Below are 137,199 nucleotides of genomic sequence, written 5' to 3'. Positions count from 1 at the left end.
TGGTTCCGGGGGCTGGGGAGGGATGGAGAGAATGTTGATGGGGACAGGTTTCTTTTTGGGGTGGTGGAAACATTCTGAAATTAGGTAGAGGTGATGTTTGCACAGCCTTGTAAATGTACTAGATGCCACCGAACCGTGCACTTTAAAGGGGGATGTTACAGTGTGGACTATATCTCAATCTTAAAAAAATATTATCTATCGATGACACCCAGTTTCTGACTCCAGCGCAGGCCTCTCCCTGGAGCTCTAGTCTCGGCCCCTGCATACAGCGGCCCATGCAGCATGCTCTGTGGATGTCTGACTGGCATCTCAGACTGATCATATCCAAGTCCAAGCGCCTGCACGCTTCTCCAAAACCCCTTCATCCTGCTGGCTTCCCCGCGGCAGGCAGGGCCGCCGGCAGTCCTTCGTGCCGATCCCAAAATGGGGAGCCAGGCTGGCCTCCTTTCCTTCTTCTGACCTTGAGCGCATGCCCCTGCACGCGCACCGCCTCCACCGCGCACCAGCCTGCCTCTCTGTATTTTGGACCTTCACGCTTCCTTCTGCTCTCGCCCCCATTTCCATCCGCGCACAGCGCCAAAGAGGCCCCATCACAACGTAGCCCATGTCCCTCCTCCGCTGGAAACCCCCGTGGGGTCTCAGGGGACAAGCTGGAGCCCCTACGATGGCCTGTGACATCCATCATGGTGTCCTCTGCCCCCTGTTCCACACCCTTTATTATCTGACCCCATCTCCCCTCATTCCTTCCGCTCTAGTCACGCTGCCTTCTGGACCAATCCAGGTTCCGGGCACTTCACCCTCAGGCCCTTCCCATGCAGTTCCCTCTGCTCAAATGCGCTTCCCTGTTTCCCCAACTTTCTGTCTTCACCCTCCTCCTCACCCACCAGGCCTGCCATGACCAGCCCGTGAGAAAGTGCAATCCCCTGCTCACACCCCCTGCCGCGTCCTTCCCGGCGGCATGAGAACCATCAGATCGCGTTGAATTATTTTGCTGACCCCGTGTCTCCCTGGACTATCGCGCAGCACCCTCCTGGAGGACGGGACTTTGGTGTGGTTATTCCCCGCTGCTGTGACAGCGCCCATGACAGCAGCTGGTCCCCACCAGCACCCAGGAAGTATTTATCCAATGACTCAATGAATCTGCCGCCGGATCGCCCAGGGCTTCTTTCACTTTCTGTCAGGTATTTTGTACACACAGAATTTCTCATAGTGCAACCCGCAAAAGCAATATCATCTTTAAAATGGTGCCTCAGAAGGCCTCTAATGACTTTTTTTTTTTCAGCTTAGCCAGAAGATGGCCTCCTTTGTTCTGAAAATGCAAATGATTTTCCATGCTAAGTTGGGATTTAAAGTAGAAGTAAAAAATTCACATTAAAAAAAAGAAAAACTTGGCTGGGCACGTTGGCTTATGCCAGTAATCCCAGCACTTTGGGAGGCCAAGGATGGAGGATTGCTTGAGCCCAGGAGTTCGAGACCAGCCTGGGCGACATAGTGAGACCCCATCTCTACCGAAAATTTAAAAAATTAGCTGGGCACAGTGGCTCACACCTGTAATCCCAGCACTTTGGGAGGCTGAGGCAGGAAGATTGCTTGAGGCCAGCAGTTCAAGACCAGCCTGGGCAACAAAGCAAGGCCCTGACTTTACAAAAAATTAAAAAATTATCTGGGTGTGGTGGTGCACACCTGTAGTCCCAGCTACTTGGGATGCTGAGGTGGATCACTTGAGCCCAGGAGTTAGAGGCTGCAGTGAGCTATGATTGCATCACTGTACTCTAGCCAGGGTGACAGAGCGAGACCCTGTCTCTTAAAACAAAACAAAAAACCTCTTAATGATGTAGTTTAGAACAACTCTTGTTTTCTGCCCAACTCTTTTTCTCTGCAAGAATGTAAAAGGGCTGCTTCCTGTCCTGTGAGTTTATTGCGGAGTTTACGGGCACATGGTCTACATCAAGACCCCTGCCCTAACTGTCTAGTGTCATCTATGTCAGCCTCTGAGTGGTTTCTCTCTGGGATGTAGGAATCTGAGCTCTGACCATTTTTGGAATAATCGACTTTTGGTTTTGGTCCGGAGATGGTGTGTTCACATGATCGCTGGTCTCAGCTACCACAGGTGTCTCTGAATCAGACTCTGCAGATGGCTGTGAAGTGCCTGTTATGTGGTAGTTGCTAGAAAAGCCTAGAAAGAACAAGACTTTTTTTTTAGACAGTCTCACTCTGTCACCCAGCCTGGAGTGCAGTGGTGCGATCTCAACTCACTGCAGCTTCCGCCTCCTAGGTTCAAGCAATTCTCCTACCTCAGCCTCCGGAGTAGTTGGGGATTATACAAGCCTGCTACCACGCCTGGCTCATTTTTTTGTATTTTTATAGAGATGGGGTTTCACCATGTTGGCCAGGCTGGTCTTGAACCCTGACCTCAAGTGATCTGCCCACCTCGGCCTCCCAAAGTGCTGGGATTACAGGTGTAGGCCACTGTGCCCTGCCTGTGTCAGGGCACAGTGGTTTTTTTGAGACAGGGTCTCACTCTGTTGCCCAGGCTGGAGTGCAGTGGTGTGATCAAAGCTCACTGCAGCCTCAAACTCCAGGGCTTAAGCAATCCTCCCACCTCTGCCTCCCAAGTAGCTGGGACTGCAGGCACACACCACTGTGCCCGGCCAATTTTTGTAGTTTGTAGAGACTTTGTAGAGGCGGGGTCTCACTGTGTTGCCCAGGCTGGTCTTGAACTGTGCTCCTGGGCTCAAGCTATCCTCCTGCCTTGGCCTCCCAAAGTTCTGGGATTAACAGGTGTGAGCCACCACACCCAGCCTGGTTTTTAGTATATTAACAGAATTGTGTGACCGTTACCTCAAATTCCAGAACATTCTCATCGGCCCAAAAGGAAACTCCATCTCCATTAGCCATTACTTTTAACCCCTCCTTCAGGGCCTGGCACCCACAAATCCCCTTCCTGCCTCTGTGGATTGGCCTCTCCTGGACATTCTGTAGAAATGGAATCACATATTGTATGGCCTTTTGTGTCTGGCTTCTCTCACGGGGTGTGATGTCCTCAAGGTTCATCCATGCAGCATGTGCTAGAGTGTAATTTTTTTTTGGTGGCAAAATATATATAATACAAAATTTTCCATTTAACCTCAACAAATGCTTTTTGATCCACCTGTGACAGCAGGGATTCTCAACCCGGGGTCTGGGAAACCTAAGGTAACTACAGGCATACCTGTCTTTGTCATTTTCAGGGGATCAGGGCAGGGCAGGAGGCCACAGCTTTCATCTGACTCTAAACTGTGAGAAGGCAAGGGGGAATCAGCGTGACCGCCCACGCTGGGAACCCGGGGAGGGCTGTGGGCCTCTCCCTGTCACATCTGAGACCTGGCAGAAGCAGTAATATCGGCTGCCAACCATCTGCAGAGCTAGGCTCTAATCCCTAGTCCCCAGCCCCAGGGACCCCAGCCTGTCCTTCCCAGATCTGAGTTTCTCAACAGCAGCAGTTTTTAAGAGATGGGGTCTCACTGTGTTGCCCAGGCTGGTCTCCAACTCCTGGGCTCAAGTGATCCTCCCGAAGTGCTGGGATTACAGGTGTGAGCCACTGCACCTGGCCAACAGCAGCGCTTTTGACATTTGAGGCTGGATTATTCTCTGCAGTGAAGTCATTCTGGGCACTGCAGGGTGCTGAGCAGCATCCCTGGCCTCCACCCACTCCATGCCAGGATCTCCCCCAAGTGGTGACAACCACAGATGTCCTCAGACATCACCCAGTGTCTCCTGGGGGCAAAACCTGCCCTCTTTGAGAACCACTGCCCTGGGCTGCCTTGGTTTTGGTGTCTGTATGAGTCATGCTGTGGGGCGTTCTTCTCAGGAGCTGTGTTTTTGCTGGCTCAGCTCCTGAAACCACAATGTGGCAGATTGTTGCCAAAATGCCTTTATCCTTCATCCACCCTTATATCCATGCCCTTCCCACCATGTCCTTGCTACTCTTCCAGTCCAGAAGTGGAGACCACTCCCCCAGCCCTTGCATCTGGGCTTCCTTGTGCCCTGCCTTGGACAGTTGGCTGCAGTGGAAGTGACGCTGTGACTGCCCTGAGCCCAAGCTTAAGAGGCCTTGCCTGCATCTGCTCCATCTTATGGGACCCTGCCTGGTGAAGGACCCAAGGCTGGCCTGCCGGAGGAGGAGATATAAGGAGAAGATCCACAGTGCCCCATCCAACAGGTAGCTGCCCTCCAGGGGCAGAGAAGCCCAGCCATGGTCAGGAGAGCCACCCAGCTGAGCCCCGCCTCAGCCAGGAGAGCCACCCAGCTGAGCCCCGCCTCAGCCAGGAGAGCCACCCAGCTGAGCCCCGCCTCAGCCAGGAGAGCCACCCAGCTGGGCCCCGCCTCAGCCAGGAGAGCCACCCAGCTGGGCCCCGCCTCAGCCAGGAGAGCCACCCAGCTGAGCCCCATCTGGCCAGTAGAGCCATCCAGCTGAGCCCCACCTCAGCCAGGATTGCCACCCAGCTGAACCCTGCCTCAGCCAGGAGAGCCACCCAGCTGAGCCCCACCTTGGCCAGAAGAGCCACCCAGCTGAGCCCCGCCTGGCCAGGAGAGCTGCCCAGCTGATCCCCGCCTGCAGAATCACAAGTGAAATAAATGATTGTTGCTTTGAGTCAGAGGTCAGCAGACCTTTTCTGTAAAGAGCCACATAGTAAATATCTTTGGCTTTGTGAGCCACACCATGTCTGTCACATTAGTGAACCCTGCCATTGTATTGCAAGATGAGCCATGGACAATGCGTCATCCAGTGGGCTTGGCTGTGTGCCAATAAAACTTTATTTTTTGGGGCACTGAAATGTGAATTTCATGTAATTTTGCACATGCCATGAAGTATTATTACCCTTTTAACTTTTTCCAGTCACTTAAAATTATAAAAACCATTCTTAGCTTGGGACTGTACAAAAACAGGCAGGCCGGATTTGGCCATACATAGCTGACTCCATCTTAAAAACCCTTCTGTCCCTCCCTTCCTCCCTTAAATTCTGGCCTCTGTCAGGCCATGGTCTCCCCTGAGAGTGGGTGTGAGACCCATGAAGATGTGGGCTGCCCTATTGGAGACAAAGCCCATGCTCTACTTCCTCGTGTAAGCATTCTTAGTGGAATGGAACAGCAGTGTGTGCATGCACGTGTGTGTGCATGCATTTGCATGTTTTGGTGGCTTCTGGGGTCACAAGCAATGACTTGAGATGAGGCAGGCCAAGTGTTCCCTTCCTGAGTCACGGTCACTGTGTGGTCACAGTCACCAAACACGTATTACTCTTGGCTGTTCCCAGGCCCTGTTTTAGGTGTTTGTAAAGCCCTACACTGCTGAGAGCTGGCTTTGACTGTGCTTTCCTGCCGGTGACATGATGGCGCATGTGTTCTGTCCCCCTGTCCATCACCCCCTCTAGTTCTGGCCCCTGTGTGTCTCGTGTCCTTAATGGGCCTTCCCTCTAACTGCTCCCCTCTCTAACCATCTCCACCTGTCTTGGTCGGCTGGGGCTTCCCTAACAATACCACAGACTGGGGCTTAAACAAAATGTATTTTTTCCCCGTTCTGGAGGCCAGAAGTGTGAGATCTAGGTGCCAGCAGGGGGTGGTTTCTGGTGAGGGCTCTCTCCTTGGCTTGCAGATGGCCACCTCCTCACAGTGTCCTCCTGTGGCTTTTTCTCTGTCCATGTGCACCGCTGGTGTCTCTCTCTCTCTTTTTTTTTTTTTTTTAAAGAGACTGCCCTGTCATCCAGGTTGCAGTGCAGTGGTGAGATCACAGCTCACTGCAGCCTCAATCTCCTGAGCTTAATCGAGCCTCCCACCTCAGCCTCCCAAGGATCCACAGGCGCAAAGTGTGGTTTTTTGGTGTGTGTTTGTTTTGTTGTTGTTGTTGTTGTTTTTCTGTAGAGATGGGATCCCAGTATCTTGCCCAGGCTGATGTCAAACTCCTGGGCTCAAGTGATCCTCCTGTCTCAGCCTCCCAAAGTGCTGGGATTAGAGGTGTGAGCTACTGTGCCCGGCCTCTTCCTTTTCTTATAAGGACCCCAGTTCTGTTCAGATCAGTCCCCACCTGATGACGTCATATAACCTTCATTCCCTCCCTGAAGGCCTCATCTCCAAATACGGTCACATGGGGGTTAGGGCTTCAACATAAGAATTGGGGGCAGGGGGACGTAATTCAGGCCAAAGCTTATCATGAGATGCCCACGTGGCTCCTCATGGCTGAGGATAAAACCCAGGTTCTACCTGGCACTGGAGAGCCCTGAGCTGCCTCCCACCACCCCTCACCCTGATAACCTCTGTCCCTCAGCACCCAGGACAGTCGCCCCACCAGCACTCCTCATTTCTCCCACGCTCCTCTCAGCGAGCCCCTCCTTTTTGAAATCCCAGGCACCCTTCCCCGGGCCTTTTCCAGCCTCTTGGGGGAGCCTCCTGGGTCTTCAGAGCAGTTGGCATGCCCCTCCTTCTCCCAGAGGGTGCCAGGGTTTCGCTGCCTCTGCCCCCGCGTCTCTGCTATCTGTGTAGGAGAGGCACTCCATTCCTGCCATCAGACAACAGAGTGGCGGGACAGGGCGGGGACCTGCGGCGAGGTCAAGGGTATCTTGGCTGATGTCACCCTCACCCTGTATCCCTCACAGGTCCTCAGTCTGCTCACAGCTGTGACGTTCACAGGGTGTAACACTGAAACCACTGGGAGTTGCCCTGCAGGCCAGCAGGGATGCTGAGACCCGCCCTCAGCCAGCGGATGTCCAGCCATCTGCATGTTGGTCGCGCATCCGTTTTCCCTGCGCCCTGGCTCAGTGGATTCCAAACTGTAGCGTGCCTGAGCGTTGCTGTTCAGGGTTGTCTACAAGAAGAGCGTGTTCTTTTTCATTCACTGTCTTCATGGTGCTGACTCAAGCCTGACTCCAAGTCAGAGGCCAGCCTACAACATCCTGGGGATCCTTCCAGAGTATGGGCTGAACCAGGCAGGAAGCAGCCTTTGGCTCTGTCCACCTGCACAAGGCTACGCCCTGGCATTGAGCTTGTCCTAGACCATCAGTTCTTAACTGGGCAAGGTCTGGGAACATTTGTCATTGTCACGACTTGGGGGAGCTCCTGGCATGGAGTGGGTGGAGGCTGGGGACGCTGCTCAGCACGCTGCAGGGCCCAGAACGGCCCCACCCCAGAGAACAATGTTGTCCCAAATGTCAGAAGGGCCTGAGTTGGAAAGCTCTGCCCTCTGCTGCATGGGCTCTCTGATCTCCGCCATGGAGCCAGTTCACCAACCAGCCGCCTCCACTGTCCTCTTAGGTGGGGTGTCCACCAGGTGGAGACAAAGCTGTGTGCGGAGGCACAGCAGGAGCAGATAGAGAAAGCCCCACAGGTTCCTGCTCCTTCCTTGTGGTCCTGGGCTGAAGGACTCCGCTCAGCCTTCCACCTGAGGTTCACTTGCCCCCACAGCCCTCTGCTGGTGCTGCTCAGCACGCCTGGGCCTCCAGGTTGGAGGGGCAAGGTCTCAGGACCCAGGGAAGCCAGAGAAGAATGGAGCTTCCTCCCCAGAAAGCTACTCACGATTTACTATCTAGTACTGAACGCTTTGTGTTTTTGTTTGTTTGGTTTTTGTTTTGTTTGGTTTTGTTTTGAGACGGAGTCTCGCTTTGTAGCCCAGGCTGGAGCGCAGTGGTGCGATCTCAGCTCACTACAAGCTCCGCCTCCCGGGTTCACGCCATTCTCCTGCCTCAGCCTCCTGAGTAGCTGGGACTACAGGTGCCCGCCACCACACCTGGCTAATTTTTTTTGTATTTTTAGTGGAGACGGGGTTTCACCATGTTAGCCAGGATGGTCTCGATCTCCTGACCTCGTGATCCGTCCACCTCAGCCTCCCAAAGTGCTGGGATTACAGGCGTGAGCCACCGCGCCCAGCCTAACACTTTGTGTTTTTAAGAGATGGGGTCTTGCTCTGTTGCCCAGGCTGGAGTGCAGTGGCGTGATCTCAATCTACTAGGTTCAAGAAATCCTCCTGCCTCAGCCTCCTGAGGAGCTGGGACTGCAGGCATGCACCACCATGCCTGGCTAATTTTTCTATTTTGTAGAGATGGGGTCTTGCTATGTTGCCCAGGCTGGTCTTAAACTCTTGGGCTCAAGCAATCCTCCCATCTTGGCCTCCCAGAGTGCTGGGATTACAGGTGTGAGACACCACACCTGGCCATGAAAGCTTTTTTCCGAGATGGAGTTTCGCTCTTATTGCCCAGGCTGGAGTGCAATGGCACAGTCTTGGGTCACTGAAACCTCCACCTCCCCCATTCAAGCAATCCTCCTGCCTCAGCCTCCCAGGTAGCTGGGATTATGGGTGCCCGCCACCATGACTGGCTAATTTTTGCATTTTTAGCAGAGACGGGGTTTCACCATGTTGGCCAGGCTGGTCTCAAACTCCTGACATCAGGTGATCCACCTACCTCGGCCTCCCAAAGTACTGGGATTACAGGCGTGAGCCACTGTGCCCAGCCATGAAAGCTTTTTATACAAAAGAGGCAGCAGGTCTCAGTCCAAAGGGCTCTAGAGCTGCGACCGTACTTGGATTTCCCTGCCCCTGCACTGTAGCTTGGGCCGATCATACCCTCTTGTTGAGCTCTGTAGATTGTACAAAACCAAAGAGAGGGCCTGTGGGTGTCCTCCCAGTCTCCATCCCATCCTGTCTCCTGGCCAGCTTGGTTTGGACTCCGCCCCTCTCCTGTATGTCTCAGGAGAGGGTGGTCCCGGCTCCAGGAGTGGAGCCTGATGATTCTAAATCAGCTCTCCCAGCCTCTTTGCCGTTGACTCTTAGTGCCTTGTGGGTGGTGTAGGGCTCAGGCAGGACAAGAAGCCATTCTAGAATAAGCCTTGGAGCATTGCTTTAATGGCGAAAGATTGGAAACAATGTGAGGCAGTCTAGAAATACGTCTGCAAATTGTTCCCTACGCCTTCCTTCAAAAGGTGAGGCCTGAGCCTCTCCCCGTGCGTGCAGGTTGGATTCAGTGATTCGCTTCTAATTAATGGAATGTGGCAGAAGTTATGCTATATGATTCTTTTTTACAAATATTCTTATTTTCAAAAAATACTTTTTTTTTTCTTTTGAGAAGAAGTCTCACTCTGTTGCCCAGGCTGGAGTGCAGTAGTGCAATCTCAGCTCACTGCAACCTCTGCCTCCTGGGTTCAAGTGATTCTACTGCTTCAGCCTCCTGAGTAGCTGGGATTATAGGCATGCGCCACCACACCTGGCTAATTTTTGTGTTTTTAGTAGAGATGGGCTTTCACCATGTTGGCCAGGCTGGTCTAGAACCCCTGGGCTTAAGCGATCCTCCCGCCTCTGCCTCCCGAGTAGTTGGGATTACAGGTGTGAGCCACCCCCCTGCCCCCAGGTCTATGAAATGATTCCTGAAGCTGCATCATAACAAGGGCAACTTTCACCTGATGTGTGTGCCACCCTCTCCCCTGCTCTCCCTCATATCCCTTGCTCTGGAGGAAGCTGGCCGCCATGTTGTGAGGACACTCAAGCCGTGTGAGGAAAGGCCCGCCTGGGAGGAACAAGGACTGCCACCAACAGTCAGCACCAACTTGCCAACCCTGGCAGGAAGGCATCTTGGAAGCAGATCCTGCTGCCCGCCGCTGACCTCTTATTGGCAACCTCATAAAAGACCCCAAGCCAGAACCCACCAAAGCCCGTCCCAAATTCCTGATCCACAGACACAGTGTTTAAAGCCTCGTTGTTCTGCGAGGTTAATCTATTACTCAGCAGGAGATAACTAACACATAGTATAAATGTCCACCAATCAGATAATAGGTGAATGAATCGTGATATTTTCAAAGTAAACAGTCTTTTCTGTAGAAGTATATTCTGCTTATGTAATTAAGGAAAACAGGTGAATGAACTGTGATATTTTCAGACAAGTAAACAATTATTCTTCTTTTAGAAGCACATTCCGCTTATGTAGTAAGGAAAATGGGAAAAAGGTGAATGAATCGGGACAGTTTCAAACAAGTAAACAGTCTTTTTTTTAAGATGCGTGTTCTGCTTATGTAACTAATCAGTCTTTACATTTGGGAGGCCCAGGGCAGAAGTACAGATGGAAGCCTGCCTACCATATGTCTACATATTTTAACATTACCAACCAAGCTCGCTAAAGTTAAATACAGTATGTTCTGTCCCGCTCACCATGACAAACATACTTTTCTAACAACATACACAAAAACTGTGTGGTGCTGTGGCTTTTCGAGTCGGCAAAACGTCAAAGATGGCTGGATTTAATGAGCCCACCCTCCCTATCCATGGGTTCCGCCTCTGTGGATTCAACCAACTGCCGATCAAAAATATTTGGAAAAATGGGCCAGGCGCAGTGGCTCACGCCTGTAATCCCAGCACTGTGGGAGGCTGAGGCGGGTGGATCACCTAAGGTCAGGCGTTCAAGAACAGCCTGGCCAACATGGTGAAACCCCGTCTCTACTAAAAATACAAAAATTAGCCTGGGCATGGTGGCAGGCACCTGTAATTGCAGCTACTTGGGAGGCTGAGGAAGGAAAATCGCTTGAACCTGGGAGGCGGAGGTTGCAGTGAGCCGAGATCATGCCATTGCACTCCAGCCTGGGCGACAGAGGGAGCCTCTGTCTCATATATATATTATATATCTAGATATATATTTATATATATATCTAGATATATAATATATATATATCTAGATATATAATATATATATCTAGATATATAATATATATATCTATAATATGTATATAATATAATATATATAATATAAAAATATATATCTATAATATGTATATAATATAATATATAATATAAAAATATATAATATATATAATATAAAAATATATATATAATACATATATATATTTGGAAAAATGGTGAGGTGTGGGTGCACACCTGTAGTCGCAGCTACTGGAGAGGCTGAGGCGGGAGGATCACCTGAGCCCAACAGTTTGAGACCAACCTAGGCAAAAGAGCAAGACCTTGTCTCTACTAAAAATTAGAAAAAAAATTAGCTGGACATGGTCGCATGTGCCTATAGTCTCAACTACTCAGGAGGCTCAGATGGGAGGATTGCTTGAGCCCAGAAATTTGAGGCTGCAGTGAGCTATGATCATGCTGCTGCCCTCCAGCTGGGAGTCTGGGGTGAGAACCTGTTTCTAGAAATATAAAATAAAATAAAATACTTGGAAAAATTCGACAAAGTTTCAAAAAGCAAAGCTTGAATTTGCCACACGCCAAGTGCCGTGTTGAATCCACACAAATGAGGTAATGTGCAGGCATTGCGTTAGGTGTCAAGTAATCTAGGGATGATTTAATGTATACAGGAAACTATGTGCACATTCTACACTTTTTTGTATGTTGTATTTATCTATTTTAGTAGAGGTGGGATTTTACCATGTTGGTCAGGCTGGTCTCGAACTCCTGACCTCAGGTGATCCACCAGCTTCGGCCTCCCAAAGTGCTGGGATTACAGGTGTGAACCACCACGCCCAGCCACTACACCTTTCTATATCAGGGTCTTGAGCATCTGAAGATTTTGGCATCCACTGGGGGGTCCTGGAACTCATCTCCCACGGACATCCAGGGGCGACAGTATTTTTGTGCATGTCTGGGCATTCTGTCGATGGGCTGGTGATGTTTGGATGTCTTAAATAAAATGAAAACATACTCATCCATAAATGATTATATGTTCCGAAACATTTATTTTCTGTGCCTTAATTTCAGCATTAATAATGTTTGTGTAATTAAGATTTCCATATAGGCAGGGTGCGGTGGCTCTCACCTGTCATCCCAGCACTTTGGGAGGTTGAGGTGGGTGGATCACCTGAGGTCAGGAGTTCGAGACCAGCCTGGCCAACATGGCGAAACCGTCTTTATTAAAAATACAAAAATTAGCCAGGCGTGGTGGCACACGCCTTTAGTCCCAGCTACTTGGGAGACTGAAGCTGGAGAATCACTTGAACCTGGAGGGCAGAGGTTGCAGTGAGCCAAGATTGTGCCATTGCAGTCCAGCCTCGGCGACAGAGCAAGACTCCGTTTCAGAAAACAAAAAAGAAAAAGATTTCCGTATCATTTCAGTGTATTATGGACATGATCTGAAGCAGCCATCGGGGCTGAATCCGCGCCCTTTTCCCACACCTTCCTGTGTTGAAGTCCTAACCCTCAGTACCTCTGAATATGCCTGGATTTGGAGACAGGGTCTTGACTTATTTTTAGTTTTTTTCTTTTCTCTTCTTTTTTTGAGACAGGATCTCACTGTTTCCCAGTCTGGAGTGCAGTGGTGTGATCATGGCTCACTGCAGCCTTGACCTCCTGGGCTCAAGTGATCCTCCTTCCTCAGCCTCCTGAGTAGCTGGAACTACAGGTGCACACCACCACGCCTGGCTAATTTTTTTTTTTTTTTGGTAAAGATGGGGTTTTGTCATGTTGCCCAGGCTGGTCTCAAACTCCTGGGCTCAAGCAGTCCTCCTGCCTCAGCCTCCCAAAGTGCTGGGATTACAAAAGTGTGACCTTGTAGGGACCATGTTGCAGTTTTACCTTTTTTTTTTTTTCTTTTTTTGAAATTTTCTTCTTTAATAGAGATAGGGTAGCACTATGTTGCCCAGGCTGGCCTCAAACTGCTGGGGTCAAGCCATCTTCCTGCCTCAGCCTCCCAAAGTGCTGGGATTACAGGTGTGAGGCACCATGACTGGCCCCCCTTTATACTTCTGTAATAAAAAAAATTTTGTAGAGACAGGGTCTCACTACGCTGACCAGTCTAGGGTGCAGTTGGAGAGCCAGGGTCTTTGAAGAGAGAATTAAGTTGAAATGAATTCAACTTAATCAATTTAGCCCAATGCAGAATGGGCCCTAATCCAATCCGACTGGGATCCCTGTAAGAAGAGATTAGAACACAGACACGCACAGAGGGACAACCACATGAGGACACAGGGCAAAGACTGCCGTCTGCAAGCCACAGAGGGACCGGCCCTGCTGACACCTTGATCTAGGACATCCAGGCTCCAGAACTGTGAGAGAATAAATAAGTATGTGTTGCTGAAGCCACCCAGCCGTGGTACTTGGCCATGGCCACCTGGGGCAACCCTGCAGCCCCCTTTCCCAATCAGGGTTCTGCCTGGAAACTGCAGAGCACAGACGCTGGCTGCAGAGACTGAGTCTCCCGGGGATGGGCCACAGGGAGCTCCATTCCAGACTCCAGGGAGGGAGAGGAATTCCTTCCCCACGTGGAGGCCTCTGGGTACCAGGCCTCGTTCTCTGCTGGAACCCCAATTGAGAAAGACTCATCTAAAGGATTCAACCACAAGACGCCATTAAACCACAAATGTGCAAAAATTAAATATGTCTTCATCATAAATGCAATTTAAATATAAAACATTGGGCCGGGCGCAGTGGCTCACACATGTAATCCCAGCACTTTTGGAGGCCGAGGCAGGCGGATCACTTGAGGTCAGGAGTTCGAGATCAGCCTGGCCAACATGGTGGAAACCCCGTCTCTACCAAAAATACAAAAATTAGCCAGGTGTAGTGGCAGATGCCTGTAATCCCAGATACTCCGGAGGCCGAGACAGGAGAATCACTTGAACCCGGGAGGTGGAGGTTGCAGTGAGCCAAGATCGCACCACTGCACTCCAGTGTGGGTGACAGAGCGAGACTCTGTCTCAAAAAAAAAAAAGTAAAACATTGAAAAGTTAACTTCATTTGTATGTTTTTTAAAAGTTACTTTCCTATAATATTCAGAAATTTCTATTAACATTAAAAAGCAAGATAGATGGGTGGAGAGGGGAAGTGATTGGTAGTGGATATGAGGTTTCTTTGCTTTTTATTATGATAAAGTCTAGATAACATAAAATTGACCAGTTTTACCGTTTTATTAATAAGTGCATAGTTCAGTGGCGTTAAGCACATTCACGTGGTTGGGGAGACGTCACCACCATCCATCTCCAGAACTTTCTCATCTTCCCAAACTGAAGCTCTGTCCCTGTGAAACACTCACTCCCCTTCCCCTCCCCAGTCCCTGGCACCCCCCCATCCTACTTTCTGTCTCTGTGAATCTGACACCTCTAGGGACCTCCTAGGACTGGAACCACACAGGATTTGTCCTTCTGTGCCTGGCTTCTCTCACTGAGCCTGATGTTCTCACGGTTCATCCACCTTGTAGCCTATGTCAGGACTTGTTTTTTTTTTTTCTTTCTTTTTTTTTTTTGAGACAGAGTCTCGCTCTGACACCCAGGCTGGAGTGCAGTGGCGTGATCTCTGCTCACTGCAAGCTCCGCCACCCGGGTTCACGCCATTCTCCTGCCTCAGCCTCCCTAGTAGCTGGGACTACAGGCGCCCGCCACCACGCCCAGCTAATTTCTTTTCGTATTTTTAGTAGAGACGGGGTTTCACCGTGTTAGCCAGGATGGTCTTGATCTCCTGACCTCGTGATCCACCCGCCCCGGCCTCCCAAAGTGCTGGGATTACAGGCGTGAGCCACCGCGCCCGGCCAGGACTTGTTTTCTTTTTAAGGCCGAATCATATTTCATTGTGTGGATGGACCACGTTATGCTCATTCATCCAATTTTTTTGAGAGTCTTGTTCTGTCTCCCAGGCTGGAGTGCAGTGGCGCGATCTCAACTCACTGCAACCTCCGCCTCCTGGGTTCAAGCAATCCTCCCAACTCAGCCTCCTGAGTAGCTGGGATTACAGGCACGCCCCACCAGGCCCAGTTATTTTTTGTATTTTTAGTAGAGACGGGGTTTCACCATGTTGGCCAGGCTGGTCCCGACCTCCTGACCTCAAGTGATCCGCCCGCCTCGGCCTCCCGAAGTGCTGGGATCACAGGCGTGAGCCACCGCGCCCAGCCCATTTATCCACTGATGGAAGGTTGGGTTGTTCCTACCTTTTAGCCACTGTGAACATTGGTGTAAAATACCTTCTTGAGCCTCTGCTTTCTTTTCCTTTGAGTAGGAACCTAGGAGTGGAATTGCTGAGTCATGAGATAATTCTAGATTTAACTTTCGAGCAACTGCCAGACTGTTTCCACAATGGCTGCACCATTACATTTTCCCTTCTGCTGGGGTTTCATTGTGGGGTCATGAAATGTTCTGAAATGGGCCAGGCACGGTGGCTCACACCTGTAATCCCAGCACTTTGGGAGGCCAAGGCAGGTGGAGCACCTGCGGTCAGGAGTTCGAGACCAGCGTGACCAACATGGTGAAACCCCATCTCTACTAAAAATACAAAAAATTAGCTGGGCTTGGTGGCGTGCACCTGCAATCCCAGCTACTCGACAGGCTGAGGCAGGAGAATCACTTGGACCCTGGGGGCGGAGGTTGCAGTGAGCTGAGATCATGCCCCTGCACTCCAGCCAGGACCACAAGAGCAAAACTCCGTCTCAAAAAAAAAAAAAAGAAAAAAGAAAAAAAAAGTTCTGAAATGCATTGAAGTGACAATTGTACAACTCTGTGAATATCCTAAAAACCACTACATTTTATACTTTAAATGGTTGAATTCTACAGGAAATGAATTATATCTCAATAAAGCTGTCATTTTTTCAGACAAAATGGAAAAGATAATGTAATGACTCAAGTTTTTAGATCAAAATTATATACAGCTACAGGGTTTCTTTGCTTTAAAAATTGAATTGCATGCTGTCTAACATTTTCCAAACATCAATGTGCAATTCTAATGCTCAGGGTCTCTCGTTGCTGTGGTAGAGTTACTCTGGCCGGGCACAGTGACTCACGCCTGTAATTCCTGTGCTTTGGGAAGCCGAGGCGGGCAGATCACTTCAACTCATGAGTTCAAGACCAGCCTGGCCAACACAGCAAGACCCCCATGTCTACAAAAAATAAAAAAATTAGCTAGGCATGGTGGTGCACGCCTGTAGTCCCAGCTACTCAGGAGGTTGAGGTGGAAGGATCTCTTGAGCCCAGGAGTTGGAGGCTGCAGTGACATATGATCATGCCACTGCACTCCAGCCTGGGTGACAGAGCCAGACCCTATCTCAAAAAAAGAAAAAAAAAAAAAGTCACTCTGCTTTACCTGTGACACATCAGACCTACAAGTTTAAGAGTATTATGGATTTTGGCCAGGTACAGTGGCTCGCGCTTGTAATCCTAGCTACTTGGGAGGCTGAGGCACGAGAATTGCTTGAAACTGGGAGGTGGAGGTTGCAGTGAGCCAAGATTGTGACACTGCACTCCAGCCTGGGCAACAGAGTGAGACTCTTGTCTCAATACAGTGTCCAGCTCTGTGGCCCAGGCTGGAGTACGCTGGTGCAATCATGGCTCACTGCAGCCTCAAACTCCTGGGCTCAAGCGATCCTCCCGCCTCAACTCCTGAGTAGCTGGGACTACAGGTGCCCCACCACACCCAGCTAATTTTTTAAATTTTTTGTGGTGACAGGGTCTGGCTATGTCTCAAATTCCTGGGCTCAAGTGACCCTCCCACCTCAGCCTCCCGAGTAGCTGGGACTACAGGCGCTCCACCACACCCGGCTAATATTTTTTTTTATTTTTTGTAGGGACAGCGTCTGGCTATGTTGCCCAGGCTGGTCTCGAACTCCTGGGCTCCAGCAGTCCTCTCGCCTTAGCCTCCCAAGGCGCTGGGATTACAGGGGTGAGCCACCGCACCCGCATATTACAAAATGCTCCTCAGTTGCCAGAACCATGCTTTGAACACACAGATCCATGGGTGCATCTGAGACCACAAATCAGACCCACAGAAGAGGAAGGCCACGGCCCCATGGCCCTGCCAAGGAGTGAGGCCTCCTCTCCAAGACCCGTTGCCGGCCGTGTTCCCAACAGGAGGGTTTGCGAAGGGGGTGGTCTTTCCTCCACCCTCCTTGCACTCTGAAACCACGTTGGAGCTCTCTCTGCAGCTGGGAGGCAGAATCCTCAAACTTTGCAAGCATTCTGACGTGGTCGCCTTTTGCCTTCATGGTGTAGAGCCAGAAATGGGGCCTGGGTCTCCCGGGCCCTGAACCGTGGCCAACCTAGAGCGAACAAGGCACCGAGTCACCATGTGCTTCTTCACTCATGCACACGTGTGTGTGTGTGTGTGATCTGTGCAGTGACCGGTGTGACCTAGATCCATGCTGGCCCCCGGTCACCACTAGCCATGCATGGCCATCAAAATCTAAATTAACTAAAATGAAACAAATTTTAAAATTTAACATTCTGTTCCTCAGCTGCACGAGCCGTATTTTAAGTGCTCAGCCTAGCTTAGGCCTGTAATCCCAGCGCTTTGGGAGGCTGAGACGGGTGGATCACCTGAGGTTGGGAGTTCAAGACCAGCCTGGCCAACATGGTGAAACCTCGTCTCTACAAAAATACAAAAATTAGCCCGGCATGATGGTAGGTGCCTATAATCCCACCTACTTGGGAGGCTGAGGTGGGAGAATTGCTTGAACCCGAGGGGTAGAGGTTGCTGTGAGCTGAGATCGCACCATTTCACTCCAGCCTGGGCGACAGAGCAAGACTGTCTAAAAAAAAAAAAAAAAAAGTAAAACAAAACAAGCAAACAAAAAAGAGCTCAGCCACATGTGGCTGCTGCTTCTGTACTGGGCGATGAAACTCTAAGATGCAGGGCCTGGGCAGAGGATCCTTTGTCCAGGTAGGAGGACAGCGTAGGGCAGAAGGAGTTGAAATCAGTGAACCGTGTGGACTCGTATCAGTACATTTCAGACAAGGTTTGCCAGGCATTGGAGAAGCGAGTTGCAGGGTGACATACACAATAAGAACATCATTTTGCACACATGTAACTGAAAAACACAACACCGTGTTGTATACAGATTCATACGGAGCCCAGGAGTTAGAGGCTGCAGTGAACTGTGATCGCGCCATTGCACTCCATCCAGCCTGGGCAACAAAGCGAGCCCCGTCTCTGAAACAAACAAACAAAACCTTCATACATATGTAGTTAAAAGTCTAAGAATCATGATTAGACAAGACAGCCGCCAACCCTAGGGAGGAAGAAAAAGGAATAGGATCCAGGTGGTGCTTCAATTCTCTGTATTTAAACAATAAGCTCTGACACAAATACAGCCAAACATTAGCACTTACCCATCTCAGTGATATGTGTTTGTTAAGTGGTTGTATGTTTGAAATATTTTGTCATAAAAAAGAAATGTCATCCCCAAGGAGATTAAGAGAGCTACTGATCGCTGCTTTTTTTTTTTTTTTTTTTTTTTTTTTTTTTTTTTTTTTGACAGAATCCCGCTCTGTCACCCAGGCTGGAGTGGAATGGAGCGATCTCGGCTCACTGCAGCCTCCGCCTCCGCCTCCGCCTCCTGGGTTCCAGCGATTCTCGTGCCTCAGCCTCCTGAGTAGCTTGGACTACAGGCACCCACCACCACACTGGGCTAGTTTTTGTATTTTTAGTAGAGATGGGGTTTCACCATGTTGGCCAGCCTGGTCTCGAACTCCTGACCTCGGGTAATCTGCCTGCCTTGGCCTCCCAAAGTACTGGGATGACAGGCGTGAGCCACGTGCCTGGCCTGGACCACTTTCCTAATCGACTTTTTGGCCAATAAAGTCTCTGAGACTTCCAGAAGAGAAACACAAATCTCACAATGGCCGATCTGTGGAATCTGAATGTTTCTTCTTTATGGATAGGGCCCTTCTGCTTTTCCTGGGAGAGATGAAAACACCCCATGATGGTGCAGATCAGAGCATGTGCGGTCCCAGGGGACATGTCCATCCTTCTGTAGAGCTGCCGATTTCTGGTCCTTCAGGAGAATCTGGAGAAACAGGCTGAGGTGGTTGACAGAGCCCTCCCCAACACAAGCGCCGTTCAGCACATGTGCCTGACCTCCCTAGATGTGCATGGAGCCCCTGCTGCGTGCCATGTGCTGCGGTCCCGGGAGACAGCTGGGCAACTGCAGCTGGTCCTGCATCTCAGGGCATCGGGACCAGGGAGGAGACGGCCTGTGAACAGACGTGCAGTGTATACTGGGTGGTGCCAGGAAGAAGAAAAATCAGGACCAGGGGACAGAGGCTGATCAGCATCAGGCCACAGGGGCTCCAGGAGGGCTCATCCCAGGGTGTCACTGAGCAGCCACTTGCAGGCAGCGGGGACGGGAGCCATAGACACGGGGGGATAGGATCGGTGGGATGTGGCTGTGGCAGGGCCTTGGGAGGGCTTTGAGCTGGAGATGGCATGGTTAGGGCTGTACTTTGAAAAGACCCCTCTCTGGCTGCCAGGAGGACAAAGAGATGCTGGCGAGGAGGGAGGAGAGTGAGGGGCTGGGGTGGTCTCCAGCAAGGGCTGTACAGCTGAGGCCAGCTCTGCTCTGCCCCAGCTCCCGCATGGAACCTTCCACCTTCCTCTCTTTGGCTCATCGGTCGGTGCTCAGTGCAGCCTGGATAGCACTCACTCTGTAGTTCTGTTTTCTTCATAGCCACCTGGGGGAGGGAGTGTGGGAACAGGAGTACTGCCACTGTCATAGTGTTCATCAGGTGTCTGTAGTCATGCTGTTCATTCAGTGTCCATAGTCACGGTGTTCATCAAATGTCAGTAGTCACAATGTTCATCGAATGTATTGTCAGGATGTTCATCGCGTGTCACGGTCACGGTGTTCATCAAGTGTCACGGTCACGGTGTTCATCGCGTGTCACGGTCACGGTGTTCATCGCGTGTCACGGTCACGGTGTTCATCAAGTGTCACAGTCACATTCATCGTGTGTTACAGTCATGGTGTCCATTGATTGTCACAGTCATAGTGTTCATCAAGTGTCATAGTCATGTTCATCGTGTGTCACAGTCATGGTGTTCACCAGGTGTCTGTAGTCATGGTGTTCAAATGTCACAATCATGGTGTTCATTGAGTGTCACAGTCATGGTGTCCATCAAGTGTCCCATAGTCATGGTGTTTGAGTGTCACAGTCAAGGTGTCCATGGAGTGTCCCATAGTCATGGTGTTCATCAAGTTCCACAGTCACAGCATTCATCAAGTGTCATGGTCACGGTGTTCATTGAGTGTCACGGTCACGGTGTTCATCGAGTGTCATGGTCATGGTGTTCAAGTGTCCCATAGTCATGGTGTTCATCAAGTTCCACAGTCATGGTGTTCATCAAGTTCCACAGTCACGGTGTTCATCGAGTGTCACAGTCACGGTGTTCATCGAGTGTCACGGTCACGGTGTTCATCAAGTGTCACAGTCATGGTGTTCACCGAGTGTCATGGTCATGGTGTTCATCGGGTGTCTGTGTCATGGTGTCCATCGGGTGTCTGTGTCATGGTGTCCATCAAGTGTCCACAGTCATGGTGTTCATGAATGTCCAGCATGTGGACACTCAGGACAAGTGTGTGAAAATGCTAGAGGAATGAATGCTTGAACCTGGGAGGCAAAGGTTGCAGTGAGCCGAGATTGCACCACTGCACTCCAACCTGGGTGACAGAGTGAGACTCTGTCTCAAAAAATTTAAAAAAGCTGTAACTTTCATGCGGTTTTCCTGTGCCGCAGAGAATGTCTCCTTGTCCCCGGCCCTGACACTGCGGATGACTCACCTGGCTGGCAGGAGTCTACAGCAGGGCCCGGTTGGGGGCCAGGTGGTGTAGAGCCTCTTTGCCTTCTAATCCATTTTCCCCAAAATGACCCTCATACCTTGCTCCTTCCCCTATGGGGTTGGAGGTTCACTTTTTAATATATATCCATAGCGGTATTGGGCTAAAATCTTTACTGATACTTTTCCCTGGCAAATGGGCTTTTAGACTCCAGAACTGTCTACTGGGTAACTGATATTTAGCTGAGCAAGGGGCACTGGGGTCAGAAAGATCTGGGTCTGAACCCGCCCCTGCACTTGACGTGAGCCCCTGGTCCTCCTTGGAGGTTTTCTCATCTAGACCGTGGGGAGCGATGGTGCCGCACGTCCTCTGAAGGGTGAATGAGGCCATGTGGACAAAGGCCTCGGCACTGTGCAAACCCTACAAAGACTCATTCTTTTTAGTGAAGAGTTATTAGTTTAGTGCTAACTAAAGTCATTATTTTAATACTCAGGTGGACTGACTTGTTCTGTTAAAAAAATACAGTCAGAGCCTGGGCAACATAGTGAGACCCCACCTCTACCAAAAATTTTTAAAGAATTAGCTGGGCATAGTTGCACACTTGTGTTCTCAGCTACTCAGAGGCTGAGGCAGGGTTGTTTGAGCTTGGGAAGTTGAGGCTGCAGTGGGCTGTGATCGTAGCACTGAACTTCAACCTGGGTGACAGAGCGAGACCCTTTCTCAAAAACAAATTTTTTTTTAAAGAGAAAATACGGTTGGCCTTCCGCATTCATAGGCACTGCATCCATGGATTCAACCAGCCAAGGGTGGAAAATATTTGGAAAAAAAATGCATCTGTACTGAACATGTATGGGGTTTTTCCTTCTCATTGTTCCCTAAACAATAGAATGTAACAGCCATCGGCATAGTGCTTACATTGTATTAGGTATTATAAGTAATCCAGAGATGATTTACAGTATATGGGATGATATGTTTAGGTTATATGCAAACACTATATCGTTCTATGTCAGGGACTCAAGCATCCATGGATTTTGGCATCTGAGGGGGTCCTGGAACTCAACCCTTGCAGATACTGAGGGACAGCTGTACTGTTTTTTGTTGTGTTTGTTTTGAGACAGAGTCTTACTCTGTTGCTCAGGCTGGAGTGCAGTGGTGAGATCATAGCTCACTGCAGCCTCTACTTCCTGGGCTCAAGCCATCCTCCCACCTCAGCCTCCTGAGTAGCTGGCACTGCAGGCGTGTACTATCACACTCGCTAATTGTTTGTTTTTTTTTAATTTTGGTGGAGACAAGGTCTCATTATGTTGTCCAGGTTGGTCTCAAACACCTGAGCTCAAGCAATCCTTCCGCCTTGGCCTCCCAAGGTGCTGGGATTACAGGCATGAGCTACCACACCCGGCCAGACACTGTGCTGTTAAAGTTCAATTTTCTGGCCGGACGTGGTGGCTCACACCTGTAATCTCAGCACTTTGGGAGGCCGAGGTGGCCAGATCATGAGGTCAGGAGGTTGAGACCATCCTAGTTAACACGGTGAAACCCTGTCTCTACTAAAAATACAAAAAAAAAAAAAAATTGCTGGGCATGGTGGTGGGCACCTGTAGTCCCAGCTACTCAGGAGGCTGAGGCAGGAGAATTGCTTGAACCTGGGAGGCGGAGGTTGCAGTGAGCTAAGATCGTGTCACTGCACTCCATCCTGGGCAACAGAGCGAGACCCTGTCTCAAAAAATAAAAAAAGTTCAATTTTCTTTGAAGAATCTTGACATGGAGAAAAAGCCCTGCCACACAAGTAGATCATCTGCAAAGCGGAAGTCAGATGGGTTCGAGTCCCAGCTCTGCCACTGACAGTGCCTCAGTTTCTTCATCTGTAAATTGGGTGCAGTGATAGTCCCAGCATTACAGCGTTGTTGTGAGACAATGTTAATTTGTGTAAAGTGCTTCTGGCCGTGCCTGGGCTCCTAGGAGGGTCTCCACCAAGCAGGGCAGCTCAGGTGCAGTGGTGGCTGGAATTGACACCGTCAACTCAGTGCACCTGAGAACTCGCTCTAACCTGGTGGGGCTTTGGTGTGTGTTTGTGGTTCTAGCGCCCAGCCTCCGACCCTTCCCCTGCCCACTGTGGGGGCCAGCTATACTGCACAACCCACTCCTGGGATGGACCCTGCCGTGAACCCGGCCTTTCCCGCAGCTGCCCTGGCAGGGTACGGTGGATACCAGCCCCACTCCGGCCAGGACTTCGCCTACGGCAGCCGACCCCAGGAGACCGTCCCCATGGCCACCACCATGGCTACCTACCAGGTATCCAGTCCTTTCTTTGACCAGCGTTGCCGGGAAACGTGGGTCGCCTTGCGTGGGTGAGAGCAGTGGGCTTCCCACAGCTACTCCTTCTCCCAGGCCTCTTAACCGTGATCCTTCCTTCGGGACCCTTCTGCTGGCATTGCATACCCGCGGTGGGGAGAAATCAGGGCAGAGTCGCTTCCGAAAGAATCCACTGCTCTCGGGGACAGGCCGCATGCGTACCTCCACGTCGGGGCAGTGGGGACAGTGACGGCGCACAGAGCTTTGTCCCAGCCTCAGCAGTGACTATGAAGGAGGAGGAGGGTCGCCTGGGTTACAGGACCCCTCCCTGGCCAGGGCAGATGGCCTCGGCCACCTGGGCCCAGAGAGACCAGGACTCACCCCACCTTCCCCACACTCCGGATTACTACCTTCTAAGAGGGAGTCTGTGGTGTGTGGGGCGCACCTGGGTGCTGACGACCTCACCTTCCCAACCGAGGCACTCAGGCTGCAGATCCAGCCGCCGTGTTCCCACTTGATGTCGCAAAGATGTCCCCCGTGACCAGCTCCAATTCCCCAGCCCTGCCACCCGCACCTCGTCCCCAGATTGTGTCGGTCAACGGCATCAGAGGCCACCCTGTCACCCAAGCTCAGCACCCACCTGACCCCACCCTCTTCCTCCCCTCTCCATTTCCTTGCCAAGGCCTCGGGGGCTTCTCCCTGCAAACCCACCCTCTCCTGCCGCACCGAGCATCGTCTTGTAAATTGCAGTGGAACTCTTGGAAATTAGTGTCGGCTCCATGACAGCTGCTGTGTCAACCACGCCCCCTGCCCCCTGCCCCCTGCCCCCGGGCCAGGACCTGGTCCTGGGCAGACGCTTAGGAGCCAGCGCTGCAGGAAGGACTAAGTGCAGAGTGCAGTGTGGCAGGGCGCGTCGCACCCACCGCCTGAGCTGCTCTCCTCCGTTCTCTGTCTCTCTCCGCCGAAACCCCCACATAGGACAGTTACAGCTACGGACAGTCAGCAGCTGCCAGGAGCTATGAGGACAGGCCGTACTTCCAGTCTGCTGCCCTCCAGTCTGGGCGCATGACAGCCGCAGACTCCAGCCAGCCAGGTGAGCCATCTGCAGGGTCGGGGCTGGGAACGAGGAGACGCTCCCCGCAGCACAGGGAAACCTCGGGAAACTTACTTTTTTTTTTTTTAGACAGAGTCTCACTCTGTTGCCCAGGCTGGAGTGCAGTGGTGCGATCTCGGCTCACTGCAAGCTTCGCCTCCCAGGTTCAAGCCATTCTCCTGCCTCAGCCTCCCGAGTAGCTGGGACTACAAGTGCCTGCAACCACGCCCGGCTAATTTTTTGTATTTTTAGTAGAGACGGGGTTTCACAGTATTAGCCAGGATGGTCTCGATCTCCTGACCTCGTGATCCGCCCGCCTTGGCCTCCCAAAGTGCTGTGATTACAGGCGTGAGCCACCATGCCCAGCCTGAAAGTTGCATCTTTTCTTTTTTTTGAGACGGAGTCTCACTCTGTGGCCCAGGCTGGAGTGCAGTGGCGCGATCTCGGCTCACTGCAAGCTCCGCCTATTGGGTTCACGCCATTCTCCTGCCTCAGCCTCCCGAGTAGCTGGGACTACAGGCGCCCGCCACCACACCCGGCTAATTTTTTGTATTTCTAGCAGAGACAGGGTTTCACTATGTTGGCCAGGATGGTCTCAATCTCCTGACCTTGTGATCCGCCCACCTTGGACTCGCAAAGTGCTGGGATTACAGGTGTGAGCCACCACGCCTGGCTAATTTTTTGTATCTTTAGTAGAGATGGGGTTTCACAGTATTAGCCAGGATGGTCTCGATCTCCTGACCTCGTGATTCGCCCGCCTTGGCCTCCCAAAGTGCTGCGATTACAGGCGTGAGCCACCATGCCCGGCCTGAAAGTTACATCTTTTCTTTTCTTTTTTTTTTTTTTTTTGAGACGGAGTCTCACTCTGTTGCCCAGGCTAGAGTGCAGTGGTGCGATCTCAGCTCACTGCACCCTCTGCCTCCCGGGTTCAAACAATCCTCCTGCCTCAGCCTCCCAAGTAGCTGGGACTGCAGGCACGCGCCACCATGCCTGGCCAATTTTTTCTATTTTTAGTAGAAACGGGGTTTCACCATGTTAGCCAGGCTGGTCTTGAACTCCTGACATCAGGTGATCCACCTGCCTCGGCCTCCCAAAGTGCTGGGATTACAGGCGTGAGCCACTGCACCCCGTGAAAGTTACATGTTAACCATCCTAGAGGCCGGGCACGGTGGCTCACGCCTGTAATCCAAACACTTTGGGAGGCCTGAGGTGGGAGAATTGCTTGAACCTAGGAGTTCGAGACCAGCCTGGGCAACATAGTAAGACCCCCGTCTCTACAAAAAATGCAAAAAAATTAGCCAGGCATGGTGGTGTGCACCTGTAGTCCCAGCTACCCAGGAGGCTGAGGTAGGAGGTTTGCCTGAGCCCAGGAACTGAGCTGCAGTGAGCTGTGATCGCACCACTGCACTCCAGCCTGGGCAGCAGAGCAAGACCCTGTCTCTAAAAAATAAAAAATAAAAAAAAACAAAATAAAGGCCGGGTACAGCGGCTCACGCCTGTAATCCCAGCACTTTGCGAGGCAGAGGCGGGTGGATCACAAGGTCAAGCGATCGAGACCATCCTGGCCAACATGGTGAAACCCCATCTCTACTAAAAATAGAAAAATTAGCCGGGCAGGGTGGCGCATGCTTGTAATCCCAGCTATTCGGGAGGCTGAGGCAGGAGAATCACTTGAACCTGGAAGGTGGAGGTTGCAGTGAGCCGAGATCATGCCACTGCACTCCAACCTGGTGACAAAGCAAGACTCCGACTCAAAAAAAAAAAAATAATAATAATAATGATAATAAAAACATCCTAGATTTGCAGGTGAGCCTCAGGGCTGGCTGCTCAGATGGGCCCTGGGATCTCTGCCAGGTGTGGGCCTATGAATGAAGGAAAGTGAGGACTGAAAATGCAGCTAACATTTTTTCCAAGGAAGCTTTCCCGGGGTGGCAGGAGGTGAGCTCTGTGGGTGATGGAGCTGGAGATGCAGAGGAGCTTGTCTAGGGCACCCACAGCCCTCCTCCCCCATGGCAGGAGAGAGAAGCCGGGCTCTGGAAAGGAGAGGTGGGCACAAGGTCACCTGCGAGTCGCTGCCAGCACCTGGCCCAAGGCTCTGGCCTCTGGTCCTGGCTTAAGCATCTAGCGTGTTCCAGCCAGTTGAGTCCAGGGCCCATCTGCAGGTGAGGGACAGTGGGGTGGGGGTTGGCTCTGCAGAGGGCCTGTGCCTGTCCCCTAGGGACCCAAGAGGCCTGCGGGCAGCCCAGCCCCCATGGCAGTCACAGCCACGCTCAGCCCCCACAGCAGGCGCCCATAGTGGAGTCCGGACAGCCAGCGAGCACCTTGTCCTCGGGATACACCTACCCCACGGCGACAGGCGTCCAGCCCGAGTCCTCAGCTTCCATCGTGACCTCCTACCCCCCGCCCTCCTACAATCCCACCTGCACCGCCTACACGGGTAAGACCAGCGTTCCTTGCCCAGGTGGTCTGCCCGTCGGTCCCCACTTCAACTTAGTGGAATCAGCATCTCCCCCCGACTCATTGTTTTCTCTGCTGCTTAGCACCAAGCTACCCGAACTATGACGCGTCGGTGTACTCCGCCGCCAGCCCTTTCTATCCTCCAGCGCAGCCCCCGCCTCCCCCGGGACCCCCGCAGCAGCTGCCCCCGCCGCCCGCGCCTGCAGGCTCAGGAAGCAGCCCCAGGGCCGACTCGAAGCCACCGCTTCCCAGCAAGCTGCCGAGACCCAAGGCCGGGCCCAGGCAGCTCCAGCTTCACTACTGCGACATCTGCAAGATCAGCTGCGCCGGCCCCCAGGTCAGTCGCCCTCCTGCCATGGGCAGGCCCCAGGGACCTCTCTGTCCCCAACGTCTGAACCCGAATGTGGGCGCCGGTGGGGTGGTCAGGGTCGCTGCCTGCTGAAAGAAGGTCTGGTGTTAAACTTGCATGTTGTATGCATGGCCTGTGTGTGCAAGCGCGCGTGTGTGCAAGTGTGAGTGTGTATGTGTGCGTGTGTTTATGCATGTGTATATGTGTGCATATGCGTGTGCAAACGTGAGTGTGCATGTATGTGCGCTTGCACGTATGTGTGCGCATGTGTGCCTGTGTGCAAGCGCTTGTGTGTGTGCAAGTGTGTGTACGTGTGTGCATGTGTGTGCAAACGTGTGTGCGTGTGTGTATGTGTGCGCATGTATGCCTGCATGTGTGTGTGCATGCGCCCGTGTGTGTGTGTGCATGTGTGCTTGTGCTTGGCAGTGCTTGTTTGGGACATACGTGAAAGAATCTTTACCAAACACACGAGCTTGAGATTTTAAAGCTTGCAAATCACCCAGCTGAGATCGTGGGCTCAATTCCTGGAAAGATAATTAGACCCTAGAGCTCTGTCTTTGCAAAACACACACCCTGATCTTCTTTTGTTTTTAATACTCTGAAAGGAAGCTCTGGACCGCGGAGAGACACGGAGTCTGCAATCGCAGACTCTGGAGAGGTGTGAGAAGGCTCAGGACACCGTTATCAGGACCCCTGACCCAGCTGGGGATGGGGGGCCGGTCCCTGCTCAGGACCCCTCCCGCCCCAGATCACCCTTTCCCTGTCTCAGACTCTTTCCCCCAGCAGCTCTCCACTGCGTCTCATGCTGGGAGAGACCCTGGCCTTCTTTGCAGAGTGCTCGCATAGAAGTTTGAGTTTCTTTTGGAGACAAAGTCTCGCTCTGTTGCTCAGGCTAGGGTGCAGTGGTACAATCACAGCTCGCTATAGCCTCCACCTCCTGGGTTCAAGTGATCCTCCCCTCAGCCTTCCAAGTAGCTGAGACAGGTACGAACCACCATGCCCAGCTAATTTTTTAAATTTTCAATAGAGATGGGGTCTCACTATGTCGCCCAGGTCCAGTCTCGAACTCCTGGGCCCAAGCGATCCTCCTACCTCAGCCTCCTGAGTAGCTGGGATTACAGGTGCACACCACCATGCCTGGCTATTTAAAAAAAATTTTTTTTTGTAGATACAGGGTCTCACTATGTTGCCCAGGCTGGTCTCGAACTCCTAAGCTCAAGGAATTCTTCTGCCTCAGCCTCCCATAGTGCCAGGATGACAAGCTGAGTCCCTGCGCCAGGCCCGTGTGGGTTATTTAATCCTTATATCTGCCTTGTGGCTACCATCGCTGTGTGGCAGATAAAATCCCAGAGGCTCAGAAAGGGTCAGTACTTTGAGGAACTCAGAGTCAGTTTTAGTGACCCAGGCAGAAATCAAACCAAGATGTGTTGAAGCCCACGTGGCTAATTACTACAGTATACGCCAAAAGTGCACAAAGACAGCCTATTGGCCGGGCGCGGTGGCTCATGCCTGTAATCCCAGCGCCTTGGGAGGCTGAAGCCGGTAGATCGCTTGAGCCCAGGAGTTCGAGACCAGCCTGGGCAACATGGGTGAAACCCTGTCTCTAAAAAAAATTTAAAAATTAGCTGGGCATGGTGGTACACACTTACAGTCCTGGCCACTTTGAAGGCTGAGGTGGGAGGATCGTTTGAGCCCAGGAGTCCAAGGCTGCAGTGAGCTATGATCACACTACTGCACCCCAGCCTGGGCGACAGGGCGAGACCCTTTGTCCACAAAAAAACAAACAAAACCCCCCAAAAAACAACAACAACAAAACACACACACACACACACAAAAACCTACCTATAGTCCCCCATAATCCCTCCACCCTGAAATGATTTAGTGGTAGCATCTTGGTGTGTATCCTTCCAGAGTCTTCTCTATTCCACAGGCAGTCTCTCTTTCTAAGTTAGTATGTGTGCACAGGGATGCGTATTTATTCTATTGCTTAGGTAATATATTTATGAGGTTCAAGACTGCTAAATTCCAGGCCGGGCGTGGTAGCTCACGCCTCTAATCCCAGCACTTTGGGAGGCTGAGGTGGGAGGATCGCCTGAGGTCAGGAGTTCAACACCAGCCTGGCCAACATGGTGAAACCCCCGTCTCTACTAAAAATACAAAAATTAGCCAGGCGTGGTGGCAGACGCCTGTAGTCCCAGCTACTTGGGAGGCTGAGGCAGGAGAATGGCGTGAACCTGGGAGGCGGAGGCTGCAGTGAGCTGAGATCGTGCCACTGCACTCCAGCCTGGGCAACAGAGCGAGACTCCGTCTTAAAAAATAAAAATAAAAAAGATTCCTAAGTTCCAGAGAGCATGCATACAGTAAAATGTATGCCTCTCCCACGTCCTATTTTTCTTCCCTAAAACCAGACAATGTCTCTGAGTTCCTGTGTGCCAAGCCGGTGGCCTGCAGGTGACGGGGCAGTGCCCACTGTGCCCCAGTATTATCAGGGGCATTTTTCTGTCTGCAGAATGTTTATTCTTGGCATTGTCAGGGCGTGTTGGTTTCGTGGCCCACCTGCCACGTCTTGTCTGTGGCCGACTTCATTTCAGGATTTCAAGCAGCACACCCAGGATTCTGCCTAAGGGCTTGGCTGTCGCTTCCCCAGACGCAATCAGATATTTTGGGCCCAGTAGTACCGGATGCGTAGGCCTGTGACTCACGGTGGCTTCCCCCGGGTGGAGCCCCTGTGTCTATTAGCAGTTTCCTAAGACGGAAGTGTACGTGACTATCCTTCGGGCAGCAGGTGCCCTTGCTTGGTTTCTGACGTTGAATTCTGAAGTCAGAATTTTCTGTATACAGCAGTCCCCAAAAGGAACGTGTGATGCATGGAGCATGCTTTCCAAAGAAACTCCTTGAATTCCAGAAGAAGGAAGAAACCTTATGTCTAGCAGTCTGAGCTTGTGGGTTTGTTACGTGGGCTTCATAAAGGGACACTTGAATTAGCTACGCGTGGTGGTGTGCACCTGTAGTCCCAGTTACTTGGGAGGCTGAGGCGGGAGAATCGCTTGAACCCAGGAGGTGGAGGTTGCAGTGAGCTGAGATCACGCCACTGCACTCCAGCCTGGGTGACAGAGTGAGACCCTGTCTCGAAAAAAAAAAGAAAAATTGAGACGTCTATAGTAAGAAGATAGGCTGGGCGCGGTGGTGCGCTCCTGTCATCCCAGCACTTTGGGAGGCCAAAGCAGGTAGATACTTGAGGTCAGGAGTTCGAGACCAGCTTGGCCAACAGAGTGAAACCCCGTCTCTACTAAAAATACAAAAATTAGCCAGGTGTGGTGGCACCCGCCTGTAGTCCCAGGTACTTAGGAGGCTGAGGCCGGAGAATCACTTGAACCCAGGAGGCAGAGGTTGCAGTGAGCTGAGATCGTGCCACTGCACTCCAGCCTGGGCAACAGAGTGAGACTCCATCTCAAAAAATAAAAATAAGAAAAATAAAGGGACACTGGAACCTCCATGGCACCAGGGAATGGAGGGTTGGGGACAGCGGGCCTCTGTTACCACCGAGTTCCCTCGCACTAAGCCGGGGGCCTGCAGGGGAGGGGACAGTGGCCAGTGTGCAAACCCCCGCCCAGGCTGCCTCTCACCCCTTGCCACAGACCTACCGGGAACATCTGGGAGGGCAGAAGCACAGAAAGAAGGAGGCGGCCCAGAAGACAGGCGTGCAGCCCAACGGGAGCCCGCGCGGGGTGCAGGCGCAGCTGCATTGCGACCTGTGCGCCGTGTCCTGCACCGGGGCGGACGCCTATGCGGCCCACATCCGGGGATCCAAGCACCAGAAGGTACGGCCCCACCCGGCCCAGGCTCTGCCACCCCTGGGGAGGAGGCCCCCAGGTCAGCACTTGGGACCCACAGAGGTACCTGGGGAGATCAGAGGGAGCCGGGAGAAGCCTCCCCAAGTGGAACGTGCCCAAGGGCCGGCCGCCCAGGCCCATGCGTCCTCATCTTCAAGGATCCAAACTCCTTTCCAGTTATTTTATTTTAGTTTTCATTTTATTATTTTTTTTAATGGAGACAAAGTCTCGTCCTGTTCCCCAGGCTGGGATGCAGGGGCACAATCTCGGCTCACTGCAACCTCTGCCTCCTGGGTTCAAGCAATTCTCATGCCTCAGCCTCCCAAGTAGCTGGGATCACAGGCATCTGCCACCGCACCTGGCTAATTTTTGTGTTTTCAGTAGAGACGGGGTTTCACCATGTTGGCCAGGCTGGTCTCGAACTCCTGACCTCAAGTGATCTGCCCGCCTCAGCCTCCCAAAGTGCCGGGATTACAGGCGTGAGCCACCGTGCCGGGACTCCTTTCCACTTTTAAAAAGGGTTCCTGCTCATTGCACATGAAGTGGCCGAGACATTCACACCCGGACTTCGAAGAAAGCTTGGCATTCAGGCGTGGTGACAGACAGGGCTTGCCCTGTGATGAGACCCAACGCTGTGTTCCCTTTGAGGTCTTGCTCTTCGCACTCCCTGCTGTAGTATCACTGTTCTCCTGAGGCCTTAGAAAGGCCTGGGTCAGGCCGGGCGCGGTGCCTCACGTCTGTAATCCTGGCACTTTGGGAGGCCGAGGCGAGTGGATCGCGTGAGGTTGGGAGCCTGAGACCAGCCTGGCCAACATGGTGAAACCCCGTCTCTACTAAAAAATACAAAAATTAGCCGGGCGTGGCGGGTGCGTGCCTGTAATCTCAGCTACTCAGGAGGCTGAGGCAGGAGAAATTGCTTGAACCCGGTAGGTGGAGGTTGCAGTGAGCTGAGATCTCGCCACCGCACTCCAGCCTGGGCGACACAGCAAGGCTCTGTCGCCAAAAGAAAAAAAAAAAGAGGCCTGGGTTTCGTCATGTTCGGCGGGGAGGGGATGGAGTCCCCACCCGAGAGCAGGGAGGGGACAGCTGGCTTGTGCTGTAGCCCGGGCTGTCAGGCTGAGCCACCCTGGGAGGCCTGGCTGAGGACCTGGCTTCTCTCCCCCAGCTGCCTGGAGGCTCATCCAGGGCCTCATTCCCTGGCTCCGCTCAGGACAGCTTGCTGAGGGCCCGTGTGAACCCACAGGGGAAAGAGGAATGAGCAGGGAGGCACGGAGGAGGGAAGGAGCGGGGCAGAGAAATGGGGGAAGGAGACTCACCGGCCTGGGGACCGGAGAGCTAGGGGCCGGTGGGGCAGAGCTGCAGGTATCACCCCCACAGGCTGGGGCTCGGTCTGGGGGTCAGGCAGGCCCTGCTGCCCGTTGTGGGGTTGGGGGGTACAGGGCAGGTCTTGTGCAGCGTGTGTCAGACAGACCTGGCAAGTGTGTCTGAGATGGTCCCCAGCACACACACAGCGGCCCTGTGCACACGGAACCTTTGCCAGAAGCACCTTGTACCTAGAGGTGCTGAGAATGGAGCACGGCCAGACTACGGACGTGACCATGTGCACACGTGCGTGCAGAACGTGGGTGTCCGTCCAGGGACACGTGCACACCCACCATCCATCCACACGCGCTGAGTCCCGGGCAGTCAGGGGGCACTAGGCTGGGGCTTGGGAGGCTGAGAAACGGCCCCACCTGGCAGCCCACGTGGTGGAGGAGGAGGAAGAGCGTCCATGTGAGCCGGTGAGCCACGTGCTCACACACTAGAGGAGTGTCACCGTGCTAGAGAAGTCACAAGCACGTGTGCAAGGCAGGAGGCCACCTGGGAAGGGCCTTCTGGAGCGGGTGTTATCCAGAGAGCAGGAGGAGAGAAGAGAGGGGGGTCCCTGGGACCGGCCAGCCCACACTCATGCTGCACGCCCGTGGAGGCCCTTCCTGCCTCTTGAAAAAGGCCATCAGGCTGGGAGCGGCCCTCACACGGGAGCCCGGCTCTGTCTGTTGCAGGTCTTCAAGCTGCACGCCAAACTGGGGAAGCCCATTCCCACCCTCGAGCCTGCACGGCCCACGGAGAGCCCCCCTGGGGCGGAGGCCAAGCCCACGTCCCCCACTGGCCCCAGCGTGTGTGCCTCGAGCAGGTCAGCGCTGGCCAAGAGACCCGTGGCCTCGAAGGCCTTATGCGAGGGTACGTGTGTCTGCATGCGTGTTCATGTACCCACCAGAGCCCTGGCCGCCTAGTGAAAGTTTCGTGAGAAAATCTACCATCCAGTCGATTTTCGTCATGTCTTCCCCGGGGGGTGGTGAGGGGCTGGCTGGTGCCGTCTCTCCCTTATTCCTGCAGAGCAAGATGGCCTCCCACTGGCCCACACCGCCCTGAACCTTGGAGACCCTTTGAGACCATTTCCAGAGAGTGCTGGCAGAACCAATAAAATGGTAATGCCATTTCTTCCTGTAGAGTTTTTTTGTTTTGTTTTGGTTTGAGATGGAGCCTCGCTCTGTCCTCCAGGCTGGAGTGCAGTGGTGCGATCTCAGCTCACTGCAACCTCTGCCTCCTGGGTTCAAGCGATTCTCCTGCCTCAGCCTCCTGAGTAGCTGGGACTATAGGCATGCACCACCACGGCCGGCTAATTTTTGTATTTTTCGTAGAGACAGGGTTTCACCATGTTGGCCAGGCTGGTCTCGAACTCCTAACCTCAAGTGATCCACCAGCCTCGGCATTCCAAAGTGCTGGGATCACAGGCGTGAGCCACTGCGCCCGGCCTCTTCCGGTAGAATCTGGCCTGGTGCCGGGTGCTGGGGTTCTCTGGAAGCCCTCACCCTGCACCTACAGGGTTCCCTGGGCTGCCACCTCCACTGTGCTCCCCTGCACGCCCTGGTGCTCACGGTGAACAAATTGGGCTCAGAATCAGAGTTATGTGGGTACCAGGAAATGAAGGTGGAATCCTCACGCCCCTCTGCCTGTGACCCTACCTTCCCTGCGTGCAAAGCCCCAGCTGTCAGAGCTGACCCGCGTTAACTAGGATTACATGCCAGGCGTCTGCTCACTGCTTTGTGTGCATTGCTTCACTTTACCTCCACGACAATTCTTTTTTCGTGGTTTGTTTTGTTTTGTTTTGTTTTTGAGACAGAGTCTCACTGTGTCACCCGGGCTGGAGTGCAGAGGTGCAATCATAGCTCACTGCAGCCTCCACCTCCTGGGCTCAAGCGATCCTCCCAGCTCAGCCTCCTGAGTGACTGGGACTACAGGTGTGCACCACCACGTCCCACTACTTTTTGTATTTTTTTTTTTTTTGTAGAGGTGGGGTTCTGCTATGTTGCTCGGGCTGGTCGGAAACTCCTAGGCTTAAGCGATCCTCCCACCTCGGCCTCCCACAGCACTGGGTTTACAGGCATGAGCCACTGTGCCCAGCCCACAACTACTCATTTAAGTCAATGTTGTCACCAGTCCCAATGTGTAGATGGAAAAGCCGTAAACGGTGGAGGTGGAATTGGAACCCGGGTCTGTCTAAGAGTCTCTGCCGTGGACCACCGTGCTGTGCGTGGGCAGGGGTCGAGGGAGCCACATTCTATTTTTAGCCTCAGCAGCGTTGATTCTTGAATAGCAACATGATTTTGAAGATCAAACCATCAAGTCATTCTTATAACAAAGATATTTGTCTCCCCCGAGGCTCCATCATTTCGCCTAACGGGGGTAGGTTAAGTGGGAGCCTTGGTCCGCCTGATACTTCATGGTCTATTAACTGTGGATTTTGTGCTGTCAGTGGGTTCCTCAAGCGAGGGCCTAAAACCAGGGCTTCTCCCCGGATGGATTGAAATTGGCCTCGGTTTCTTGGCTGGGTCACACGCAGGCATGAAAGGGAGAGCGAGGTTGCTGCCCGGGGCCATTCCCCCTGACATCACAGGAGGGAGGGGGATGGCACAGCCTGCGGTCTGGGTGGCTCTCCACCCCATGCCGCCTGGCGGGTCTGCAGCCGCAGTGCTTTCTCCTGGAACAGGGTATAAGTGACATGGTTTTTCCCCTCAGGGCCTCCTGAGCCACAGGCAGCAGGCTGCAGACCCCAGTGGGGGAAACCAGCCCGACCTAAATTAGAGGGTCCCAGAGCACCTACCCAAGGAGGCTCAGAGGAAGCTCCTGCGGGCTGCTCTGATGTGCAGCCGGTGGGCCCGGAATATGTGGAGGAGGTAAGTCGAGGCTGTCAAGTCCTGGTGCCCTGGTCAGGGAAGGACCTTCCCATGGATCAGGCTTCGAGACCTCACCCGGCTTCTCCCAGCGAGATTTACAGACCCATCCCCGTTCCTGAGCTGCACAGGCCAGACCTCCATGGACCAAAACCCCGTGCAGACCCGCTTGACACTTTGGGTGCCAGATTTTGGTATCAGCAGGAAATGAATATGGCCCCATGAGGGCCAGAGACAGGCCTAGGCATTCCCAACAGGGGGCCCTGCGGAGGCGTCTGTCTGGAAGGTGGAAGGGATCTGGGCAGTAGAAAGCTCCCCGGGAGGTTGGCGGCCCTTCCATCCAGCCCCTTTCCTGGGCCTGGGGGACCCTGGGACCTGCCAAGGTCAGGCTGGTGAGCAGTGGAGCCGAGCTCCTGGGCCAGGTCTGCCAGCTCCCAGGCCAGCGGCAGTTCAGACCCCGGTTGGCCTTGCGCGTGCCAAAGAGGCAGGGCTGGGTTTCCTCTGCCTTGCCTGTAGGCCTGGGATTCTTTTAAGAGACAGGGTCTTGCTGTGTCACCGAGGCTGGAGTGTAGTGGTGCCATCATGGCTCACTGCAACCTCAAACTTCTGGGCTCAATCAATCCTCCCACCTCAGTCTCCCAAGTAGCTGGGACTACAGGCATGAGCCACCACTCCCAGCTAATTTTTGTATTTTTTATTTTTTTTGTAGAGATGGGGGTCTCGCTATGTTGACCAGGCTGGTCTTGAACTCTTGGGCTCAAGCAATCCTCCAGCCTCCCATGGTGGCACGTGCCTGTGGTCCCAGCTACTCGGGAGGCTGAGGTGGGAGGATCGCTTGAGCCCAGGAGTGTGAGGCTGCAGTGAGCCAAGACCGAGCCACTGTACTCCACTCCAGCCTGGGTGACACAGCAAGACCCTGTCTCTAAAAAGACATACATAAATAAAATGACCAGCAAGGAGGAAGGCTCCGCCACGACCTGGCAGCGGTAGCATCTCACATCCCACCCCGCCTCGTGCCTGGTGCGCGTGCGGCTGTTCTGTGTCTCAGGTGTTCAGCGACGAAGGGCGAGTGCTTCGCTTCCACTGCAAGCTGTGCGAGTGCAGTTTCAACGACCTTAACGCGAAGGACCTGCACGTGAGGGGGCGGCGGCACCGGCTGCAGTACCGGGTGCGTCCAGCAGGGGGAGCCCCGACACCCGTCCGGGCTGTGCTCGGGCCCGGCGGGCGCTGGGAGGCCTCTGGTCGGGCCTCTTCCGCGCGTGTGATCCGACGAACTTAAGAGGGAGGGGTGATTTTCTGTGTTTTCAACGTCTTGGTCCACGTCTCAAAAGTGTATCTTCGGCCGGGCGCGGTGGCTCACGTCTATCATCCCAGCACTTTGGGAGGCCAAGGTGGGTGGATCATTTGAGGTCAGGAGTTCGAGACCAGCCTGGCCAACATAGTGAAATCTTTACTAAAAATACAAAAATTAGCCAGGTGTGGTGGTGCGCACCTGTAATCCCAGCTACTCGGGAGGCTGAGGCAGGAGAATCGCTTGAACCCGGGAGGTGGAGGTTGCAGTGAGCCGAGGTCACACCATTGCACTCCAGCCTGGGAGACAAGAGCAAGACTCTGTCTTGAAAAAAAAAAAAAAAAAAAAAAAAAAAAGGCTTTGGGAGATTTTTCAGCCCAACAGTTCTAGTCTCTGGGCCTCTCCCTGCACCCCAAGATCCTCCTGGCATCCCTGTCTAAAGCAAGGTCCCTACTCTCAGAGCCTTGCCTCTCCTTTCCAGAAGAAAGTGAACCCGGACCTTCCCATTGCCACGGAGCCCAGCAGCCGGGCTCGGAAGGTCCTGGAGGAGCGCATGAGGAAGCAGCGGCACCTGGCGGAGGAGCGGCTGGAGCAGCTGCGGCGCTGGCACGCGGAGAGGAGGTGCCCGGCTGCGGGTCTTGGCAAGGGGGCCTGGTGAGGGAGGGCAGGTCCAGCGTGGAACCTAGACGCCCACTGCTGCAGATTACGGAGCTCCTCCGTGTGAGCTCTCAAGCAGTGGGGGGAGACGGGTGCCCGGGCAGTGGGCACGTCCTGGTGTGGGAGTGTGAGAGAGTTCCAGAGCAGACGGGCAAGGGCACAGTGGCATGCAGACCTGACACGTGGGCTCCAGGGCCTCCGTAGATGCAGGGACACTGCCTGCCAACTCGCTGGACCACATGGCTGCAGAGGCGCCTTGTGACCTGTGTCCCTCCTGACCCCTGGTGTCACCTGTGTCCCCTGACCTCTAGTGTCCCTGTGTACCCTGATCCCTCGTGTCCTCTGTGACCCCTTACCCCTGGTGTCCCCTGTGTCCCCCTGACCCCCAGTGTCCCCTGGGTCCCCCTGACCCCTGGTGTCCCTGTGTATCCTGACCCCTGGTGTCCTCTGTGACCCCTTACCCCCGGTGTCCCCTTGACCCCTGGCATCCTCTGTGTCCCCTGACCTTTGTGTCCCCTGTGTCCCTGACCCCTGGTGTCCTCTGTGTCCCCTGACCTTTGTGTCCCCTGTGTCCCCGACCTCTGGTGTGCCTTGTGACCCCTGACCCCTGGAGTCCCCTGTGTTCTCCTGACCCCTGGTGTCCCCCTGATCCCTGGTGTGCCCTGTGACCCCCTGACCCCAATGCCTCTGCGCTTCCTGACCCCTGGTGTCCCCTGTGTCCCCTGACCCCTGGTGTCCCTCTGTCCCCTGGTGTTCCTGTGTCTCCTGACCCCTGATGACCCTGTGTCCCCTTACCCTTGGTATCCCCTGAGTCCCCTTGACCCCTGGAGTCCCCTGTGTCCCCCTGATCCCCTAGTGTCCCCTCATTCCCAGTGTCCCCTGTGTCCCCCTGACCCCCGGTGTCCCTGTGTCCCTGACCCCTGGAGTCCCCTGTGTCCCCCTGATCCCCTAGCGTCCCCTCATTCCCAGTGTCCCCTGTGTCCCCCTGACCCCAGTGTCCCCTGTGTCCATCCTAGAGCATTTTCTGATGTAACATCTGACTCTGGTGTGTCCAGCAGCAGCAGGTTTGCATTGGGAAGGGAACCAGGACCTCCTGAAGGCCGTGGCTGCCCGGGCTGGGCCTCATTTGCCTAAGGGGTGTCTTTGGCTGCCCCCCACACCAGCCTTCCCAGCCTCAGTCTTCTGTGCATACAGCAGGCACCCATGCAGTGCAGTGGAGCCCCAGCAAGAGCTTTGGCCCTGCCTTCCTTGCTGGGAGCACGAGGCCCCAGTGTTTCTGACTTGACCCCAGCTTAGGGCCACTGCTGGCCTGACCATGCTCTGTCCCATCTCGGTCCCGCAGGCGGCTGGAGGAGGAGCCACCCCAGGATGTGCCGCCCCACGCGCCGCCCGACTGGGCCCAGCCTCTGCTCATGGGCAGGCCGGAGTCACCCGCCAGCGCCCCACTCCAGGTAGGTACAGTTTCCTCTGTGTGCAAACGCGGGCGACCTCACATTCCCCGGAGCAGCGGACACCTCCTCAGGAGGACCCGGCCTCCCCCCAACTCCCACATAGTACTCAGGGGATGGGGCTCCACGGCCCAGGCCTCCACTCCACAGATGGGAGCCCCAGCACCCCAGCCCCTACCACTGGCCACAGAGATCCCTTCTGCTTCCTGGAGCCCCGGGTGGTCGCCTCCCTTGGGGAGCCTCATGCCTCTGCGGCTACTACTGTCTCTTCTCAGAAGCACCTGTCCCCGCAGCCCGAGCCCCCAGGTTCGACAGGAACTTTTTTTTTTTTTTTTTTTTTTTTTTGAGACAGAGTCTCACTCTGTCGCCCAAGGCTGGAGTGTAGCGGTGCAATCGTGGCCTCACTGCAACCTCTGCCTCCCGGGTTTAAGCGATTCTCATGCCTCAGCCTCCTGAGTAGCCAGGACTATGGGCGCCCGCCACCACGCCGGGCTCTCTTGTGTTTTTAGTAGAGGCAGGGTTTCACCATGTTGGCCAGGCTGGCCTGGAACTCCTGACCTCAGGTGAGCCACCCGCCTCGGCCTCCCTAAGTGCTGGGATTACAGGCGTGAGCCACCGTGCCCGGCCTCAATGGGAACCTCGGATTTGCACCTTGCTGTGAGAAAGGGGTTCCCAGGCTGACTCAAAAGCCTCTGGTCTGGAAATTTAAGAATATGGCCAGAGGTGGCGGAGTTTCCCCCCATTCCTTCACTCAGACCCGAGCTTCCTGCAGCCATCAGGGGCAGCCCGAGGTACCTCCCTGTTCCCCACCCCGGGGCTCTCTGTGTGCGCTGGGTTCTCACCTGGCCACGCTGCCGCCTCATAACCCGGCTGGCCACAGCCACCTGCCCCCACCTGCCCGCCTGCCCAGCACTCCCCAAGGGACCCCATAGACCACCCTTGACACATGCGGCCTCTCCCCACAGCCCGGGCGGCGGCCGGCGTCCAGCGACGACCGGCACGTCATGTGCAAGCATGCCACCATCTACCCCACGGAGCAGGAGCTCCTGACCGTGCAGAGGGCCGTGTCCCACGCAGAGCGGGCCCTCAAGCTGGTGTCCGACGCGCTGGCCGAGGAGGACCGGGGCCACCGAGAGGAAGAGGGTGACAAGCGCAGGTCATTGGAGATCCCCTTCCCCAGGGCCCGGCTCTCAGCCAGGACAGAGGTCAGCTCCTCGGGACGAGACCCTGCAGGAACCCCCAGCTCTGATGGGCCTGGAGCCGTCGGTGGCCCGCCGCAGCTTTCCAGCCCCAGGAGTAGGAAGTTCCCCAGGTCTCAGAGCTGGAGCTTCTCGGCACTGAACGAGGCTGGTTTGCAGCGGGTGATCCGTGCTGTTCTAATGCCTTAGCATTCCCTTTTGCTATTGAAGTCGCATCTAAAAATAGTTCACAAGGGACTGACAGTCTCTGTAAACCTCAGTTTCCTCATTGGCAAAAGGAAAAGCTGAGCGTGATTCTGACGGACTTCTCTGCCTTGGGGAGTAATTGAGTAATCAGAGTAGTTCATGTCACTGAGTGCCCGTGTGAATCAGCTCCCAACCCCTGTGATTCTTAGGAAGTGAGAAAGTCCCCACGTTGTCTAAGTAATTGCCATGGAGATACCTCATCTGAGCGGGAGTTACCTTTTTTCAAAGTCCTTTCCTGCTCTGGCAGCTGTTGTTTGTTGTTGTTTTTTTGTTTGTTTTGTTTTTTAAGAAACAGATCTCACTCTGTTACCCAGGCTGGAGGGCAATGGCGCGATCAGAGCTCACTGACCCTCAGACCCCGGGCTCAAGCTGTCCTCCCGCCTCAGCCTCCCGAGTAGCTGGGACTGCAGGCGCCCACCACCACACCCAGCTAATTGTTAACTTTTTGTAGCAATGCGGGGTCTCGCTATGTTAGCCAGGCTGGTCTTGAACTCCCGGGCTCAAGCGATCCTCCCACCTCGGCCTCCCAAAGTGCCAGGATTACGGGTTCACTTTCCTTTTTGAATGCTTCTCTATTGTGGTAAAATCCACATCACACAACACTGAGCATTTTAACCTGTCTAAGTGCACAGTTCAGGATCATGAAGCACGTTCACACGTGCAAACTACACCCCTGTCCATCTCCAGAGCTGTCTCATCTTCCCAAACAGAAGCTCTGTCCCAATTAAGCAAACTCCTCTTTTTGTTTTGTGCACCCACGCGTGCCCGCCCTGTCTCTGTGGATTGGCCTGTGCTGGACAGTTCATAGAAATGGGGTCGCACACCGTGTGGCCTTTTGTGTCTGGCTGATCCACTCGGCCTGAGGGCTTCCTTTTGCTGGAGCACAGAGTATTGGCTCCATATAGGAAATGTGAGCCTTGCACCTGTGGGTTGCAAAGTGTCCCAATACAAGGAGTGCCCAGGAAGCTGCCCTCTCCTTTTTTTTTTTTTTTTTTTTTTTGAGACTGAGTCTTGCTCTGTTGCCCAGGCTGGAGTGCAGTGGTGCGATCTCGGCTCACAGCAACCTCTGCCTTCCAGGTTCAAGTGATTCTCCTGCCTCAGCCTTCCAAGTACTGGAACTACAGGAATGTACCACCACACCCAGCTAATTATTATTATTATTATTATTATTATTATTATTATTATTTTGAGATGGAGTCTTGCTCTGTCTCCCAGGCTGGAGTTCAGTGACACATTCTCGGCTCACTGCAACCTCCATCTCCTGGGTTCAAGCGATTCTCCTGCCTCAGCCTCCCAAGTTGCTGAGATTACAGGCACCCGCCACCATGCCTGGCTAATTCTTATATTTTTATTAGAGATGGGTTTTCGCCGTGTTGGTCAGGCTGGTCTCAAACTCCTGACCTCAAGTGATCTGCCCACCTCAGCCTCCCAAAGTGCTGGGATTACAGGCGTGAGCCACCACGCCCGGCCTAGGTTTGTGAATTTTCTTAACCCCCGTGAAGCAAGGGCAGAAAGCAGCCTTGCTTTCTGTCCTCTCTGGAAGCCATGTGGAGCTGAAACAACAGGGTGACAGAGTCCGTGAATGCTGGAGCCACCAGACCTCGCGGGGCGGGCCTGGGGCTTAGCGTTTGCTCACAAGGAAGGAAAATGTGGGTTTGGCCACGCGTCCCGGCTACTCCGAGGCATGCCCGGTGGCAGCACCTCCGAGATCGATCTCACGGTGTCTCATTTCATCCCGCAAGCGCCTCCGACAGAGCGGCCTGGTCCCATTTCATGGATGAGGATGCCGAGGCACAGAGAGGCTCTGTAACTTGCAGGGTCCCCGTAGCTCAGGAGGGAGGCAGCTGGGGTACCCCGCGTCTCTCCGCTGATGGCGCACGTCTGTGGCTTTGTCCCCACAGCAGCGTTGTCCCCCAGACTCGGGTCCTGAAAGGCGTCATGCGAGTAGGCATCCTGGCGAAAGGCCTTCTCCTGCGTGGGGACAGGAACGTGCGCCTCGCTCTGCTCTGCTCCGAGAAGCCCACGCACAGCCTGCTGCGGAGGATCGCCCAGCAGCTGCCCCGGCAGCTCCAGGTAAGGTCAGGGCCCTGCTCATCGCTGCTTCTGGCGTCTGGCTGCCAGCCCTCTCCCCGCAGCCCCTTGAGCTCCTAGATGGCAGGGGACCTTTGTTACTACACAACTTTAAGGTACAAGAAGCATTAAGCCAGGTGCAGTGGCTCACATCCGTAATCCCAGCACTTAGGGAGGCTGAGGCAGGTGGATCGCTTGAGGTCAGGAGTTTGAAACCAGCCTGGCCAACATGGTGAAACACCATCTCTACTAAAAATACAGAAATTAGCCAGGCCTGGTGACATGTGCCTGTAATTCCAGCTATGTGGGAGGCTGAAGCGCGAGAATCACTTGAATCCCGGAGGCAGAGGTTGCACTGAGCTGAGATTGGGCTGCTGCCCTCCAGCCTGGGCGACAGAGCGAGACTGGGTCTCAAAAAAAAAAAAAAAAAAAAAAAAAGATACAAGAAGAAGCATCGCTGTTAAAAACCAACCAGTTTGTTAGCCAGGCATGGTGGCTCACGCCTGAAATCCCAGCACTTTGAGAGGCTGAGGCAGGAGGATCACTCGAGTCCAGGAGTTTGAGACCAGCCTGGGCAACATAGTGAGAACCTGTATCTGCAAAAAACTTAAAAATTAGCTGAGCATGGGCCAGGCGGGGTGGCTCACGCCTGTAATCCCAGCACTTTGGGAGGCTGAGACGGGCAGATCATGAGGTCAGCAGATAGAGACCATCCTGGCTAACACGGTGAAACCCCGTCTCTACTAAAAATACAAAAAAAAAAAAAATTAGCCAGGCGTGGTGGCAGGCGCCTGTAGTCTCAGCTACTCGGGAGGCTGAGGCAGGAGAATGGCATGAACCCGGGAGGCGGAGGTTGCAGCGAGCCGAGATTGCGCCACTGCACTCCAGCCTGGGCGAGAGAGCGAGACTCTGTCTAAAAAAAAAAAAGATGAGCTGAGCATGGCGGCATGTACCTGTAGTCCCAGCTACTCAGGGAGCTGCAGCGCGAGAATCCCTTGAGCCCAAGAGTTCGAGGCTTCAGTGAGCTGTGATTCACTACTGCACTCCAGCCCGGGCAACAGAGCAAAACTCAGTCTCAAAAGAAATTCAAAAAGAGTAAATGATGATGAAAGCTGCACAGAAAACATTCGCAGCAATCACGACTAGGAAGCCGTAAGAAAAGCAAAAACCCAATTTCAATTTTAGGGCTGTGAAATGTCAACTGAATTTTTTTCCTCTAGAGAATTTTCATATACTCTTCTCATACTGAAGAATTTACATTGATCATCTTAGGTTTAAAAAGAAAAATCGGGCCTGGTGTGGTGGCTCATGCCTGTAATCCCAACACTTTGGGAGGCCAAGGCAGGTGGATCACCTGAGGTCCAGAGTTCGAGACCAGCCTGGCCATCATAGTAAAACCCCATCTGTACTAAAAATACAAAAATTAGCCGGGCATGGTGGTGGGCGCCTGTAATCCCAGCTACTCAGGAGGCTGAGGGAGGGGAACCATTTGAGCCCTGGAGGCAGAGGTTGCAGTGAGCAGAGATAGTGCCCCTGCACTCTAGCCTGGGCCACAGAGTAAGACTCTGTCTTAAAAAAAAAAAAAAAAGAAAGAAAGAAAAATGAAAAATCAGTCCCCAGAGTCATTCCTTCTTCCTGAGCGTCTGTCACCATCCCTGGGAAAACTCAGCCTTACTCCTTTGACTTTTCCAGGGGGCACTGGATGCCCAGTGGATGGGCAGTGCCTGGTCGGGGAGACAGTGTTCCCCATAGAAGGACCAGCACCTGCAGAGGCCAAAAAGCAGGAGGCCCAGAGCAAGGAGGGGTGGGCACGAGGGAATGAGGGGGCACCTAGATCAAGCCAGGCCTGAAGGCCGTACCAGGAGGTAGGATTGCATTCTCAGGGAAGTGGGGAGGCTGGAGGGTTTTGAGCAGGGGAGTGACATGCTCTGACTTCAATGATTGCATCTCACATTTCCTGCACACCTACAACATGACAGTGGCCACAACATGACAGATACAGCCCCTGCTTTCTGGAAAACTTGCAGCCCGGTGGCAAAGACAATAACTGAGCCCCATGAGAATGGCTAAGGCTGTGGGGAAGCTGACAACATCCACCCCAGTAATGTCGACGGAGCCCCCTGGGGGCTGCCTTGCAGCAGGGAGGCCCTGAGAAGGGAAGGGATGGAGGATGGGGAGAGAGGTGCGTTTCAGGTGGGAGGCCAGGCTCAGGTGTGAGCACAGGCCGCATGGAGGGTGATGACCATGGACAGGAAGACCAGACTGTGACACAGACCTCTTGAGCTATGTCCTTCTCATAGGAGACGGTGGCATCTCATTATGGTTTTAATTTACTCCTCCCTGACTATGGGGTAATGTGTGTCATGTGTAAAAAGGGCCATTTGTGTTTCTTTTTCTGCCAGGTATCTGTTATTTCACTCACCAATTTTTTTTTATTGGATTGCTGGTCTTCTTGTTATTGAATTACAGGTATTCTTTACATATGGAGGCTCCTTGCATCACAGGATCTGTTGTCTGTACATATCTCTACATGTGTGCGCTCCTGGAGGGCTGCGGCTGTGTCTTGGTCACTTGGAGGTTCCAGACACAGGGCACAGGGCCTGGCACCCAGGCAGCAAGTGTGGGAGGCCCGACAGGATTAACTTACACACACCAACCACATCCTGGCTGATTTACACATGAATCTGGGCTGCAGTAAGGTGGCCTTGTGTTGTATTTACCCCTCCCAGATGGTGACCGAGGATGAGTATGAGGTCTCCTCCGACCCTGAAGCCAACATTGTCATCTCCTCCTGTGAGGAGCCCAGGATGCAGGTCACCATATCTGTCACCTCACCTCTGATGCGGGAGGACCCCTCCACAGACCCAGGTGCGGCCCAGCCCTTCCTTCCAACCACTGTCCCCCGCACGCTTCCCCAGGGCGCTCCCCACACCCAGGCCTGGGGCAGCGTCTGCCTCTGCCCTGAGCAGGAAATGCCACAGCAGCCACGCTCCAGCACTGCTGTCCCCCTGAGGATTCCATGGGTCACACAAGAGCTGAGTCTCCAGGCAGCAGAGGAGGTGAGTCGGTGACAGCATCAGATGGGCTCAGAGCCTGGTTGCAGGGGCCCTGCTCAGGCAAGCGACACCGTGTCACCTCCCTTGCCCTTACCCAGGGCTGGCACCTGCTTCTCAGGCCCTGGTGACACCAGCCCTGGCGGCAAAGGACAGGTCTGAGCCATTTCCCCTGGGTCATGGCAGAAGCTCAGTTTGACTCTGTCCATCAGTCACCACGGTCCCAGTGCCACTGATTAGGAATGTAGGGGATCGGGGGTCTTAAAGCCAGACCTGCCAGGCCTGGGAGGGTGGGTGAGGGGCTGGGCCAGGCTAGGTGCAGCGAGGGTCTTGGCCAGTGGCCACAGCGGAGACAGGCATCAGTAACACACTGCACGTCTGTGCTCCCGAAGTCTCAGCCAGCTGTGGAATCTTCCAGAACAGTCTCTAGGGCAGTTTTCCAAACTCCTATCATCTTTCACCCCCTTCATAATCTTTTTTGGTCATAACTGAGGGCCATGACCTACTGATGTTTCTCTTTCAATCGATTTGGTATTTTTTGTTTGTTTGTTTTTTGAGACAGAGTCTCGCTCTGTTGCCCAGGCTGGAGTGCAATGGCGCGATCTCAGCTCACTGCAACTTCCGCCGCCTGGGTTCAAGCGATTCTCCTGCCTCAGCCTCCGAGTAGCTGGGACTACAGGTGTGCGCCACTATACCCAGTTAATTTTTTTGTATTTTTAGTAGAGACAGGGTTTCACCAGGTTGGCCAGGTTGGTCTCGAACTCCTGACCTCAGGTGATCCACCCACCTCGGCCTCCCAAGGTGCTGGGATTACAGGCATGAGCCACCGTGCCTGGCCCAATTTGTTTTTTAAAGCTTAAGTGTTTTTTTGTTTTTTTTTAATAAGAGCCTTGAATCATTAAATGGAAAGTCACGATCGGTCCTCACAAATAGTCATCTAAAAACTAAGTACAGTGTGGGGAAGAGAGTGGCTTTTGGCGCTAGCTGAAGGCTGTGACACAAATGCGGAGGAGGCTGGGGAGTGGCGCGGTTGTGGGGGCGGGTTAAGGGTTGGCGGCCACTAGGCAGTGGCTCTTTCCTGGCGCGGGTGGGTGATGAAGTGAGCGGAAATCCTTCTGTGAGGACAGATCAGTGACAGAAGAGCCCCGTGAGCCGCCCCCCAGGAAACTGCACTTCCTGTCGGCCTTTTCCTGCCCCCGCTTCCTCTCCCCAGGCCCAGCGTGGTGGGGAGGTGAGCTTCTAAAACTCCCTTTTTAGGTCGGGCACAGCGGCCACCTCTCTAATCCCAGCACTTTTGGAGGTCCAAGTGGGAGGATTGCTTGAGCCCAGAAATTCGAGACCAGCCTGGGCAAGGTAGTGAGACCCCATTTATTAAAAAAACAAAAAAATTTGGCCAGGCGCGGTGGCTCACGCCTGTAATCCTAGCACTTTGGGAGGCCAAGGCCAGCGGATCACCTGACGTGAGGGGTTCGAGATCAGCCTGGCCAACACGGTGAAACGCTGTCTCTACTAAAAATATAAAAATTAGCTGGGCGTGGTGGCGCGCGCCGGTAATCCCAGCTACTCAAGAGGTTGAGGCAGGAAAATCACTTGAACCCGAGAGGCGGAGGTTGCAGTGAGCCAAGATTGCGCCACTGCATTCCAGCCTGGGCGACAGAGTGAGACTCCATCTCAACACAAACAAATAAATAAATAAATATTAGCTGGGTGTGGTGGTGCACGCCTGCAGTCCCAGCTACTCAGGAGGCTGAGGCAGGAGGATCACGTGAGCCCAGGAGTTCGAGGTTGCAGTGAGCTCCAGTCACACCACTGCACTCCAGCCTGGGCCACAGAGCGAGACCCTGTCTCTAAATACGTAAAAAATAAAATCCCCACCGGGCACGGTGGTTCACGCCTGTAATCCCAGCACTTTGGGAGGCTGAGGTGGGAGGATCACCTGAGGTCAAGAGTTCAAGACCAGCCTGGCCAACATGGTGAAACCCCATCTCTACTAAAAATACAAAAATTAGCCAGATGTGGTGGCGGGCACCTGTAATCCCAGCTACTTGGAAGGCTGAGGCAGGAGAATCACTTGAACCCCGGAGACAGAGGTTGCAGTGAGCCAAGATCATGCCACTGCACTCCAGCCTGGGTGACACAGTGAAACTGTGTCTCAAAAAAAAAAAAAGGGTTGAGGGGCCCAAACTGAGCCCCTCACCCCGTTGGCAGCAGAGCGGGACGAGGCGCCTTCCCCGCACACCTCGAGGTTTTTCTTCTAGAAGGTGTGGAGGAGCCTCAGGCTGATGCAGGTGATGTCCTGAGCCCCAAGAAGTGCCTCGAGTCCCTGGCCGCCCTCCGTCATGCCAGGTGGTTTCAGGTCAGGGGGGCAGGGGTGGAGCAGGGGGAGAGGGGTGACTTTGAGGAACGTAGCTCAGAGGCACCAGGTCAACCCGGCGCGGCCGCCTCAGCCCCGTGGGCTCCCAGCGCAGACCGAGACGCCTGCCATCAGCTTCCTGGCCGAGCGCTGACTTGACAACCAACGCTGGCTCCTGGCTGATAGGGTCGGGAAATGTGGAAGGAGTGGGTGCTGCCCTGGGGGTGGGGACGCTGCCGTCTCGTGGCCACTCAACAGCCTGGTGGCACCGGGCTCATGTGGGAGTGGACTCTGTTTCCACCCGCCACCTTCAAGGCCCGCCAGGCTCCCTATTATCCTCCCTGGGGTTCACGCTCACGACAGAGCCCGGCGTCATGCCGTGTGGCCACGTGAGCCCCTGAAAGCTAACCGTGTGCTTCTCCCCCAAAGGCTCGAGCCAGCGGCCTGCAGCCATGCGTGATCGTCATCAGGGTCCTGAGGGACCTCTGCCGGCGTGTGCCCACCTGGGGGGCCCTGCCAGCCTGGGTAAGGCAGTGCCTGGCGGCCCAGCCCTCCACTGGGACCCCCAAGGGCCTCCATGGCCCTGACAGGCCCAGGCTGAGAGACAGACCCTTTCCCTCGAAGGAGCCGGCGGGAGACCTAGTACTCAGGAGAGGCCGTGGGAGTCCCTGAGGTCCCCTTGCGGGGGAGACGGCCCTCTCCACAGCCTCATTTGACTGCCATTATTCAAAACCCAGAACCTCACATGCAAATGTGGGACCGGCCAGGGAAATGTGAGGTGTCTGCTCGACTTCGTGGCACCGGGGCAGAGGGGCCCAGGCAGAGGGGCGGAAGCCAGACTCCCCATCCTGGCTGCACACCGGCCTCTGGGTGACCCAGCCCAGACGCACCTGCTCTGGAGGGGAGACCCCCTGCGGCTCGAACACCATCCCCCAGCCCATCCTGGTAGAAAGGGGAGGGAAGAGAAGAACCAGAATCCCCTCACCACAAGGTTCACAGAGCAGGCCCCATGCCCATGCTCCCCACGGAGACCCCGGGAACCCACCCAGTCCCCACACCTTCTCCACCAGCCACAAGCCAGCCATCCACACCCGGCCTCCCCCCGGCCCTGCGGGCGTCCCCCATCTCATGCTGGAGTGGCGTCCCCCATCCCGCGCTGGAGTGGTGTCTTGCCCGTGGTCCCTCCCACTGGGCCTGTGTGCCTCATCCACACCCACCCACTGCCCAGTGTCCAGAATGCAGCATGGTACAGAGGCGTTTGTTTGTTTTGTTTTGTTTTGTTTGGTAGAGATTAAGTCTCTTTTTTACTTTTTTTTTTAATCATTTTTTTGAGACGGAGTCTCGCTCTTGTTGCCCAGGCTGGAGTGCAGTGGCGAAATCTTAGCTCACTGCAACTTCTGCCTCCTGGGCTCAAGCGATTCTCCTGCCTCAGCCTCCCGAGTAGCTGGGATTACAGGCACGCACCACCACGCCCGGCTAATTTTTGTATTTTTAGTAGAGATGGGGTTTCGCCATGTTGGCCAGGATGGTCTCGAACTCCTGACCTCAAGTGATCTGCCCGCCTCAGCCTCCCAAAGTGCTGGGATTACAGGCGTGAGCCACCGCGCCGGACCTTTCACACCCATTGTTTAGGGGAAACGTCGTCTCCTCTCCTGGGAGGAGGTCACAGTAGCCTCCGTGCTGGGTGACCAGCGTGCGGCTGTCCTGACGTGGAGAAAGCCTGTGTTCCCTGAGACCTGTTTTCCTGCTGTGACTGTAGAGGCACCCACACGGTGCTGTGGGAGGCCAGCATTGCCCCTGTCCCCTCGTGCCCTCGGGAACTGGCCACAGGGGGGACGTGGTGGGATAGGGTGGCCCTTCCCCTCAGCTGAGGTGGGCCCCGCGTGGTGGACAGTGCACCTGACACTGGCATGTGATGTCACTGTGGACCGGCCGAGGAAACTGAGGCTCAGAGGGGTGAAGAAACCAGCCAGTATGGGAGGCTGAGGCAGGAGAGTCGCCTGAACTGGGGAAGCAGAGCTTGCAGTGAGCTGAGATCGTGCCACTGCACTCCAGCCTGGGCAATAGAGCGAGACTCCGCTCTCAGAAAAGAAAGAAACCAGCCCGTGGCCGTGCCAGGAGGTGGCAGAGCCCTGCCACGGGCCGCCCTCCTCGGCGGAAGTTCAGTGGGTGGTGGGAGTTAGAGAAAGAGCTGAGGGGGGCCTCCCGTCCCAGGGACCCCAGGACCCTCCCGGGCAGGCAGGGGCTGCCGCGCGCCCAAAACACAGCAACTGCTCTTCTGTCCCCACCAGGCCATGGAGCTGCTGGTGGAGAAGGCTGTGAGCAGCGCGGCTGGGCCCCTGGGCCCCGGGGATGCAGTCAGGCGAGTCCTGGAGTGCGTGGCCACAGGGACGCTCCTGACAGGTCAGTCGCTGGGCCGGAGGGCCCAGGAGGTGGGCGGCAAATCGCAGAGACCAGGGCCCGTGGCCATGGCACAGAGAGCTGGGGTCACAGACACAGAGGAAGTGTCCAGCCCAGGCAGGAGAGCAGCCCACAACACACACATGCTCCCAGCAGGAAGGCAGACAGGGCCGCGGTCATGGAGGACACCACCCTGCACGCAGGGCGCAGACACGCAGGTCCCGGAAGGGAGGGCTCAGCCCCCACCCAGGAGACAACAGTTATGTTCTCTGGTGGCCACGCCCACCGGCGGCGGCACAGAGCCACCCCAGCACAGAGCCACTCTGGCACAAATCCACCCCAGTGCCTGTCCTCCAAAGATTATCCAGAGGGAACAGCCAGGAGCTCAGAGGACAGAGGGCGCAGAGCTGCCCAGCACAATGCATTCTACACCAGCAGAGGGAAGAGAACGTGCCAGGACACACATGTGAGAGGGTGGCGACCAGATATGGAAAAGGGTGTTTTCGAGTCATTTTTAGTGACACAGGATGATAGCAAGTGAAAAGGGAGCATGAAGCTTTCAGCCCATTGCCTGGGCCATCATGTAAAGCACACGTGTAGGCATGCACACGCACACACGGACATACTTGCACACGGGCACACATGCACGCACATGCACGGGCACACATGGATATGAGCGCACATACAGGCACACATGGATGTACTTGCACACACGGGCACACATGCACACGCACGGGCACACAAGGACATGAGTGCACATACAGGTGCACACATGGATGTACCTGCACACACGGGCACACAAGGACGCACACGCACGGGCACACACAGACATGAGTGCATGCACACAGACATGCATGCACACATGGGCATGTACACATACATGAGTGCACACGGGCACACATGCACACACAGGCACATGCATGCACACGCATGGGCACACACATGGACATGAGTGCACACAGGCACACATGCACACACAGGCACATGCATGCACACGCACGGGCACACACATGGACATGAGTGCACATACAGGCACACATGGACATGCTTGCACACACAGGCACACATGCACGCACACACACGGGCATACCGTGCATGCATGGACACAGACATGGGTGCATGCACAAGCACACACAGACATGGGTGCACACACGGGCACACATGCACACATGCACATACGCCAATGTGCACACATGGACACATGTGCACATGGGCACGCATGGACACACACATGTCAGCATATGTGTATATGCATGGGTGCACACAGGCACGAAAACACACACAACGCCCAGGAGATGCTGGCAGCCCAACAGGCTTTGAGGGGCCAGGAGGACTCCCCCATGAGCCCGGGTGAGACCCTGAACCTGCTGAGAGAGGCTTGAGGGTCAGAGGTGCCACGGCTGCAAGTATAGCCCCATGCACGGGCCCCTGAGGCCCCACGGTGTCGAGGGACGGCCCTGTCACCGTCTTTCACGAGGGCATTCTCGCCTTCTTTGCTGTTCCCACTCCCCCTCACAAAGACGGGCCCGGGCTCCAGGATCCCTGCGAGAGAGACCAGACAGATGCCCTCGAGCCCATGACCCTCCAAGAGCGGGAAGACGTGACCGCCAGCGCCCAGGTAGGAGGGTCAAGTCACGGCAGGGGTGACACCCAGGCCCCAGCTCCGGCTTGCAGCTGTGCAGTGTTCCCCGAAATGGCCTGGGTTCCCCCTTCTCTCCCTCCCACTGAGATGTACAGGAACAGGAGGGCGGCCCGTGGGTAGCAGGACCGCGCACAGGGACAGGGCCAGCCTGGCATGGTGGCATGGGGCCAGCAGCTCAGAGCCAAAGCCACCACCGTAACGACGCCCAGACCTCAGGTCTCATTGGCAGGGACCGTCCTCCCCCACACCACTGACCATGGTCCTAGAAGCCCAGCCGTGGCCGACAGCTCCGCCTGCCCAGCCCTCACCTGTGGTTACTTTGTTTGCAAATTTGTTTATAAGAAAAATCTCCTAGCAGCACCAAAACCAAACTGCATCGGGTCTGACGTTTCTGAATTTTGCCTTGAATGGGATCAGTGGAATGGCTTGCAGTGCAGGATGTGGGGTCCCTCCAGTGAGGCGGAAAGAGCTGGTGGTCAGTGGAGCGGGGGGGCCTCCTGGGACAGTCCTTGTGGTCAGCCGGCACCACGCGAAAATTCCTCAGGCCCTGCAGTGACCCAAGCTCCGCAGTCGTAAGAAGCGGTATCGGCCGGGCCGGGTGGCTCATACCTGTAATCCCAGCACTTTGGGAGGCCGAGGCAGGCAGATCACAAGGTCAGGAGTTCGAGACCAGCCTGGCCAACATGGTGAAACCCCGTCTCTACTAAAAATACAAAATTAGTTGGGTGTGGTGGCACACGCCTGTAATCCCAGCTACTTGGGAGGCTGAGGCAGGAGAATCACTTGAACCTGGGAGGCAGAGGTTGCAATGAGCTGAGATCGCGCCACTGCACTCCAGCCTGGGTGACAGAGCGAGACTCTGTCTCAAAAAAGAAAGCAGCGGGGGGCCGGGGGCTATCTCGAGGGATACAGGATAGGCCTGGCCCATCTGCTGGTGGCCACAGACACCAGCCCCTCTGTGTCCCCAGCACTCAGGGAGCAGGGTGGGCGGGGGTCCTGACAGGCTGTGTGTGCCCCGCAGCACGCCCTGCGAATGCTGGCCTTCCGGCAGACCCACAAGGTCCTGGGCATGGATCTCCTGCCGCCCAGACACCGGCTGGGGGCCCGCTTCCGGAAGAGGCAGCGGGGACCTGGCGAGGCAGAGGAGGGCGCAGGGGAGAAGAAGCGGGGCCAGCGGGGCGGAGAGGGGCTCGTGTGAGGCACCTGCCTCCCCCACCTGCAGGCCTTCGCGTCCCTGCACTCCTGGACGTGTGCGCACCGACCAATGGCTGCTTCATCCCCAACGTTGGACAATGGTCATTTCCTTTTGAGTAATGCTCTGTAGGTTTCCTTTAAAACACCTGCGCTTCAGGCCGGGCACTGTGGCTCATGCCTTTAATCCCAGCACTTTGGGAGGCTGAGTTGCTTGAGCCTGAGAGTTCAAGGCCAGCCCAGACAACAGAGTGAGACCCCCATCTCTCCAAAATATTTTTAAAAATCAGCTTGGCGTGGTTGGTGGCCAGGCGCGGTGATTCACGCCTGTAATCCCAGCACTTTGAGAGGCCGAGGTGGGCAGATCGCCTGAGGTCAGGAGTTCGAGACCGGCCTGGTCAACATGGTGAAACCCTGTCTCTAGTAAAAAACACAACAATTAGCCTGGCGTGGTGGTGTGCACCTGTAGTCCCAGCTACTTGGGAGGCTGAGTCCGGAGCCTTGAGGCCAGGAGGGCAGTGAGCTGTGATTGCACCATGACACTCCAGCCTGGGCAACAGAAGAAGACTGTCACTTAAAAGAAATGTTTTTTAACATTTGTGCTTAAATTGTTAGAGAAATGACACCATCCAGCCCTGGGAGTGGCACCCCTTCCTCGAGGGCCCCATCCCCCACAGCCGGGGGGCCAGCAGTACAGCAAGCAGATTCTAAACTCGGGGGCATCTTGCTGGCTCTAAACTCACCTCGTGGTACAGGAAGGGGTTTTAACATACTTCCCCTGGGCTGGGCATGGTGGCTCACACCTATAATCCCAGCACTTTGGGAGGCCAAGCTTGGTGGATCGCTTGAGCCCAGGGGTTTGAGATCAGTCTGGGCAATATGGTGACACCCCATCTCTACAAAAAATTAGCCAGTTGTGGTGGCCCAAGCCTGTAGTCCCAGCTACTCGGGAGGCTGAGGCCGTAGGATCCCTTGAGCCCAGGAGTTCGAGGCTGCAGCGAGCCGAGATTGCGCTACTGAACTCCAGCCTGGGTTACAGAGCTGTCTCAAAGAAACAAACAAACAAACAAAACTTTTTTGGATGCGGCTGCGGCATGGATTTGAAATCACGTGGGCAGGCCCTGTTCTGGGGCCCCACCACGTGTGCAGGACAAACCCAGGGGAGCTCCCAGCCGGCAACCCCACGCCCCCAGCCCAGCCTGCTCCAAACAGTCCCCCCCACCCACCTCCGCAGCCAGGATGTCAGCAGGGCCTGAGCCAGGCTCGTCCCCTGTGGGGAGGGCCACAGGGCCAGGTGGACACGCCGACGGGCGATGAGGATCCTGGCTGGGCCTCCCCCGGGAACAGCTGTGCTGGACAGTCAGACCCGGAGCCCAGAGGCACCCCCACCCACCCCCCGCCCCGAGCCCTGTACCACTGAGTGCCTTTCACAGAGAAAACCCACTCTGCCATGTGTCACTGAGGCCTGGATTTTAGCTTTCATCCTTCCTTCCTCCCTCTCTCCCTGATGTAGGCCTTGGCTGGCCCTGAGGCAGGGGGTCCCCAAATCCCCCCTTGTGGTAGCAGGGCCCAGGACCCGTGCCTGGGGGACCCGGGGAGGGGCCGCCGTCTTGTGGATGCTGGCCATGGTGGGCAGGCGCCTCCTGGCACTGATGGATGTGGGGGCACCCCCTTCTGAGCCCCCACCCCAACCTGTTCAAACCTTCCGCTTGGTCAGTTTTTTTTTTCTTTGGCCAGCTGCCCAATGGCATTGAATGAGAAAAGTCCACCTTTGGGCAGATGTGATCTCCAGCCAGTGGCTCAGTTTTGTTTCTCTGTGTTTGAAGGACAGCCTGCATGTGGCTCTGTCTGAATGTCTTTGTAGAGCTACCTGGAAATTGGGAGGCAGGGGGAATAAAGGAAATCATTTGTCTTTTGTGTGAGCCGTGCCGTCCTTCCTGCGGGGTGCAGGTGACCCCAAATGCTGGGCTCTTCACCTCCTTCTCAGGGTCCCGGGTGGGGGTCTCCCAGAAACCCTGCAGCCCAAATGTGGACTGGGAGGGGCCCAAGGGGCTGGCACTGCTCAGTGGCTGCTCCCCAAGGGGTGGGCATCCTCAGGCTGTCCCCTCACAAGGGTCCCCTGGGAACACAGACACACCGGCTGAGAATCATTCGTCTCAACGCCTCCCATAACCCAGCTCTCTGCCTCGGTCCTTGAGGGTTCCCCTGGCCCCATCCTAGAGACACACAGTGAGATGCTCTGGAGGCTCCCCGAGGGCTTCCTGGAGGAGGAGGCAACTACGCTGAGTTTGGGAGAGATGCCTCTGCCCACAGAGTGCTTCCCCCGCCACATTCCCAAACCCTCAGAAGGCGGGCGGAGGGTGTTCAGATGCTGAGACCTGGTCACAGTGAAAGAGTTTCATGACAGTTTCCAGCCCACAGGGCTTCCCTGGCAGTGTTTGGGGGGGGGGCAGGCGGGGAGCAGAGTGGGGAGGAGGCAGATGCAGGGTGGGGGCGGCGGGACGGGAGTGGCAGGGGCTGGGTGTGGAGGGACCGCTGTTTCAGGCCCAGGCCAAAGGAGGGGGGTGGGGAGCCACCGAGGGGTCCCCTTCTAGCAGGGATTATCTGTCAGCAACAGGAATTGCTGGTTACGCCTCCCCGGAGGGCAGGCGGCCTCTAGGCCACGGTCCTCCTCCGCCTCACACCCTCTCTCCTGCTTTCCACTCTATCCCAAATTTCTTGGGAACCTCACCTCCCTTGCTACACACTCCGTCCACACACAGCCCCTCTCTCCGTCAGCATCGCGGCGGCAGCACCGCCATTTGCCCAGGGCTCAAGGTGACAGCCAGCACAACCAGGGAGGCCTCCTGGATTCCTCTGTTCTCCCGGCCAATCCATGAGGATGTCTTGTCAATTCCAGTTCCACCTTTTTTTTTTTTTTTTTTTTTTTTGAGACAGGGTCTCACTCTGTCTCCCAGGCTGGAGTGCAGCAGCTCGATCTCGGCTCACTGCAACCTCGCCTCCTGAGTTCCAGCGATTCTTCCACCTCAGCCACCCGAGTAGCTGGGACTACAGGCCTACATCACCACGCCCAGCTAATTTTTTGTATTTTTAGTAGAGACAGGGTTTCACCATGTTGGCCAGGCTGGTCTCAAACTCCTGACCTCAGGTGATCCGCCCACCTCAGCCTCCCAAAGTGCTGGGATTATAGGCGTGAGCCACTGCGCCTGGCCTATTCCTTGACTTTAAACCATGCATCTTTGAAACGATTTGGTATCTGTCTTCCCCTTGAGAATGTGAACTCTCTGCCTGTCAGGAAGCCTCTCACCATCAATTGGATCACCACTGTATTCCCAGATCTCGGGCAGGCCAGGGGGACGCTAGCAACTGAGTCGACCTCAGTGCTTAGAGCCACGCTCTGACACCAGAGGACATGTCTCTTTCTGGTGGTTATGAGAACACCATTTGTCGGCCGGGTGCAGTGGCATGTGCCTGTAATCCCAGCACTTTGGGAGGCCAAGGCGAGCGGATCACTTGAGGTCAGGAGTTCGAGACCAGCCTGGCCCACGTGGTGAAACCCTGTCTCTACTAAAAATACCAAAAATTAGTTGGGTGTGGTGGCGGGCACCTGTAATCCCAGCTACTTGGAAGGCTGAGGCAGGAGAATCGCTTGAACCCGGGAGGCAGAAGTTGTGGTGAGCCGAGATCACGCCATTGCACTCCAGCCTGGGCAACAAGAGCAAAACTCTGTCTCAGAAAGACAGAGAACACCATTTGTCTCTGTCTCGTTACCGGTGAGGGACTCCAGCCAAGGCTGTGGGGACAGAGGGAAGGGACAGGGGAAGGGGCACACCCTGGCAGGCCTGGCGATCACAGCAGCCCCTGGTGGGAGGCACCTCGTCCCCTGCTGTGAACCCCAGGCGGTACCTGCAGCCCCGCTTCCTTCCTTATGCCCCGGGAGAGGCGGCTCTCGGAAGCCTCCCACCCACAGTTCCCGTTCCCATCCCTGGCTCCCGGGGAAGGCAAACAGGATTCCTACCACCAGGTGGGTGAAAACCAGCCCGGCTGACAAAGAGTTAAGTCGGCCCTCCTAGCAACTCCAAAAAACCAAGTTTAGGCGGCGCGACAGCAAAATCAAGCAGTTGGTTAGCGAAGGGATTCGGTGCAGATGGATGGACCGTCTGGGCTACGGAGTCCACGGGCCTGAAACGCAGTCGCTCCTGACCCGTCCTCCGCAACCCTCGTCCCACCAGGCCGCGGTTCCCGGAGCAGGCCGGCGGGTGGCAGGAAGACACCAGGCTGCAGGGGGCTGGAGAAGCAACACCCCTCTCCCTCCCCGCCAGAGAACTGGAGCGCGGGGACCTCGGTTGCGGATGCTGGCGGCGAGCCGGGTTGCTAGGCGACATCGGTGAGTGTAGGCGGGATGTACCGGGCGTGTGGGCAGGGCTGGAACCCAATCCGGCAGGCGGGACTGGAAAGACAAAAACGGAAGGGCAGGCTGTCACCTGCATCTGCAAGGTCACGGACAGGAGCGAGAGGCGGCCGCTAAGATGCCCTGAGTCCCCCGGCCCAGTCACAGTCAGCCTTGCAGGCAGCATCTCCCTGGCCAGGCTCGGGGGTCGTTTGGGAAAAGATTGTTGCCTGTCTTGTCCCGGGATGCCTCCCTAGTTTAGCTTCTGGGACTGAGAAGGTGTCTCAGGTGATCGGATTAAGACCCGCTTTCCTGGTTAAGGTGGAGAAGCCACCTCTGGGTAGAAAACGGTCACTCCCAAATTTTGCAAACGAAATGCACTGGGAAGCATCGGCCGGGCGCGGTGGCTCACGCCTGTCATCCCAACACTTTGAGAGGCCGAGGCGGGCGGATTACTTGAGGTCAGGAGTTCGAAACCCCGTCTGTACTAAAAATACAAAAATCAGCCGGGCGTGGTGGTGGGCACCTATAATCCCAGCTACTCAGGAGGCTGAGGCAGGAGAATCGCTTGAACCTGGAGACCAAGGTTGTAGTGAGCCGAGATTGCGCCACTGCACTCCAGCGTGGATGACAGAGCGACACTCTGTCTCAAAAATAAATAAATAAAAATAAAAAATGATTAAGATGGCAAATTTTGTTACATGTGTTTTTCCACATAAATGTTTTTACTCATGAATTGGGTTTTTCCCATTATGAAAAACTTGGACAATCCAGAAAAATGGAAGAAGGAAAACAAAACAATCACAAAACAACCACAAAATTATCAGCTACTGTGAACACTCCATTTCCCTTCTGCTTTCTTTTCCTTTTTTTTTTCAGAAGACGGAGTTTTGCTCCTGTTGCCCAGGCTGGAGTGCAGTGGCGCAATCTCAGCTCACCACAACCTCCACCTCCCGGGTTCAGGCGATTCTCCTGCCTCAGCCTCCTGAGTAGCTGGGATTACAGGCACCTGCCACCACGCCCGGCTAATTTTTGCATTTTTAGTAGAGATGGGGTTTCACCACGTTGGTCAGGCTGGTCTCAAACTCCTGACCTCAGATGATTCGCCCGCCTCGGCCTCCCAAAGTGCTGGGACTACAGGGCTGAGCCACCACGCCCAGCCATCCCGCTCTCTATTCTTTAATGCCCTGTTGTTTATGGGTGGGTCATTTTTACCATCTTGCTTCCTGCTTTTCTTCACTTGGTATTATAACGACATTGATTCATCACCTATTTACTGTGTGCTTATTATCTAATTTAATTCTTCTCATGACCCTACAAGACACATTTTATTTTTCTTTTTTCCTTTTTTTCTTTTTTTTTTTTTTTTTGAGACGGAGTCTCGCTCTGTCGCCCAGGCTGGAGTGCAGTGGCACAATCTCGGCTCACTGCAGGCTCTGCCTCCCGGGTTCACACCATTCTCCTGCCTCAGCCTCCCGAGTAGCTGGGACTACAGGCGCCTGCAACCACATCCAGCTAATTTTTTGTATTTTTAGTAGAGACGGGGTTTCACCATGTTAGCCAGGATGGTCTCGATCTCTTGACCTCGTGATCCTCCCGCCTCAGCCTCCCAAAGTGCTGGGATTACAGGCATGAGCCACCGCGCCCGGCTGACACATGTTATATTTCTTTGAGACAAGGTCTCGCTCTGTCACCCAGGCTCAAGTGCAATGGTGTGATCTCAGCTCACTGCAACCTCTGCCTCCTGGGTTCAAGTGATTCTCCTGCCTCAGCCTCCCAAGTAGCTGGGACCACAGGCGCCCGCCACCACACCCAGCTAATTTTTTTGTATTTTAGCAGAGATGGGGTTTTACTGGGTTGCCCAGACTGGTCTCGAACTCCTGACCCCAGGTGATCCGCCTGCCTCAGCCTCCCAAAGTGCTGGGATTACAGGCATGAGTCACCATGCCCGGCCTCAACTCCTGTTCTTTCAGCTGCTCATTAATTCCGTCTGTGTGTTGAACACCTGTGATGTGTGCTGGGCCTTCATTCATGTGGTTTCCCTATTCCTCCTATTGAGGATGTTGACATTTATTCCATAGACAATCAGCAAACACTCACCACCTTCCTTGGGACACCCAAGGATGAGCCAGAAGCCGCCACTTCACGCAGTGAGGGTGACTCTGGGCTCTAGTCACAGCGTGGCCCTTTAACTTATCAGCTATGGAGGGTGGGGCAGCTCATGTTACCGCCTTAAGCTTCCATAAAATTGGGGTCAAACTGGTACTCCCCAACTGTGCAGAGAGCTGTGAGGAGAATTCAGTAAGAAAATGCATTTTTAAATGCTTGCTGCACAGAAAGGTTCAGGCACAGGGACCCAGGCGCCGTGAAGGGCAGGGATGAGGGGCTGTGCAAATGGGCTATTAAGGCCAAGTGCAGTGGCTCATGCCTGTAATCCCAGCACTTTGGGAGACTGAGGCGGGAGGATCACTTGAGCCCAGGAGTTTGAGACCAGCCTGGGCAACATAGCAAGACCCCATCTCTAAAAAAAAAAAAAAAAAATTAGCCAGGTGTGATGATGCATGCCTATAGTCCCAGCTACTTGAGAGGCTGAGGCAGGAGGATCACTTGAGCCCTGGAGGTCGAGGCTGCAGTGAGCTATGATAACACCACTGCACTCCATCCTGCACGACAGAGTGAGACCCTGCCTTAAAAAAAAACAGGCCGGGCACGGTGGCTCACGCCTGTAATCCCAGCACTTTGGGAGGCTGAGGCAGGTGCATCACCTGAGGTCAGGAGTTCAGGACCAGCCTGACCAACATGGTGAAATCCCGTCTCTACCAAAAAAAAAAAATTAGCCAGGCTTGGTGGCACATGCCTGTAATCCCAGCCTTGGGAGGCTGAGGCAGGAGAATCACTTGAACCTCGGAAGCAGAGATTGCAGTGAACTGACACTGTGCCATTGCACTCCAGCCTGGGCAATAAGAGCAAAACTCTGTCTCAAAAAAATAAAAAAAATAAAAAATCCAGGCCATTAAAGTCACACCCCAGATGTCTAACCTCTTGTGGCTTCTAGAACGCTGGATGCCAGGCTATGAGAAAAGCCTTCCAGATGCTGCCAATGTTTCGGGATTCCTGCCCAGTGACCCCCACCCCCACCCGCCAACCACCCCACAGTGAGGCCGCCCCGTGATGAGGAGGCTTCCGTCAGCTCTGTAGCACTCCATCATAATTGTTAGTCAACAGAGAGACCAAAACCCACAAAGAGAAAAGAAAAGTAACCTGAAGGAGAGACAAAGAGGGCAGAAGAAAACAGTTCTAGAAAAATCCTTATGTTCCTGATTCAAACACAGAACAGAAAAAAACAAAACCTGTATGCATCTTATCCTCGGAGAGATCATAGAGGATATAACAGCCAGGAAACAAGTATAAGTTTGCCTTTATTTATTTACTTATTTATTTATTATTTATTTTTATTTTTTATTTTTTGAGATGGAGTCTCCCTCTGTCACCCAGGCTGGAGTACAGTGATGTGTTCTTGGCTCACTGCAAACTTCACCTCCCAGGTTCAAGCGATTCTCCTGCTTTAGCCTCCCAAGTGGCTGGGATTATAGGTGTGCGCCACCACGCCCGGCTAATTTTTGTATATTTAGTAGAGATGGGGTTTCACCATGTTGGCCAGCCTGGTCTCGAACTCCTGACCTCTGGTGACCCATCAGCCTCGGACTCCTAAAGTGCTGGGATTACAGGTGTGAGCCACTGCACTGGGCCAAGAAATTCTTTTATTTATTTACATATTATTTGGAGATTGGGGTCTCACTATGTTGCCCAGGCTGGTCTCAAACTCCTGAGCTCCGTGAGCCACCACACACAGCCAAGTTTGTCCTTTAAAGAGGAACGGTAAAAGAACCAGAAAGAGCTCTTGGAAATTAAAACTCTGACAGTCACTGGGTGTGGTGGTGCATGCCTGTAATCCCAACACTCCAGGAGGCTGAGGCAGGCAGATCGCTTGAGCTCAGGAGTTTGAAACCAGCCTGGGAAACATAGTGAGACTAAAAATCAAAAAATTAGCCAGCATGGTGGCAGGCACCTGTAGTCCCAGCTACTTGGGAGGCTGAGGCAGGAGGATCACTTGAGCCCAGGAGGTCGAGGCTACAGTGGGCTGTGATTGCACCACTGCACTCCAGCCTGAGCAACAGAGTGAGACCCTGTCTCAAAAAAAAAAATTAATAGTCAAAATTAAAATGTCAATAGAAGGGTTGGAAGAAAAAGTAGAAAGTGGGGGGATGGGGAGGGAAGGTAGGCAAGAAAATGAAAACATCAATCCAAGAAGTCCACCCTATGACAATAACGTGTTCCACAAACACACCAGAGAAACCAAAGTGGAAGAAATCACCAATGATATCATTCAAGAAAGTTTGCCAGGAAGAGAACACAGGAAAGAGCCCACCAAGTACTCAGCACAATGGTTGAAAATAGACCCACATCAAACCCACCACTGTGAAAGTGCAGGATGTAGGGAACAAGAAGATTCTACAAGCTTCCAGAGAGAGAGAGAGAGAGAGAGAGAGAGACAGAAATTAACCATGGGACAGGCAAAGTATGAGGAAACAGGACAACTTCTGATCATTCAGCTGCCCAAGACTAGAAGCTGGAAAACACTGGGCAAAAGAAAAGTATCCACCCACAATACTGTCAGCCAAACCTCTAATTACCCAGGAGAGTAGGAGGAAAACACTTTCTCTGGAAACCCTAGGGGGTGCACATTCCTAAAACAAGGGACCAAACCAAGAAACAGGGAGACCCACACCCAAGAAACAGGAGCTATATCCAAGAATCCCCTTGTGCCGAAGAAGAGAGGGGCCAGGATCACAGCTGGGCAGTAGGAGAAAGTCCTGAGTGGAGATGTCAGTTCTGGTGGAGAGGCTGGGGGAAAGAGTCACAGACACATAAAACCAAGGCGATGACTAACTCCAGGGAAATAAAAAAGCAGGTCCCAGAAAATAATGTTCTTAGTATACATTGCTCCACTGTCAATAATATTTATATTAATATATATACTATAAGCACTGAATTTTCATTTAAGCAAAAATTGTGATTTAACTGTTGGGGGAGCAGAATGCCTAAGAGAGCTAAATCTTGACCTTCGGGAATAGGAAGTCAATGGACAACATCCAACTGATAAATCAAGGGATGTGTAAAGCACATTACTTGGAACTATGGAGGTAAATACCTGAAAACAGCAACAGCAACCCCTGAGGAGTGGGACGTTATATTGCTTTGTCTTCAGCACACAGTAAAACACCCTATAAATATCAGCTGCTATTCATACCAACAAGAATATACTTACCCTTGAGGGGCTCATTGCTGAGTTGAGGAGCTTTATTTATATATTTTGGGTTTTATTTTTTTAAACACTTCTTGAGAGCTTATTACATGCCATGAGTATCAGCACATTTAATTTAACAGATTGAAAAATACAGCTGGTGGCTCACACGTGTAATCCCAGCACTTTGGGAAGCCGAGGCAAGCAGATCACTTGAGGTCAGGAGTTCGAGACCAGCCTGGCCAACATGGTGAAACCTCATCTCTACTAAAAATACAAAAATTAGCCAGGCGTGATGGTGCGTGCCTGTAATCCTAGCTATTCAAGAGGCTGAGGCAGGAGAATAGCTTGAACCCGGGAGGCGGAGGATGCAGTGAGCCAAGATCACGCCTCTGCACTCCAGCCTGGGCGAAACAGCGAGATTCCATCTCAAAAAAAAAAAAAAAAAAAAAGCACCTACTTATAAGAAAATAAAGACTGTGAGAAGGCAGCGGAGAGCAAACTACAGTCTGAGGGCCAAGTCCAACCTGCCATCTGTATCCGCACAACTCCTCCAGCTAAAATCGTTTTTTTACATTTGTAAATAGTTGGAGGAAAATGGAATCAATATTATATGACATATGAAAAGTCATATGAGGCCGGGCATGGTGGCTCATATCTGTAATCCCAGCACTTTGGGAGGCCAAAGTGGGCAGATCATCTAAGGTCAGGAGTTCAAGACCAGCCTGGCCAACATGAAATCCATCTCTACTAAAATACAAAAATTAGCCGGGTGTGGTGGCACATGCCTGTAATCCCAGCTACTTGGGAGGTTGAGACATGAGAATTGCTTGAACCCAGGAGGCAGAAGTTACAGTGAGCTGAGATCACGTTAATGCATTCCAGCCTGGGTAACAGAGTGAGACTCTGTCTCAAAAAAAAAAAAAAAAAAAAAGGCCAGGCTTGGTGGCTCACACCCATAATCCTAGCACTTTGGGAGGCCGAGGTGGGCGGATCACGAGGTCAGGAGATCGAGACCATCCTGGCTAACACGATGAAATCCCTTCTCTACTAAAAATGCAAAAAATTAGGCGGGTGTGGTGGCAGGCACCTGTAGTCCCAGCTACACGGGAGACTGAGGCAGGACAATGGTGTGAACCTGGGAGGTGGAGCGTGCAGTGAGCCAAGATCACGCCACTGCACTCCAGCCTGGGCAACAGAGCGAGACTCCAGCTCAAAAAAAAAAAAAAAAAAAAAAAAAAAGCAAAAGAAAAGAAAAGTAATATAAAAGTCAAATGTCCATGTCCATAAATAAAGTTTTATTGGAATGCAGCCACGGTCTTTGGCTTCTGTGTTATCTATGGTGTCCCTGAAATGGCAGAGCTGAGTAGTTGGGACAGAGACCAGCATGCCCTTTAGAGAGACAGTTTGCTGGGCCCTGAGTTAGAGCATGAGGTCATGAGAGGATGAAGAGGGATCCTGGAGGAGAGAGTTAGGGGCTGCTCTTGAGTAGACATGACTGGTTTATTCCGGAATAATGTGTATCTCCTGTTCTCCTTACTTGATCTTTTCTTTTCTTTTTTTGAGACAGGGTCTTGCTCTGTTGCCCAGGCTGGAGTGCAGTAGCATAATCATAGCTGACTGCAGCCTCAACCTCCCGGGCTCAAGTGATCCTCCTGCCTCAGCTTCCTGAGTGGCTGGGACTACAGGCATACACCACCACACCCAGCTAGTTTATTTTATTTTTTGTAGAAACAGGGTCTCACTATGTTGGTCAGACTGGTCTCCAATGCCAGGGCTCAAGCAATTCTCCCACCTCAGCCTCCCAAAGTGCTGGGATTGCAAGCGTGAGCCTTCATGCCTGGCCTCCTTCCTCAGACTTTACCCTCTCATCTGCTTCTGTAAGGGCCTTTTATGTGCCAGGCTCCAGACCTAAATGGTTGCCGGGCACAGGGCTTGTCATTACCCTCATTAGGAAGATATATTCTGTCGTGGGAAGCAAGGATGGAGGGAGATTGACAATGACGAGTGAGACAGGATAACAGGTGGGGATTCTGGCTTTGACAATAGAGAGTAACTAAGGGTGACCACTGTGGGGTGGCCAGGGAGGGTCTCTTGGAGAAGCTGAAAGTGCAGAGAAGTAGTTGGCCTTGAGAAGAGCTGGGGGAAGGATGTAGTACTAGGAGATAGGAAGAGCATGTGCAAAGGTCCTGTGGCTGCCCCATGCCTGAGCTTTTGGGAGACAAGGGAGAAGCTGGGAGCAGAGAGGTGACAGCCACTGGACCGCAGAGGTGACAAAGCACCGGGAGGCACACTGAGCTTAGTGGGAACCATGAGAAGCTTTTATTTATTTATTTATTTATTTTGAGAGTCTCACTCTATCACCCAGGCTGGAATGCAGTGGCCTGATCTCAGCTCATTGCAACCTCCACCTCCCAGGTTCAAGTGATTCTCCTGCCTCAGCTTCCCGAGTAGCTGGGATTATAGGCACATGCCACCACGCCCAGCTAATTTTTTTTTTTTCTTGAGATGGAGTCTCCACTCTGTCGCCCAGGCTGGAGTGCAGTGGTGTGATCTCCGCTCAGTGCAAGCTCTGCCTCCTGGGTGCATGCCATTCTCCTGCCTCAGCCTCCCGAGTAGCTGGGACTACAGGCACCCGCCACCACACCTGGCTAATTTTTATATTTTTAGTAGAGACGGGGTTTCACCATGTTAGCCAGAATGATCTCGATCTCCTGACCTCGTGATCCACCCTCCTCAGCCTCCCAAAGTGCTGGGATTATAGGCATGAGCCACCGCACCCGGCCTAATTTTTGTATTTTTTTAGTAGAGACGGGATTTCACCATGTTGGTCAGACTGGTCTCGAACTCCTGACCTCAGATGATCCACCAGCCTCGGCCTCCCAAAGTGCTGGGATTACAGGCGTGAGCCACCACGCCCAGCCGGGAAGCTTTTAAGGCCGGATGTGACACAGACCCAGTTTCCACGGATGAAACCTGCAAGTGTGGCTGGAAAACAACCTGTCCGGCTGCGTCTTAAGGACGAGGAAGACGGGGCAAGGGTTTTTCAGCAAAGACGCCCAAAGCAGCTCGCCCCAAGAGGCCCTTCGCTCAAGGAATCGAGAATGGCCGGGCAGACAGCGACTGGTCGCAGAATGAGTGATGCAGTGTTTTTCCTCGAAAGAGCCAGCGTTCCTCCGCTCAATCCCGGAGTCCCCTGGCTGGGGGGAGGAAGCTAAATTTAAAGGCTTGCTAACTGGGGCAGTGTGATCTAACTGCAGATTCCAGCCAAGGACGGCTAGGCAGGGGACGGCTTCCATGGAGGCCACGGCGGCTCAGGTGTCCCCATGTCTGGCTGCAGTGGCCTCCCCACCCCGGCCTGTCCTCCAGGTTCAGAAAGTTCAATTGTGAGGCTGGACACGGTGGCTCACGCCTGTAATCCCAGCACTTTGGGAGGCCGAGGTGGGTGGATCACCTGAGGTCAGGAGTTAAAGACCAGCCTGGCCAACATGGTGAAACCCCATCTCTACTAAAAATACAAAAATTAGCCGGGCATGGTGGCTGGCAGGTACCTGTAATACCACCTACTCGGGAGGCTGAGGCAGGAGAATTGCTTGAACCCAGGAGGCGGAGGTTGCAGTGAGCCGAGATCGCACCACTGCATTCCAGCCTAGGTGACAGAGCGAGACTCCATCTCAAAAAAAGAAAAAAAAAAAAGAGTTGGAAATTCATGTGCTGAAAAAGGCTGAACAAGAGGCAGGAGCCCAGTCCCTAACACTGCCCAGCATTGCCTGCCTCAGTCACCATGCCTTTCTATCAATTTCAAGCCTCTAGCGTTTGAAGTTCTCCATCCCAGCCAGCCAATCCCAACCCTGACTGATAAATTTTGTAAAGTATCTGTCATATGACTCATCACCTACTATGTTTATTGCCTACTATGATTTCCAACAGTATTTTTAGAGAAGAATAAGAATCGTGCCATGCCTTAGAGAAGTTTGCAATCCAATCAGGGGAGTCTACGGGCCTGAGGTTTAGCCCCCAGCCAGCTGTGTGATCAAGGACGAGTAGTCTTGCCTCTCTGGGTCTCAGCTGTTCCACTTTACACTTTTTTTTTTTTTTTTTTAAGATGGAGTCTCACTCTGTTGCCAGACTGGTGTATAGTGGTGCGATCTTGGCTCACTGCAACCTCAGCCTCCTGGATTCAAGCGATTCTCCTACCTCAGCCTCCTGAGTACTTGGGATTATAGGCACCCGCCGCCACGCCCAGCTAATTTTTGTATTTTTAGTAGAGACGGGGTTTTGCCATGTTGGCCAGGCTGGTCTTGAACTCCTGACCTCAGGTGAACCACCCACCTCGGCCTCCCAAAGTGCTGGGATTACAGGTGTGAGCCACCGTGCCCGGCCTCAGCTGTTCTACTTCTCAAATGAGAAGACTGGTCTCAGTGATCTCTAGGAATTTGGAGAGTAGTGGGTTAGGCAGATTATGACAACCAGAGGGGGGTCTATGGGAGGAGAGTGATATGTGAAGAACTGTGAGATTTGGATAGGAAAGAAATAGAAAAGCACTCAAGAAGGGGAGGAGGTGGAGGCTGGGTGCGGTGGCTCTCGCCTATAATCCCAATACTTTGGGAGGCCGAGGCGGGCAGATCGCCTGAGGTCAGGAGTTCGAGACCAGCCTGGCCAACATGGTGAAACCCCGTCTCTACTAAAAATACAAAAATTAGCCAGGCATGGTGGTGGGCACCTGTAATCCCAGCTACTTGGGAGGCTGAGGCAGGAGAATCACTTAAACCCGGGAGGCAGAGTTTGCAGTGAGCCGAAATTGTGCCACTGGACTCCAGTCTTGGAACAGAACAATACTCTGTTTCAAACAAAAAAAAGGGGAGGGGGTGGAGAGATGACTGTGTCCACTGGGCTGCTGCATTGCGAAGGACAGAAGCCTGGTGCCGCCTGACTCAGGGAATGGAAGGCAGGTTTATGGACTCTCGGAAAGAGAAGCTCAAGGCATCCCTCTTCCCAGCTGGGATCAGGGAATCTCATTTGACTCAGCAATTCCACATTAGTCTGTTAATTTTAACTCCCCACTTCTGGTACTATTTTGAGTATTAAGAATCCCTTTGATTGTAAGCAGCAGAACCCCCTCGGGAAGAAATCAAAAAAGAAAGACTGGCTGCTAAAACTAGGTGTCACGTGAATTCCAGGCTTCGCTGGTTCTAAGGATACGGAACCAGTCCTTCCCTTGGGATTCAGTGTCTCTCCCTGTTTCTTGGCTCTGTTTCCTCCAGGCTGGCCTCCTTCTCAGGCAGGCTAATGGGCTCTGTCACCAAGACCAAGGAGAGACGCCCAGGCTCACACCCATCACACAGTGAGACAAGAGAGCTAGTGCCTCTAGCAAGGGGCCCTTTCAGGGAGACCTTGCTCTAGGAAGTATGGGGATGTCCTTGAGGAAGGCTTTCCCCAAATGGTGCCACGTGAGTTGTGTGTGGGAGAGTGAGCTTGGAGAGGCCAGCTGGACACGGCGGGGAAGGGCATTCCAGGGGAGAGGGAACAGCCAGTGCAAAGGCGTGGAAACTTCTGCAGTTCGGACTCACTAGAATATTAGGTTCTTGGAGGGAGGAGAAGAAAATGGGACCTGGGAGATCAGCTGGAGGCCAAACATGAAGAGCCCTGGATGCCAGGCTGAGCATTTTAGGCTCTCTCCTGCAGGCAGTGGGGAGCTATGGAAGGATTTAGAGTGAGGGAGGACACAGTCACGTTTCTTTCCCTTGGCTTTGCAGTGAAAGGTGAAAACCTGGAGGCAGCCAGGACGCCAGAAAGGGGACTGCTCTGTCACCAGCCTGCACCAGGAGGGTGACCTGCAGATCAGGGAACTTCTGAAATCAAGTTGACAGGGGGTCACCAAGGATGAGAGGTGGAGGGTGGGGAGTTCAGGACTGGGGGAATCTGGGTGTCCAGTCTACCCACTCAGGCTGGTATAAGGAAGGGGTGAGTCCCCCAGCTCCTTGGCAGGAGGCATTAGAAACTGGTGCGGCCACCTCTGGGGCCTGAAAGAGCCCTAGAGTCTTTGTGATTCAAAGTGGCCAATTCTTGGTCAGGAGGTCAGGAGTTCCAGGCCAGCCTGGCCAACATGGCAAAACCCTGTCTCTACTAAAAATACAAAAATTAGCTGGGCATGGTGGCGGGCACCTGTAATCCCAGCTACTCAGGAGGCTGAGGAAGGCGAATCACTTGAACCCGGGAGATGGAGGTTGCAGTGAGCTGAGATCGCGCCACTGCACTCCAGCCTGCATGACAGGAGTGAGACCCTATCTCAAAAAAATAAAAATACAAATACAAAAGTTAGCAGGGGTGGTGGCACGCACCTGTAATCCCAGCTACTCAGGAGGCTGAGGAAGGAGAATCGCTTGAACCCGGGAGATGGAGGTTGCAGTGAGCCACGATAGCACCGCTGCACTCTAGCCCGGGTAACAGAGCAAGACTCCATCTCAAAAAAAAAAAAAAAAAAAAAAGCAAAGTTGCCAATTCTTGGATGCCTCACCCCCTCCTGAGGCTACCCCTCCTGTGGCTCGGATTCAAATAAACCGCAGGCTCAAATCTATCCCCCTAGAGTCAGGCACAGCTCAGTGTCTATGTCTCCACCCAGTCAGGGGAGCTCCCTGCCCCAGCCAGCCCTCGACAATTTGCGAACCCAACACCAGCTCCTTAAGTCCACCCTTCTCTGGGCTCAAGACCTTGGTTCCTCTTATTATTTCTTCTGGGGTGAGGCCTCCTGCCCGGAGCCCTGGGGCTCCTCGGGAGGACTGACACTAATATCATTGATTTGCAGAGAGAGGAAGAGGAGAAGGTCTTCATGGGGTGCTAGAGCACCTTAAATGTCCCTCTCATGCAGGGACATTTCCCTGCTGAACGAAGAGAAGGCAGACCTCGGCGAGGGACCTGTGGTCGGCAGCAGCTTCTGGTGAGAATCAAATTAGGCGGCTGGGTTTTCCGCTGCAGATATTTTGACTTAACACTTCTAGTTCAGGCAAGTGATGGTGGTTTGCCATATATGGTGGGCCCGCAGTGACCGTGACAGAAGGACAGCTGCAGCGTCCCCAGCCCTTTCTGGGGAGCCACACCCCAGACTATCCCACAGCCAGATCCACGAAGCTGTGGGTGCTAAAATTGTAGACACGGGCATCCTCCCAGAAGATCTTCTAATAGTAAATTACAACCCCATGAAAGAAAGTTGAGGCCGGTAAACCATGCGCCATGGCTCACGCCTATAATCCCAGCACTTTGGGAGGCCGACGTTGGTAGATCACCTGAGGTCAGGAGTTAGAAACCAGCCTGACCAATATGGTGAAACCCTGTTTCTACTAAAAGTACAAAAATTAGCTGGGTGTGGTGGCATGTGCCTGTAATCCCAGCTACTCAGGAGGCTGAAACAGGAGAATTGCTTGAATCCAGGAGGCAGAGGTTGCAGTGAGCTGAGATAGTGCAGTGGCTCATACCTGGAATCCCAGCACTTTGGGAGGCCAAGGTTGGAGGATCGTTTGAGTGCAGGAGTTTGAGACCAGCCTGGGCAACATAGCCAGATCCCATCTCTATTTTTTTTTTTTTTTTGGAGACAGAGTCTCACTCTGTTGCCCAGGCTGGGGTGCAGTGGCGCGATCTTGGCTCTCTGCAACCTCCACCTCCCAGGTTCAAGCAATTCTCTGCCTCGGCCTCCCGAGTAGCTGGGATTACAGGCATCCACCACCACACCAGACTAATTTTTGTATTTTTAGTAGACAGGGTTTCACCATCTTGGCCAGGCTGGTCTCGAAATCCTGACCTCGTGATCCACCCGCCTCGGCCTCCCAAAGTGCTGGGATTACAGGCATTTGCCACCACGCCCAGCTAATTTTTGTAGTTTTAGTAGAGACGGGGTATCACCATGTTGGCTAGGCTGGTCTAGAACTCCTGACCTCAGGTGATCTGCCCGCCTTGCCTCCCAAAGTGCTGGGATTACAGGCGTGAGCCACTGGGCCCAGCCTGCAGATGGGATTAAGTTGATGCTATTGAGATGAGAGAGCATCCTGGATGCCCCAGGTATATAATATAATATAATATAATATAATATTAATATTATAATATATTATAATATTAATATTATAATATAATATAATATAATATTAATATTATAATATAATATAATATAATATTAATATTATAATATAATATAATATAATAATATAATATAATATAATATTAATAATATAATATAATATAATATTAATAATATAATATAATATAATATTAATATTATAATATAATATAATATTAATATTATAATATATATAATAGTATGGTTTAACCAGGCACCATGGTGTGCACGTGTAGTCCCAGCTACTCAGGAGGCTGAGGCAGGAGGTTCGCTTGAGCCCAGGCATTTGAGGCCAGCCTGGGCAACACAGAGAGACCCCCAGCTCTAATAATGATAATAATAATAATATAGTTTCCTAGTCTGCTGCATAATGTTCCTTAATATAGCTGTTCTGTAATTCTCTTGTAACTGGGCCTCTGCTCCCTGCAAAATCATGTGATGCCCCCAAGTCCAGACACACAGCCTTTTGGGGTAACAGAAGATTAAATATGGGCGCAGGCCACCTGGGCATCTCGGTTCATTGCCCTCCTAAGACGAACTTCATCTTTGTTTTAGAGGACTTATCCCTTAGAAAGGATGATAAGATGCAAGGCGTGGTGGCTCACGCCTGTAATCCCAGCACTTTGGGAGGCCAAAGTGGCAGGATCGCTTGATCCCAGGAGTCCAAGACCAGCCTGGGCAACAAAGTGAGACTTCATCTCAAAAAAATAAAAATAAAAATACAAAAGTTAGCAGGGCGTGGTGGCACGCACCTGTAATCCCAGCTACTCAGGAGGCTGAGGAAGGAGAATTGCTTGAACCCGGGAGGTGGAGGTTGCAGTGAGCCAAGATAGTGCCACTGCACTCCAGCCCGGGTAAGCGAGCAAGACTCCATCTCAAAAAAAAAAAAAAAAAAAAGGCAAAGTGGCCAATTCTTGGATGCCTCCCAGGACAGGGAACTCACCCCCTCCTGAGGCTACCCCTTCTATGGCTCTATGAAAATTTGGGGAAAAAAAAAATTACCCTGTGGTCCCAGCTACACGGGAGGCTGAGGCGGGAAGCTGGCTTGAGCCCAGGTGGTCAAGGCTGTAGTGAGCTACGATCACGCCACTGCACTCCAGCCTAGGGGATAGAGTGAGACCCTGTCTCAAAAAATAAATGAATAAAAATAAAGATAAAGGCCTGCATTGGGTGAAAGCAGATTGGGCGTTTTGGTCACCCCAACCACAAAGCCATCGCTGGGGGCCAGGGCCCTGTCCACCAAGACCAAGTGAGATCAAACTGTTCTGTGAGGTGAAAGCTGGTGGGGCCCCCACCCTCCATATGGGGGAGGAAATCCCGGCTGGAAAAGGGGTACCTCCTACCTACGGGCAGAGCCAGGTCCCTCCAACTCCCAGGCCCCCCTTTTACCCTCCAAGGAGGGCAGCTCTAGGAAGTTTGCATCCGGATGATTACAGTTCCCGATGATTCTGTTACTCCAATTTTCCCTTAATGTTGATGATTATGATAATGATATTGATAGCGGCTGACATTTTGAAAGCTCTTTGTCAACCACCAATAGCCCTCTGAGACGGTGGGTGCTCAAATGGGCGACACTGAGGGAGTTGGAATTGCAGAGTACGAAGTGTCCTCTGGGAGTCCGGGCTTGGCGCCTTGCTTATCTCCCCGGACGGGCAGCTCACTCTCCCTCACCCCCGGTCCCCGCCACGCGCGCTGGCGGCGCCCGTTCCACGCTCCAAGAACCCCGCTTCCCAGGGTGGGTGGGGGGTGCACGCCCGACAGGGCCAGGTCAGGGCCAGGCGTGGAGCCCGCGTGCGCCCCGGGACCCCGCCCGGGGCGCGCGGGAGGCGCCGGGGGCCGCGGAGGCGGGGCGGGGAGGGGCCGGCGGCGGCGGCGGCGCGCGGAGGAGACCGCAGTGCGGCCGGCGCTAGGACCCGCGGGGGCCTCCCAGGCCGCGGCGCCTCCCGCTTTCCCCCACTCCCCGACCCTCCTTCGCCCCCAAAATGAGGAAACGGAGCAACTCGCTCCAAGTTGTGCAGCCGGGACCGCCTCGGGGTGTGCAGCCGGCTCGCGGAGGCCCTCCTGGGGGCGGGCGCGGGGCGCGGCTCGGGGGCGCCCCCTGAGCAGGTGAGCACGTCGGCGGGGAGACGTGGAGAGACCCCGAGGCCGGGGTGGGGGGAAACCCCGAGGGCTGTAGGCGGGGGTGGGCCCGGGACGTGCGCAGGAAGGGCCGGTGTGTGCGCGAGTGTGCGCGTCCCGGGCGCGCGGCGGGTGCGCGGCTGGGGTGGAGGGTGCTCAGAGGCGATCGGACCCCGCGTGGTGGTGGCTGGGGTTTCCTGGGTGCGGGTGTGCGCGGCTACGAGCCCCGGGCGTGTGTACCCGCGCGTCCACGTGGAGGGCTGTGCGCGTGTGGCCGAAAAGCGTGTGCGCGGCCCTGCGTGGCGCCCTGCGTGCCCGAGTGGCCCGGCGCTGGCGCCCAGGTGTTCCAGTGTGGGGCGGCTGTGTGTGTGCCGGGGGCGGGGGACAGGTGCGCACGTTCCCAGGTGTGGAGCGCTTGTGCGCGCGGATGCGCGGGGACGTGTGCGCACACCTGTTTCCACGTGGACGTGGTCCTTTGCTTGTCAGCGGGCAGCTGTGTCCGAGCCCTGTGTGTTTCTGTGCGTGTGCATGCATCCGTATGCGTGTGAGTACACGTGGGACTGGAGGATTTCATGGGAGGCGCATATTGGAGGGGCCGAGACTCACCCCCCAGCACCGCCCACTTCCCAGCCACTAGCGGTCGGGGAGATGGGGGAGGCAGGGAGGCTCCCCCACCCCTGCAGCAATGAGTGGCTGTGTGTCTGTCCTGGGTTTGGGGGGGGATCAGAGAGGCTCAGCGGGTGGCCGGAGGAGCCCAGCAGGGCTACAGGACCCGCCCCTGCCCCCAGCTCCACCCCACGGTCAGAGATTCTTGGGAATGACCTTGACTCATCCCTATTTCCCCACCCTGCCCCTGCCTACCAACCAGAAAACAGGAAGAACCAGGCTCGGTCCAGTGGCACCCAGCTCCCTACCTCCTGTGCCAGCCGCCTGGCCTGTGGCAGGCCATTCCCAGCGTCCCCGACTGTGGCCACTTGCTCAGTGCTCCTCTCACCTGCCTCAGTTTCCCTCTGGGGGCGATGGCGGGGCGAGGCTCTCTGGTTTCCTGGCGGGCATTTCACGGCTGTGATTCTGCTGAGGAACTTCCCCGGGTAAAGATCACTTCCCCACAGGGGCTTGGGCAGCCAGTTCTGGGTCCCACCCAGGATGCCTCTGGGGGGCTCTCTCTGCCTGCCTGGCCATCGCCCCCACCTGACCTGGGCTGGAAGTGGTAGGAACTGGACCCTGGGTCCCAGCCCAGCTCCCACCTGGACTCTGTCCCCTCCCCAGGTGAGCCCCCGCTTCCTCCGAGCCTGGCACCCCCCGCCTGTCTCAGCCAGGATGCCAACGGTGAGTGTGTCTAGCCTGCTTCCTCTGCTCCCTGGGTCCTTCTTCAACTCCGTCCACACCCTGAGCCCCCTTCCTGAAGGGCTGTACTCTCTGCCCCCTACCCCCTTCTGCTGGGCTCGGCCTGGCCTTTCTCAGTCATCTTGGCTTCCTGACCTTCTGTCCTGGGCCACCTCTCTTTGTGACTCTACGATTTCTCTCTGAGCACCCCACTCCCCCTTTCTCTCCCCCGATGTCTGCGTCTGTTTTCTCTGCCTCTCCGCTCTTTTCCAATCTCTATACCTTTCTCCCTCCTGTCCTCTTTCCCCTCCCGTGCCTCTGCTCCCCACATCTCCGTGATGTCCTCCCTTTGCCCCTCTCCCGGCCCCCTCTGCAGAGGCGCTGGGCCCCGGGCACCCAGTGTATCACCAAATGCGAGCACACCCGCCCCAAGCCAGGGGAGCTGGCCTTCCGCAAGGGCGACGTGGTCACCATCCTGGAGGCCTGCGAGGTGAGAGGTGGCCGGCGGGTATGGGTGCTTGGGGCTGGGGGCTCCACCAGGACCACCCCCACACCCCCCACACTAACCCCATGCTTCCTCCCTGGCAGAACAAGAGCTGGTACCGCGTCAAGCACCACACCAGTGGACAGGAGGGGCTGCTGGCAGCTGGGGCGCTGCGGGAGCGGGAGGCCCTCTCCGCAGACCCCAAGCTCAGCCTCATGCCGTGAGTGGGCAGGACAGGGGCCTGGGGTAGGGGACAGCAAGTGACCCCCCCTCCACAGCCCAGTCTGACCCACCCCTTCCGTGGCCGCAGGTGGTTCCACGGGAAGATCTCGGGCCAGGAGGCTGTCCAGCAGCTGCAGCCTCCCGAGGACGGGCTGTTCCTGGTGCGGGAGTCCGCGCGCCACCCCGGCGACTACGTCCTGTGCGTGAGCTTTGGCCGCGACGTCATCCACTACCGCGTGCTGCACCGCGACGGCCACCTCACAATCGATGAGGCCGTGTTCTTCTGCAACCTCATGGACATGGTGGAGGTGCTGCCACCCAGAGGCCCCACCCCGTCCCTGCAGTGGGGCAGCCTGTAGAGATAGAGACTCCCCTGTAGAGATAGAGGGGCGGGTCACCTGACCTCCATCCCTTCCCCAGCAGCTGGGCAGACGCCATCCCTACCTCCTGTGCTGATCACCCGGGACCCCCTGAGCTCTGTGCTTCCCCGATGTGGAGATGAAGGGGGTACTCCCCAGGGCCCCCCAGGCCCCCCCAGGCCCCCATCCCATCTCAGATGGGCAGACAGGAGGACACCCACAGTAGGATTCCCCTTAATGCAGAAATAGGGGGGCTGATCCCTATGGACTGCCCAGTCCACAGGTGGCCTGAGTCAGCCTGGTTCTACCTCCAGGGACTAGAGTGACTCCTCTGGGGACCCCCCCAGGACCCCGCAAGTTGATACCAATCCAGAGGACTCCCCCTCCTTTTGGCTTGCCTCCTTTCCCGTTCCTATGGAAACCAGCCTTTCTCCTCCTCCCCGGTCCCACCCACCCCACCCAGAGGCCACCCGGGAAGGGAACAGGATGCTGGGGTTCCCCGCCCTGGGGCTGGGCTCATGGCTGTCCCACCATCCTGCAGCATTACAGCAAGGACAAGGGCGCTATCTGCACCAAGCTGGTGAGACCAAAGCGGAAACACGGGACCAAGTCGGCCGAGGAGGAGCTGGCCAGGGGTAGGGGACGCCCAGGAGGGCAGACTCCCTTCCCTACCCACGTTAGCCCAGCCCGGGAGGAAGAGCCCTGGGGCCCCGCACCTCTGAGGCCAGATGACCCAAGCCTGTCTCCATGCCCAGCTATGGGATAGAAGACCTGGGCTGCCTCGGGGGTGCCCACAGACACAGATCAGCTTCGCCACTCATCTGTCACCATCATCCACCATCTGAGCCAGAAACCTGGCCCCGAACCTCCACCCACCCCATCCTCCAGCATTCCCTCCTTGGCCAGGTTCCCAAGACCTGGTGAATCTTCTCCCCTCCCCTCCCCACAGCCCAGCCTCAGGCCCTCCCATCAGACCGCCTCCTTCCCAGAGGGCGAGTCCCCCTTCCAGTCCAGGCCTTGAGTGCAGCCTCAAGGGTATCTTTCTATCATGAAATCATGCCTCCAGGGAGAGAGGCCCAGCAGCTCCACTACCTTCCAGAACCTGCCTGCATGGCCTGAGCCACCTTTCCAGACTCATCTGCAAAGCCCTTCCTCCACGCATCCACCCCCTCCCAGGTCAACTGTGATCATCGTTTTCTTCATGCCTCTGAGCCATTGTATATTCTGTTCCCTTCACCTGAAATGCTTTTCCAGCCCCTAAGTAGTGATATCCTCAATATTTAAGGTCAAAAGCAAATGCCTCCTCTGACCCCATGTCTGTCTCCTTGAAAGTATCTCTCTGCTGGGGAAGTCTTTACCCATCAGGGATGGCATCCAGGTGGAGACTAGCATCACCCTGGCCAATGATCCCTTAAGACCATGGCATTTGGAGGGGGCGCTTTCTGGAGGGAGAAGAGAACGCCTGCAGAACCAACCAGAGGGCAGTGGAGGGGACAACACAGGAGTGCTTGGGAGAAGGGTCAGGGAGGCTAGAGCCCTGGAATATTCTGGAACCTTTATGGGTCTCCATGTTGTGTTTTTTTGTTCTGTGTGTGTTTCTGGGGTGGTCAGAGGTAAAGAACCGTGTAGGGAAGAGCCCAGAGGGTATTTGGAGGAACAAGAGAGCCAAAGAGAAAAGGGCAGCTCTTATCTCTGAGAACTGAAGTGTTTCCTGGCACTACCCCTTGGGCCTGACTGGGAGTTCCTGGAGGGCAAGTGTGGAGTCTGAGGGTCTCAGCCAGGCAGGCCCCCAGCTTTGACTATTCACACCACTATCCCTCCTGTAAGCCCCTTTTTGCTCAGGTCAACCTGAGATAGTTCTGTTGCTTGCAACAACAATAATTGGTACCAGGAGTGGGGTGTCTCTGATATGTCCTAGGGGCATTGCCAGGCCCAGCAGCCACTCAAATGTGTATCCACAGCTGCAGCACTGTGAGAGACATCACCTAGTCTCTCACCAAGTAGAACCCCCAATGGGAGGATTTAGGGGGCCCATTACCCCTCTGACTGGGTCTTCACTCCACAGCGGGCTGGTTACTGAACCTGCAGCATTTGACATTGGGAGCGCAGATCGGAGAGGGAGAGTTTGGAGGTGAGTGGCGGACTGGGTTGGGGGTGCTGAAGGAAGATGGGAGGTGCGTATTGAGGCTTTGGAGTCACAGAGCTGAATTCAAACCCATACTTAACCACCTACTAGTTGTGCAGCTGAAGACGTGCAAATTCTCTGAGCCTCAGTTTCCCCCTCTGGAACAGGGGGTAATGGCAGCTGTCATGAGGAGTAAGTGAACTCAAGCAGGCGCTCAGTCAATGTTAGTGACTTCTTCACACTGCCAGGGTCTTGTATGGTCAGTCCCTCTATTTGGAATGTTTGAAACACCATTCCCTGAAAGTATTATTCTGGAAGGCTCTGGGGTTTAGATCAGGGGTCGGCAGACTCTCTGTAAAAGGCCAGATTGTAAATATTTCCTGCTTTGTGGGCCAGGTAGCTGCTGTCACCACTACTGAATCCTGCCCTTGTGGAGTGAAAGCGACCACAGACAATATGTAAACATATGGGCGTGGCCATGAAAACTGTGACCCAGAAATTTGAATTTTGTGTAATGCTCACATGTCCTGAAACAGCACTCATCTTTTGATTTGTTTTTACAACCATTTAAACATGCAAAAACCAGCCAGGCACGGTGGCTCATGCCTGGAATCCCAGCACTTTGGGAGGTCGGGGCAGGAGGATCCCTTGAGCTCAGGAGTTCAGGTGCAGCCTGGACAACGTAGCGAGACCCCCATCTGTACAAAAAAAAAGCCAGGCACAGCGGAGCATGCCTGTAGTCCCAGCTACTCAGGAGGCCAGGATGGGAGGATCCCTTGAGCCCAGGAATTTGAACCTGCAGTGAGCTGTGATCACGCCACTGCACTCTACCTGGGTGAGAGAGTGAGACCCTGTATCAATATTTTAAAAATAAAAATGTTGGCCGGGCACAGTGGCTCATGCCTGTAATCCCAGCACTTTGGGAGGCTGAGGCGGGCGGATCACGAGGTCATGAGATCGAGACCATCCTGGCTAACACGGTGAAACCCCGTCTCTACTAAAAAAAAAAAAAAAAAAAAAAAAAAAATTAGCCGGGCGTGGTGGTGGGCGCCTGTAGTCCCAGCTACTTGGGAGGCTGAGGCAGGAGAATGGCGTGACCTGGGAGGCAGAGCTTTCAGTGAGCAGAGATGGCGCCACTGCACTCCAGCCTGGGCGACAGAGCGAGACTCCGTCTCAAATAAATAATTAATTAATTAAAAATAAAAATGCAAAAAACATTTTGAGCTCAAGGGTCTTGCAAAAAGAGGTGATAGGTAGATTTGGCCCCGAGGGGGTGGGGGTTCACAGACCCCTGGCTTAGATGGTTCTCTCTTTGTTTTTGTTTTTTGTGGGTTTTTTTTTGAGATGGAGTTTCGCTCTGTCACCCAGGCTGGAGTGCAATGGCACAATCTTGGCTCACTGCAACCTCTGCCTCCCGGGTTCAAGTGATTCTCCTGCCTCAGCCTCCCGAGTAGCTGGGATTACAGGCATGTGCCACCACACCTGGCTAGTTTTGTATTTTCATTAGAGACAGGGTTTCTCCATGTTAGTCAGGCTGGTCTTGAACTCCTGACCTCAGGTGATCCGCCTGCCTCAGCCTCCCAAAGTGCTGGGATTACAGGCGTGAGCCACCGCGCCAGAGCCAGATGGTTCTCTGATCTTGGGTCTGGAGCTTGCAAGGGCGGCAGGGGTGAGGAGCATGGGGGCTGTGTTTCAAGGTCTGGGGACCCGCAGCTGTGTGAATGTTACATGGGCACCGGTGTGAGCGGGCCTGTCTGTCTGTCTCTCTGTCCCTGTTTGTTGGGGGTCCTGATCTCACCCCGTTCCCCACCTCCACCCCCCAGCTGTCCTGCAGGGTGAGTACCTGGGGCAAAAGGTGGCCGTGAAGAATATCAAGTGTGATGTGACAGCCCAGGCCTTCCTGGACGAGACGGCCGTCATGACGTGAGTCCCAGGGTGGGGCTGGGGACTGTGGGATGGGGGGGTCCCAGCCCTGCCCTCACGCCCACCCCATCGCCCCCAGGAAGATGCAACACGAGAACCTGGTGCGTCTCCTGGGCGTGATCCTGCACCAGGGGCTGTACATTGTCATGGAGCACGTGAGCAAGGTGGGGCGGGGCCCAGGCGGGGAGGGGGGCCCACGCAGCGGAGCAGCCCCAACATCCCGTGGCCATCTCCCACCCCCAACAGGGCAACCTGGTGAACTTTCTGCGGACCCGGGGTCGAGCCCTCGTGAACACCGCTCAGCTCCTGCAGTTTTCTCTGTAAGTGGGACTCTCAGGGTGCTGCGGCACTGGGGTTGTCGGGGCACAGATTCCAAGATCCATCAGGGGGAAACTGAGGCACGGGGCAGGGAGGCTTTGTGAGCTTGTGGCCCCAGGCACCCCGAGCTTTCTGAGCCCTGAATGTGGGCATCCTGGCACCTGAGCCCCCACTGCCCCCTGCTACCCCCAGGCACGTGGCCGAGGGCATGGAGTACCTGGAGAGCAAGAAGCTTGTGCACCGCGACCTGGCTGCCCGCAACATCCTGGTCTCTGAGGACCTGGTGGCCAAGGTCAGCGACTTTGGCCTGGCCAAAGCCGAGCGGAAGGGGCTAGACTCAAGCCGGCTGCCCGTCAAGTGGACGGCGCCCGAGGCTCTCAAACACGGGGTGAGCCCTGCCTTCACACACCCCTGGGGCTTTGGGATCCCCCCAGCTCTGCTGTATGACCCTGGGTATGTCCCTTGGCCTCTCTGAAACTCCAAGGGCAATGGCTCTGCCTCCCCAGGAAGCTCTTGGCCCATAATTGTTCCTCGTAGCCCCCCTCTGGGCCTCAGTTTCTCCAGCTCTGAAAAAGGCGTGGGCTCAGGACTGAAGGGAAGAATAACCAGGCTTCCTTCATGCACTAAGGCTGAGCTAGACTCAACTGCGGGCGGCGTTGGGGGAGGAATCAATTAGGAGAAGACCAGAGAGTGAGGGTCAACCCAGGAGGGCTTCCTGGAGGAAGCAGGGGCTGGAGCAGAAAACCTGAGGGGTCCCTCCTCATCCCTGTCTCGGGCCCCACAGAAGTTCACCAGCAAGTCGGATGTCTGGAGTTTTGGGGTGCTGCTCTGGGAGGTCTTCTCATATGGACGGGCTCCGTACCCTAAAATGGTGAGCGGGGGCCCCAGGGAGGCACTGGGTTCCGGGCAGGTCCAGAGGCTGTGGCCCTGACCCCTGCCCACGCCTGCTGTCCGCAGTCACTGAAAGAGGTGTCGGAGGCCGTGGAGAAGGGGTACCGCATGGAGCCCCCCGAGGGCTGTCCAGGCCCCGTGCACGTCCTCATGAGCAGCTGCTGGGAGGCAGAGCCCGCCCGCCGGCCACCCTTCCGCAAACTGGCCGAGAAGCTGGCCCGGGAGCTACGCAGTGCAGGCGCCCCAGCCTCCGTCTCAGGGCAGGACGCTGACGGCTCCACCTCGCCCCGAAGCCAGGAGCCCTGACCCCACCCGGTGGGGCCCTTGGCCCCAGAGGACCGAGAGAGTGGAGAGTGCGGCGTGGGGGCACTGGCCAGGCCCAAGGAGGGTCCAGGCCGGCAAGTCATCCTCCTGGTGCCCACAGCAGGGGCTGGCCCACGTAGGGGGCTCTGGGCGGCCCGTGGACACCCCAGACCTGCGAAGGATGATCGCCCGATAAAGACGGATTCCAAGGACTCTAGGTGCCTGTGTCTCTCGGTGTCCCCGTGCCCTCTTCCCCGGGGGCCACCTTTGGTGATCTGCTCTCGGACACCCCCAGGCGCCAGGCATCCTGGGTCCTCCCTTAGAGGTCCAGCCCCCCTAGATGCCCTGTGTGCCCCAGCCCCAGTGGTCACCTTCCTACTCTGTGGAACCCACTGCAGCCCACATGATGGGATCAATTAATTGGGACCCCACTGATCCTTGGCCGAGTCTTGGGCACCCACCGGCCCCAAGCCCCTGCCTCCTGTGGCCACTTGCCTGCACACGGGGGCCTCCCCATCTTTGCCCATGGAGGATCTGCCCAGCTGGCACCTGCCTGCTGGCCACTGTGGGGACACCGTTCCCTGGGGGATGCTGGGCAGGGGACCCACTTGCCATTACCCACGGGTTCCCCACTGCAGTCCCCCAGGGCATGTGGTATTCAGTGGTGGGCACCCTTTCCCAACCCATGGGGTCCCAGGCTTAAAGGATCTTGGGAGGCTGCCAACAGCCCTCAAGGTCCAAGTATCCCCTCCCACAACAGCCCTTTCTCAGGCCCCAGCCATCCATATCCCTATGGGAGCCCCCACGATGGGAGCCCCAGGAGGGTCTGCGTGTGTGGCAGCAGCCCCGTTTAGGGATGGCCTGGGGAGGCCACCCTCCTCCTCCTCCTGCCTCCCCCATTCATGGCCAGGCCCCATGTTGAGTGCTTTCAGGTCAGACCCCCAAAATGCCACTGGAGGTGAGTGCCAAGATTACACCCATTTCACAGACGTGGACGCTGAAGCCCAGAGAGGGCAGGTTGCTCACACTGGGTTGCCCCAAGAAGATATGGTAGAGCCTGGATTTGAATCTGAGCCTGTCTGGGTCCACAGCCCAGGCTTCATTCCCCCCTCTTCCTGCTCCAGCCTCTCCCACTTCTGCATGTCTCTCACTTCTGCTTCTTTCATGATGGCCTGAACCAATCATGAAAATCTCACCCATCACCCACCCATCCATCCACACCCACCCAATCACCATCCACCCATCCATCCACCCACCCAATCACCATCCACCCATCCATCCACCCACCCAATCACCATCCACCCATCTATCCACCCACCCAATCACCATCCACTCATCCATCCACCCACCATCCATCCATCCATCCACCCACCCAATCACCATCCACTCATCCACCCACCCACTATCCACTCATCCATCCATCTACCCACTATCCACTCATCCACCCACCCACCATCCACTCATCCATCCATCCATCCACCCACCATCCACCATCCACCCATCCATCTGTCCACCCATGCATCCATCCACCTGTCCACCCATCCATCCATCCATCCACCTACCATCCACTCACACATCTGTCCACCCATTTATCTACCCATCATCCATCCACATACCCATCCATCCTTTCATCCATCCATCCATCCACCCACCCACCCATCCCCCTGTCCCCACCCATCCATGCATGCATCCATCCACCAACCCATCCACTTATCTATCCATCTCCCCACCCATCCATCCCCCACCCATTCCCATGTCCATCCATGTACCCATCCATTCATTCACCCACCCATCCACTCTATTCATCCATCCCTCCATCCACTGTTCCATTGATCTACCCACCCATTCATCCATCCCTCCATCCACCTACCCACCCACCATCCATTCACACATCCATCCACCTCTCCTCTTAACAAAGCCAGGCTGAAGGAGGTGTCAGAGGCTGTGGAGAAGGGGTACCGCATGGAGCCCCCAAGGGCTGTCCAGGCCCCATGCATGTCCTCATGAGCAGCTGCTGGGAGGTAGAGCCCGCCCGCTGGGCACCCTTCTGCAAGTTGGCCGAGAAGCTGGCCCGGGAGTTGTGCAGCATGGGCGCCCTGGCCTCTGTCTCAGGCTGACTGTGTGCTGGCCCTCTGGGCACCGAGTATCACCACAGCTTCTGCAGTGACAGCTCTCAGGTGACACTGTCCTTGGACAGAGGCAGTCCAAATGTCCAGGGACCTAGCAGGCTGACCCAGTGACTCTGGGGGATAGAATGGCAGGGAAACACTGGCCCTCCTGTCCTCTCTGGCACAGTGGGCCGGGGATCCACTTTGCACACACAGGTTCAATCCTGACTCGCCCCCCAGCTGTGTGACGCTGGCCCTGGGGTGACCACCCTGGTGTGATCACCCTGGTTTGCTCAGGGCTGAGGGCTGTTCCAGGGTGTGGGACTTCAGTGCTAAAACAGGGAAAGTCCTGGGCAAACAGGGGCGAGGTGGCCCCTACTGGGAAAGCTTTTACCCTCTCTGGGCCTCAGCAGCCTCCTCCAGCCAACGGACACCTTTTCCCAGAGGGGCGTGAGGGCCCCGAGGGCCCACAGCAGTGAAGGGAGGGGCACCTAGAAGGCAGGCATACAGCTGGTGCTCCATTATTGCTGGGATGGTCCAACACCTGCTCTCAGCTGAGTCCCATGGAGCCAGCCTTTAGGATACACGGAGAGGGGTCTCTGGCCAGGCTGGGTATGGCCCCCACCCCAGGACTCCCAGCCCACCCTCCCATCCTGGCCAAGCAGAGCCTGAGCTGAGACACGGAAATGTCCCAAGGTCACGCCGACCTCCTGTGTGGCCCCCTTAAAGCCCTGCGCACCCTCGGGCCTCACTCTCCCCACCAGCACCTGAGGCAGGTTAGTGGTTCTTTCTTGGGGAAAATTGAAAGGTGGAGGCTGGAAAGGCCCGGAGTGGCCTGGCCTCTGCCTAATCCACTGCAGGGGGCCACCTGTCCCCTTGGCCCTGCCCACCCAGCCCATGCTCCTAATCCGGCCCTCTAAGCTGACACAGCGTCTGCAGCTTCTGCCTGTCCGGCTAAGTCGCCCAAAGCCCCCCCGCCACGCCTCACGCCACGATCCTTCCTGGGGCCTCTTAACCCACACTGGCCAATTAGCTAATTGCGGCCTGAGACCTGAAGCAGCTCGTTAGTGCTCTAAAGTGATGAAGCGATCAGGGGAGTTCTCTCTCCCCAGCCCACAGCCCTGTCCCTCGATGGGTGACAGGCCTGGCTCCACCTTGGACACAGAGCCTGGTGGGCCCACCTTGCCGACGGGCAGCTGAGGCCAGGGGAGGCACCTGGAGCCTCAGAAGCTGCAGCCACCCCTCTGGCCCGGGATTGAACCCCTGTTTGCCTCTGCACCTTGCCCACCTGAACTTGGCCCCTGGGATGGGGGAGCTACACCCAGATCCTGGGCCGAAGCCACCTGCCCCCTGGGATCCGACCGGGACTCCTCTGGGGCCTGGGCACCTGGTTTCTCGTGTGTGTGTGTCACGCCTTTCTCTGTCTCTGTCTCTGTCTCTCTTTCTTTGTGTGTCTCTCCCTTCAAAGCCAACATGCCAACATTCTGGAAGGATCTGTAGTTCACTTTGCACTGGCCCCTTCGCCCATCCACAGGCCTGGGTCTCCCCCTCACTCCTCCGCAGTCACCTGCCCCCTGTCCTCCATGTCACTAAATCAGGCCTCCCCTCCTCTCCCCTTCCCATTGTCACTGGAGTACCCTCTCCTTTCCATATCTAGGGCACTCCCCTGCCTGAGCCCCCTGGCTCCTTGGACTTGGGGGGCACTGGTCTCTGGGGCTTCCCCTGGAGCCCGCTCCACCTCTCAGGCCTCTGCCTCTGAAACAGTCCCACCTCGCAGCCCAGAATGGGCCTGGGCAACGCCCTTGCACCTCCATACCCACACCCTGCCCCTCTCCAGCTTCCTTCCTCTGGAATTGCTACCCCCACCCTTCTGTCCTCCCCATCCCCCCAGCCCTTGGCCTGACCAGACCCTGTAGCCTCACCTGCCTGGCACCTGCCTCTGGTTTCTCAGCTGCTCATCATTGATGTTTGTATAAAATGCCACTGTGTCCCTGCTCCACAACCTCCCATGGTTCCCCAGCACTCCATCCTTCACACCCCATGTGTCCAGAACTTGCGGCTTTGCACTCCATCTTCCATTCTCACCACCTTCCTTAACATAGCAACCCGACTGGTCGCGGTGGCTCACGCCTGGAACTCCTGCACTATGGGAGGCCGAGGCAAGCGGATCACCTGAGGTCAGGAGTTCAAGACCAACCTGGCCAACACGGCGAAACCCCATCTTCAGTAAAAATACAAAAATTAGCTGGGCGTGGTGGCGCACCTGTAATCCGAGCTACTCAGGAGGCTGAGGCAGGAGAATCACTTGAACCTGGGAGGCAGAGGTTGCAGTGAGCCGAGATCTCACCACTGCACTCCAGCCTAGGCAACAGAGTGAGACTCCCTCTCAAAAAAACAAAAATAGGCCAGGCGGGGTGGCTCACGCCTGTAATGCCAGCACTTTGGGAGGCCAAGGCAGGCGGATCACGAGGTCAGGAGTTCAAGACCAGCCTGGCCAAGGTGGCAAAACCGTGTCTCTACTAAAAAATACAAAAATTAGCCAGGCGTGGTTGCAGGTGTCTGTAATCCCAGCTACTCAGGAGGCTGAGGCAGGAGAATTGCTTGAACCTAGGAGGCGGAGGTTGCAGTGAGCTGAGATCGTGCCACTGCACTCCAGCCTGGGCGACAGAGTAGGACTCTGTCTCAAAAAAAAACCCAAAAACTAAATGAAATATCAACCCACCTTGCCCCCACAGGCCCCCCTCCGTGGGTTTTCTCCCTAGGCTCGTGGCCACTGGCCACGATCTGCATTTTAACACAGTGGTTGGTTGTCTGTCTGCCCTGCTAGAAAGTCAGCCCCGTGACATCTGTCTGTTGTGGTCACTACTGCTGTGAGCAGTACCTGGTAGACAGTAAGTGCTCAATAAATGTTTATTGAATGGTGAACTTCTGTTTTTCTTTTTTGTTGGTGGTGGTTTTGGTTTTTTGTTTTTTGTTTTTTTTTTTTGAGATGGAGTTTCACTCTGTTGCCCAGGCTGGAGTGCAATGGCATGACCTTGGCTCACTGCAAGCTCCACCCCACCAGGTTCAAGCAATTCTCCTGCCTCAGCCTCCCAAGTAGCTGGGATTTATAGGCACCCACCACCACGCCCGGATAATTTTTGTATTTTTAGTAGACAGGGTTTTGCCATGTTGGCCAGGCTGGTCTCAAACTCATGATCTCAGGTGATCCGCCCGCCTCAGCCTCCCAAAGTGCTGGGGTTACAGGCGTGAGCCACTGCGCCCGGCTGTGAATGGTGAACTTCTATTCATACCTCAAGACCCAGCTAAAAGGGTCCCTACCCCTTGTGTCCAGAGGAGCCAACTGCAGTGCCTTCACCTCTGGACCTCAGCTTCCCCAACTGCCTCTGACATCTGTGAGTTCTAAGACACCTTTTTCTGCCCCCAGCAGATAAAAATATTAACAGTGGGCATTCATTAAGTGCCCCCTGTATGCCAATTTCTGTGCGATGCTCTGAGAAGCTGAAATCCCCCCAGGGTAGGTCCTAGTGTGGCAGTTTTACAGCCAGGGAAACTGAGGCCCAGAGAGGGAGAGGCCCTTGCCGTCTTATGGCAAGGGGCCGTGGAGCCTGTAAGACTATCCCCCCAGCCACCCACTTAGAGCCCCAGCCCTCCATCCACCCTGCCCTCCCTCCTGGCTCAGAACAGCCCAGGACCAAGTGGGAGGGGCCGCCTCAATTAATCACCTTGAGCTAATCCTCCCCCACGCACCCCCGACCTGGCTCGGCTCCGGCAGGGCCAGGCCACAGCAGACACAGCACCGGGCCCGCTGGGGCAGGTGTCCCGTGGAAATCGACGGAGGGGCTGCCGTGGGCGGTGAGTGCGGGGTGGGCACCGGTGGGCCTGGGTAGGAGGTGGTGGGGGCAGAGATCCCCCCAGGGTGGAGGGCTTAGGGCGTGAGAAGGGATCCTGCCTTCCTTGACGGGGGGGCATCCTTGACCCCCCCCGCCGACACACACACACACAGGCCGTGACAGTCACAGAGAGGGAAAGAGAAAACAGGGACGGTGACACACACAGAGAGAAGGAAGAGCAGACAGAGGCACAGCAGGAGACTCCCCCCAAGCCCGAGGAGGACAGCCTGGGGATGCAGAGCGCATGCCGGCCCCAGTGGAGGGAACAGATTTCCCCGGAGCCGGGAGGCAAGCCTGGGGCTCCCCTGCCCTGTCCCTGCCGGTAGCCCCCCCAGCCGTCTCCCCGCCATCTGTCCCGCTGCCGTCCCACCAGGTGGGAGCCATGTTCCTGAGCCCGGGCGAGGGGCCGGCAACCGAGGGTGGGGGTCTGGGGCCGGGCGAGGAGGCCCCCAAGAAGAAGCACCGGAGGAACCGCACCACCTTCACCACCTACCAGCTGCACCAGCTGGAGCGGGCGTTCGAGGCCTCTCACTACCCGGATGTGTACAGCCGTGAGGAGCTGGCAGCCAAGGTGCACCTACCTGAGGTGCGCGTGCAGGTGAGGGCACCCCCCAACACACACATCTTTTGCAACCTGGGGAGGGAGGCAAAGCAAGATCCTGACCCTCCCGGAGCAACAGCAGAAGAGAAGCTAGGAAGGCTTCCTGGAGGAGGGGGTGTGGGAGCTGAGGTTTTGACATTTGAGTAGGAGTGTGCCAGCTGGGAAGGAAAAGGGGAGTTTTTCTAGGCATCCTGAACAGTGTGTGCAAAGACATGGAGGGGTTAAGTTGGAGGCGTTTCCCTTGAGCCAGGGGTGAAGGAGGAGGCAGAGAATGGTGTGGGTAACCTCGCTTTTGAAGGCCTTGAATGCCACGTTTGGCAGCTCAGGCTACTTGCTAAGGGCCAAGGGAGGCAAAGGAGGGGAGTGAGGAGTTGGAGGGGAGCCTGGGCTTAGGGAACGCTTGGGAGATCCTCATCTTCTTGGGGCGGAACAGCGAAGCAGCAGGTGGGAGTCGGGTCAGACGGGAGGCAGAACCCCCAGGGCTGGGGTGTGCAGAGGGGGTCCAAGGATTGGCGGGGAGCGGCTGAGCTCACAGCAACCCCCCTTCCCTCTCGCACCCTCCAGGTGTGGTTCCAGAACCGCCGGGCCAAGTGGCGCCGCCAGGAGCGGCTGGAGTCAGGCTCGGGTGCCGTGGCAGCTCCGAGACTCCCCGAGGCCCCAGCGCTGCCGTTCGCCCGCCCCCCGGCCATGTCGCTGCCCCTGGAGCCCTGGTTGGGCCCTGGACCGCCGGCCGTGCCAGGCCTCCCCCGCCTCCTGGGCCCGGGCCCGGGGCTGCAAGCGTCCTTCGGGCCTCATGCCTTTGCTCCCACCTTCGCAGATGGCTTCGCCCTGGAGGAGGCGTCCCTGCGGCTGCTGGCCAAGGAACACGCACAGGCTCTGGACAGGGCCTGGCCGCCAGCCTGAGCCTGCCGCCCTCCCGGGCCCCCTCCTCGGCCCAACCCGAGAACCAGGGACGTGCCCTGGTGACAGCCACCATGCCTTGGCCTAGGCCAAGGTCATGGAGCAACTGTGGTCAAGCCAGGCCACCACCACTGGGGAGCGGGACCAGAGAGACAGGCTGCTGGGTTCCCTGCCCCCATCCCGTCTCCCACCCCATCGCCACCCGTCCTGCTGGCAGCGGACTGGCCCCCAGTGTCAGGCAGGAGGTGACCCAAGTATTCTCAGGCCAGGTGCGGGGACCTCCTCCCCTCCTGGGGCCTCAGTCTCCTGTCTGTTAATTGGGCGTGGGGGCCTCCGAGGTTCGAGGGCTGCGAGGCTGTGGGTGGCGGGACCGCTGACTCTGTAAGATGAGTGTAAATCTCTCTGCTTCTCCTAATCCCCATCAGCAGAGCTGCCCACTCTCCAGGCTCCCAGTCCCCTGGAAATAACAAATAGCAGCAGCTCCCGCGAGCCTGGTCTCCTCTCACCGTGTGCTCGCCATGTGAGCGCTCCCCTCTCCGTTGTGCCCTGGACCTCGGGCACAGCTGTCAGCCCATTCTACAGAGAGGGAAACCGGGGCTTAGGCAGGAAGCCAGGTCCCCAAAGTCGCACGGCCAGGAGTGGATGGAGCTGCCTTTCAGACCCATCACCGGTCCTACCGTCCGGGGCACAGCGACAGGTTCTGGAGAGAGGGTGGGTCCCGGGCCAGGTGCTGGTGGGCCTCCAGGTGGAGGCGGGCTGATGCTGGGTGTGTCGTCATCGTCAGCCCGTTCCTCACGTCCCCACAGACCCCAGGCCCTGTGCATGTCCCCAGTGGAGGCATGGCCAGCATCTGCTCTGTCCAACCCAGTCGCATCGCTCAAGAGCTCTGAGCAAGGAGGCTGTCGCGGGGCCGAGAACCCGCTGGGACTGGCAAGCACGGCTGGCCCAGTGCAGCAGGAGGGGGCCCTGAGCCATGGGATGGGACAGTCTGGGCCAGCGCCACCTTCCGAGACAGAAGTGCGGCACCAGGGCAGGAGCTGCAGTAGCTACCCTCCCCGTCTCCAGCCTGGGCTCCCCAGATCACTCCCAGATCACCAGGGCACCCCATCTCTAGGCGGCACCTCACACACCAGTCCTGTGGTCCAACGCCCAGCCATCACCCAATGTCACCGCACACCAGGCAGTGGGGACGCGGCAGTAAGCACAAGAAAGATTTTTTTTTTTTAAAGCTAAACCAGGCCAGGTGCGGTGGCTCATGCCTGTAATCCCAGTGCTTTGGGAGGCTGAGGTGGGAGGATTGCTTGAGACCTGCCTGGGTGACACAGCAAGACCCCATCTCCACAAACGTTTTTAAAATGTGCCGGGTGTAGTGGTGCACACCTGTCATCCCAGCTACCCAAGAAGCTGAGGCAAGAGGATCACTTGAGCCCAGAAGGTTGAGGCTGCAGGGAGCTGTGATCACACCGCTGCACTCCAGCCTGTGCAACAGAGCCAGACCCTGACTCAAAACAAATAAAAAACAAATCTAAAACAAAAGACTTCAGACAGTGATAAGTGATAGGGAGAAAAAAAACCCAGGAAAGTCAGATGTGGAGTGTGGCAGGGGCTGCAATTTTAATAGGGAGTTCTGGAGGAGGGGAGGCTGGCGTGAAGGTAGAGACCGGGGGCGGGAGGGAGAAGGTCTAGGGGAGGAGGGAGCTGGGCAGAGGCACAGGCTGTGCAAAGGCCCTGGGGCAGGACCACGCCTAGTGCATTGAAAGAATAGCGAGGAGGCCCATGCGGAGGCCCATGCGGCTGGAGCAGAGTGAGGAGGGGGAGGAGGGAGGTGATGGGGAGGCCAGGCAGGGCCAGTGGCTGTTATAACTTTGATTTTTACCCTCAGAACCTTGGGGAACAACAGGAGGGTGGGAACGGCTGGCACCACCTGCGGTGAGCGCGAGAGAAGGCGCGCTCACACCCCTGCCTGCCCAGGGAGGCCGCCGGGGACAGCAGGTGCGCAGTAATCCGCTCCGCTCCAGAGTCCCCTAAGAGGATGAAGGTTACGGTTTCCCTGAGACGGGCCCCGCCCCGCCCATCCAGCTTGTGGACAGAGGAAGCCGGAGGGTGGGTGAGCCCAGTCCAAATCCCCCAGGGCACCCACCTAGGCATGGGTGGGGCTGCTGTGGCAAGGGTGGGGCCGAGGGCATGACCCTTGGGGGTTCTGCAGGACGTGGGGTCCATGAGGTGATCTACCCCCAGCAAGAGGCCCCATCACTCCCTAACTACGTGTCACCCTCAGCCTCCTCCAATCTGGTGGACTCCAGCCCTCGCGATCCCGCCCATCACAGCCAGGCAGGGCAGGAGTTGTTGGGACTGCAGGGAGGCCAGTCCTCGGTCAGACCCTGGGTCAGGGTCAGGGTGCCGAAAGCCGACTCCAGAGGGTGGACTGGGGGCGGAGGTTGAGACCTGGGCTCCAGTGGAGTGGACAGAGGACTTGGGGGGTGGGGAAGGAAGGCCCAAGCCCCTGGGCTCCAGGGATAGGCCAGTGAGGACCACGCTGTGACTGCGGCAGGAAGGAAGGAGCAGTCCCTTCCCTCTGATTCTACTTGCTGCGCTGGTGGGGACGTCGGCCAGGAGCCCTCGGGCTACCCTGCCCATGAGTGCCAGCCCCTGGGGGATCCAAGGACCCTGAGATGGAGAGAGCCTTGGGTCTGAATACCGAAGCACCTGGATCCAGCCACACCTGAAGCCACACCACTACCCGCTCCGGACATCTCCTTTCTTGAAGCTCATAAAGCCTCTTTTCTGACTCTGATGGCTTGAGTTAGGTTTGAGTCCCTTGCAACCAAGAGTGGCTTAGCTAGGACAACCCCCTCACCCAGCAACTTGAGATTTGGGGCCGGGGCCTCGTGAGCAGTGTCAGGAATTCCAGGAGTTGGGGAGAGAAGCCCACCAAGGGCCAGAGGCACAGGGGACCTGCAGACGGCCCACCACTGGCTGGGGTGGAGGCTGGGATCCCTGGGGTCTGAGGGACCCACTTCCCGCCAGGCCGACACCAGACAATACCAAGGGGAAATAGGGTCTACCCAGAAAGGTCTTTATTGGCCTCCAGGGCCCTGGTCCAGCCCCACTGTGGGGTCACATGGAAACCCAGGCTGGGGAGCCACCTCTTGTCTCACAAAAGTCCACGTCCTCCGGGAAAACGGCAAGTCCTCGGCGTGGGGGTCAGCGATGCCGGGCCCACCATGCTACAACCTCTTGTTCTTGCTCAGCCGGTTGTGGCGCCAGATGTTTTGTTTCCGCAGCAGCCGCCAGTACTCCCGGCTCTCGGGGTCCAGCTCCTCCAGGGTCTTTGGGGGACCCAAGTTCATCTCGAACAGCCTGACGGGGGTGCAGGCAGGAATCAGAGTTACACGGTGACCCCTGGGCTCCCTGGTGTCCTGGGCACCTCGGGCAGAGGCGGCGACGGGGCTGGGTGCCAGGCCCACCGGTTGGCTGCATGATCTCAGGGTGGTCCCTCCCCGACCCTGGGCTGGGTGGGTCCCTGGCCATGCAGCAATGGAGCCAACCCCATCCCAATGGCACATCTGAGGCTGGCACACGCCAAGCCCTCTCCTGCCTCCTAGCACTGTCCACATCATGCCACCTGCCCCCACTTGCTCAGCCTTCCTGACCCTCCCCAGCCTTCAGATCAGCTTGGGGCCACAGCAGAACCCTTCCTGCAGCCCACAGGTCCTGCCCTCGCCTCCCCCTCTCTCGCCCTCCTCACTGTGCTCCAGCCACACAGGCCTCCCCGCTGTCCCTCCAGCACACCAGGTACGGTCCTGCCCCGGGGCCTTTGCACAGGCTGTGCCCACTGCCTGGAAAGCCCCTTCCACCCACTCCCGTCTTGGCTTCTGTGTCCCCCAAACCTCAAACCAGAGCAGCCAAACACCCCGGCTCTGTCCCTCATTCTCCTGCCCCCTTCCTGGAAGTGTCACCACCACAGCTGCCTGACTTCCTGCTTCCTGTCTGCCTCCCCAGCTAGCTGGCCAACATGGAGAAACCCTGTCTCTACTAAAAATACAAAATTAGGCCAGGCGTGGTGGCTCATGCCTGTAATCCCAGCACTTTGGGAGGCCAGGGCGGGCGGATCACGAGGTTATCAGGAGTTCGAGACTAGCCTGGCAAACATGGTGAAACCCTGTCTCTACTAAAAATACAAAAATTAGCTGGGTGTGACGGCAGGCACCTGTAATCCCAGCTACTCGGGAGGCTGAGGCAGGAGAATCATTTGAACACTGGGAGGTGGACATTGCAGTGAGCCGAGATCATACCACTGCACTGCAGCCTGGGCGACAAGAGCAAAACTCCATCTCAAAAAAAAAAAAAAAAAATTAGCCAGGCATGGTGGCGCATGCCTGTAATCCCAGCTACTCTGAAGGCTGAGGCAGGAGAACCGCTTGAACCCAGGAGGCAGAGGTTGCAGTGAGCCAAGACCACATGACTGCATTCCACACTGGCTGACAGAGCAAGACTCCATATAGAAGAAAAAAAAATTTTTTTTTTTTTTTTGAGACCAAGTCTCACTCTGTTGCCCAGGCTGGAGTACAATGGCGTGATCTCAGCTCACTGCAACCTCTGCCTCCCAGGCTCAAGCAATTCTCGTGCCTCAGCCTCCCAAGTAACTGGGACTACAGGAATGTGCCACCACACCCGGCTAATTTTTATATTTTTAGTAGAGACGAGGTTTCACCATGTTGGCCAGGCTGGTCTCGAACTCCTGACCTCAGGTGATCCAAACGCCTTGCCTCCCAAAGTGCTGGGATTACAGGTGTGAGCCACGGCGCCCAGCCTGAAAAAAAATTTTTTTTAAGTATTTGCTTAAGAAAAAGCATTGTTTTAGGTACTTGACGTGTTCTAATCTCATGAATTCCTCACAGCCCTCTGAGGGAGGGATGGGTCCCATCACCCCATTACAGATGGGCAGAGCTCTGAAGCCCCCTGCCCTGAAGCCAGGATGGGCAGGTGTGACTATTAGGCTCCGGCTGGAGTGGCGATCCACCTCTCCGGGAAGGGGTCCTCCTGGAGCGGAGGAAGGAATAGTCATTGCAGGATGACACAGCCTGGCCTACTCACCATTCAGGGTACTCAGCATCCGGTTTCAGGGGTACATCCTGCCCTTCCTTGTAGATGTTGACGCCCATGGCATATGTGGTGAGCCGGACAGGATCTGTGCATACGTCGGGGTCCTTGAGGGCCTCGCTGGTCACTGCACCTTTTCCCGATTTGGCCCCCTTCATAACTGGGGAGAGGAGAGGGAGAGTCATTTCAGCCCAGCCCCTCCCCTGGAAGCCAAACTTCCCTCACAGAACCCTGTCTCAGGTGGCCTCTGCCCCTGGCTGGACTCTGCTACACTCAAAAGTTTTTTTTTTTTTTTTGAGACGGAGTCTCGCTCTGTTGCCCAGGTGGAGTGCAGTGGCACAGTCTCAGCTCACTGCAAGCTCCGCCTCCCGGGTTCAAGCCATTCTCCTGCCTCAGCCTCCCCAGTGGCTGGGACTACAGGTGCCCACCACCACGCCCGGCTAATTTTTTTGCAGTTTTAGTAGAGATGGGGTTTCACCGTGTTAGCCAGGATGGTCTCGATCTCCTGACCTCGTGATCTGCCCACCTTGGCCTCCCAAAGTGTTGGGATTACAGGCGTGAGCCACCATGCCCGGCCACTCAAAACTTTTTTTTAAAGACAGGGTCTCAGCCAGGCATAGTGGCTCATGCCTGTAATCCCAGCACTCTGGGAGGCCGAGGTGGGCAGATCACCTGAGGTCAGGTGAGTTTAAGACCAGCCTGGCCAACATGGTGAAAACTTGTCTCTACTAAAAATACAAAAAAAAAAAAAATTAGCTGGGCATGGTGGCGTATGCCTGTGATCCCAGCTACTCGGGAGGCTGAGGCAGGAGAATCACGTGAACCCGGGAGGCGGAGGTTGCAGTGAGCCGAGATCGCATCGCTGCACTCCAGCCTAGGTTACAGAGCAAGATTCCATCTCAAAAAAATAAAAAATCTAAAAAATTAAAAAATAAAGACAGCCCGGCCGGGCGCGGTGGCTCACGCCTGTAATCCCAGCTCTTTGGGAGGCCAAGGCGGGCGGATCACGAGGTCAGGAGGTTGAGACCATCCTGGCTAACATGGTGAAATTCCGTCTCTACTAAAAATACAAAAAAATTAGCCGGGCATGGTGGTGGGCACCTGTGGTCCCAGCTACTTGAGAGGCTGAGGCAGGAGAATGGCGTGAACCCAGGAGGCGGAGCTTGCAGTGAGCCAAGATTGCGCCACTGCACACTCCAGCCTGGGCGACAGAGCGAGACTCCGTCTGAAGAAAATAAAAAAATAAAAAATAAAAGCCCAGGCTGGAGGGCAGGGGCGCAATCATGGCTCACTGCAGCCTCAAACTCCCAGGCTCAAGTGATCCTTCTGCCTCAGCCTCCCAAGTAGCTGAGATCACAGTTGTGAGCCACCATGCCCCGCTTATTTTTATTTTTATTTATTTATTTATTTATTTTGAGACAGAGTCTCACTGTGTCGCCCAGGCTGGAGTGCAGTGGCGTGATCTCGGCTCACTGCAACCTCTGCCTCCTGGGTTCAAGCAGTTCTCCTGCCTCAGCCTCCTGAGTAGCTGGGATTACAGACATGTGCCACCACGCCCCACTAATTTTTGTATTTTTAGTAGAGCTAGGGTTTCACCATGTTGGTCAGGCTGATCTTGAATTCCTGACCTTGTGATCCACCTGCATCAGCCTCCCAAAGTGCTGGGATTACAGGCGTGAGCTACCGTGCCAGGCAATTTTTTTTTTTTTTTTAATACAAACAGGGTCCTGCTATGTTGCCCAGGCTGGTCTCGAACTCCTGGGTTCAAGCAATCGATCCTCCCTCCTTGGCTTCCCAAAGTGCCGGGAATAAAGGTGTGAGCCATCGTGCCTGGCCTCGAAATCACTTTAAGTGGGATTTGGACACAGCATTAAGTAACTTTAAGTGGGATTTGGACATAGCATTAAGTAACACCGATGCTTGGAATGACCAAGTCATTCAAGTTATATTTTGTCTGCTATGTGTCTGTCTTTAAGGCCGAACATTGGACAATTTCCCCCTTTCAACAAAGGAGATGAGGCAAGGCTGTATCCAGCTAAACCTTAATAACCTTGTTTTGTTCTTGCTGAAGTGGCCAATTAAACGGGCTCCATAATTTCTTTGAATGTTTGGTAACGTCTTGGCCAAGGTTACCCAGCGATTTGGAGGCAGGCAGAGAAACAGAACTGGAACCCAAGTTCACGACCTCCCCAGACTCCCTTCAAATCCCTTCCAACCCGCGCCTGCGCAGTGAAACGCGTGGGCTCCACGTAACCACATCCTCCTCCCAGGCCGCTCCGCCCCAAGCTGGCGCCTGCGCCCTGGGTCCAATCGCTACAGTATCTCCGAGCCAGACGCCCGAGCTCCAAGCGGCGCTGGGTCCCTCAAACTGCGCCTGCGCATACAGCCTGGCATCCGCCTCTCTGCGCTTGCGCATCAGTTCTAGCACCACCTCCCCAACCACCGCCTGCGCACTGTCAATTCCTCAGTGCACCCACCGTCCCCATTTGGTTCCTCTTAACCCAGCTCACCTGGCTTCTTGGCATAATCCCGGGCCAGGAGTCTTCCGGAAGTGGCGGGGTTTAGGAGCTCCCAGGCCCCCCAGCCGGCCCACGTCCGGGTAGCCCCGAAAAGGCGTTTGGTCGCCATGACGTATTGCGGGCAGCTTGCAAGTGCACGTTTCCGGAAGACGTCAGTGGCCCAAGGGTGTTTGGGAGTTGTAGGCCCCGTGGAAGTGTAGGCCCCGTGGAGGTGTCTGGGAAATGCGGTCTCCCAGGCTTTCATAATCTATGGTGATTTCTTCAGACTTTTGTAGACATACACAGTTACTATAGGAGGAGGCGTTCAAGGGATATTTCATTGACTTCTTGCCCTTCTTCAATTACATAACATTTACTAAAAATATCACACTTTATATGTTCCTGATTCCATCCAATGAGTAATTATTCAAAGCTTTAAAGTTAAAAAAAGATTAACAATGAGTCTAATATACTCCAGTAGGGCTGGAGTCTAATCACTGTTAATTTTTATAACATTATATTTTTAACATTATATATAACATATATAATACATATATAGTATGTTTTATATATAATATATAAATTAATAACATATTTTATATATTCTTTTCCAGCTCTACTCCTGCTAAATCCTTAACCCGCTTGATCTAATTTAATCCTCACAATTAAGAGGTAGGTACTATTTTTTCCCCAGCTTATAATGAGGAAACTGAGTTCTCAGGGAGGTAAAGTTCCCAGGCCGACCCCAAATCCATGGTGCACCTATGTGTCTCCCTACTGTGAGCGAAACCGGAAGTCCGTCTTTAACAGGGTCTCCACGACGCTTCCGGTGTCTCAAGGTCCCAAGGAAACCACCTCTCACACTTCTTTAATATTTCTCAACCCCACTTCTCCCCATCTGCCATCCTTTGGAATAATGAACACAGCCCCCAGAGCCAGGCAGTGATTATTAACCCTATTTTGCAGGAGAACAAACAGGTCCTGGGGCCAGCCGGGGCAGTCTGCGGGCCGGGAAGTCTGGGATTCGAACTCCCCTCCAACACCTGCAGTTGTCCCAGCGCCCCCGCGTGGCGAGGCTGGGTGGGAGAACTACATTTCCCAGCAGGCCTCGCGAGGCCGCGCATGGTCAGTGGGCCAGGGCGCTGCGCGGATAGAGGAGCAGGCGCCGGGACCGGGAATCCCCGAGCTGCGCCTTCTGGGGGCCCGGCCCGGGCTATGTCGGGGCCGTCCGTGGGTAGCGGGGTCCTGGAGGCTGCGCGGGGCTGAGGCGGCCTCGATTTGGGAAGTGAGTGTCCTCGAGGTGCAGAGCGCGGTCTGAATCGGCGCTTGAGGTCTTCGGTCTGAGGGCGGACTAGGGTCTGGGCTTGGGGCTGGGTCCTGAAGTCGGGGTCTGAGTCTGGAGTCGATCTTGGGGTAGCATTGGAGGTTTGGAGACTGGGGTCCGCCTTATGGCGTCTTGGGTCTCTGGTATTAAGTCCAGGGTCCTGGGTCTAAAGTTCTGGATGGAGGTATTGGGGGTTGAGGTCATGGGACTGGGGTCTTGGGTCTGGGGTCTTGGGGACCTGCCTCTGACCAGTCGGTAGAGTCAGGGTGTGAGGTCTGGGTCTCCAGCCTGGGTTCCGCGTCTCGAGGGAGGAGGACCTGGAAGAACCAGGGCTGGAGTGCACAGACTCCATTAGTTGAGAGAGGTCTGGGATGACACAGGGGCTCGGGAAGCCACTGCCTCACACCTCCCCATTCTGTGCCTCAGTTTCTTCATCTGTAAAATGGGAATCCTAACTTCCTTGCAAGGGTTAGTGGGGATTAAATTATGTGCCCTGTATGAACAGTACCCAGCTAGAGCCTAGCACCGGATAGGCACCCGGGAAACCTCAAGTTTTTTGTTTTTCGGGTTTGTTTGTTTTTTGTTTTTTGTTTTTTACGACAGGGCCTCACTCTGTCACCCAGGCTGGAGTGCAGTGGCACAATCAAGCTCACTGCAGCCTCTGCCTCCCCTGGCTCAGGTGATCCTCCCACCTCAGCCTCCCAAGTAGCTGGGACTACAGCCTACACCATCACCCCTAGCTAGTTTTTTTTTGTTTTTTGTTTTTTGTTTTGAGACAGTCTCGTCTGTCGCCCAGCTTGGAGTGCAATGGCGCGATCTCAGCTCACTGCAACCTCCGCCTCCCGGGTTCAGGCGATTCTCCTGCCTCAGCCTCTTGAGTAGCTGGGATTACAGGTGCCTGCCACCACACCTGGCTAATTTTTTGTTGTTTTAGTAGAGACGGAATTCCACCATGTTAGTCAGGCTGGTCTCAAACTCCTGACCCCATGATCTGCCCGCCTCGGCCTCACAAAGTGCTGGGAATTACAGGCGTGAGCCACTGTGCCCGGCCTTAATTTTTTGTATTTTTTGTAGAGAGAGGGTCTTGCTATGTTGCCCAGGCTGATCTTGAACTCCTGGGTTCAGTCAGCCCTTCTGGGCCTCCCAAAATTCTGGGATTACAGGCATGAGCCACTGTACCCGGGCGAAACCTCAGTGCTGACTCTCTCTCTTTCAGCTGCCTGAAGATGCCGGCCTAAGCCTGGAGTCCAGGCATGGACTTCCCCACAATTTCCCGATCCCCTTCGGGGCCTCCAGCCATGGACTTGGAGGGGCCCAGGGACATTCTTGTGCCCTCGGAGGACCTCACCCCTGACAGCCAGTGGGACCCTGTGCCAGGAGGCCCCGGCAGCCTCAGTCGGATGGAACTTGATGAGTCAAGCATTCAGGAGCTGGTGCAGCAGTTTGAAGCTCTGCCAGGCGATCTGGTGGGCCCATCCCCAGATGGAGCCCCCTGTCCCCTACACATTGCCACAGGCCACGGCCTGGCCTCCCAGGAGATTGCTGATGCCCACGGGCTCCTGTCTGCCGAAGCTGGCCGGGATGACCTGCTGGGCCTCTTGCACTGCGAGGAATGCCCGCCTTCCCAGACTGGTCCTGAAGAGCCTCTAGAGCCTGCCCCCCGACTGTTGCAGCCACCTGAGGACCCAGATGAGGATTCTGACTCCCCAGAATGGGCGGAGGGGGCCTCTGCTGAGCAGGAGGGCAGCAGGAGCTCAAGCAGTTCCCCGGAATCCTGGCTGGAGACGGTGCCTCTAGTCACACCTGAAGAGCCACCCGCTGGTGCCCAGGTAGTGCCCGCCCCGCCCTCCAGGCATCCTGGACTGCCTGGAACCAAGCAGGGAGACTCAGTCCTGCCCCTCCTCTATCTTCTTCCAGAGCCCCGAGACCCTGGCTTCCTACCCTGCCCCCCAGGAGGGTGAGTGTCCCGCCCACCCTAGCCTCAGGCACTGAAGGCCCCTAGACAGCCAGAATCAGGCTCACCAGCCTGGCAGCAGCTTGCCAGTAAGGACGAGGTTCTCGGGAGCCTCTGAGGGTGGTTTCGAGCAGATTCCGGCTGGCCAGGGAGAGGAGAGCCAGCCTTGAGAACGGGGTAGAGTGAGAAGGGGACTGTGGGGCAGCTCCGGCCATTGACAGCCCTCGGTTCTAGAACCGGGCTTGGCAAATCATCGTCGTCGGGCCAGACCCAACTCACTGCCTGCTCACGTAGGTCTCGAGTTAAAGATGGTTTTTGCGTTTTGGGGCTTGTTTACTTTTTTTGATGACTTCTGTTATCCAGGCTGGAGTGCAGTGGCTCGATCTCAGCTCACTGCAACCTCCATCTCCCAGGTTCAAGCGATCCTCCCACCTCAGTTTCCCAAATAGCTGAGACTACAGGTGCGTGCCACCACGCCCAGCTAATTTTATTTAGTATTTATTTGGGTAGAGATGGGGTTTCACCATGTTGCCCAAGCTGGTTTCAAACTCCTGAGCTCAAGCGATCTGCCTGCCTCAGCCTCCCAGAGTACTGAGATTACAGGCGTGAGCCACCGTGCCCGGGTGTCCTTTGCATTTTTAATTGACTTTTTTTTTCATTGAAAGAAGAATACTATTTCTTTCTTTCTTTCTTTCTTTCTTTTTGAGACGGAGTCTGTCACCCAGGCTTGGAGTGCAGTGGCGTGATCCCGGCTCACTGCAACTTCCGCCTCCCGGGTTCAAGTGATTCTCCTGCCTCAGCCTCCCAAGTAGCTGGGATTACAGGTGCTCGCCACCACGTCCAGCTAATTTTTGTATTTTTAGTAGAGATGGGGTTTCACTGTGTTGGCCAGGCTGGTCTTGAACTCCTGACCTTGTGATCCGCCCGCCTTGGCCTCCCAAAGTGCTGGGATTATAAGCGTGAGCCACCGCGCCTGGCCAAAGAATACTATTTCTTGACATGTGAAAATGATATGCTAGGCTGGATATGGTGGCTCACACCTGTAATCCCAGCTCTTTGGGAGGCTGAGGCAGGAGGATCGCTTGAGCCTGGGAGTTGGAGACCAGCCTGGGCAACGTAGCAAGACCCCATCTCTACAAAAAATGTTTAAAGTTAGCCAGGTGTGGCGGTGCATGCCTGTAGTCCCAGCTACTCAGGAGGTTGAGGCGGGAGAAGTTCTTGAGCCCAGGAGGTCGAGACTGCGGTGAGCTGAGATCACCCCACGCCACTGTACTACAGCCTAGGCAACAGAGCGAGACTCTGTCTCAAAAATAAAAAAATGCAATTCAAATTTCAGTGTGCATAAGCCGGGCGCGGTGGCTCACGCCTATAATCCCAGCACTTTGGGAGGCCGAGGTGGGCAGATCACAAGGTCAGGAGTTGGAGACCAGCCTGGCCAACATTGGTGAAACCCCGTCTCTACTAAACATACAAAAATTAGCCGGGCATGGTAGTGCACACCTGTAATCCCAGCTACTCAGGAGGCTGACGCAGGAGAATCACATGAATCCGGGAGGCGGAGGTTGCGGTGAGCTGAGATCACGCCATTGCACTCCAGCCTGGGCAATAGAGTGAGACTCCGTCTCTAAAAAAAAAAAAAACAAATTTCAGTGTACATAAATAAAGTTTTATTGGTACACATCATGCCTGGTTATTCATGTGTTGTCCATGGCTGCTCTGCTGTTAGAATGGCAGAGGTGAGTAGCTGCAACAGAGACCTTGTGACCTACAAGGCTGAAAATATTTACTCTTTGGCCCTTTACAGAAAATGTTTGCCAAGCCCTGCCCTAAAAGCATGGGAAGAACAATTTCTGGCCCTCTGGAATGTTCTAGACTTTTTTTTCAGTGGTGCAATCTCAGCTCACTTCAACCTCTGCCGCCCGGGTTCAAGTGATTCTCCTGCTTCAGCCTCCTGAGTAGCTGAGATTACAAGCGTCCGCCACCGTGCCCAGCTAATTTTTGTATTTTTAGTAGAGACGGGGTTTCACCGTCTTGGTCAGGCTGGTCTCAAACTCCTGACCTTGTGATCCACCCGCCTTGGCCTCCCAAAATGCTGGGATTACAGGTGTGAGCCACCGCGGCCAGCCTCTGTTCTACACTTCGCTAAGGATATAGGTCAGATAGTAAGTTCTGGCCGGGAAGGGTGGCTCACATCTGTAATCCCAACATTTTGAGAGGCTGATGTGGGAGGATCGCTTGAGCCCAGGAGTTCGAGACCAGCCTGGGCCACACAGCAAAACCCTGTCTCCACAAAAATAAAATCCCCCCCCAAAATTAGCCAGGCACGTGGCATGGGTCTGTAATCCCAGCTACCTGGGAGGCTGAGGTGGGAGGATCACTTGAGGCTGCAGTGAGCTAAGATTGTGCCACTGCACTCCAGCCTGGGTGACAGTGAGACCGTGTCTCAAAAAAAAGAAAAAAAAAAAACAGTTCTGTGGTTGCAGAGAGAAAAACTGGTTTGAACCTAAGCTCTAAGAAGGTTCTAGAATCGAGCAGAGCTGTGACACCTAGGGAGTTCCAGGGCTTGGCATTTTGTCTGTTTCTAGGGTAAAGGAATCTGGGCTGATGAGAATGCTCAGAATCGGTGAACAGAGGCATCTGGTTCTACTCAGACTGGAGAATTCTAGAACCATGGAGGGAATAGTTATCTGGTGTTCTAGAACCCTGGGCAGAGCTGTCCAATTATAGTGTAATCAGAAAGTTCTAGATGGAACTACAATAGAAATACAACGTGAGCCATATGTGATTTAAAATTTTGTAGTTATCCACATTAAAAAATTAAAAACAGGTGAAATAACTTTTTTTTTTTAAACTGAGACGGAGTCTCGCTCTGTCGCCCAGGCTGCAGTGCAGTGGCACGATCTCAGCTCACCTCAACCTCCGCCTCCCAGCTTCAAGCGATTCTCTCGCCTCAGCCTCCTGAGTAACTGGAACTATAGGCATGCGCCACCATACCTGGCTAAGAAATTAACTTTAATAACATTTTAATTAAGCTAACATATTTAAAATACTATTTCAACATACAATCAATATTTTTAATTTACTTTTTTATTTTTTTGAGACACAGTCTCACCTTGTTGCCCAGGCTGGAGTGCAATGGCGCAATCTTGGCTCACTGCAACCTCTGCCTCCTGGGTTCAAGTGATTCTCCTTCCTTAGCCTCCCGAGTGGCTGGGATTACAGGCGCCTGCCACCATGCCCAGCTAATTTTGGTATTTTCAGTAGAGGTGGGGTTTCACCATGTTGGCCAGGCTGGTCTCAAACTCCTGACCTCAGGTGCTCCGCCCGCCTCTGCCTCCCAAAGTGCTGGGATTACAGGCGTGAACCACCATGCCTGGCCTTAAATTACTTTTTTTCATACTAAATCTTCAATATCTAGTGTGTATTTTCTATTTACATCTCTATTCAGTCGAGCCACATTTCAAGTCTGTGATAGATACATGTGCCTGGTGGCTACCACAGTGAATGGCGTATCTCTCTAGAACCCCCAGAGTGGAGCTATTGTTCCAGAATGCTGAGATCATGAAGGACAGTGGGCAGAACCGACTGTGGTGTAGGGTGAATTTCACTTAGGGGTGTCCAGAACGGGGCCCTACACCCGTGGTTCTAAACCAAAGAGCCGTAGTTACTGGTTAGAATGTTCTAGGGCCACTGGCAGAGCTGTCTGGCTCTGGGTAGCTCAGGGAATTCTAGAACCATGGGAGTAAAGCTTTTTTTTTTTTTTTCCTTTTTGTTTTTGGAGACGGAATCTTGCTCTGTCACCCAGGCTGGTGTGCAGTGGTGCGATCTCTCTCGGCTCACTGCAACCTCCACCTCCTGGGTTCAAGTGATTCTCCCGCCTCAGCTTTCAAGTAGCTGGGATTACAGGCATGCGCCACCACGCCCAGCTAATTTTGTATTTTTAGTAGAGACGGGGTTTCGCCATGTTGGCCAGGCAGGTCTCGAACTCCTGACCTCAGGTGATCCACCCCCCCCCCCTCGGCCTCCCAAAGTGCTGGCGTTACAGATGTGAGCCACCACACCCAGCCAGGAGTAAAGCTTTGTGTAGTTCTGGGCTGGGTTGGGAGTATTCTGGAACTGTCTAGAATTCTCCTGGAACAGAATTGTTTGTTCCTGGACTGGTCAGGTAATTCTTAGAATCCCTAGTGTAGCCAAAGGTGTGAACTACTGAAGGAGATTCTAGAACCACAGGAAGAGCTGCCTGACGCGATTGTGATTAAGATGTTCTGGAATCACGGAGCAGAGAAGTCGGATTCTAGAGTGATAATAAGTTTCTAGAACTCCTGACAGAATTGCTATGAGACCTGTCAGAGAGTTCTGGAATCAAGGGTCAGAACCAGCTGGGGTTCTGGAGATCATGGGAATTTTAGACAGGCAGCCGGGTCTGTCTCTATTCTGAGTGGTTCTACAACCCGGGAACAGAGCTGCCTGCTATCCTGGGCTGACTGCAGACGGTTCTAGAACAGTGAGCAGAGCTGGCCAGTTCTAGATTGATGGAGGGAATTCCAGAACCAAGAAGCAGGGGTCCACTGTGGTTCTAGAATGTTGTGGAGGTTTCGAAATTGGAGTGGGGGGTGGAGCGCTGTGGCTCACGCCTGTCATCCCAGTACTTTAGGAGGCCAAGGCGGGTGGATCACTTGAGGTCGGGAGTTTGAGACCAGCCTGGCCAACATGGTGAAACCCCGTCTCTACTAAAAATACAAAAACTAGCCAGGCATGGTGGTGGGCGCCTGTAATCCCAGCTACTCATGAGACTGAGGCAGGAGAATCGTTTGAACCCAGGAAGCGGAGGTTGCAGTGAGCTGAGATCACACCACCGAGCTCCAGCATGGGTGACAGAGCGAGACCGTGTCTCAAAAAAAAAAAAGCAGGAGTGGGACTGTCTGGTTCCGGCCCGATCATGGAATTCTGGGGACACGGGGTGAAGGTATCTGTGGGTGCTAGATCTGGCTTTGAATCCAGCCATGGCCTGGACTCACTGGTTTCCCACCTGCGAGTCCTTGAGGGATGGACAGAAGGTTCTAGACCTGTGAGGGCCAGGCTGCTTGGATGGTTCTAGAACAGTGGGCTGTGCTTCCTGGCTGGAGAGTGCTAAGCCACCAGCTAGAACACGGTGTCTCCCGGCCATCTCGGAGAGCGCAGCCCTGGGGCAGAGCCTGTGGGAGTGGGCCCCTGAGGGCCGACCCTCTCCGCTGTCGCCCTCAGTGCCCGGTCCCTGTGACCATGAAGACCTCCTGGACGGTGTCATATTTGGGGCCAGGTACCTGGGGTCCACCCAGCTGGTGTCGGAACGGAACCCGCCCACCAGCACGCGCATGGCCCAGGCCCGGGAGGCCATGGACCGCGTCAAGGTGAGGGGGCGGCCGGGGCCGGGCGGGCAGGCGGGTGGGCTGCAGGCTGGGTCTGTAGGGGCCTCCACCTCCCACGCCGCCACCCACAGGCCCCCGATGGGGAGACCCAGCCCATGACGGAGGTGGACCTGTTCGTCTCCACCAAGAGGATCAAGGTCTTGACAGCGGACTCCCAGGTACGGGGCAGGGACCTGCCCCAGGGATGCGGGTGGGGTGATCGAGCCTGGCACGGCCCCCCAACCCACCCAGGCTGCCTCTCCCGCCCCAGGAGGCCATGATGGACCACGCCCTGCATACCATCTCCTACACAGCCGACATCGGCTGCGTGCTGGTGCTGATGGCGCGGCGGCGGCTGGCACGGAGGCCGGCACCCCAGGACCACGGCCGCCGCCTCTACAAGATGCTCTGCCACGTATTCTACGCGGAGGACGTGAGCAGCCAGGGCGCAGGGCCACCGTCCTGAGGCCCTCCTCACTGCAACTGTCGCCTCCCTCAGTGGGCCGTGCATTTAACCTCCCTCCCATAAGCTTATTTTTTAATTCTTTTTTTGGGACAAGGTCTCCTGTCACCCAGGCTGGAGTGCAGTGGCACAATCATAGTTCACTGCAGCCTCAACCTTCCAGGCTCAAGCGATCCTCCCACTTCAGCCTCTCTAGTAGCTGGGACCACGGGGGTACCACCATGCCTGGCTAATTTTTGTATTTTTTATAGAGACACGGTCTCGCTCTGTTGCCCAGGTGAACACAGTCTCAAACTCCTGGGCTCAAGCGATCCACCCACCTCAGCCTCCCAAAGCGCTGTAATTACAGGCGTGAGCCACCGCGTCCAGCCTCCTATAAGACTCCAAGACTCTCGGCCGACTCCCCGAAACCTTGCCCGCTCCTGGGCTGTCCCTGCCACCCATGAGGCCCCAGGCCCCCTGGCTAGGTCTCTGATAGCTTTTCCCACAGCCCATGCGCAGGGAGCTGCCTCCCTCATCGTCCCCCCAGCCCAGGGCTGCCCCTCCCCTTCCTTCTCCCCGTAGATTCCCCAAGATGCAGCTGTCTCTCCACCTCCCCCAAAGCCCCAGGGCAGAAGGCTGTGTCCTGGGACTCTCACCCCAGGTGGGGACAGGAGGGCTCAGCTCTGAGGACCCTGGGGACTTTGGGGACCTGGAGGAGGTGGGTGGGACACCCCAGGGACGCGCCGCCCCTCCCCGCAGGCCCAGCTCATCGCCCAGGCCATTGGCCAGGCCTTCGCCGCCGCCTACAGCCAGTTCCTACGGGAAAGTGGTATTGACCCCAGCCAGGTGGGCACACACCCGAGCCCAGGCGCCGGCCACCTCCATAATGGGGACCTGGACCACTTCTCCAACAGTGACAACTGCCGGGAGGTGAGTGAGGTGCTGGGCAGCCCCCACCTGGTGCCCCCCACACCCGTGCACCTGCACCGGGCCCTGCCGAGCAGCCTCCACGCCCCCTGTGTGTCCCAGGTGCACCTCGAGAAGCGGCGAGGGGAGGGCCTGGGCGTGGCCCTGGTGGAGTCGGGCTGGGGCTCCCTGCTGCCCACAGCCGTCATCGCCAACCTGCTGCACGGGGGGCCTGCTGAGCGCTCGGGGGCCCTCAGCATCGGGGACCGCCTGACCGCCATCAACGGGACCAGCCTGGTGGGGCTGCCCCTGGCTGCGTGCCAGGCCGCTGTCCGCGTGAGTTTCCCGGTGTGGCAGGGCCCCCACACTCCCAGGAAGGGGAGCTGAGTCCCAGAGAGGTCTCCTCCCTGGCCAGGTCTCTCCAGCCCAGCCAGGAGGGACAAAGTCGAACTTTTAAGTCCTGCCCACTGGTGTGCCCTTGGGGAAACTGAGGCCTGGAGAAGGGAGGCCACTTGTCCAGGGCACCTCCCTAGTACCAGAGCCAGGATGGAAATGCGGGTGGCCCAGCTCCAGGGCTGGGCCACTCTCTCTCTCTAACAAGAAACAGCTAATTTCTGGGGGGGGTTGTTTGTTTGAGACAAGGTCTCACTCTTGCCCAGGCTGGAGTGCAGCGATGCACCTGGCTCATTGCAGCCTTGACCTTCTGGGCTCAAGCAAATCTCCTTCCTCAGCCTCCCGAGTAGCTGGGACCACAGGTGTGCACCACCACGCCCAGTTTATTGTTTTATTTTTTGTAGAGATGGAGTCTCACTATGTTGGCCAGGCTGGTCTTGAGCTCCTGGCCTCAAGTGATCCACCTGCCTCAGCCTCCCACAGTGCTGGGATTACAGGTGTGAGCCACTGCACCTGGCCATGTTTTTGAGTTTCAACCTTTGTTGCTCAGATGGGGAAACTGAGGCCCAGAGATAGGGAGGGACCTGCCCGTCAGAGGAATGAGGCCACAGTCCGTGCAGCCTCTTACAGATGTTTGCAGCCTGCCTGGAGAGCCCGGCTGTTGGCTTGGCTTTTGGCCATAAGGAAGCGATATGGCTTGGGTCAGACAGCTTCGACCCCATGCCCACCGGGCCCGAGTCTGTTCTCTATCACATCTGAGGGGGTCTTCCAGAATTGAGCCCCTGGACTCCAGGTCTCTGGTTTATGAGAGGGTAAACTGAGGCCCAGAGGGGGCTAGAACCTGCCAGGCTGTCCGGCAGCTGAGTGAGGCCAACGGCCCCCGCCCCACAGGAGACGAAGTCGCAGACGTCGGTGACACTCAGCATCGTCCACTGCCCTCCCGTCACCACCGCCATCATCCACCGGCCCCACGCCCGCGAGCAGCTGGGCTTCTGCGTGGAGGACGGCATCGTGAGGCCCGGCCCCTGGCCCCGGGGTGGGGGGGTAGGGCGGCCCTGAGCACGGCCCCTGAGCAGCCCCCACCTCTTTCCCGTCCCCCTCTTTTCTCCCCCAGATCTGCAGCCTCCTCCGTGGTGGCATCGCCGAGCGTGGGGGCATCCGCGTCGGCCACCGCATCATTGAGATCAATGGGCAGAGTGTGGTGGCCACGCCACACGCCCGCATCATCGAGCTGCTCACCGAGGCCTATGGCGAGGTGTGCGGGTGATGGGTGGTGGCCAGGGGCGCCCCCACGTCCCCCACGAGCCCAGGCCTGCCCTGAGCCCCGTTCCACCTCCGCTCCCCAGGTGCATATCAAGACGATGCCAGCTGCCACATACCGCCTCCTTACAGGCCAGGAGCAGCCCGTGTACCTGTGACCACCTCGTCCCTTGCCTGCCACTGTGCCTTCGCCTCCATGGCCCTGGAGCCCCATCCTGGGCCTGCCCTGGCTGGCCAGGACCCCAGCGGTTCTTGGTCCTGTATGATTTCCTAATATAAAAACAGTAAAAGCTTATGCAGTTGGCAAAGTCTCGGATCAGGGTCTACAGGACCGAGGACCTTGTCCTTCCTGGAAGCCACTAGAAGCCGGTGCTGTGAAAATACTCTGTTTATTAAAGACCAGGCGGAGGGAGGTAAGGTTGTGGGTTCTGTGTGGGAAACTGAGTCCCAGCCCCAGCGAGGGAGAAGGAGGACGGACCAGCTGGCAGCCTGCGAGAGGTCACAGGTCAGTGGCCGGACCCCAGTCATAGCCGTCTTCATCGGAGGACTCTGCATCGTGGACTCGTGTAAACTTTTTCTTCAGGGCTTCCCGTTCATAGGTTCTGGGGATCAGGAAATAGAATAGATGCTGTGGGTGGGGAGGGTGTGAGCTTTCTCACCATAAACTGAGGCTGACTGTGCTAGGCACAGTGGGTGTGGGCAGAGATAAGCACATCTGGGCATTCATGGGTAGGGCCTTGTTAACAAACTCCTATGCATCCCTCAAAGCCCCAGCTGCAATATCCTGCCCTTCAAGAAGCCTTCCTAGGCCTCCCAGGAAGTGGATTCCTACTCCCTTGGCCCTGATTATATGGGGCTTAGAGAGGCTCTAGCAGGCTCTGTCTTCCCCATTAGGCTAGGGGCACCATGAAGGCATAGCTTGGATCTAGATCTTTTTGTTAACCGCAGAGTCTGAGTCCCAAGGGAAGGGTTGAGGGCCCCCAATCTGGAATATGGGGTTCTTACCGCATGCTGTCCTGTCGCCACTGTCCCTGGGGGTGGCGGCTGTCCACCTTGGAGGAGAGGGAGAGAGGAGCTTCAAAACTCCCCCCAGAGCATGGTGAGTCGAGGTCAATAACCACCTCCATCCCATCCCCCACCTTGGCCCGGGCCATGCTGCCCACTTGCTAACCCCGTGACAAGTCTGCAGGTCATCCCCAAATCTAAATGAGAAAACTGAGGCTAGGATAGGGGAAGGCCTTAGCTGAGACCTCCTAGCCTGTCAGCAAAAGGGGAATCGGGTTTCTCATCTGTGCAAGTCCTCACAGGGCCACAGCCATGAGTTCATGTACGTAAAGGACTTAGTATAGTGGCTGCTCCGTATGCAGCCTGCCATGGACAGTTGAGCAGGTTGGGTACTGCACAACCCCAGGAAAATCATTCTAATCAGAGATGTCATTGATTCATAGATTTTTACATTGACCTAGAGAGGGTGTGGAAGATGCTGAGACATATACACTAAGAGCTACATACACATTTGTTACTGTTAAACACCCAACTACAGCTGGGCGCCGTGGTTCACGCCTGTACTCCCAGCACTTTGAGATGCCAAGGCAGGAGGATCACTTGAGCCCAGGAGTTAGAGACCAGCCTGGGCAACATAGCAAGACCACATCTCTGCAAAAAATGAAAAAAATTTAGCTGGGTGTGGGTGGTGGTGCGCGCCTGTGGTCCCAGCTACTCCGGAGGCTGAGATGAGAGGCTCCCTTTAGCTCAGGAGGTGGAGGCCGCAATGAACTATGATTGTACCACTGCACTCCAGCCTGGGCAGCAGGGCAAGACCCTATCTCTAAAATTTAAAAAATAAAATATATAAATTAGATAGGTCAAGTTCAAAAAGACACGCAACTACTATGTGCCAAAACTTGGGCTAAGCACATTGAGTGCTCACCACCGCCCTGTGCCACCAAGTCTGATGCCATCCACCCTGTGTCCTAGATGAGGAAACAGGTGCACAGAGAGGTTAAAATGTTGGCTGGAGGCCAGGTGCGGTGGCTCACGCCTCTAATCCCAACACTCTGAGAGGCCGACGTGGATCACCTGAGGTCAGGAATCGGAGACCAGCCTGGCCAGCGTGGTGAAACCCTGTCTCTACTAAGAATACCTTAAAAAAAATAATAATTAGCTGGGCATGGTGGTGCTCGCCTGTAATCCCAGCTACCTGGGAGTCTGAGGGAGGAGAAACGCTTGAACACAGGAGGCCGAGGTTGCAGTGAGCCCAGATCGTGCCACCGCACTCCAGCCTGGGTGACAGAGCGAGACTCTAACTCAAAAAAAAAAAAAAAAAAAATAGGCTGGGTGCAGTGGCTCACACCTGTAATCCCAGCACTTTGGGAGGCCGAGGCGGGAGTTCCAGACCAGGCTGACCAACATGGAGAAACCCTGTCTGTACTAAAAATACAAAATCAGCCAGGTATGGTGGTGCACGCCTGTAATCCTAGCTACTCAGGAGGCTGAGACAGGAGAATCGCTTGAACCTGGGAGGCGGAGGTTGTGGTGAGCCGAGATCACGCCATCGCACTCCAGCCTGGGCAACAAAAGCGAAACTCCATCTCAAAAAAAAAAAAAAGCCTGGGTGCAGTGGCTCATGCCTGTAATCCCAGCACTTTGGGAGGCCAAGGCGGGTGGATTACAAGGTCAGGAGTTCAAGACCAGCCTGACCAATGGTGAAACCCCGTCTCTACTAAAAATACAAAAATTAGCCCGGCATGGTGGCAGGTGCCTGTAATCCCAACTACTCAGGAGGCTGAGGCAGGAGAATCGCTTGAACCTGGGAGGTGGAGGTTGCAGTGAGCCAAGATTACGCCATTGCACTCCAGCCTAGGCGACAGAGCGAGACTGCGTCTCAAAAAAAAAAAAAAAAAAAAATGCTGCAAGTTGCTCAGTGCCACGTGGGTCTCAGCTACCCCAGGTCTGAGTCCCAGAAACCAGTCTGACCAGGTAAGCCGCGTTTGTTGACGTCCTGGTAGAAAACAGGCTCCCAGTGTGTGTCTGCTCTGTGCTGGCATCCCCTCCGGAGACCCTTCCCAGGCCTGCCCCCCATGTCCGACGCACCTGGGCCCCCTGATGAGCCAAGATTCTCCCACGATCCCTCGGGCTCTGGGGCTCATCTGCCTGCACGGGCTCCGAGGACCGGGCCAGGGCTGGAGCCACGGGCTCATCATCCACATCCGTGTAGGGCCCCCCCTCGCCGTCTGCGTAGCCCTCGCCATCCGTGTACGCGCCGCCCTCGCCGTCCGTCTCGTAGTCGCTGTTAACACGGCTGTCGCAGCTGAGGTCAGCAGAGCTGTCGGCCAGGCCGCGGTGAGGGAGGTCTAGGTTGTCCTCCAAGGAGCCATCCAGCTGTGGGGTGGGTGTGGATGCTGCGGCTGGCCCTGGCCAGGACCCCAGCCGCCACCCACGACATCCCCCCACCTTCAAACTCTGGTCCCAAATCAAGGCGAGGAGCCTGGAGCCTCAGTGGAGGCTTCTCTGTTGACTCCAGGATGGGTTGTATCCATTGACCCTTCACCTGAGAGGCTCAGCCCCCAAATCCAAGCTGAGCCCCAAACCTTGACTCCAGCCCCAAGAGAAGACTCCATTCTCTCTCTCTCTCTCTTTTTTATGAAAAGGAGTCTCTTGCCAGGCTGGAGTGCAGTGGCGCAATCTCTGCTCACTGCTACCTCTGCCTCCCGGGTTCAAGTGATTCTCCTGCCTCAGCCTCCTGAGTAGCTGGGACCATGGGCGTGAGCTCCCGTGCCCCACTGACTCCATTCTCAAAACAGCTCCTCCAGGCTGGGCACGGTGGCTCAGGCCTGTAATCCCAGCACTTTGGGAAGCTGAGGCAGGTGGATCGCCTGAGGTCAGGAGTTTGAGCCCAGCCTGGCCAACATGGTGAAACCTCGTCTCTGCTAAAAATACAAAAATTAGCTGGGCCTGGTAGCGCTCGCCTGTAGTCCCAGCTACTTGGGAGGCTGAGGCAGGAGAATCACTTGAACCCCGGAGGCGGAGGTTGCAGCAAGCTGAGATCACACCACTGTACTCCAGCCTGGGTGACATGAAACTCCATCTCAAATCAAACAACAAAAAACAGCTCCTCCAATCTCATCTCACCCAAGTTCCAGTCCAACACCCTTGTCTCAGGTCCCATCTTGACTCTGGCCACAGTCCTGATCCCTGACCAAGCCCTAACTCCCGACAGAGGCCCCAAACCCCAGCTGGGCCTGCACAGCGTCTGTGGGGCCTCCCTGCCCCCGACCCACCCACACCGCGGCAGTACCTGATCTTCCGCCGTCCAGATTGGCCGCGTCTGCTGCTCTCGAATGATGGCCTTGAGCTCTTGGTACCAGGTGTCACTTGTGCCATTCAGAGGGATGGTGGCTGCAGGGAGGGGACATCAGTGTGTGCAGGAGACTCAGGCCGGGGCCCACCTGCCTACCCTGGGACACCCACCCCCCCAACCTGTGAAGAGGTGGCTGCTGTGTTTTCGCAGCTTCTGGGCTTGTGCATAGAGGCGACGGGTGCTGCGGCGGGAGGCAGGCGCCAGCCACTGGCGCAGTGCCTTGAGGGCCGGCCGGCTCTCGGGGATGAAGAAGACCACGATGGGGTAGTACTGCACATAGTTGAGGCGCTCGATGGCGGAGGGGGTCACGTCCAGGAGCGCATGCTTGTCCTGGGCCAGGCCGGCAGACGTTGGGGTGAGGGGGATTGCAGCAGGGTAAACAGAGAAAGATGGAAAGATGAAGAGTCTGAGGTCAGAGTGGACCCCAGCCTCTCACATCCACAGGCTAGCATGTTGGGGATGGGGGTGGTAACAGCCCAGGTCGCAGCATCTTGGGCATCAAAGCCTCAACTTGAGTCTCTCTGCCTTTGCCCAGGGCTGGCTGCTGTTTGACTCCGAGAAGCCCTTGTCTGTCTCGGGCCTCCTGCCTCACAAAGCCTCCGAAAGGGGCTCTATGGAAGACTGCACTTGTGGGGTGTGGGCTGAGAACAGTCAGGACATTCAGTTGGATGCCCAGGCCTCGGTTTCCCCCATCCATGAAATGGGACCCGTAGCAGGACCCGGCTTACTTTTTCTGCAATCACCCGCACGGTGTCTAGTTTGATGATCTTGGAGGGGCTGTCGGTCCTGGACACAGTCTCTGTGGACGGGAGAGAGGACCAGCAGCTTCAGGAGGGCAGCCCCCGTCCCCTCAAATTAATGCCTACCTGCCCCTCCCCTGCTCAAGAAGCCACCATGGCTCCCCATTGCCCTGGAGAGAAATCCTAACAGCAGCAGAAACTCCTGTTGGCCAAGTGCCAGGCACTGCACTCACATCCCCTCCTGACCTCAGCCCCCTCCTCCTCCTGAGGAGTGGGTGGCTGGTACTGGCCTATGTGGCAGGTGGGGAAACTGAGGCTCAGAGACAAAAGGCCACTTGCTCAGGGTTGCAGGGTCAGAGGCCTGATGCTGAGCCTGAGCTGCAGCCCCTGGCTCTCCCAGACTCAGTTCCAACTCCAGGGCTCTGCTCAGGCTATGACCCCACAGGAAACTCCACTCTTGCCCCTATCTGTCTTCTAGGACCTGGGAGGAGCACTGCTTCCTCCAGGAAGCCCTCCTGGATTGTGCAAAGTTTCAGGAAGGAGACATAGCCTGGCATGGAGGGGTTCAAAGAGGAGACATGATCTCATCCCCCCTTTTTGTTTTTGTGGTTAAAAACGTAAAATTGGCCGGGCACAGTGGCTCATGCCTGTAGTCCCAGCACTTTGGGAGGCTGAGGCAGGTGGATCACCTGAGGTCAGAAGTTTGAGACCAGCCTGGCCAAACGGCGAAACCTGTCACCACTAAAAATACAAAAATTAGCCGGGCATGGTGGCACGTGCCTGTAATTCCAGCTACCAGGGTGGCTAAGGCAGGAGGATCACTTGAACCTAGGAGGCAGAGGTTGCAGTGAGCCGAGATCCTGCCACTGTACTCCAGCCTGGGCAACAGAGCAAGACTCTGACACACAAAAAAAAGACGTAAAATTTGCATCTTTTTTTAATTAAAAAAAATTCTTTTTTCTTTTATAGAAACGTGATTTTGCTATGTTGCCCAGGCTGGTCTCAAACTCCTAGGCTCAAGTCATCCTCACACCTTGGCCTCCCAAAGTGCTGAGATTTTACATGTGAGCCACCACACCCAGCCAAAATTTGCAATCTTAACTATTTTTTGTTTTTTATTTCGAGACAGGGTCTCCCTCTGTCACCCAGGCTGGAGCGCAGTGGCGTGATCTCTGCTCACTGCACCCTCCGCCTCCTGGGATCAAGCAATTCTCCTGCCTCAGCTTCCTGAGTAGCTGGGATTACAGGCATGCGCCACCATGTCCAGCTAATTTTTTGTGGTTTTAGTAGAGATGTGGTTTCACCATGTTGGCCAGGCTGGTCTCGAACTCCTGACCACTGCACCCGGCCTCCTAGTCTATCTTAATTGTTTCTTTTTTTGTTTGTTTTGACAGAGTCTCATTCCGTCGTCAGGCTGGAGTGCAGTGGCATGATCTCGGCTCACTGCAACCTCTGCCTCACGGGTTCAAGCAATTCTCCTGCCTCAGCCTCCCGAGTAGCTGGGACTACAGGTACGCGCCACCACACCTAGCTAATTTTTGTATTTTTAGTAGAGACGGGGTTTCACCATGTTAGTCAGGATGGTCTCAATCTCTTGACCTCGTGATCCACCCGCCTCTGACTCCCAAAGTGCTGGGATTACAGGCGTGAGCCACCGCACCCGGCCATTGTTTCTACAGTTGTTAATTTGGAGTCTTCTCCAGGGACCTTGCCTGTCCTGTTCACTGCTGTCTCAGAAGATCAATAAATTTCTCTTAAACAAATAACAGGTGGCACTTTGCCTCAATTGGCAATGGCTACCTGGTGAACTGTGTTAAGAAGGATTTGGAAGTTCTATCCAGACAAACGGTGCCAAGATGGATTGAGGATGTCTGGCTTGGGTATTGGAGGGGGCACTGGTGGCCCATCTGCTTCATGTTTGCCATCATTATTCTAACTCTCCCCCGACCCCCCACAAAAAAACAGTTGTGAAACGATTTCACCAACGAGGTTTCCAGAGGATCTGGCTTCTCACCTGCGATTTCAAACTGGTCAGGCATCTCAGCAGTCAACTTCTGCATAGCAATGTCGGCCACGGGTCCCAGGATCACTACCGGGCGCTTGAAACTGGCTGAGGGGCAGAGACACAGTGAAAGCATCAGGGTCCCATTTGCGATTAAAGACTGCTAGTGTGTTGTACAAACCCCTCCACTTCCTTGTAGTAAACAGCCTATTTAACCAGGACCATAGCTGCCCAGCCAAATACTACATCTCCCAGTGTCCCTTGCAGCTAGGTTAGCCTTATGACCAAATAATGGCCAATGGAACACTAGCAGAATTGATGTGTACATTTCTGGGTTCTGCCTTCAAGGGCAGGAATAAGCCCCTCTCCTGCCTTCATTCCCTTTCTTCCTGGCTGTAGGGTCTCTTTTAGCAGTTGAACCTAGCTAACTCATAGGTCAGCAGACTACAACCTGAGGGCCACATCTGGCCCACCGCATGTGTTCATCAATAAAGTTTTATCAAAACACAGTCACAGCCATTTCTTTATGTCCTGTCTATGGCTACCTTTGAGCAGAGCTGAGTAGTTCTGCCAGAGACTAGCCCACAAAGCCTAAAATAGTTACTATGTGATCCTTTGCAGGAAAAGTATGTTGACACCTGGCCTACCAGATACACCATTTTACCACTGAAGAAACAGTCACAGAAGTGTCTTGAGGGGAGAAAAGTGGTAGCCCAGGGTCTTTGCAACTTAATCCTTCTCTTTCTCCCTTTCTTTCTTTTATTTTATTTACTTTTTTTTTTGAGATGGAGTCTAGCTCTGTGGCCCAGGCTGGAGTGCAGTGGCGCAATCTTGGCTCACTGCAACCCTCACCTTCCAGGTTCATGCAATTCTCCTGCCTCAGCCTCCCGAGTAGCTGGGATTACAGGCAGGCACCACCATGCCTGGCTAATTTTTGTATTTTTAGTAGAAACTGGGTTTCACCACGTTGGTCAAGCTGATCTCGAACTCCTGACGTCGTGATCCGCCTGCCTCGGCCTCCCAAAGTGCTGGGATTACAGGCGTGAGCCACCGCACCTGGCTTATTTACTTATTTTTTTGAGACAGAGTCTTGCTGTGTCACCCAGGCTGGGGGTGCAGTGGCTTGATCTTGGCTCACTGCAACCTCCACCTTCCAGGTCCAAGTGATTTTCCTGCCTCAGCCTCCTGAGTAGCTGGGATTACAGGCGCCCACCGCCACGCCCAGCTAATTTTTGTATTTTCAGTAGAGACGGGGTTTCACCACGTTGGCCAGGCTGGTCTCCAGCTCCTGACCTCAGGTGATCCACCTGCCTCAGCCTCCCAAACTATTGAGATTACAGGCGTGACCACCGCACCCAGCCCCAAAAGTATTTTTGATAGAAGGAGAGTGCTTAGAAACATGCTTTTTTTTTTTTCTTTTGAAGACAGTGTCAATCTGTGGCCCAGGCTGGAGTGCAGTGGTGCGATCATAGCTCACTGCAACCTCGACCTCCCGAGCTCAAGCGATCTTCCTGCCTCAGCTTCCCAAGTAGCTGGGACTATAGGTATGCACCACCATGCCCAGCTATCTTTTTAAATTTGATGTAGAGGCTGGGCGTGGTGGCTCACGCCTGTAATCTCAGCATTTTGGGAGGCTGAAGCGGGTGGACCGTGAGGTCAGGAGTTCAAGACCAGCCTGGCCAACATGGTGAAACCACGTCTTTACTAAAAATACAAAAATTAGCTGGGGGCGGGGTGATGGGCGCCTGTAATCCCGGTTACTTGGGAGGCTGAGGCAAGAGAATCGCTTGAATCAGGGAGGCAGGGGTTGCAGTGAGCTCAGATCACGCTATTGCACTCCAGCCTAAGACAGAGCGAGACTCTGTCTAAAAAAAAAAATAAAAACAAAAATAAATAAATAAATAAATTTGAGGTAGAGATGTAGTCTTGCTTTACCGCCCAGGTTGATCTGGAACTCCTGGCCTTAGTGATCCTCCTACCTCAGCCTCCCAAAGTGTTGGGATTATAGGCGTGAGCCACCACGCCGGGCCAAGACTGTGCCTTCTAGAGGCTGAATGTTAGTGAACAGGTGCAGCAGGAGCCGTGTGTGAGGCCTCCCCAGGGCCCCTCCAGCTCCGGGCCCCACCTTCTCGCAACACCACCCGTTCATAGGGCGGGTAGCGGCCCTGTCGGGTCAGAGCTGAGAGGTCCTCGCGGCTCCGCTGAGTGGTCTTCTTGGCACCTCGACGAAGACCTCGCAGCCGCCAGAACTCGGCCCGAGCGTTGGAGCCCGCGGAGGAGCCGGGCCCGACTCCCACGGCCCTCTGGGCAGCTTCCAGGCTGGCCAGCTGCTCCGCCCTGGGGAGAAGAGGGGACAGTACTGAGCACTGGGGTCAGCAGCATGGTGGCCCCAAAGACGTCCTCGTCCTACCCCTCGGAGCCTGTGGACAGGCCACTTTGTATGGCAAAAGGGACTCTGCAGATGGGATTATTATTACTATTATTATTATTTTGGGTTTTTTGAGACAAAGTCTTGCTCTGTCACTCAGGCTGGACTCATTACAACCTCTGCCTCCTGGGTTCAAGCGATTCTCCTGCCTCACTTTCCCAAATAGCTGGGATTACAGGTGCCCGCCACCACGCCCAGCTAATCTTTATTATTTATTTATTTTTTTGAGATAGAGTCTCGCTCCGTCGCCAGGTTGGAGTGCAGCGGTGCAATCTCTGCTCACTGCAACCTCCGCCTCCCAGGTTCAAGCGATTCTCATGCCTCAGCCTCCCAAGTAGCTGGGATTACAGGCGTGCACCACCACGCCCAGCTAATTTTTGTATTTTTAGTAGGGACGGGGTTTCACCATGTTGGCCAGGATAGTCTCAATCTCTTGACCTCGTGATCTGCCCGCCTCAGCCTCCCAAAGTGCTGGGATTACAGGCGTGAGCCACCGTGCCTGGCCTGCAGATGGGATTAAACTGATGCTATTGAGGTGGATGATGATCCTGGGTGACCCAGGGGACCCAATGTCCTCACAGGGTCCTCACAAGAAGAGACGGGAGGGTGAGAGTCAGAGAGAGACTAGAAGAGGCTGTGCTGTGGCTATGAAGGGGGAGGAAGGGGCCCCGAGCTGAGGGATGCGGCCCCTCTAGACTCTGGGAAAGGTGGAAAATTGGTTTTCTCCTGGAGCCTCTGGGAGGGCCCAGGCCTGCCCATACCTTGACTTTAGTACTTTTGCCCTCCAGAACTGTAAGAGGATGTGTGTGTTGCTTAAAGCCACTAAGTTTCTGGGCATCTGTGACAGCAACAACAGGAAGCTCATACCAGCACCAACTGGGGCCCGCCCAGAGCCTTTTGTGGACCTCCTCAGATTGAACCACCAACACTGCTAAGCAGTGATATCATGCCTATTTATTTATTTATTTATTGAGACAGAGTCTCACTCTGTTGCCAGGCTGGAGTGCAGTGGCGTGATCTCGGCTCACTGTAACCTCTGCCTCCCAGGTTCAAGCGATTCTCCTGCCTCAGCCTCCCAAGAAGCTGGGATTATAGGCATGTGCCACCACGCCCAGCTAATTTTTGTATTTTTAGTAGAGACGAGGTTTCACCATGTTGCCCAGGATGGTCTCGATCTCTTGCCCTCATGATCTGCCCACCTCAGCCTCCCAAAGTGCCGGGATTACAGGCCTGAGCCACCGCGTCCAGCCCAATCGAGCCCATTTCTAACGGGGAGACTGAGGCTGAAGCAGAAGTGCCCCACTGCAGGAGCACACAGTCCCCACCTGCTCTGGTTGGGAATGATGCCCCGCTCTTGCTCCCGCAGGTCACGACCCATGCGCACCGCCAGCCAGTGGCCTCCTCGTGCGTGGCTCTGCCCAGGGCCGGGGTGCAGCGTGTCCAGCACGTGGAAGATGTCGCCACGGGTGAAGCCCAGGCCAGACGGCGGACTGGGCTCCAGCTCAAAGTGAGTGCGGATGTAGAAGGAGTCACCCACGCGGGACTGCACCATTTTCCAGAAAACTGGGGAGAGCAGGAGGCCACATGAGCTGCCTGGGCTGCTGCCTGATCTGAGCCCTCCCCACCCGAGAGTGGGCCTGGCTGGAGATTTGGGGCACTCTCCCTGTAGGGGCCAGGGAGAGGGATGGAGGGTGCAGAGATGCAGATTCAACCACATCCCTGCACTCACCACCAGGCCACACAGCCAGGTCCTCCCCCCGCAAAACACAGGCACACCCACATCCACGCGCACTCACTGTCCTGCTTCCGCTGCGTCACCAGCTCCATCTCCTCGCCTGGTGGCAGCCCCAGCAGGAACTGCACTGCCTCCTCCCGTGTCAGGTTCTGGAATGGCACGTCATTCACCTGCCAGAAAGCAAGTGCAGCTATAGACAAAGCTCTGGTACCTCTTGGGCGTGCATGAGATCCTGGACCTTCCTCTGGGCAAAACTCAGCCCCAGCTGCTTCCAGAGCTGCTGCCAAGGGACCCGGCAGTTCCCCGAGGGCTTTCCGACTGGGGTATCACCCTATGGCTGTGTGATGTGTGACACAGACAGCTGGTGGCATTGTAAGGATACAAGAGTTTTGACACAGAAACAGGGGCACAGGCACTGCACTTGTCCTCAGATAACCAAATCATGGTGGGTTGTCAATATCAAAACATGGGAACAGAGGTCATGGCATAGAGCTCGATGGAAACTGTGTGAAATGCTCAAAAGAACTCAGATGTAGTCACAGTAGTCACAGGGTCGTGACAGGGACAACGATATATGGACACACAGTGGGTCACAGATGCCTACCACCGGGGTCATGACAGGGACAACAATATATGGACACAGCCAATGGACACAGCCATCTGCTCTCCGGGTCATGACATGGACAGCAATATACAGACACAGCCACCTGCTCTCAGGGTCATGACATGGACAGCAATATACAGCCACCTGCTCTCCGGGTCATGACATGGACAGCAATATACAGCCACCTGCTCTCAGGGTCATGACATGGACAGCAATATACAGACACAGCCCTGCTCTCAGGGTCATGACATGGACAGCAATATACAGACACAGCCACCTGCTCTCGGGGTCATGACATGGACAGCAATATACAGACACAGCCACCTGCTCTCAGGGTCATAACAGGGACAGCAATATACTTGCACAGCTTGTGGGCACAGACACCTACTCTCGGGGTCATGACGTGGATGTCAAGGTTAGAATCCCACAAGCAAAATGAGTAGAAATACAGTAAAAAATACCATGACCCTCAGGCAATTTGGCATCAAGTTGTCACCCAGCCAGTGGGCTTATGACATGGAAAGTGGGGAGCTGTGACTCCATCATGAATCACAACTCACACTGCAAGGTCAAGACACAAGCAAGGTCATGAGAGCAAAGTGGGGGTGAGACTTGGTGAGTGAACTCGCGCAAGGGACGGGGGAGACAGCCTGGGGATGAGATGAGGCAAGGACAGAGATGGGGGGATGATGAGGGGCTGTGGATCCTGGAGGTAGTTATGACACTGTCATGAAGGCAGGACACAGGCAAGGTCACAACACAGACACAGGGGATGGTGGCACAGAAAATGACTATAAGTGGACATGGAGATCATGAGAGAATGATCTGTGACCTGACCACACGATTAGGACATACAAGACGGTCATGACACGGTCAACACAGCCAATGTCAGGAACAAGAGGATTGCGACCCAGACAAGGTCATGACATAGGCAATGAGGCTGTGACCCAGACAAAGTCCTGACATTGATAACAAGGAGATTGTGACATTGATAACAAGAATGTCACATGAACAAGGTCATATGACATGAACAACAAGATTGTTGTTCCCAATCTTGAGCACAGTGTCTCACGCCTATAATCTCAGCACTTTGGGAGGCTGAGGCGGGTGGATCACTTGAGGCCAGGAGTTCAAGACCAGCCTGGCCAACATGGTGAAACCCTGTCTCTACTAAAAACACAAAAATTAGCTGGGCATGGTGGCGGCCACCTGTGATCCCAGCTACTTGGGAGGCTGAGTCAGGATGATCCCTTGAACCCGGGAGGCGGAGGTTGCAGTGAGCCAAGATCACACCCCCGCACTCCAGCCTGGGTGACAGAGCAAGACTCTATCTCAAAAAAAAAAAAAAAAAGTTAGCCAGGCGCAGTGGCTCATGCCTGTAATCTCAGCTACTTGGGAAGCCGAGGCAGGTGGATCACCTGAGGTCAGGAGTTTGAGACCAGCCTGGCCAACATGGCGAAACCCTCATCTCTACTAGAAATATAAAAATTAGCCGGGCGTGGTGGTGGACAACTGTAATCCCAGCTACTCAGGAGGTGAGGCAGAAGAATTGCTTGAACCTGGGAGGCAGAGGTTGCGGTGAGCCAAGATCGCACCATTGCACTCCAGCCTGGGCAACAAGAGCAAAACTCCATCTCAAAAACAACAACAACAAAAAATGAACCCAGATAAGGTCAAGGCACAGAAAAGGAGGTTGTAACTGGACGATGAGGTCATGACCTGGAAGATAAGGTCGTGACATCAGCAAAATCATGACACAGCCAAGGAGACACTGAAATGTTCCAATACCCATCTGGGGTCTCGACAGTCCCCAGGTGGACCCAAGGGGAGGATTGTAACAGACAAGGGCAGGACCTAGCACACTGCACGCCCATGATCAGTGGGGCTGGCCAGCCGCCCCCGGAGCACCTGCAGAATCTGATCTCCCTCCTGGATGCCCTGCCCGTCGGCCGGGCTGCCCGCCTGCACCCCGGACACGAAGATGCCCACGTCATTGCCCCCTGCCAGCCGCAGCCCGATGCTCTTGCCCTTGAGGAAGCGGACCACCCGCGTGTCGGGGCTGTACCTGCAAGGGGAGGCAGAGATGGGGTCAGAGCAGAGTGGGCAGACAGAGGGAGGGCTCAGCATTGTCCTTGGGAAAGCCCCCACCCCCTCCAGGCCTCAGTTTCCCCAAAACCCCCACTTAATGGTCCCAGTCAACACAATGGATACAGGCAGGCAGGATTGCGCTGATGAGGGAGGCAGCCTGGGATGTGGGAGTTTTGAGCGGGTTTGCTTTCTTCTGGGATACATACCCACGATCCTCCATGCTCTGACTGCTGGGCACTCTGTAGATGTCATAGCTGCTTTCCCTGGGCAACTCTGAAAGGGAAAAGCCAGTGTCTTTCCCAAGCACACTGGCTCAGTCCAGCCTCCAAACCTTTGCTTTATGTCCTCATCCTGGAAGGACTGTCACCCACCTCGAGTCCTTCTCAGGAAACCATGTCTCACCACTTAGGCTCAGGCCAACCTCCCCCAGCTCTGCCTGGCACAGCCTTGCTGTCGGGGATCAGAAATGTCAGGGACAGGGGTGCTCAGAGTCACCACCCACCTGACCGTTGCTCATCTGGTTCCGAGATGGTTCTGGAATCTACTGAACTTTCCCGCCGAAGCCGGGGGCTCTCCCTGGTAGGGAACAGATTGGGAGTGAGGCAGGGATGGATTTCAAGGGGCCATTTTAAAAAGAATTTTAGGCCAGGCACGGTGGTTCATGCCTGTAATCCTAGCATTTTGGGAGGCCGAGGTGGGCGGATCACCTGAGGTCAGGATTTCAAGACCAGCCTGGCCAACGAGGTTAAACCCCGTCTCTACAAAAATACAAAAATTAGCCGGGCATGATGGTGGGTGCCTGTAATCCCAGCTACTCAGGAGGCTAAGGCAGGAGAATTGCTTGAACCGGGAGGCGGAGGTTGCAGTGAGCCAAGATCATGCCACTGCACTCCAGCCTGGGCGACAGAGTGAGACCTTGTCTCCAAAAAAATAAATAAATAAATAAAATAAAAATAATTTTAATTTATCTGGGCTGGGCGTGGTGGCTCACGCCTGTAATACCAGCACTTTGGGAGGCTGAGGCAGGCCAAATGCTTGAGCCCAGGAGTTCAAGACCAGCCTGGGCAACATAGCTGGGCAATACAGACCCCATCTCTACCAAAAATATGAAAATTAGCCAGTCTCACATGACTCAGTCTCAAAACAAATAAATAAATAGAGGAAAAAGAAATTTTTTTTTTTAAGACAGAGTTTTGCTCTGGTTGCCTAGGCTGCAGTGTAATGACACGATCTCGGCTCACTGCAACCTCCATTTCCTGGGTTCAAGTGATTCTCCTGCCTCAGCCTCCCAAGTAGCTGAGATTACAGGCACCCAGCACCACGCCGGGCTAATTTTGGTATCTTAGTAGAGACAGGGTTTCACCATGTTGGCCAGGCTGTTCTCGAACTCCTGACCTCAGATGATCCACCCTCCTCGGCCTCCCAAAGTGCTGAGATTATAGGAGTGAGCCACCGCGCCCGGCCTAAAGCAGAGTTTGATACTAAGAAGTGGGATGCTGCTGTAACCAACACCTACAAATGCGGACATGGCTTTGGAACTGGGTAATGGGTAGAGGCTGGAGGTATTTTGAGGCACATGCTAGAAATACAGGACTGCGTCCTGAAGGTTACCCCCAGTTGGAAAGCTACGCCCGCGTTCCCCTCTCCCTCCCACCTCCCTCTCCCTCCCTATCACCATTCTGGCCGATGGGTGATACTTACACGGGAGAGTCGGTCTGGCTGGCCTCGGGGCTCCGCTGAGCATGCCGGGGTGGTGGTGGGATGTGGGATGGTGGTGCCTGCGATAGCTCCGAGGCGAGGTCCGAGATGTCTGCAGGGGGAGAGGACATCTCATCAGCCATGGTCACGCCTTCTGGACTGGACCCATTTTACAGAGGGGTATATCAACACCCCTCTAAACAAAGGGCCCTAGACCAAAGTCAGAAGCTCAGTTAGAAGATTCAGCTCTGGAGCTGGGCATGGTGGCTCACGCCTATAATCCCAGCTACTCAGCAGGCCAAGGCACAAGAGTCGCTCGAACCCAGTGAGCCGAGATCGCCCCCCTGTACTCTTGACTTGCTGTGTGGCCTTCGGCAAGTTCCTGTCACTCTCTGAGCCTCTAGGGACCAGGCTCATTGATTCCTTGGCCCTGCCTGGGGCTTCCCACCTTCCCTGCCATCCATTCAACCCCCTCCCAGGTCCTACCCTCTAGGTCCTCACCCTCCAATGGCGAGCTGTCGCTGTCACTGACAGCAGGCGGAATGTTCACCAGGAACTGCCCACGATCTCTCAGCACCAGCAGGCTTAGCTTCCCTTCTGACTTCTCAATCAGTCGCCGGGTGTCGTTCAGTGACAGGTTCTGGCTAGACACCCCGTTGATCTGAAAGGGACCAGGAATGAAAGAGCGGAAGTGAGTTAATGAGAGATGGGAGACAGTAGAAACAGCCTGGTGTGGGGGAACTTGAAACAGACAATTCCCCCAGGGGTTGCTAAAAACAGACACTCCCTAAGGAAAGTATTAGGATTGGATTCCTGCTGTGAGTGGAGACCACACCAAGAACTGAGCACCGAATTCTAGAAACAGAAAATGTTCTAAGAGGGGTGGGAGACACTGGGGAAAATGAGAAACAGGTTGACTCTCCTTTCTTACCAAAAGTGGAAATGTCTCAGGGGATACTAGGAACAGATGTGAGGGTGACATTATAAACAACTCTAACTGGAGAAGAGGGAGTATCAGATACTTAAAAGATACTAGAAACACACAATCTTCTGGGAGATAACTAGAAACAGATATCTAGGGTGGGGCGCGGTGGCTCACGCCTGTAATGCCAGCACTTTGGGAGGCAGAGGCAGACAGATCACTTGAGGTCAGGAGTTCAAGACCAGCCTGTCCAACATGGTGAAACCCTGTCTCTACTAAAAATACAAAAATTAGCAGGGCGTGGTGGTGGGCGCCTGTGGTCCCAGCTACTCAGGAGACTGAGACAGGAGAATCACTTGAACCCGGGAGGTGGAGGTTGCAGTGAGCCAAGATCCCGCCACTGCACTCCAGCCTGGGTGACAGAGCGACACTCCATATCAAAAAGAAAGAAAAGAAAAAAGAGAAGAGAAGAGAAAAGAAAAGAAAAGAGAAAAGAAAACCGTCATCTAGAGGTAGATTAGAAACACACAATTCCTAGAAAGAACTTAATGTCGGCCGGGTGTGGTGGCTCATGCCTGTAATCCCAGCACTTTGGGAGGCTGAGGCGGATGGATCACCTGAGGTCGGGAGTTCGAGACCAGCCTGACCAAGATGGAGAAACCCTGTCTCTACTAAAAATACAAAAAATTAGCAAGGTGTGGTGGCGCACGCCTGTAATCCCAGCACTTGGGAGGCCGAGGTGGGGGGGATCACCTGAGGTCAGGAGTTCGAGACCAGCCTGGCCAACATGGAGAAACCCGTCTTTACTAAAAATACAAATGTTAGCTGGGCATGGTGGCGGGCACCTGTAATCCCAGCTACTCGGGAGGCTAAGGCAGGAGAATCACCTGAACCTGGGAGGCGGAGGTTGCAGTGAGCCGAGATTGCGCCACTGCGCTCCAGCCTGGGCGACAGAGCGAGACTCTGTCTCAAAAAAAAAAAAAAAAAGAAACAGATAACTTTTTGAAGACACTGGAAATAATCAGCTGAAAGCAATTTGGAAATCAAACACTAGGAGTCACTAGAAACAGACTTTCAGGGGAAGAATCTAGAAAGATACCATCCTTTAGGGCAGGGCAGCTCCCCTAAACCTGGTGCCTGGGTCATTAGCATCCAGTCACCTAGGGTAGGTCCAGGAGTCAGCTGCCCACATGATTCTCTGATGCACATCAAAGCTAGAGGGTATTAGAAACAGACAACCCCATGGGGATACTAGAAACCGACATTTGGCCGTGGATTAGCAGTAGCTGGGGAAAAAGGGGGTTTTATGCCTGGCCATCTGCAACCTTTGAGATACAAGCAACAACACTGAAGGTAAATGGTTTGGGGCCCAGTTCTGCTGTCCTTGCTGTATGACTCCGTGGGACTCCCCGCCCCAACCCTGCCTTGTCTCCCTGCTCTCAGGACAAGAAGCCCCGCCTCACCTGTAGAATGAGATCTCCTTCCTGCAGCCCACGGTGCCGGGCAGCCAGGCCTGAATCTGTAATGTGCTTGATGAAGATCTGACTGCCCAGCTTGACGCCAAACTCTGTAAGGGGGGAGGAGGGAAACTGAGGCAGGACTCTGGAGACGGGTGCCTGGGAGCATTCTCCTGCTGTAAGGAGTCCAGGTGCGGGCCCTCCCATCCTAACACCTTGATGGCATCATAAGGAGAACAGTGATGTCACCTGTAGGACCTGAGATCTGATTGTGTCAATGACATCTCCACGGGTCGGGGACACCAGGTCACCGTGCTACTCGTGATGTTGCCAAGCACAGGCTAAGGGCATTCTATTGCTCATATCATCATTGTTTCAATTTTTATTTTTTATTTTTAAATTTTTTTCGAGAAGGAGTCTCGCTCCTATCGCCGGGGCTGGAGTGCAGTGGCAAAATCTCAGCTCACTGCAACCTCCACCTCCCGGGTTTAAGCAATTCTCGTGCCTCAGCCTCCCAGGTAGCTGGGATTACAGGTGCACACCACCACGCCTGGCTAATTTTTGTATTTCTAGTAGAGATGGGGTTTCATCATAGTGGTCAGGCTGGTCTAGAACTACTGGCCTCAAGTGATCTGCCTGCCTTGGCCTCCCAAAGTGCTGGGATTACAGGCATCAGCCACCACACTCAGCCAGGCCTCCTCTTATAAGGACCCTGTGGTGACACTGGGCCCCCCAGATCATCCAGGATCACCTCTGAGCTCAGGGTCCTTCACTCCATCCCATCTGCTGAGTCCCTCTTGCTAAGTGAGGTGGCCTAAACAGAGGTCCCAGGGATCAGGGCGGGGACATGTTGATAAAATGGTTCTGGGCCCCAAGTGGCTGACAGGTGATATGGCTCAACCTAGCCCAGAATTAGGGACCACCAGGTTCAGAGAGAAAGAGCTAGAGAGAATATATGAAATACAGACAGGCAGAAAGGGACAGAAAAGCAGAAAGTGGGGATTTGTGGTGGGGGGAGCGAGGAGCAAGAAGATGCCAGGTGTAGTTGTAGCTTCCAGGCTGGGCACGGTGGCTCACACCCACAATCCCTGCAAGCACTATGGGAGGCCGAGGTGGGTGAATCACCTGAGGTCAAGAATTCGAAACCACCCTTGCCAACATGGTGAAGCCCCATCTCTACCAAAAGTACAAAAATTAGCCAGGCATGGTGGCGGGCGCCTGGAGTCCCAGCCACCAGGGAGGCAGGAGAATCACTTGAAACCGTCGCCCACCCGACCACGGTGCCCTGTGTCCAGTACTGATCATGTCCGACCTCCCCCCTCTTCTGACCTTCGCTGTCTCTCCTCTTCACCAGCACTGACTTCACAGGCTTCATCTGCACGTCCTGCCGTGGCAGCCGCTTAAAGCCAGACACCAGGGCCAGCCCGTTGGCCTCAGAGCCACCACCCGGGCTCCTACGCCCATGGCTGCCGGCCCGGCCCCGGCGACCAGGCCTCGGCCGGCGGGAGCGCTCATCCCAGGAGCGGCCGGAGCCACTGGATGAGTCGCCGTCATAGCCCCGGCCCTGGTCCACCTCCTCCACCCGCTGGGGCCCATCGTCTTCATCCGAGTCCTGGCGCCCTGGGCTGGAGGGGCTGGCTTTGGTGGCGGGCAGGTGGATCCTCCGGGGACGTTTCACTGTCTGTTAGAGGAGGGGACAGGAAGGGTCAGCTACAGGCAAGGGCTGGGGGAGGCTCTGCTCAGCCCCCGGGTGGCCCTGGGGGACACCAGTCTCTCTCTGGGCCTCAATGTCCAAACTGTAAGATGAGAAGATGACTCCTTGCTCTCAGAAGCTTACAACCCCCGCAGCGGCACGACCCAGGCTGGGGTCAGAGATGCCGGCCGTGCCAGGGGCTGCCTACTCACGATGTTGGCCATCTTGGTGCAGGTCTTGAGTATCTGAATGGCAAACGCGGAGGTGGCATTCTCCATGGAAACCCCGTTCACCATGACGATGTGGTCGCCTGTCCTGAGAGAGGAGGGCGGGTCTTACGGAGGAGGCTTTGCAGGGGAGACCCTTGTAACAAGCCCTCCCTGGGGAGGGGGTGCCCCTGGAACCTCCAGGTCTACAAGGCCTGGTTCTAATTCATTGGCGTCCCTAGGTTCACAAAGACATTTATTCTTCTGGGCCTCCGTTTTCTCACCTGTAAAATGGAGCCAATTGTAGAACCTACTATAATCATAGAGTGGAAGCTACATTTTTTTTTTTTTTTTTTGAGAGAGAGTCTCACTCTGTTGCCCAGGCTGGATTGCAGTAGCATGATCTCAACTCACTGCAACTTCCACCTCCTCGTTTCAAACGATCCTTCTGCCTCAGCCTCCCTAGTAGCTGGGACTACAGGTGCCCGCCACCACACCCATCTAATTTTTGTATTTTTTAGTAGAGATGGGGTTTCACCATGTTGGCCAGGCTGGTTTTGAACTCCTGACCTCAGGTAATCCACCCACCTCGGCCTCCCAAAGTGCTGGGATTGCAGGTGTGAGCCACTGCACCCGGCCTTGAAGCTACAGCTACACCTGGCATCTTCTCACTCCTCGCTCCCCACACCACAAATCCCCACTTTCTGCTTTTCTTTCCCTCTCTTCCTGTCTGTATTTCATATTTTCTTTCTAGCTCTTTCTCTCTGAACCTGGTGGTCCCTAATTCTGGGCTGGGCTGAGCCATATCACCTGTCAGCCACTTGGGGCCCAGAACCATTTTAACAACATAATTCCAAGAAGCATCAAACCCTCAAACACTCGATGGTTTCCAGGACTTTATGTTCCAAAAGGGCTCTGGGGCCACTCTGACCCCAAGAATTCCTGTGAAGGACCAGGAAGTACCTTAGGGAAGTGAGGCCCAAGTCTCTGACACTGTCCTACTGCCAAGTCCGAGCCCTGTGTTGACAGAGCTGGAAAGTGCCAGGCTCACAAAGGTTTCTCCTCACCTCACTTTCTTTCTTTTTGAGACAGATTCTCACTCTGTCACCCCGGCTGGAGTGCAGTGGCGCGATCTCGGCTCACCACAAACTCCGCCTCCCGGGTTCAAGCAAGTCTCCTGCCTCAGCCTCCCGAGTAGCTGGGATTACAGGAACACGCTACCACATCCCGCTAATTTTTGTAATTTTAGTAGAGACGGGGTTTCACCATGTTGGCCAGGCTGGTCTCAAACTCCTGAACTCAGGTGATCCGCCCACTTCAGCCTCGCAAAGTGCTGGGATGACGGGCGTGAGTCACCGTGCCTAGCCTGGTTTCTCCTCTCCACGTGCCCTCCCCCGCCAGAACCCAGCTGCCTGGATACTCACTGTAGCCTGCCCTCCGCCGGCCCTCCGGGTACCACGTCAGACACAACCATGGATCCACCGGGCCGGTCTCGGCCTCCAGAGATCGCAATGCCAAAGCCCCGGCGGGGGTCCTGAGAGAGGATGAGGGGAAGGAAGAGCTGCTGTTTCCCCCAGGGTAAAGGGTCTCCCCTCTATTGAGCTGGGCCTAAGCCGCCATACTCTCCGGCACCCAGACAGGGAGAGGGAGGCCTCACCTTGGACAGCGTGGCCGTGTGCTGTTCCCAGATGGTCAGCTCCTCCATGTCAGCCACCTGGTCGAGGGGAACGGGGAAGATGGGCATGAGGCCACACAGGTTCATCTGAGCACTTGGGGGTCCCCAGCCCAGGGTGGGGAGTCCAGCTCTGACAGGCCTGTGTTTGGAGCCTGTGACAAGTTACTACCTCTCTCAGGGCCTCAGGTTTTTTTGTTTGTTTTTTTGTTTTGTTTCATTTTTTGAGACAGAGTCTGGCTCTGTCGCCCAGGCTGGAGTGCAGTGGCACGATCTCAGCTCACTGCAACCTCCACCTCCTGGGTTCAAGCGATTCTCCTGCCTCAGCCTCCCAAGTAGCTGGGATTACAGGGGTGCACCACCACACCTGGCTAATTTTTATATTTTTAATAGAGATGGGGTTTCACCACATTGGCCAGACTGGCCTTTAACTTCTGGCCTCAAGTGATCCACCCACCTCGGCCTCCCAAAGTGCTGGGATTACAGGGGTGAATCACTGTGCCCAGCCTTGTTTTGTTTTTTTTGAGGCGGAGTCTCATTATGTTGCCCAGGCTGGAGTGCAGTGGCACAATCTCTGCTCACTGCAGTCTCTGCCTCCCAAGTTCAAGTGATTCTCCTGCCTCAGCCTCCTGAGTAGCTGGCCGCCTACTGGCCTCCTGAGTAGCTGGGCTCCTGAGTAGCTGGGCACCTACAGGTGCCCGCCACCACGCCGGGCTAATTTTTCTATTTTTAGTAGAGACGGGATTTCACCATGTTGGCCAGGCTGGTCTCAAACTCCTGACCTCAACTGATCCACCCACAGAGGGCAGAGATTTTTGTCTTTGTCCAAAACTGAGCCCTCAGTTCCCTGCCTAGAACAGCGCCTGAGTTGCAGCAGGGATTCAAGAAGGATTTGCTGAATGAATTAATGAGTGAATGAATGAAACACTTCCTTTGTGCCAGGTGCTTTACATGTACTATCTCTTTTTTTTTTTTTTTTTTTTTTTTTTTTTGAGACAGAGTTTCGCTCTTGTTGCCCAGGCTGGAGTGCAATGGCGTGATCTTGGCTCACTGCAACCTCCGCCTTCCAGGTTCAAGTGATTCTCCTGCCTCAGCATCCCAAGTATCTGGGACTACAGGCATGTGCCACCATGCCCAGCTAATTTTTTTGAATTTTTAGTAGAGACGGGGTTTCACTATGTTGGCCAGGCTGGTCTCGAACTCCTGATCTTGTGATCCACCCACCTCGGCCTTCCAAAGTGCTGGGATTACAGGCATGAGCCACCGCGCCCAGCCTTACATGTACTATCTCATTTAATACATCATCAAAGGTGTATTCAATTATCCCCATGTTACAGATGAGGAAACTGAGGCACAGAGCCATGAAGTCCCCCCTCCCACACTTTTTTTTTTTAGACAGGGTCTCTGTCACTCAGGCTGGAGTGCAGTGGTGTGATCACGGTTCAATGCAGCCTCGAACTCCCAGGCTCAAGTGATCCTCCCACCTCTGCCTCCCAAGTAACTGGGACCACAGGCACACATCACGATGCCCGGCTAATTTTTGTTATTGTTTGTAGAGATGGAGTCTCTCTGTGTTGCCAAGGCTGGTCTCAAATTCCTAGGCTCAAGTGATTCTCCAGCCTTGGCCTCCCAAAGTGCTGGGATTACAAGTGTGAGCCATTATGGCTCACTGAAGCCTCGAACTCCTGGCTTCAAGCAATCCTCCTGCCCCAGCCTCCTGAGTAACTGGGACTATAGGTGCATACCATCATGCCCAGCTAATTTTTTAACTTCTATTTTTATAGAGACAGGAGGGTCTTGCTGTGTTGCCCAGACTCTTCTTGAACTCCTGGGCTCAAATGATCCTCCCACCTGGGCTTTCCCACTTAGAAAAAAAAAAAAAAACTCTGTTGCTGAGGCTGGAGTGCAATGGTGCCATCTTGGCTCACTGCAACCTCTGCCTCCTAGGTTCAAGCGATTCTCCTGCCTCAGCCTCCCAAGTAGCTGGGATCACAGGTGTCTACCACCATGCCCAGCTAATTTTTGTATTTTTAATAGAGACGGGGGTCTCACCATGTTGGCCAGGCTGATCTTGAACTCCTGACTTCAACTGATCCGCCCGCCTTGGCCTCCCAAAGTGCTGGGATTACAGGCGTGAGCCTCCACACCAGGCAGATTCTGTTATTTTCATGTCCATGGCATGAATGAGAACACCAGACTCAGGTGCAAGGTCACCTGGCCACGCCTCCACCCTCCCTTCCCTCCTGCCAGCACGCACCATGCCCTGCTCCCCAGGCAGGGGACAGGTGGAGGGAGTGGGGAGGGAGTTTGTAGAAGTGACTCCTCCTCCTCCCCGGGGCGGGTTTTCTAGGCTTGGCACAGCGGGTGTGTGATTCCCTCTGCCCAGGCACCCCCCATTGGTGTGCTCTCCAGTGCCTTTTCTTATAAGCTCCAGCGTCTCTAGCGAGGCCAGCAGTCCTGATCTCCAGGAGTGGGAAGGTGGGTGGAGGGGAGAGAAACAGAGCAGAGGGCAGGGCTCTGCAGTTCTGAAGGAGCCAGGGCAGCGCTCAGGACTGGACTCAAATCCCAAGTCTGCCCACCCGTGCTAGCTATGGCGGGGCCTCTCCCAGCCTCAGTCTCCCCATCTGTGAAATGGCACTGCTGCCCTGTCTTGCAGGGATGTGATTTGGGAAAAGGGTACAGATTCAATGCCTGAAAAGCAAAAAGCAGAAGGAGCCTTGGGGAGGTGGTGGCCAAATAATGACTTTCTCCTTGTGTAGTTTTTTTTGTTTTTTTTGAGATGGAGTTTTTTGCTCTTGTTGCCCAGGCTGGAGTGCAATGGCGTAGTCTCGGCTCACTGCAACCTCCACCTCCTGGGTTCAAGTTATTCTCCTGACTCAGCCTCCCGAGTAGCTGGGATTATAGGCACCCACAACCACAGCCAGCTACTTTTTGTATTTTTAGTAGAGACGGGGTTTCACCATGTTGGTCAGGCTGTCTTGAACTCCTGACCTCAGGTGATCCTCCTCCCTCGGCCTCCCAAAGCTCCCCTCGTCCGTGCTGGCTGCAAGCAGGCGCTTGATGTGGACCCATTCATTTCATCCTCAGAGTGACCTTAGGAAGTGGCACAGTTACTATTCCTACTTTAGAGGTGAGATTAAAAGGGGCCTAGAGAGGTTTAGTAACTTGCCTGAGGTCACACAGCACAGTGGTGAACTTTGGCAGCCTGCCCTGTTCTCTGGCTCTTTTTTGGTTGGTTGGTTGGTTGGTTGGTTGGTTGTTTGGTTTTTGAGATGGGGTTTTACTCTGTTGCCCAGGCTGGAGTGCAGTGGCTCAATCACAGCTCACTGCAGCCTTGAACTCCCAGGCTCAAGGGATCCTCCTGCTTCAGCCTCCCAAGTAGCTGGGACCACAGGCATGCACCACCACACACAGCATATTTTTTTGTTTTTTTGTAGAGATGGGGTTTTGCTATGTTGACCAAGCTGGTCTCAAATTCCTGGGCCCAAGCGATCCTCCCACCTCAGCCTCCTAAAATGTTGGAATTACAGGCGTGAGCCACCGCACCCAGCCTCACTCTTGCTCTGAACCACCAGGCTACAGTGGCTTTCTGATTATTTACTCTTTTTCTTCTGAGCTTATTTTTCAAAACTGCATCTTTTTTTTTTTTTTAACCTGCTTTGATGTTATACTTTGTGTCATTAAATGGCCCCAGGGCCGGGCACGGTGGATTCTGCCTATAATCCCAGCACTTTGGGAGACCGAGGCCAGAGGATTGCTTGAGCCCAGGAGTTCAAGACCAACCTGAGCAACATAGTGAGACCCTCATCCCTACAAAAAAATACAAAAATTAGCCGGGCATGGTGGCATGCACCTGTGGTCCCAGCTCCTCAGGAGGCTGAGGCAGAAGGATCACCTGAGCCCAGGAGGTCGAGGCTGCAGTGAATTGTGATCGTGCCTCTGCACTCCAGCCTGGGCGACAGAGCAAGACCCTGTCTCAAAAAAAATTTTTAAATGGCCCCAAGGAATTTGTATTTCCTGACTTTAAGAGACAGCCCTGCCCAGGCACAGTGGCTCATGCCTGTAATCCCAGCACTTTGGGAGGCTGAGGCGGGCAGACCACAAGGTCAGGAGATCGAGACTATCCTGGCTAACTAACATGGTGAAACCCCGTCTCTACTAAAAATACAAAAAATTAGCAGGGCGTGGTGGCCGGCGCCTGTAGTCCCAGCTACTCAGGAGGCTGAGGCAGGAGAATGGCGTGAATCTGGGAGGCGGAGCTTGCAGTGAGCCAAGATTGTGCCACTGCACTCCAGCCTGGGCGACAGAGGGAGACTCCATCTCAAAAAAAAAAAAAGAGACAGCCCCAGGGAACCAGGGCCCCCGAACCCAGAGTGGGAGAGGGGCGAGGGAGTCCAGGTGGTCCAGGCTTGTCCCAGCTTGTGCGGGTTCATCTCCATGGAAACCAGAAGCTTTGTCTAAACCCTCCAGAGCTCCGCAGTGCCTGAGGGATTAAGCCTAACCTCACAGCCCACCTCATCTCAGTTCACCTCCAAACCTTTACCCCATCTGTCCCCTGAATCTGGGACATGTTTCACAGGATTCCTGCCTGGCTGGCCCCTGCCACTGAGGTCTAGGCTCAAATGCCACCTCCTCAGGAAGTCCTCCCTGACCACCTAGCTAACCAGTCTTCTCTGATCCCCTATCACTCCTGCCTATTTTATTATTTTTTATATATATATATATATATTTTTTTTCTTTTGAGACAGAGTGTCACTCTGTCACCCAGGCTGGAGTGTAGTGACACAATCTCAGCTCACTGCAACCTCCGCCTCCCAGGTTCCAGCAATTCTCGTGCCTCAGCCTCCCAAGTAGCTAGAATTACAGGCGTCCACCACCACGCCCGGCTAATTTTGTATTTTTAGTAGAGGTGGGGGTTCACCATGTTGGCCAGGCTGGGCTCAAACTGCTGACCTCAGGTGATCCACCTCCCTCAGCCTCCCAAAGTGCTGGGATTACAGGAGTGAGCCACCACGCCCAGCCTGTTTTATTATTTTTTATTCAAGGCATCTAAAAATCGTCTTTATTCTCTTTAACCATCGGTTAGTATGTTTCTGGTCTTTCCTCTTAGGCTGTGAAAGGAGACATGTCTGTCTCTCTGGCTACTTAAGGCCCAGGTGATTGGCCATCAGCCTCCTTTCCAGGCCTTGAGTGCTGGTGCTGGACTCCCTGGCAAACTCCTATTCATCCTTCACAGCCCCAGTCTCTTCCTCCGTACGCGTATCATACATCCTTCCCTCTGGCCCAAATGTGATGATTGGGGTGTGGGATGTCAGAGTGGATTTGTCCACCCTACACCTTCCCCCTCAGTCTGAGCGCTCCCGATGGGCAGGGATGGGCCCCTGGGACCCCATAGGACCAGGCCCCCTTAGGGAAGAGTTTGAGGAATGAGTGAATGGTTGAGTAAAACACACTGTGGCCAGGTGCTCAACAGGTGTGTCCTGAGTTCCCAGCCCTGCCCCTGTCCAGGTGAGCTCTGAGAGGGTGGGGCTTGGGTCTTTGTCCCCGCCCCCCGCCCAGGGCTGGACACAAACACCGAAGAAGAGGCCCGCCCAGAGGGGACGGGGCCGGTACCAAGTCACACCGCCCCCGGGTACGGGGCTCCCAGGCCGCCGTCCCCTCTGCCCCCCCCACCCCACCTCCAGGAACAATGGCAGAGAGGGCGGTTTCAGCGAACAAATACACCGATTGGGGACGGGATTCTGAGAGCTGTGCCTGGAGGCAAGGAAGAAGTCAGCGGGAACCAGAAGTGCCGGGTCCTGAAGCTTGGGGCGGAGTGGCCTGGGTCTGGCCGCATACCGCTGCAGTCCCAGTCTACCCTGGCTGGTGGGTGTGAAGAAACCAGCCCAGGCTCCATGCCTGGAGGGTGAAATCCCTCCGGAGACAAGGATCGCCCCCCGCCCCGCCCCCGCCACGGCGCACCCCAGCCGGCTTGCTCACCCCACCCCTGCCTCTGCCTGGTAATGCCTGTTAACAGCTTTGTACACAGTAGGCACCCAATAAATGCTGGTGCTCCCTCCTGCAGCCTTGTAGGAGGTGAATGTTCACCAAAGCCACCCCAGCCCCCAAATGAAGTCACTGCCCACCGTGCCACCGTGGGCGCCCAAGCTCAGCCGGCTGCACGCCCCCAGCAAAGGGGGATGAACATCTTTTCTGCCCACCTACGATGCGCCAAGCTCTTAAAACACATTTTTATCTCTGTTTAAAATGCCGATCACCCATTTTTCGGATGAGGGAAGGAGAGGGTTCACTCACTGGCCCCACGTTACACACAGCATAGTGGACAGAAAATTCGGGATTTGAACCCAGCCCTGCGGTATTAAAGGAGGCCGGTCCTGGGGCAGAGGAGGTTCCAGAAGAGATGGTCTTTGGAGGCAGGGAGGGGGGCGCGGACGCATCTCGAAGTGCAACCTCCAGCTAGCCACTTCATCCCTCTGGGACTCAGTTTCCCTGCCTGTTATGTAGGTAGGTGTTCTGGGGTCCTGGGTCCGACTCCCAAACCCTGCTTCCCCCCACCCCACCTCAGCCCGAGCCCTTCCCCCTGCCGCCCTTGGAGGGTTACTCGCCTGGAATCTCACCGCCATGGTCCACCTGGGGGCTCTTCAGCCCCCCTACCCGAGGGGGGGCCTGGAAACAGTCAATCGGCCCCCACCCCGGGCTGGGGGAGGAGGCTGAGGAGAGTCACAGCGGGCTGAGGGCCTGGCTCTCGTCCTCCTCCCTCCAGCTCCGCAGCTCCCGGCTGCACCTGCCCCTCTTCCTCCTCCAGGTCTCGGGTCAGCCCCGCCCCTGCCCAGACACGCCCCCTGGACGCGGCGGAGGTTTCTCTCCCCCCCTCCCATCACAGGAGCCAGGTCCTGAGGCGGAAACTCCAGGCCGGGTTATCCACGCAGCCGAGAGGGGGCCGGCGGCCGCGGCCAGAGCCCGGCCCGACAAGGCTGCCAGCAAGACCCGGCAGGAATCACCCCCGCGCTTGGAACGGAGCCTACTATTTGGAAGGTGTTTCCGTCCGCGAAATGGGCACATTTTGAGGTGCATCTGGGAGACCTCTTGGATTAGAAGCTTGTCGAAGGCCAGAGACCTCCTTAGCATAGCGCTGGTCCCTGGGTCACCTTATCTCTGGAAGGTTTGCCCCATTCCACAGAGGGGAACCAGAGGCCCCAGAGGCCAGGGGCGTGGACTCTGAAGATACAACAGCGGCTGCGTGCCTTTTTCCTGCGGTCTTGGCCTGCGGGCTCTGTCTTCACACCCAGCACCCAGAAAAGAAAGGGGCACCGCGCGGGGCCGGGCGCGGTGGCTCATGCCTGTAATCCCCAAATTTTGGGAGGCCGAGGCGAGCGGATCACGAGGTCACCAGTTCGAGACCAGCCTGACCAACATGGTGAAACCTCTGTCTCTACTAAAAGTACAAAAATTAGCCGGGCGTGGTGGCGCATGCTTCCGCTACTCGGGAGGCTGAGGAAGGAGAATCGGTTGAACCCGGGAGGCGGAGGTTGCGGTGAACTGAGATCACGCCACTGCACTCCAGTCTGGGCGACAGAGTAGAGTGAGACCCTGTCTCAAAAAAAAAAAAAAAAAAAAAAAGAAAAGAAAAGGAAGGAAGGAAAGAAGGGAAAGAAGGAAGGAACGAAGGAAAAGAAAGGGGCAGGGTGCAAGGCAGGAGGAAATTCTTCAGGCTCTGGGAGGGAGTAAAGGTCGTTTCCTTCTTCTCACCCAGCCCAGCCCAGCCTCCCGCTCAGGGGCCTGGGATTCCGGGATTCCTAAGGTTAGACCTAGGAGGGACTGGACCAGGGTAGGAAACCTTCAAGTCACCTGGGTGGGCGGGGCTGGTCGTGGCTGCACCCCCACATTCCTTACTATAAAAAAAAAACCTGCGCCCAGCTGTGCCTGGGCCCCACCCCAAGGTTAAAAGGGTAAAAGGGCAAAGCTACACATAAACACCCCTTCCCAGCCTTATCCAGTCAGGGCTGGGCAGGGACAGGAGTCCCAGGTTGTGGCTAGGGGTGAAGAGCATTGAGAAAACTCTAGCGGTAAAAGAAAGGCTGCCTGGAGGAGGGGCATCGTAGCTGGGGATTTGAAGGTTGGATAAGAGTTTGCTTAGTAAACAAGGCCAACAATATCAAAGTCTTAGAGGGCCCCCGAAGATGACATCTCACCTCCTCCACTGCAATTGTACCCAAAACACTAGTCCAGAGACCCAAGTCAGCTACAGTCAGCCCCTCAAGGGTCTCCAAGGGCCCGATAAAGCATTGCCAAAGCCTCTTGTGGGGACCCACTTGGAACTTCAGAGCTAGGAGAGTTCTAAAACCAGCTCTCACCTATTTGCTGTGTGACCTCAGACAACTTACTGCCCCTCTCTGTTCCTCAGTTTCCACATCTGTAATTGGGGAAAATAATAGCCCCTACATCACAGGGTTGTCAGGAGGATTAAAAGGGGCATACAGGCCAGGCACAATGGCTCACTCCTGTAATTCCAGAACTTTGAAGAGTCAGGTGGGAGGATCACTTGAGGCCAGGAGTTTGAGACCAGGCTGGGCAATATAGCGAGACCCAATCTCCATACAAAATAAATAAAAAGGAGCATGTAGTTCTCTTCCCTTTTGCGGCCATCACAGAAGTGGGAGCAGCCAAAATGAAGTTCAAT

The 137,199-nt window shown here is 54.9% G+C and overlaps 6 protein-coding genes across 30 annotated transcripts in view; 4 read left to right on the top strand and 2 right to left on the bottom strand.

The window, feature by feature from the left end:
- The window catches only part of ZFR2 (zinc finger RNA binding protein 2), a 66,586-nt gene extending 12,393 nt beyond the window's left edge, over positions 1 to 54,193 (top strand). Inside the window, exons 2-20 of one of the 19 annotated variants that reach the window (XM_034946725.3) lie at positions 22,565 to 22,775; positions 23,754 to 23,868; positions 26,087 to 26,305; positions 26,409 to 26,662; positions 30,313 to 30,495; positions 32,550 to 32,727; positions 34,567 to 34,724; positions 35,770 to 35,889; positions 36,497 to 36,633; positions 38,012 to 38,120; positions 39,083 to 39,273; positions 41,464 to 41,635; positions 44,362 to 44,500; positions 44,602 to 44,691; positions 46,944 to 47,041; positions 47,468 to 47,563; positions 49,330 to 49,441; positions 50,959 to 51,056; positions 52,102 to 54,193. In XM_034946725.3, coding sequence (XP_034802616.2) covers positions 22,565 to 22,775; positions 23,754 to 23,868; positions 26,087 to 26,305; positions 26,409 to 26,662; positions 30,313 to 30,495; positions 32,550 to 32,727; positions 34,567 to 34,724; positions 35,770 to 35,889; positions 36,497 to 36,633; positions 38,012 to 38,120; positions 39,083 to 39,273; positions 41,464 to 41,635; positions 44,362 to 44,500; positions 44,602 to 44,691; positions 46,944 to 47,041; positions 47,468 to 47,563; positions 49,330 to 49,441; positions 50,959 to 51,056; positions 52,102 to 52,278 — 2,857 coding nt within the window. In that variant the 3' untranslated portion in view covers positions 52,279 to 54,193. Of the gene's footprint in view, positions 1 to 3,974; positions 4,812 to 22,564; positions 22,776 to 23,753; positions 23,869 to 26,086; positions 26,306 to 26,408; positions 26,663 to 30,312; positions 30,496 to 32,549; positions 32,728 to 34,566; positions 34,725 to 35,769; positions 35,890 to 36,493; positions 36,634 to 38,011; positions 38,121 to 39,082; positions 39,274 to 41,463; positions 41,636 to 44,361; positions 47,042 to 47,467; positions 47,564 to 49,329; positions 49,442 to 50,958; positions 52,081 to 52,101 lie in introns of those variants that run through there. The other 18 variants (XM_034946726.3, XM_034946728.3, XM_034946727.3 and 15 more) reach the window with 18 other exon arrangements.
- A 2,196-nt stretch (positions 54,194 to 56,389) lies between these two features.
- Positions 56,390 to 80,355, top strand: MATK (megakaryocyte-associated tyrosine kinase). Of its 3 annotated transcripts, none has more exons than XM_034944883.4 (14): positions 56,390 to 56,658; positions 68,772 to 68,903; positions 73,461 to 73,520; positions 73,894 to 74,007; positions 74,106 to 74,221; positions 74,312 to 74,531; positions 75,124 to 75,217; positions 76,648 to 76,713; positions 78,531 to 78,630; positions 78,710 to 78,794; positions 78,877 to 78,950; positions 79,141 to 79,336; positions 79,733 to 79,819; positions 79,906 to 80,355. In XM_034944883.4, exons 2-14 carry the CDS (start codon positions 68,829 to 68,831, stop codon positions 80,143 to 80,145), a joined length of 1,527 nt encoding a protein of 508 aa, XP_034800774.1. In that variant the 5' UTR covers positions 56,390 to 56,658; positions 68,772 to 68,828; the 3' UTR covers positions 80,146 to 80,355. The 3 variants fall into 3 exon arrangements, with proteins under 3 accessions (XP_034800774.1, XP_063455847.1, XP_003819312.1); XM_003819264.5 differs by lacking the exons at positions 56,390 to 56,658; positions 68,772 to 68,903 and adding exons at positions 71,930 to 72,179; positions 73,060 to 73,282; XM_063599777.1 differs by lacking the exon at positions 79,733 to 79,819 and having other exon boundaries at positions 56,392 to 56,658.
- RAX2 (retina and anterior neural fold homeobox 2) lies at positions 80,352 to 89,900 on the top strand. 2 transcript variants are annotated; one of them, XM_063599778.1, is made up of 3 exons: positions 80,352 to 85,645; positions 86,517 to 86,741; positions 87,309 to 89,900. In XM_063599778.1, the coding sequence occupies exons 1-3, from the start codon at positions 85,523 to 85,525 to the stop codon at positions 87,645 to 87,647; spliced, it is 687 nt and encodes a 228-aa protein (XP_063455848.1). In that variant the 5' UTR covers positions 80,352 to 85,522; the 3' UTR covers positions 87,648 to 89,900. The 2 variants fall into 2 exon arrangements, with proteins under 2 accessions (XP_063455848.1, XP_054959699.2); XM_055103724.2 differs by having other exon boundaries at positions 85,513 to 86,741.
- Positions 89,901 to 90,699: 799 nt separating this feature from the next.
- MRPL54 (mitochondrial ribosomal protein L54) lies at positions 90,700 to 95,429 on the bottom strand. Its single transcript, XM_003819263.5, has 3 exons — positions 95,258 to 95,429; positions 92,742 to 92,907; positions 90,700 to 91,004 (listed from the first exon to the last, which is right to left on the bottom strand). The coding sequence occupies exons 1-3, from the start codon at positions 95,373 to 95,375 to the stop codon at positions 90,872 to 90,874; spliced, it is 417 nt and encodes a 138-aa protein (XP_003819311.1). The 5' UTR covers positions 95,376 to 95,429; the 3' UTR covers positions 90,700 to 90,871.
- Positions 95,430 to 96,216: 787 nt separating this feature from the next.
- On the top strand, positions 96,217 to 107,222 carry APBA3 (amyloid beta precursor protein binding family A member 3). Of its 3 annotated transcripts, XM_003819249.6 has the most exons (11): positions 96,217 to 96,530; positions 97,786 to 98,398; positions 98,487 to 98,526; positions 103,768 to 103,913; positions 104,003 to 104,089; positions 104,182 to 104,343; positions 105,115 to 105,285; positions 105,385 to 105,597; positions 106,546 to 106,665; positions 106,769 to 106,909; positions 107,001 to 107,222. In XM_003819249.6, exons 2-11 carry the CDS (start codon positions 97,823 to 97,825, stop codon positions 107,070 to 107,072), a joined length of 1,728 nt encoding a protein of 575 aa, XP_003819297.3. In that variant the 5' UTR covers positions 96,217 to 96,530; positions 97,786 to 97,822; the 3' UTR covers positions 107,073 to 107,222. The 3 variants fall into 3 exon arrangements, with proteins under 3 accessions (XP_003819297.3, XP_034802748.2, XP_008970868.3); XM_008972620.5 differs by lacking the exon at positions 105,385 to 105,597 and having other exon boundaries at positions 96,355 to 96,530; XM_034946857.3 differs by lacking the exons at positions 105,385 to 105,597; positions 106,546 to 106,665 and having other exon boundaries at positions 96,354 to 96,530.
- Positions 107,223 to 107,284: 62 nt separating this feature from the next.
- TJP3 (tight junction protein 3) lies at positions 107,285 to 136,879 on the bottom strand. 2 transcript variants are annotated; one of them, XM_003819245.4, is made up of 21 exons: positions 135,125 to 136,879; positions 128,505 to 128,561; positions 128,272 to 128,381; positions 126,854 to 126,956; positions 126,278 to 126,629; positions 124,955 to 125,058; positions 123,071 to 123,230; positions 122,573 to 122,681; positions 121,374 to 121,447; positions 121,078 to 121,144; positions 120,692 to 120,848; positions 118,241 to 118,349; positions 117,770 to 118,007; positions 116,142 to 116,353; positions 114,029 to 114,124; positions 112,003 to 112,073; positions 111,394 to 111,604; positions 111,212 to 111,312; positions 110,008 to 110,295; positions 107,920 to 107,966; positions 107,285 to 107,516 (listed from the first exon to the last, which is right to left on the bottom strand). In XM_003819245.4, the coding sequence occupies exons 1-21, from the start codon at positions 135,140 to 135,142 to the stop codon at positions 107,414 to 107,416; spliced, it is 2,787 nt and encodes a 928-aa protein (XP_003819293.2). In that variant the 5' UTR covers positions 135,143 to 136,879; the 3' UTR covers positions 107,285 to 107,413. The 2 variants fall into 2 exon arrangements, with proteins under 2 accessions (XP_003819293.2, XP_034802743.2); XM_034946852.3 differs by lacking the exon at positions 135,125 to 136,879 and having other exon boundaries at positions 128,505 to 130,538.
- Between the last annotated feature and the right edge of the window lie 320 nt (positions 136,880 to 137,199).

This window comes from Pan paniscus, chromosome 20, assembly GCF_029289425.2.
Source record: "Pan paniscus chromosome 20, NHGRI_mPanPan1-v2.0_pri, whole genome shotgun sequence".
NCBI classification, from domain to species: Eukaryota; Metazoa; Chordata; class Mammalia; order Primates; family Hominidae; genus Pan; species Pan paniscus.
This window is presented reverse-complemented; position numbering and strand designations above follow the sequence as displayed.

Bases quoted from the DNA above. Each gene is read 5' to 3' on its own strand.
- MATK (XM_034944883.4), top strand. From the start codon at position 68,829: ATGCAGGGACATTTCCCTGCTGAACGAAGAGAAGGCAGACCTCGGCGA. The intron at 78,795-78,876 runs GTGGGGCGGGGC...CACCCCCAACAG, and splicing joins TCATGGAGCACGTGAGCAAG to GGCAACCTGGTGAACTTTCT. The intron at 79,337-79,732 runs GTGAGCCCTGCC...CGGGCCCCACAG, and splicing joins CCGAGGCTCTCAAACACGGG to AAGTTCACCAGCAAGTCGGA.
- RAX2 (XM_055103724.2), top strand. From the start codon at position 86,388: ATGCCGGCCCCAGTGGAGGGAACAGATTTCCCCGGAGCCGGGAGGCAA. The intron at 86,742-87,308 runs GTGAGGGCACCC...CGCACCCTCCAG, and splicing joins TACCTGAGGTGCGCGTGCAG to GTGTGGTTCCAGAACCGCCG.
- MRPL54 (XM_003819263.5), bottom strand. From the start codon at position 95,375: ATGGCGACCAAACGCCTTTTCGGGGCTACCCGGACGTGGGCCGGCTGG. The intron at 92,908-95,257 runs GTGAGCTGGGTT...TCCTCTCCCCAG, and splicing joins GGATTATGCCAAGAAGCCAG to TTATGAAGGGGGCCAAATCG. The intron at 91,005-92,741 runs GTGAGTAGGCCA...CACCCCCGTCAG, and splicing joins GATGCTGAGTACCCTGAATG to GCTGTTCGAGATGAACTTGG.
- APBA3 (XM_003819249.6), top strand. From the start codon at position 97,823: ATGGACTTCCCCACAATTTCCCGATCCCCTTCGGGGCCTCCAGCCATG. The intron at 104,344-105,114 runs GTGAGCAGCCAG...CCCTCCCCGCAG, and splicing joins ACGTATTCTACGCGGAGGAC to GCCCAGCTCATCGCCCAGGC. The intron at 105,598-106,545 runs GTGAGTTTCCCG...CCCGCCCCACAG, and splicing joins CGTGCCAGGCCGCTGTCCGC to GAGACGAAGTCGCAGACGTC.
- TJP3 (XM_034946852.3), bottom strand. From the start codon at position 128,609: ATGAACCTGTGTGGCCTCATGCCCATCTTCCCCGTTCCCCTCGACCAG. The intron at 128,382-128,504 runs GTGAGGCCTCCC...ATCCTCTCTCAG, and splicing joins ACACGGCCACGCTGTCCAAG to GACCCCCGCCGGGGCTTTGG. The intron at 110,296-111,211 runs GTACTGCCGCGG...CCCACCCCACAG, and splicing joins TCTGGACGGCGGAAGATCAG to CTGGATGGCTCCTTGGAGGA.